At 36.3% G+C, this 144,179-nt stretch overlaps 10 protein-coding genes and 1 non-coding gene across 16 annotated transcripts in view; 5 read left to right on the top strand and 6 right to left on the bottom strand.

Annotated features, from left to right (window-relative positions):
- The window catches only part of LOC140164215 (proline-rich transmembrane protein 1-like), a 5,447-nt gene extending 3,606 nt beyond the window's left edge, over positions 1-1,841 (top strand). Inside the window, exon 4 of the mRNA XM_072187460.1 lies at positions 1,635-1,841. Coding sequence (XP_072043561.1) covers positions 1,635-1,832 — 198 coding nt within the window. The 3' untranslated portion in view covers positions 1,833-1,841. The remainder of the gene's footprint in view (positions 1-1,634) is intronic.
- A 12,946-nt stretch (positions 1,842-14,787) lies between these two features.
- On the top strand, positions 14,788-16,560 carry LOC140164322 (proline-rich transmembrane protein 1-like). The gene is made up of 3 exons (XM_072187598.1): positions 14,788-14,927; positions 15,952-16,100; positions 16,417-16,560. The coding sequence occupies exons 1-3, from the start codon at positions 14,906-14,908 to the stop codon at positions 16,558-16,560; spliced, it is 315 nt and encodes a 104-aa protein (XP_072043699.1). The 5' UTR covers positions 14,788-14,905.
- Positions 16,561-26,160: 9,600 nt separating this feature from the next.
- Positions 26,161-34,192, top strand: LOC140164214 (uncharacterized). Its single transcript, XM_072187459.1, has 5 exons — positions 26,161-26,407; positions 29,221-29,437; positions 30,739-30,921; positions 32,803-33,035; positions 33,862-34,192. The coding sequence occupies exons 2-5, from the start codon at positions 29,242-29,244 to the stop codon at positions 34,084-34,086; spliced, it is 837 nt and encodes a 278-aa protein (XP_072043560.1). The 5' UTR covers positions 26,161-26,407; positions 29,221-29,241; the 3' UTR covers positions 34,087-34,192.
- On the bottom strand, positions 32,591-32,662 carry Trnad-guc (transfer RNA aspartic acid (anticodon GUC)). The gene has a single exon. It is a non-coding gene; the product is annotated as a tRNA-Asp (tRNA).
- Positions 34,193-38,136: 3,944 nt separating the features above from the next.
- Positions 38,137-41,723, top strand: LOC140164319 (ankyrin repeat and protein kinase domain-containing protein 1-like). The gene is made up of 5 exons (XM_072187595.1): positions 38,137-38,590; positions 39,188-39,506; positions 39,642-39,793; positions 40,054-40,106; positions 41,554-41,723. The coding sequence occupies exons 1-5, from the start codon at positions 38,439-38,441 to the stop codon at positions 41,721-41,723; spliced, it is 846 nt and encodes a 281-aa protein (XP_072043696.1). The 5' UTR covers positions 38,137-38,438.
- Positions 41,724-42,106: 383 nt separating this feature from the next.
- On the top strand, positions 42,107-45,771 carry LOC140163891 (uncharacterized). Its single transcript, XM_072187204.1, has 5 exons — positions 42,107-42,197; positions 43,331-43,510; positions 43,704-43,877; positions 44,182-44,434; positions 44,786-45,771. Exons 1-5 carry the CDS (start codon positions 42,183-42,185, stop codon positions 45,655-45,657), a joined length of 1,494 nt encoding a protein of 497 aa, XP_072043305.1. The 5' UTR covers positions 42,107-42,182; the 3' UTR covers positions 45,658-45,771.
- Positions 45,772-48,944: 3,173 nt separating this feature from the next.
- Positions 48,945-75,894, bottom strand: LOC140164213 (mixed lineage kinase domain-like protein). Of its 6 annotated transcripts, none has more exons than XR_011860506.1 (8): positions 58,145-58,219; positions 57,206-57,314; positions 56,325-56,563; positions 55,034-55,167; positions 53,713-53,762; positions 53,088-53,197; positions 51,350-51,409; positions 48,945-50,141 (listed from the first exon to the last, which is right to left on the bottom strand). XR_011860506.1 is itself a non-coding variant. In XM_072187457.1 (8 exons), the coding sequence occupies exons 3-7, from the start codon at positions 56,541-56,543 to the stop codon at positions 51,342-51,344; spliced, it is 585 nt and encodes a 194-aa protein (XP_072043558.1). In that variant the 5' UTR covers positions 56,544-56,563; positions 57,206-57,314; positions 58,145-58,219; the 3' UTR covers positions 48,945-50,141; positions 51,339-51,341. The 6 variants fall into 6 exon arrangements, 3 of the variants coding, with proteins under 3 accessions (XP_072043558.1, XP_072043556.1, XP_072043559.1); XM_072187457.1 differs by having other exon boundaries at positions 51,339-51,409; positions 53,084-53,197; XM_072187455.1 differs by having other exon boundaries at positions 53,084-53,197.
- A 5,625-nt stretch (positions 75,895-81,519) lies between these two features.
- Positions 81,520-82,314, bottom strand: LOC140164313 (craniofacial development protein 2-like). Its single transcript, XM_072187586.1, has one exon. The coding sequence runs from the start codon at positions 82,312-82,314 to the stop codon at positions 81,520-81,522; it is 795 nt and encodes a 264-aa protein (XP_072043687.1).
- Positions 82,315-83,978: 1,664 nt separating this feature from the next.
- LOC140164212 (uncharacterized) lies at positions 83,979-89,553 on the bottom strand. Its single transcript, XM_072187454.1, has 3 exons — positions 89,068-89,553; positions 86,555-86,793; positions 83,979-85,754 (listed from the first exon to the last, which is right to left on the bottom strand). Exons 1-3 carry the CDS (start codon positions 89,363-89,365, stop codon positions 85,545-85,547), a joined length of 747 nt encoding a protein of 248 aa, XP_072043555.1. The 5' UTR covers positions 89,366-89,553; the 3' UTR covers positions 83,979-85,544.
- On the bottom strand, positions 89,538-97,592 carry LOC140164307 (uncharacterized). The gene is made up of 11 exons (XM_072187580.1): positions 97,482-97,592; positions 95,981-96,124; positions 95,514-95,630; positions 95,155-95,271; positions 94,681-94,789; positions 92,678-92,767; positions 92,232-92,300; positions 91,915-91,986; positions 91,470-91,541; positions 90,607-90,678; positions 89,538-90,156 (listed from the first exon to the last, which is right to left on the bottom strand). Exons 1-11 carry the CDS (start codon positions 97,543-97,545, stop codon positions 89,538-89,540), a joined length of 1,545 nt encoding a protein of 514 aa, XP_072043681.1. The 5' UTR covers positions 97,546-97,592.
- A 231-nt stretch (positions 97,593-97,823) lies between these two features.
- LOC140164305 (uncharacterized) lies at positions 97,824-133,862 on the bottom strand. The gene is made up of 23 exons (XM_072187577.1): positions 133,582-133,862; positions 126,177-126,503; positions 125,099-125,374; positions 123,575-123,898; positions 121,856-122,146; positions 120,969-121,316; positions 120,459-120,761; positions 118,569-118,835; positions 117,943-117,975; positions 107,474-107,634; positions 106,571-106,723; positions 105,517-105,652; positions 104,669-104,823; positions 104,327-104,473; positions 103,298-103,442; positions 102,173-102,586; positions 101,574-101,786; positions 100,754-100,838; positions 100,258-100,403; positions 99,935-99,973; positions 99,395-99,520; positions 99,084-99,233; positions 97,824-97,942 (listed from the first exon to the last, which is right to left on the bottom strand). Exons 1-23 carry the CDS (start codon positions 133,640-133,642, stop codon positions 97,824-97,826), a joined length of 4,419 nt encoding a protein of 1,472 aa, XP_072043678.1. The 5' UTR covers positions 133,643-133,862.
- Between the last annotated feature and the right edge of the window lie 10,317 nt (positions 133,863-144,179).

Genomic DNA, 144,179 nt, shown 5'->3' with positions numbered 1-144,179 from the left:
CCTAATTAAATGTTTTGCAAGAAACAGATTATTGAAAAACAAAAATGAAAAGGATTTCACTGAACAAAATATGAAGCCCATTGATAGTTAACCACTTGTTCGCATTGTGTTGAATGATCTTTCTTTCAAACTTGGAATGAAGTGAATTGACGCATGCGTTATGTAATCGCTCATTTCTTCGCAATCGGTCAACCGATTCCAGTAAAATTAGCGTATAAGATGCAGAATAAGATGGGCTACACGTTAATTTTTAGATTTTTGAATTTTAATGTGTATTTTGCGACTTACGTCCAACTTCATTTGCCCGGTCATTTTTTCTGGGACACCCTGTATATATTAAAAAAAACACGAAAAGACAAAAAATTCGAGTAAAATGACATGCAGGAGATGATCAAAAGGCCATGAAGGCCAGAAGTGATCATTCCCTAAAACATAATATAAACAAACAAGATTTAAATAATGTTTATGTCACCACAATGAATATAACACCATTGAAATGACATAAGCATTAATGTATAAATATAGAATTAGCATACAAAATTTGTAGATAAAGTAAGACATTAATCGCTCTAAAGAAGCATGTACATGAAATTACAACCAAGTTTGATTCAATAAATATTTCTTAAATTGATGTCTGAAAGTTTTAACATCCATAGCATTTTTTAATTCGAGAGGAAGGTCATTCCAAAAGGAAGTCCCTGATGTCCTGACACCTTTACTCGCAAAGTTTGTTTTTCTTTTCTGAATATCATAATCATCGTTTTTCCTAGTTTTGTGGCTATGAATTTCATGTCTTTTACAAAAGTATTCCTTAATATGTTTGGCAAGTCATCATTAATATGTTTGTACATAAGTACACCAAGTTCCAATTTATAAGATTCATATACATTCAATTTAGATCAATGAATTATGGTCTGCTATATGGTGCCTAAAACTAGTTTTACATATATTCCTAACAGCACGTTTTTGAAGTTTAAAAATTCGACCCAAATGTGTTTTACATGCGTTCCCCACGCTATAATGCCATAGTTTACATATGGTAGAACAAGTGTACAATAAAGGGTATACAATTCATGTCTTGGTACAAAATGTTTCAGTTTATTAATAATTCCAATATTTCTGGATATTGTCATTGAAACTCCCCCTATTTGGTCCTTCCATGTTAAGTTTTCATCAATTTGAACTCCAGGAAATTTGGTTTTATTTACTCGTGTTAACATGGTTAAGCTTGTTCCATCCAGTTCAATATTTAGTGCTTCAAATTGTCTATTTGTTTGGTGTTGAGTTCCAAGTACCATATAGTTTGTTTTGCTCGCATTCAGCGAGAGCTTATTAGCTCGAAAACCAATTTGTAACTTCCTTTAATTCGGAATTGATCAGATTTACTTTGGAGTTAATTTTTATGTGAAAAAAGGATAGTAGTATCGTCAGCAAAAAGTACGAAATCCAAAATTGATGAAGTATAAATAATGTCATTGATGTACAAGATAAATAACAACGGCCTCAATATTGACCCTTGAGGAATGATGATGATGATGATGATGATGATGATGATGATGATGATGATGATGATGATGATTGTGATGACAATAATGATGATGATAATGATGATTCTTTTCTCATTATTTTTGTAGGTTCGCACTAGGTTAGCATCTGGCGATACAGCAGGAGCCGAGGAAGCATCTCGTTCAGCGAAATGTTGGTCTATTGCCGCTTTAGTCACTGGACTACTTGTGATATTTACTGCCGCCGCCTTACTCGTATTAAGAATTGCTGATGGAGCCGTTAATAATTTTGACACATCTGGTGCCTTTGAGGCTAATTATATTTAAGACAATACCGTAACCTGAGTGTGGAGGTTAGAATGCATTGGCCTATCGTGGCCATATCACATAATGGCGTATTTGCAAAACGGCATTGAAGTTTTTGCGAAACTTATTGTTTCTGTACTCGTAAAATATGACATCAGCGCACGTATGGGTGAGATTGGTATATATCCGTTCAGTCTTTAACAACTACGCACGATATATAAAAATGATGTACATGTATAAGACAAAATTGATTTATGATTTTCTTTTTTATTTACTTGTTATCATTGAAAACATGAAAGAAGGCTATGATCTGCAGTCGACAGATAATATTTCCGAATATTTTAAGGTTAAATTCCGGGGTATTTTGTACGTCAAGGCATGCGCATTCCAATTTTTTTCGCGCGCTCTGCTAGCATGAATGTTAAGTATTCAATTGTGTACTCTCAGGCTTCAGATCAACAAAATTTGCGCACTTTATAGTTTGGGTATAACACTATGACTCTAGTGAGTAATAACCCTAAACGGTCATTTTTAGTTAATGAGTTAATAAATAACATACATTTTTGGTTTCTATTTTAGGACATGAAGGACCATAAAAAGGGGGATGTAAAAAAGTATTTGATATTTAATTATAACATTGATTAAACAGAAGAAATCGTGTAATAAAATACACTGGTGAAATGAAAGCTACACAAGAAACTTGTTTGAAAAGATTCTGTTTGAAATATTCATGGATGAAACTTCTAATCTAAAATCTGCTGGTAGATTATTCCACATGTTCACAGCACGGTAATTAAATGTATGTTATCCTGATGAGGTTGTACTACACCCGCTGATAAATGTTGTGACTATTTTTGCATTTTTCTCAAAAAATAACTACACACTGGTAACAAAAGTTATGTATATTATAAGGGCAGGAAATCCAATTACTTCACCGAAATTTCAGTGATTCAAGACAAGTGATTCATATTATATTAGTTAAGAAATGAGGTGCATTCTAGCTCTTTTCTTATCATAAATAATGTACCGCTTGACTTGAGTCACTAAAATTCCGGTGTAGTAACTGTATATGGATTCCTTGCCCCTATATTATACATAACTTTTGTTACCAGTGTGTTATTATAGTTTGAGAAAAATACAAAAATAGTCACAAATTTATCAAAGGGTGTAGTACCACCTTAACTTTGGAATAACAAGAGATATATAGTACTACATTGATGTATTGTAGGATTAGAATGAATGAAAGACGTATAATGTAAATTGGATGTAGTAAGAATTTGAAATACAACACAGATTTTTAAGGAATTTTCAAGTCTATTCATGCTAAGTTCGTTTAACATGCCATTATTGGTGATCAGCACTCAGTAAATTCTGGCAAGCTTATTTTGCTGAATTTGCAGACCCAGCAAACACAAAAACGTTTTTAAACGTTTTAAATAAGTTCTATTTTGGGTTTTGGTTTAGGTAAAAACGTTTTAATAACATTAAAATGTCGGGTTATATAAAGGTCGTGAAAAATATTTTAAAACTCATAGCGAGACCAATTAATTTGTAGTATTGGGTGAAAAGAAACCATCCAATTTTATCATTATTATGTTTTCAGAATCTTACATTTATTTTTTTATTTTTTTTAGTCAAAATCAAGTACTGTACAGTAAAAACAAATCTGAAAAAAGAAGGTTTTTTTTTCGGATTTCATTTTTAGCCCCATTTCCAATTTTCCAGAATTCCAGAATGTTTTTGACTTGTCTACTACTAGGCCCCTACTACTAGAGTTAATTTTCATACATCCAGGGGTTCATACACCAACATTTACGACGCTTCGTAGCTCTTCGTAACTTCCTAAAAATCCATCGTAACTTTCAATCGCAGAGTGAAATGGACCCCGGATATAAAACAAACTAAAGTGCATGCTTCAACATGTTCAATTTCACGCAAAACGGTTCCTCAATAATAATTTGGACCAACCCTATCACATGATAATTATGTTCATCTCATGCATGATCATCATGTTGTATTTATTTAGTAGCTTACAATTATCTGATTTGGATCCAAAACCCCAACCTATTTGTGCTAATCACACACCCTGTCATGCCTGTCGAGTCTTCTAGTAGTCATGGTAGTTCGAAAACAAAACCCATTGACAGGTAGAAATCCTCAGGTTTTGTCAGTTTAATTTTGGTATTTTCTAACCCGAAAACGCCGAGGGTGCCGAATTCGGAAGCTGTTCACATTAAGATTTCGGGCCGGTTTCACAACTTACTTTACTATTGTCACGGAAATTTCACTCTTGTTTATATTTATAAACAAGTAAAAAATGCTTCATTGCATTTTCGTGCCTGGAATCCTTTAACAATTTTCTATCGCTAAGAGAGCCATCGCCGCCGCGCTGGCTGCCCAGGGGGCACTCAACTTTGGAAGTGACGGTATGTGCCTGTCAATATGCCCCCTCTTTTGAAGTCGACTATACCCGATGACCCCCTTTTTTTTTTTTTTAGTTGCGGCTACCCAATGACCCCTTTTTTGGTGGAGGCTATCCAATGACCCCTTTTTTCTAGAATAGCATCATCAAAATGGAACAAAAAAATGCCGAAACTGTCAAATTTTGCTCAATTTTTTCAAAATTATGCCGAATTTTTCACAATTTTGCTCCATTTTTTCAAAATGTTCTACCCGATTACCCTTTTTTTAAAATCTTATACTCGATGACCCCTTTTTTCAAAATATTGTACCCAATGACCCCCTTTTTTATTTTGTTTGTACCCAATGACCCCTTTTTTAAAATAACGCTTTGTACCCGATAGGCCCCTACTTCGCGACTCCGGTAGGCACATACCCGTCACTTCCGAAGTTGAGTGCCCCCCCCCCCCGGGGCTGGATGGCTGACAGCTAAATTTTATTATTTTAATTTTCAACAACATTTTGCACACGGCACGGTACCAAGGATGGTACGATAGTCTCATTTATGCAATTTATGGTCCCCATACGAGTGGTCCTTAAGCTGAACGTAAACTGGCGGGAAATTTAAAATTTAAAATGTTCACGCTAAATATTTGGGTATGAGCATATGAAAAACAGCCTCGGTTTGGGATAAACAGCGTCAAAGTGTGTGAAAAAATCGGGCTCTTCAGCTCTGTACAAAGTATAGGGACTAAGATTCTGAAAACATAATAATGTTAAGACTTAAGTCTTGAAAATCAAAGAGTGCTGAAGATGTGGAGTGGTTTGCACGAAAACCAGATTGAAAATTGTGCAAAATATTACTTGTGGTAAAATAATTGTATAATTGAATCACGTAACGTCATAAAAAAAAAGGACTATCCTGTCCTACCATCACATCATCACAGTCTGCTGGAGATCCTATTCGATCTAGTGAAAACAGGTGAGCGAAAGATAGTGTAGTTTATATACAAATATTGAATGTTTATGAGTACAATGGTAAGAATATTTTTATGAGGTGAAAATATGGACTGTTCCATTCAACGAGGCTTTGCCGAGTTGAATGGTACATTTTATATTTCACCAAATGAAACTATTCTTTCTATTGAATGAATAAAAACATTTAATATTTGTTTTATATCGTTATGAATTCGGCAGAGTGACGAATCGAGAATTTTGTGCAAATTGAGTTTTTGTATGCTTATGATTATGTTTCAGGTTATCTTTTATTTCCACCAAAAAATAATGGTAAATCTTACTCACCGACGTAGTTACTGAAATTTTGATTTGGACGAATCGCGCCTAAGTGCGATAAATGAATTCGGCAAAGAGACGAATCGTATACTTAGCTATACAAATCATGTTGATCTATAGCATTGTATAGCGGGAAACCCCGAATTTTCTATATTACATGTCCTATACTATTTTGATACCAACTTATAGCTGTAGGTATCTTCTATCCAGTGATACCAAAATAAGTAAAAACATTCCCCACATGATATTGTTGTGGTTTAATAATGTGAGTGCGCGCCCGTGAAATTGGACAATCCCGGAAAATCATACGCAAAATATAGGCCAATATTGTTATTTTTGCTTTAAAATCCATGAGTTAGATATGCTAGATATTACAGGGTTGACTATTTATAACTTATATAGCAAGTTAAGTCTACATAACCTTAGGACAACCAGTAATTTCTACACAAAAGCCCCAAATCAAGAATGCATGCGTATTCAACCTCTCTCTGCGCAGTGGTAGAGACATATTGGATACAGCATAAAGCCGAATAGCTTTTAAAACGCGTTTTGAGGGATATATCGATTATTTCAGAACATGCAAGTATTGCCAATAATTCGTGCGCATTCACTTCTATAATATACATTTCAAATGAGTACTCACGAATTTTTAGAAGGACCAATGGAATGGTACCAAGATTTTCAAACGCCGTTTACTCAGAACAGCAATTTTGCGTATTCGGCACTCTGCCGTGTTCATAACGATATAACTCATATAAAAGTTATCTATGCCCGTGGAACGGTGGCATAGATATTGTATTTGTTGTGTTTAGTTATCTATGCCCGTGCAACGGGGCATAGATATTGTATTTGTTCTGTTTAGTTTTCTCCTTCTCCTTCTCCTTCTCCTCCTTCTTCTCACGCTTCCTTTGCACTGCTCTAGCTCAGCCTCGGGGCCCATACTTGGTACAATGATGGCCCATGACCCCTAGGGTACCTCCGACCTCAGAGGTCAAAGGTCATGGGCTACAGGGGGCAATATGTGTAAAATTTCAAACAGCTCTACCTCAAGAACGATAGCGCCCTCAGGGTTTAAACTTAGTACAATGATGGCCCATGACCCCTAAAAGTAACATATGGTAGCCTCGACCCCAGAGGTCAAAGGTCACAGGCTACAGGGGGCAATATGTGTAAATTTTTAAAACAGCTCTAGCTCAAGAACTACAGCGCCCTCAGGGTTCATACTTGGTACAATGATGACCCATGACCCTTGATGTATTCTATATTAGCCGCATCCCCAGAGGTCAACATCTAAAGGCTTTAAAAAGCAAAATAGGTACGACCTATTAACACAGTGTAGTATTTTGTTAGCTACCTGTGTTTGCAATGATAAAGGTCTGAATCGTACGTCAAGGAAACTGATCACTTGACAAAAACTCTCTTAAAAGGGAATGTGTAGGCATTTTAATTTTTGATTTTGGACCACCTCAAAAGGTTGTCATGATGGGACAAGGGGTGTGGTTGGTTAAGGGGTGGGATATTAGTTTTAGAGAGAGTGTGGTCCAGTCTGGTGGAGTTTTAGAGGGAGTGAGGGTCTGGTGGGGTATTAGAGAGAGTGCGTGCGCGTGCCAGTCTGGTGGTGTTTTAGAGCGAGTGGGTGTCTGGTGGAGTATAAGAGAGAGTGAGGGTCTGGTGGGGTATTAGAGAGAGTGTGGTCCAGTCTGGTGGTTTTTTAGAGAGAGTGATGGTCTGATGGGGGTATAAAAGAGAGTGAAGGCTTGGTAGGATATTAGAGAGAGTGTGGGCCAGACCAGTGTTATGAGCATTACATGTATATCAAATGAAAGCTTAAAACAAGTGCTTTCACATAGTGCTCACCAAGTTTTCGTTTGTGAATAGGGGAAGGGGGTTAGGTGTGGTCACGGGCATAGATATTCGTGTTTGGTAAAACACATTACTGTGGCATCTAGTTCCTTTTCTTCCACTTAATTTTATAAATCACCAGGAAAACAAAATAAACTAGATGGCACAGCTGTGTTTGAGGAAACACGAATATATATGCCCGTAACATCCACTCTAACACCCCTAAACCCTTAATCCATCCTGACACCCCGTAATATGTTTAATGCTAAAAAGGGCTATCAGTAAACCAACCAAAATATGAAGAATACCCCTTTAAATGCATTTGCTGTGTAAACGCTTGAGGGCGCTCCTCCTTTAATAATGCAATAAACATGTTCCATGTAAAATAAATGCTAAAAAGAAAATATCTGATTACCCCTTTAAGGCCAAAATGGGGTGTCCCTTTAAGCTATGAACTCCCTTAATCCATCCTGTTATGACCAACATATACACCAACCTTACTGATGGCCTAGGGACAGAATACCCTTTACTACCAGGTTCACACAAAGTAAACACAGTACACTGCAGTTACTATTTCAAAACAATAAAACACTAGTAACATTTATTTTGGGGTTAATTACATCATCAGGTCGGGCTTTAACCATTTTAACCTGCTTCACAAGTGATAATATACACATACACAATCATATCATGTATAGCATACTAGCATAGAGTAAGAATATTAATATGTTATCATTGGCAGTGCCATCATTGTGGCATGAGATGATCTAGAGTCATTTGTTATCCATATCATGTCTTGATCTGTAGTTGGGAGTTTCCATGAAGACTAGTCTGTACTCTGTAGCCAGTTAATGCATGCTCGCAGTTCGCGTTTTTGTGTACACTACTCAAAGTCATGTCATGACAGAATCAAATAACACAGCACAGCTAGCTTAAGCTTAACAGTTCCTTGGAATGGTTTCATACCAACGTATAACTTTACCTCCACTAGGTTCTTGAATAACTGCTAAGTCTTTCTGGTGAATCCCTTGCATTTACATTGCAAATGTTAGATATAAAAATCTGCAACTATCTCAGCCCATGTGCCATCCGTGTTGCTCAGGTAGGCAGCCATTTTGATCTCCTACTATCTCCAACTTGTAGGCAATTAAGCCTGTCTCCCAATTAGCTGGCTGGGGGTGTCTGATGCCTGATGCTCAATGCCTCAATCAATCGTGTGATATACCAGTGGACATCACAATCCTGACACCCCGTAATATGCTTAATGCTAAAGGGGCTATCAGTATACCGACTAAACATTTTAAAAAAAATCAAGGAATACCCTTTTAATTGCATTTGAGGTATAAACGCTAGAGGGCGCTCTTCCTTAAATAATGCAATAAACATGTTCCATACAAAATGTTTAAAAAAAACAAAAAACCTGATTACCCCTGAGTATCCCTTTAAGCGGTTAACCCCACTTAACACCCATATCACCCTTAATCCACCCTGACACCCCGTAATGTGTTTAATGCCAAAGGGCTATCAGTATATCGACTGAAAAATCCATACACACGCTATGGAAGACATGACTTTAATCTTTCACACAGGGAGTACATAAATGAGGGACTCTCTACATCCCATGTGTGAAAAAGTAAGGTCATGTTTTCCATAGTGGTTTATTATATAATGGATTTCAAATGAAATCCCTGTTGAGTAGCCCAATGTGACGCATAATGTGATTATTATGTTCTACGCCCATACGATGGGCTGTCAAAAAAGAAGCAGAAACGGATCTTCTTTGACTCTTCGTGTGTCTGCGTCTGTGTTTCTATTGCATCTGCATCTTAGTGCTAAATAAAGTATACTGTACTTTTTATGTACTTTTAAACAATGTACTTTTTTGGAACACGAAATAAGTACATTTAAAGTATTCAAAAGTATACTTTTCATACAGCCAAATAAAGTATACTTTTCCTATGGCTAAAAAGTATACTTTTTATGTACTTTTGACCTGTTTATACTTTTACTGTACTTTTCTTTTCTTATACTTTTTTTATACTTTAAATGTACTTATTTCGCGTTCCAAAAAAGTACATTTCTTAAAAGTACATAAAAAGTACAGTACTTTTTTTGTACTTGTTTTTAACCAGGGCATGTTTGAGTGTACGTCACTCTGTGCCTTTTTGTCTTTCTTTCTGACTGTTTTGTTTGTTTATTGTTGTTTTTGTTGCTGTTTCTGCTTTTTGTCCTTGAGAATTCAGAATGGCAAAATCCATTTCAGATTTTAATCTGTCATATTGATGCTTTCATTCGTTAACTCGTAGCGTTTTTTCTAAAACCGAATGGTTTATTTATTTATTTATTTATTTATTTATTTATTTATTTATTTATTTATTTATTTTTTAATTATCTATTTATTTATTTATTTACTATTTATTTATTTATTTATTTATTTATTTATTTATTGATTGATTGATTGATTGATTGATTGATTGATTGATTATTTTACTAACAGCTGCGACCGACTGTAAGTCCCGTAGTCCATCGTAAGTCAAACCCCTCTTAACTCTAATATCTACATCCTATTAAAGGTTACAAACGTGTTTGCCGAACTGTTTCGTGAAACGGACCCCTGGACAATTTACAACCAAACAAGAGAAAAACAGGAAAATTACCTTGGAGGTTGTAGCTTCTTAACTACTACGTCATGTCTGTTTAAAGTTGCTTTGAAAATGATGCCCGTACTCCCTTGTCCTAATTTCTCTTGAAATTTCAGGTCATCCGTTTTGATGATCTTTATGGAGTCTACGCTGTATCCTGACCTGGTTGCTATGTGTGTATGATACAGTAAGACAAGAATTAGTCATACATTTTGTTCTTAGATACTTGCATTATGTATGTTTTCTATGGGAACAACCATATTAGGGTGATAACCGGGAGCAGGTCAAATCAACTTTCATTTTGACATGGGGTGTTTGACGGCTAATAGTACAACATTATAAGAAAGGATGAGCAGATACGTAGGAGTGGACTGTGAACTTTGAACTCTAGAATGCTTTTTCATTGTGAAAAAACCCTGAAATAAAGGTCAGACCCACCAATCCGTATTATAAATTCATTTTACATGGCGAAAAAATTTAGACCATTTTTATTGAAATCGTAGCCCTTTTAGTTTTTGGACCCTATGTGGCCAGCAAACTGCCCCCACCCCTCCAACTCAGACTCCGTGTGTTGAAGAGTCAGGTCATGTATTCTACACAGGGCCCTTTAAAATCAAATAGGAGACACCCACCTCGTCGTCATTTGGCGGCTTCTTGCAAGTCCTTTTGTGCCTTCTCCACGTCTAGTCTTGTTCCTTGTTGATCTGTATAGTGGATCGTATTAACATAATTTATGATTTGAAATAGTAAAAAGTTTATTTATTATCATTCGATTCTAGTCAGTTAGATCACAGATCCTCTTTCAGGATCTGTTGTCTGAACAAACCGCACGTGTTATTATTAACCAGGAAAAACAATATGGCACTTTAACTAGAATTAAGCTTGTAAAGCTATACTAATACTGCTTAATGGTTACATTGTGGCAATATTCCTGCTAGATGCACTCTTTTGATAAAATGATTAGTGAAGTATGTAATATTATCGTCATAAAATCACTATTTTCTAAATGAAGTTTATATTCATACGGCTTCTTTTCGCTTGTTTTGCTAATTACATGATCGGGACCACAATGCAACCTGCGTGTACCAACGTATAAGCTTGGTAATTGTTAATTAATACATGGATGCTTAAAAGGGGACGATATTTGAAATTGATAAATTTGAAGAAAAGCCGTATCCTAACCCGCTCCCAATTGATGCAAGTTTAACAAACTTACCACCAGAACACGCTTGATTACATTGGTCTCCTTGTATTATAGTTTGGTCTCCTTGTATTATAGTTTGGTCTCCTTGTATTATAGCTTGGTCTCCCTGTATGATAGTAAGCGTTTCTGTAACATAAATGACTGGAGATGCAATACTACATGCAATATCTGCATTAGCATCAGTGCCAGGACCAAGTTCCTGTTTCGTGTCTGTGGAAGCTGCTTCGTTGTTACTTGCCTCCAGTGACGAGTTGATCTGTAAATCTACAAGAAAAAATCGAAAGTAATAATCTTAGGAGAAACGTGGCTTAAACGTGCTGGTAATTTTATAATAATATGAGTTTAGTTCAACTTCCCACATCACAACATGAATAATAAATAGCCAGTGGAGAACATTCCACTGACCATGGAAAAACATACATCAATAGGTATTGGTTGGTTTATCAATGAAGTGTTCCTGTTAGTTAAACGTATGACCTTCACTATTCTTCTCTTTCTCTTTTCTTTTTCTTCCCTTTCATATCCTTTTCTCTTCTTTTCTTTCTGACGGATATGTGTATGTTTATGTGTCAATGAGGTATCTGCACCTCACGCCCCGCGTTTAGCAGAGTCCTCGTCAATCATCTATTTTCCCTCTCAATTTCCTTTGCTCAATAACCTTGTCCAGAATTGTATTTTATTTCACCCTTATTTCGTATTACTTTGTTGAGTTTTATGTATCACATGCATTTTGATGATTGATGAAAATAAAATATGAATGAAACGTAACATTTTTAAACCAAAGGACATTTGGCACAGAGTGTGGAAGGTCACTTATTGATTCGCCACGCCTTTACTTTGCTTTCACTGCTTTTAAGGCATCGGCAATACTGACTGAGATGAAGATGGGTTCATCAAATGAGGTTTTCTTGAGAGGTCAAACAGATGTGACGGGTGTAGCTAAACTGAAGGGCAGGTGACCGTGCGCCGTTTTGAAGGGGAGCTATATCGACCTATTTTGCATGGCCATACATTGATCGATCTAAACCAAAGATAGTCATTATATGCGACACCAAATTACTATTACAAACATTTTCACGCGTGATTTTGTGTAGACAACTTTGTAAGGAAATTGGCGATTTGTACGCTAAATCAGAAGGAGAGCCATTCTAAAATGAGTATTAACAAAAAGTTTCATGAAGAGAGAGAGAGGAGTGAGAGGAGTGAGAGGATGAGAAAGAAGGCTTACCTTTCACCCTATCCAATAATTCTTGGTAATCTTTAACTTCATCGTCCCAGTCTACATCGATCCTTTGATTCAGAACTCTCTTGATCTTCTTAAATGTTTCCTCAATACCCACCATATGTATCATTTCCGACGAGACTCCAACGTGAACGGTGTTCTGAATTGTATCCAGTCGCTCAGTAAAGCTATTGAACTGACCGGTTATCCTGTTTTTTTCCATAAACAGTTTCTCAACATCTGACCGTTTTTGTAGTTTCTCAACAAAGTTTAGGATGTCTTGTACAACTTGCCCGAGCTGCTTTTGTATTTTTAACCCTTTTCCCTTCATTTCAGCCAGAACTACAATCACTGGTAATATACACGATACTCTCTCGGATAGCCGTACACATTTGTGTTTGTAGGCTCTTCCCTCCTCGATTGCACCTTGCAAGTTGTTTGTCAACTTAAATATGTCCATGCATAGGCCCACGACATCCATGTTTTACTGATCACTCTTATACGATTGAGAGGAAATGGTAATTGGTATCAGTGTGTATCTATTGTGATACAACCGCCCAGTATACGGTGAGTAGTGACTAGGCCTATATGATATGTATAACTAGGAAACCTAAATGAATTATGGGAAGGACAACTGATCCGTATCCGGTTTATTCAGGGGCAGCGCCTGGGGGATGCGGGCAGCACCCCCATGATTTGAAGGGGAAAAAGAAAGAAAAGAGAAAGAGAAGAGGGGGAGAGAGAAAGAAGAGGGGGAAGAAAAAAACCCGACGAGATGTAAAGAAAGAGAGGAGGGGAAGAAGCAGAATAGGAGCCATTCCCTTCCCTCCCTGACAACTAGACGAAGGGGAAAGCTCCCCTATACCCCTTGCCATGGAATGCTGACCGGCGCGGTTTTAAAGTTTTTTGTTTTTGTATTTTTGGCTCATTTTAGGCCCATTTTCCCACATGAGAGTCATCCGGCCTCTACCATGCACACCGACACCGCCTGGCCAATAATTATTTGGTGTAGCAGAGACACTAAAATGAATACACGGGATCGATACACGTGAATTGCTATGCACGATTTTGATATCAGACGAAAATCTTCGGATACCGGGTTAGAAAATGATGAATATCTCCCGTAAATGAATTTTCTCAAGAAACCAGATGTGGTCTCATACACTTGAAAATACGTGTTGAACAGATATGATGGTCGCTAGAATGCGCTTTGAAAATTGGCCGTGCGCTTTGAACTCAAAATCGGACCAAAACTCGAATTTTATATTGCGTTGGTCCTGTATGGACTACATCGTGTAGTACAGCTGCACTCACTACTAGGCAGTATAAAAGTCGATGACCATTGACCTCAATGGGGTATACAAGCTTATTCACGCACAACCAAGATCAATTACCCGGCTATTGTGAGTAGCCTTAGTCATGTCCCTCGACTAATTATTCGTCTCAAAGAGCTTCAAAGGTCTGAACCAAATGGCCAATCGTGGCTGTGGATTCAACCTACCATGGCGATTTCTGCTATGAAGATATAGGGTCGATGACACTGTGCCATGTCTACTGCCTTTTCTACCAACTACGCAAAGTCGGGGATGGTCCTTACAATCATCACCCCCCCCATGTTGACGCCTGTATGTGGGTTTCTGCCCAAATTAATCTCATATTTGGCAATATTTGGCATATTAAAGCTAAAACTAGTGGAATATGGTGCAAAAGTTACTGAGTATAAATGCGATTGATCACGTGTTCTGAATAAGGACAAGAGCAGAACGAATATGAAAAGAAAGAGATAAAAACAACAACAACAACAAAAAGACGTAAAAGTTGGTAGAAATTATTTTTATTATTGTGGTAATGGCGTTGACCGGGATGGGGGCAGTGCGAGCCGCAACCCTTTCCTTTTATGGCTCGTTGTGATCGAGTTCCTATGGGAAGATCATTTAAAACAAATAAAAAATATACACAACTGTATAATATTGACCTGTATACAGTTGAACGCGTGGTTTGAAAGTGTCATTGAAAGTGTGTAGTTGAAAATGTTGCTATTTGGCTGTTGCAGTTGAAATCCATACACCCCTATGATAGGCATGGCCTTAATCTTTAAGACACGGAGTGTGAATATCAAATACGGGATCAAATAGAGTTACCTTAATTAGAGTTAGGGTTTAGGGTTGGGATATGACAGTCTTGTAATAAGACTAGTAGAGTTGCACCCTATTCGGTAATCGCTCTGAATTTGAAATCTGTGAGAGATTAAGGTCATGTTTTCGGTATGAGGTGTATGGATTTCAAGTGGAATAGCCCATTGGATAGAAAGCGTTCATATAGGAGCTCCTTTGCAAACTAATATTTATACATATCCGGATGTCTCGTCCTTACCTACTTATAAAGTTAGCCGAGCCGCGCACATAGTATACTGAAAGGGGTTCGGCATCTAAGAGACTGAAATAATATTAATCCGTTTATTTAATATAATTTCTTCTATTTCTGCCGAAATATGGACCACAAACAGGATAATGGTATGTTAGCGAAAACGTTTAGGCCTATATTATAAGCAGGTGTAATAGTTTACTTATTATGTTGTTTGAATTTATATTATTATAATGTTTTTAATCTTAATTGGCATAAGTCAATCCAGAGGCGCTTTTTAACTCGGGGCTTTTTTTTTTTTTTTTTCTTTTCTGTATTTCCCGGTTTGCTTTCTTGGGCGTGACTTTTGCTTCTCGGGTCTATAGGCCTGTTTATCGCGACTGTGGGTTTATTATAACCGGAGTGAATTTTCTAAGTGCAGGGATGGCTGACAAAATGGTTTGGCCTAAAACTGCGGTTGAAAACCATCATGAAGCCCAATGTCTCATCTTCTAATGGTTTCTATAGGTAGCTAGGGGAATACCGACATTTATACAGCGTGATATTGGTAGTCTACAGCGTTTTTATTAATGATAATCATCATGATCATGTAATATATTGATTTCAAGTAAAGGGCCCTATTTTTCTCATAAACATATTGAAATTAGAAGTTCCAACTCAGTGTATTTCCGAAGATATCATCAAAAAACTGCCTAATTAGTCTCAATTGTGGTATACCATATCAGACTAATTAGGCAGTTTTTTGATGATTTCTTCGGAAATATACCGATTTGGAACAGAAAATTTCAATATGTTTATGAGAACATTATGAGCTTTCATCTGATACCAAAAGCAGTATTTTGGTGAGGTAAAGTGGGGGATGAGATTGTCAATCAGGTTACCCACCTTTAACAGTCCTCCAATAAACAATGTAGACCATATAGTCCAATGCTTTGTACTTAAAGCGTAAATATCTGGGGTGAAAAGCCGACCATCATATTGGAATGTTGCCCTTTTGTATTGAAGATTTACAAGTTTCCCAAAAATCCTAAATCTTTAGATCATTTTCATATAATGGTTGGCTTTTGGTGTGTCTGATATGCTCTCAGGTCTCACAAGAAATACTGTGCAAAGTTGGGTTACAGATCATTTAATTCAATTATTTTCTTATGCTTAGCTTTTGCTCTCACATAGTTTATCAGATAGGACAGGGCTATCCACTTCAGCAAGGATATCTGCAGCAGGACTATCCACCTCAGCAAGTAAATCCACAGCAGGGTTACCCACCTCAGCAAGGAAATCAACAGCAGCAGGGATATCCCGGCGGTGTTCAATACAATCCTGTAAGTACAATATCAAAACAGCACTTCAATGCAAGTTGATATATTTAAAATTATTATACAGAACTTTCAAGTAAGTCAAAAACTAGGATCAAACGAGCAAATAAATTTAAATACATTTTTATTAATTTATTTTATTTTATTTATTATTCATCTTTTATGCAGGGAAGGTGTTTCTTATTACATGTAATAATTTTCGTCTTTGCAAAAAATCCTTTTTGATCTAAGCGAAAAATATTTAACAAAAAGTGTAAGTGAGACTGCGTACGAGATTGTGGAGATAAAAAATATGATGCTTCACTGTTTGTTTGATTTTCAGAATTCTCCTGTAACAATTATTGCAAAACAATCTACTCAACCTAACGATTACATGAATTTGGCGCTTTTCGTAACGATTTGTTGCTGTCTGCCGTTTGGAATTGTAGCGATTGTCCAGGCAACGTGGGTAAGAACTGCTGTTTGAGACGGGATTACGTGTTTGAAACGATGACGATAAGGGTGATGATGACTACAACGACGACGAAGGCGATGATGATAATGTTGACGATAATGATGATGATTAATGAAAATGATGATGGTGCCGACGATGATGTTGATGATGACGATGATGATGACGATAATGATGATAACGATGATGGTGGTGATGATGATGATAATGATGATAATAATAATAATAATGATGATCATCTTAGTCATATTAAGAAATGCTGCTTCAGCTGTTAATTCTGTTGACACATCTGATGTCTTTGATTTTAATTATTATTAAGAAAATACCATAACATGTGGAGGTTAGAATGCATAATCGTTGGCCGTATCACATAATGACGTATTTGCAAAGTGCGTGTTGCGAGAAAAACGGCATTGAAGTTTTTGCGAAATGTATTGTTTCTGTACTCTTAAAATATGACGTCAGCGCTCGTATGGGGTGATATTGGTATAAAGTCTGCACAAAAAGTAACTCAGCTGTTGTAAATACGCCTATAGATTCAGAACTAATTATTGTTTTCACAATATTTCAACATAGAGAGAAGGATGATTTATTCACACGCATTTTGATATCCCATTCGTCAAATGTCGTTCAATATTAACAACACAGTAGTGCTTTTACAGAAAAATACCCGAATTTAAAAGTTGCAGTTATACAGCGATCAATGGTTATAATGCCAGCACTGTAACACGTAAAGCCCGCCATTATCTTCGCGCTTACTTCAAATCAATACAAATAACTGCAACTTTTAAATTGGGGTATTTTTCTTTCAAAACACTGCTGTATTGTCAATATTGAACAAAATTGGCCAAATGGGGTATCAAAATGCGCGTAAATAAATCATCCTTCTTTTCATGTTGAAATATTGTGGAAACAATTATTAGTTCTGAATCTATAGGCGTATTTATAACAGCTGAGTTACTTTTTGTGCAGACTTTAGATCCGTTCTTTACTAACTACGTGCGATACATAGAAATGATGTATATACATGTATAAGACAAAAACAATTTTAGATTTTCTTTTTTATTCACTTGTTACCATTGAAAACATGAAAGAAGGCTATGATCTGCAGTCGACAGATAATATTTCCGAATATTTTAAGTTAAATTCCGGAGTAAATTGTACGTCAAGGCATGCGCATTACAATTTTTTTCGCGCGCTCTGCTAGCATGAATGTTAAGTATTCAATTGTGTACTCTCAAGCTTCAGATCAACAAAATGTGCGCACTTTACAGTTTGAGTATAACACTATGATTCTAGTGAGTAATAACCATAAACGGTCATTTTGAGTTAATGAGTTAATAAATACCATACATTTTTGGTTTCTATTTTAGGACATGAAGGGGAACAAAAAAAATTAGACCATAAAAGAGGGATCTAAAAAGTATTTGATATTTAATTATAAAATTGATTAAACAGAAGATATCGTGTAATAAAATACACTGGTGAAATGAAAGCTACACAAGAAACTTGTTTGAAAAGATTCTGTTTTAAATATTCATGGATGAAACTTCTAATCTAAAATCTGCTGGTAGATTATTCTATATGTTCACAGCACGGTAATTAAATGTACGTAATCCTGATGAGGTTGTACTACACCCGCTGATAAATGTTGTGACTATTTTTGCATTTTTCTCAAAAAATAACTACACACTGGTAACAAAAGTTATGTGTATATTATAAGGGCAAGAAATCCAATTACTTCACCGAAATTTCAGTGATTCAAGACAAGTGAGTCATATTATATATGTTAAGAAATGAGGTACATTCTAGCGGTACCTCTTTTCTTATCATAAATAACGTACCGCTTGACTTGAGTCACTAAAATTCCGGTGTATTAACTGGATATGGCATTTCGATTTGGATTTGGAAGATACCTTCTCTTAAATAACAGTATTGCAAACCACCAGCATACATAACTCGATGTAGAGAGTCTTTCCTATTCAGAGGAAATATTGCAATTACACACCTTATTGCCTTTTAACAATAACCATTGACAATAGCACATATCAGAGAAGATGTAAGAAAAGGAGGGAGAACAGAATTATATCCTTGAGATAATCCCGTAGGTAATCCTGTTGCACCTATTCATAGTCCTTTATTCTCAAGTGGTGGGTTAACCAACAATTAACAATGAGAGGACATTCCTGAACCTCGTTCAGTTGGGGATGATTTGAAGTGACCGCCAATTATGACCATTTGATATTTAATACCAGCAATGTGAAAAAAAGAAATAAATAATGTAGTGCCAAAATAATTTTTAAACAAGTTATAACTCCTCTTCTGCAGTGCGAATGTCAGCGGCGAATGTCAGGTTATTATTTCCCAGTCTTTAAAAACAGCACTGTGCAATACCACTAAGCCAACTAAGTATCTGTTGTGAGATGTGTGACATTAATCTTTGATATTGCTTAATGGAACAAATCGCGGAATTAAATCAGTAATAAAAGAAGTAGATTCTTATATAGCGGTCAAATTAGATAAAAGGGGAAATATTTGTCCCTGCTCTAAAGAAAATATAGGTTAGAAAATTATCAAATAAATTTAAATTACAAATTGAGATTTTATATTTCTTTCTTTCACGAGGCGGCATTATCACAGACACACACTGTATAAGCTAAAAACTCGACCCTCATCACTAGTTGCTGTCATAGCTCAATGGTAGAGCATCAGACTGATGATATCAATATCGTTGGTTCGAGTCCTCCTGCCAGCAATGGTTATATTTATCATTTTAATGCTACGCTAAAATTTGTTCAATTTTTTTCGTTTATTTATTTATTTATTTATTTATTTATTTATTTATTTATTTATTTATTTATTTATTTATTTATTTATTTATTTATTTATAATTTTATTTATTTATTTATTTGTTTTTGTTTATTTATGTAAATAATTTGATATATTTGAAAGAGGTATTTGAGCAATTCGAAATTTTGATTTTATAATCCTATGGGGTCATTTTGAACCCCCACCCCCTCCCAAATTGTCAAACGCACAACACCTATGAGTTTGCATCATTCATAATGATCAGTACGTCCATGTCATCATCATAAAAAAACCATTCTATTTATACCTGACGCCGGCATCTAGACTATAAAAAAAATAGTATCACATCTTTCCTGCTCAATCAAAATAATACTTGCAAATAGATCATAGTTTACTAATCTAATCCTGTATTATATAGACCTGTAATATCACCTGTAATATAGGTGATCATTGTTTACATGGTTTGTTATAGTTGGGATTAGTGTCCGATCTCTGTAATGTAATGTAAATGAAGCATATTGATATGCAGGAAGAATCGATCAGGGCGCTAGCTTTATTGTCCTATGAGATGTAGGGCCTAGTGCGAACTGTCCAAGCTGATTGTTCATTTAGTATCATAATCTATTAGGGAAAGATAAACACTATTCAAAATATCAATAGATAAGACGAAAGGGATTTAGAGATTTGTAATTGAGTCATGCATGATTTAACAGAAGGTTCTTTCCAACACCCAAACGTAATGGATTCCTTGCCCCTATAATATACATAACTTTTGTTACCAGTGTGTTATTATTGCTTGAGAAAAATGCAAAAATAGTCACACATTTATCAAAAGGTGTAGTACCACCTTAACTTTGGAATAACAATAGATATATAGTACTACATTGATGTCTTGTAGGATTAGAATGAATGAAAGACGTATAATGTAAATTAGATGTAGTAAGAATTTGAAATACAACATAGATTTTTAAGGAATTTTCAAGCCTATACCTGCTAAGTTCGTTTAACATGTCATTATTGGTAATCAGCACTCAGTAAATTCTGGCAAGCTTATTTTGCTGAATTTGCAGAGATACATATACATGACTTTGTACTATTATTCCAACCATTGCAATACTACAATAATCAATGTGGGGTAAGAACAAAAATTACTAAACGTAATAAGGTATAGCTTTTGGTAATAAACATCTTTACGTCTAATTTTCCCTTGAAACTTTAAAATTAACGTTTTTGCGGCCCCCAGAAGAGGAGTGAATCTAATGTAACATATAACCGAGATATATGAATTCTTGTACATGTTCAATAACATGGTTGAACAAATTCATCAGGATCGGTAGAGTAAACTCATTAACCAAAGTTCTTGATATCTGATCCAGAAATTGCACTTACTTTGTGTACGTTTCAGCAACACTGTTGCCTTTGTCAACACTTGATGATGAGTGATTCCTACTGGCAACCGACGCTAGATGTATCTCCAGCGTAGGTCTTGGTGTTGCCAGTTAATTTTCCATCTGGGGATTTTCTTGAACCCAGTTCTAGAAATGTGTGAGAGTTGATACTGCCCGTCGTCTCTGTTCATGGTGGTGCCCCTCCTCTTTCTAATTTCTATAGCCTCCTTTATCCAGCGTGTAAATCGTTCTTGTTCCGTGCCAATGATCTCAGCGTCCCCCATCCAATAACATGGTTTTTGTCCACTACATGATCTGTTATTGCCGACTTGTTAACTGTTGTAAGAGATTCTTTTCTACCTGCCCTGGTGACTACTGTTAACTGCTGGAGATACATCTAGCGTCGGTTGCCAGTAGGAATCACTCATCATCAAGTGTTGACAAAGGCAACAGTGTTGCTGAAACGTACAAAAAGTAAGTGCAATTTCTGGATCAGATATCAAGAACTTTGGTTAATGTGTTCAATAACAGTATTTGTATATAATGACGTAGCGGTACGTAGTATTTTTATAGTTTACGCATATATTACCATTATTTGTTTACAACATGTGATATTTAGTAAACATTTGGACAAAACAAAGTGAATATTTTACTCACTACAATATTTCGTCCAAGCTCATCGGAGGACTTCATCAGGCATGACTGATGATATGGTCATCCATATATTTAGTATTTTAAAGTCTAGAGTTTTGGGGAGAACCAATAATCCATTCTGTCGGTTGGCATGACGTCACTCACGATAGATCGCTGTATCACATTGGTTGTTTTTGTCGAAATCGGGCTGTTCTATATGGTCAATTCCAGCCAAAGCGGGCCAAAATTCTCTCTGGGGGCCATTTTGAAAATGTTTTCCTTTTCAATTCTAGACTTATCAAATGAGATGATCATGTCTAGTGAATCATCAGGTGGAAGTGCCATCGGATTGAAAAATAACTTTTCTTGCTAGACCAAATAAAGTGTTAAATGCGCATATGCATGTTACCCACGAATTCAAGCATTTTTCACCTGTTGTACGCCATAAAATTTCACTTTCTTTAATATCTTTCAATATTTCATGTGTGACTCATATACACTAGAAATCGGTGAAGACTTTGAACGTAAAATAGAATTTTATTACATATATCTACAAAGAAATATTATTGTTATTACAAATTTTAAGAAAGAACCAGGTGTACAGTTAAGATTGTGTCAATTCTTCGAACTCTTTCCAAAGTGGCTGTCATTTAACATTACTGTATTATTTCGAAAGATTAGAATAAATGCTTCATATAAATATTAAGTTAGATTTTGTATCTCGTCGCAGGATGAGGATCTCGGATGGATTCGTGGGTAACAGCGTCTGGAAAATAGCAATTCCTATTAATTTTTTTTTTTTTTTTAAAAAATACTTTTCCTTATGTCAATTATTCAGGCTGCAATGGCACTATAATGAATTTTAATCAAAACACAGACTACATGGAATATTTAGAATGGATCATTATGGCATTTTGGGTATAAAAATTTTGAGAATAATGAAGTTGCCAAATTCAAATAGACAGAGCAAACAGTATTATATTATTATTTTAGTAAAATCATTCCATATTTTCATGTAGCAATATTCTATTAACTCGTGTTTGACAGTTCCTATGAACTAAAACACTATCAATACATTGTTAACTATAATTTAAGTAGGGATTCGTGGGTAACCAAAATGTTCGTGGGTAACACATATTTGAAGGTATGTATTGGTAAGCGGCAAAATAGAAAATATTACAGAAGGTTGGAAACCACCATGCGGTTATTCCTCCATTGTGTTTCAATGATTCCCGTTTCTCTAACTAATTGCATTTACCCAAAAAATGGTAATTTAGGATAATCAATCAAAACTTCATGATGCAGCTTCAGTATACCTTCAAGAGGACGCTATTAAACAGGACTGTTTTGGAACCTATTTCGCATGTTTTCAAAATGTTAAGATGCATAAGAAACATATAATTTACGAGTAAATCCTTGGATTCGTGGGTAACGCCGAATTCGTGGGTAAAGCTATAAGTACTATAGTATCGTTTGGGGTTTGCGTTTCTTAGGTGTATAAACTGTAAGTACTGTCAAAATTATAGCATACCCATGGCTTGAATATGTGCTGATTTAAACTTAAAATAAACAATCTCCTTATTTTTCAAGGTTAGCATCTATTCGGGATTCGTGGGTAACAAAAGTTTAAACCGTCGTAGATTCTTTTTTAAAGCGGTGAACGTATTTTTACGATTTACAATTTTAAGCACTTGTCAAACTAAATTCAGTGTCCAAAGTCATTAAATGTTAATTTAAGTTATGGCAATTATATTTGCTGGACTCGTGGGTAACAGTTGATACGTGGGTAACGGCAAATTTGATTTTATGGAATTTTATGGGTAAAACGTATTTGCATAAAATAATCACTTGGACCTCAGAATTATAGAACAAAACTTCGTTTCATGATAAAGTCATTTATGGCATATTCACTTAACCTTTTTCAGAACGATCATTTTATTTTTGATACGCGGGTAACAAAATTATTAGCCAAATTGACATAATGGCCTCTAGTGTCCACAAACTTTGGTGGAATTCAATCGTTTTACATATGATGAGAGATCATGCAAACGTCTTTCTAACGGTAATAATTTCATTTTGTTTGAAGGACATTCAATGACATATATGGTGCTTTATCTTTGAATTCGTGGGTAACACCAATTCATTTAAGCTATCATAACTTGTCCCCTGGTATGACTTGCTAGTAAAGGCCTATATGCACAAAGAGAGCACATCGGACGTGACATGATATGCTCCATCAATAACGTGATTTCCTTTATTAATGACATTTTAAAGTGGAAAGTTAACATAGAGAGAATTTTGTCCCGCTTTCGCTGGAATTGACCATATATATTATTCCCTCGGACATGTAGGGGACATTTACCGTTGCACTCAATAGGGGCAATCACAAAAAAGGCATAAAATAAATACCTCTTGATTTAATTCCAGAAGGAAAATAAACTTGAAATAATTACCAAAGACAAGGTAAATTGGTATTATTTTTGCTGAGAAAATTAACTTGAACTAAAAGGCCCTGTATAAACCAATAGGGATTTCGCGAAGGTGTTCCTTTTGACAGACGTGAGAAGTGGGTAAGTGCAATAGATGGAACAACCCCGATCGAGAGAATGCTGGCAAGATTGCTATTAAGAACATTTTCCAAGGTCTTGGAATCTTTTGATGTACAGATAACGTGTACATAATCAGCATCTATAATTACTTTACACTTTACAAATTTTGAAATAAGGAAAATTAAGGGGCTTAAGTTCTTCGTTGTGGCACACCTTTATCAATATTAAAATTAGCTATTGCAGATTCAATGCAAACAACTCGTTAATGGTGAGAACCACATATGTAACATACTAAATTAACCCTTACGCCAATAAATCTTACAAAATCTTACAAGGAAAACCACTGTTCACGCATTCATCCCACGTGATGCAATCGCAACCACCCTAAACAATATACTATATCCCCGAAATCGTTGGCCGGGCCAGATAATAGTATCAAATGCCTTTGTCAAATCCAAAAAGATAATACCGGCGGTTACAAAAACCCTTATAAATATTGTTAAGACTTAAGTCTTGAAAATCAAAGAGAGCTGAAGATGTGGAGTGGTTTGCACGAAAACCGGATTGAAAATTGTGCAAAATATTACTTGTGGTAAGATAATTGTATATTTTAATCACATGACGTCAACAAAAAAAGCACTATCCTGTGGACAAGATACCATCACAGCATCACAGTCTGCTGGAGATGCTATTCGATCTAGTGAAAACGTTCAGGTGAGCGACAGATAGTGTTGTGCTGAAGTTAATATACAAATATTGAATGTTTATGAGTACAATGGTAAGAATATTTTTATGAGGTGAATATATGGACTGAATTGGCGAGTCGACTTGAAAACCTCGCGCGTTTGTCAGTGTTGCTATGTTATGTGCTATGTCAGTGGAATGGAGAAAATGACTATTGTACTCTCGTGGAGTCCTTATGCAGCTGGCCGCTAAAAATAGCAGAAATAATCATTAGTAATTGGCCAATTAAATGACAAGAAAGTTTGTATCAGTTATATAATATTTGAATATATATATCTGACTGATCATGTTATTGCACACAATAGTTCTTTGAAAATCAGAGCCCTTGTGCAGGCAATACGCTAGTGAGCAGCGCCTTTTGTTATAAAGCGTGGAGACCATGTGAATTAATGTGCACGTAAAATCGTTCACTTAGCGAAGAAGTCACGCAAAATGTATTATCAACTTGTCCAAGAAACACACGTGTTTTGTATCTGAAAAGTAAGCTAATTTCAGACAAGTAGAATAAAAGTACACTTACCCTGTCTTGAATTTAGATTTTAAAAATGGTATTAAAATATCGATATATGATGTATATCTTAGTACATTTTCAATTATTACATTCACGACTTACACATCTGGCAATAAGGTTACTGTCAAATTAAACATTTCCAAGATGATATTCGTAGAAACCTTTTCCAAACTATACGTGGAAAAGCTTTTAGGTGAGACTCGTAGTTTTAAAGAAATTGACGTTTTTGCAACATGTAATTTTACTGCCGGTAGTTTGATTTCTGCACTTTCAACCATAGATTGATCCAAGGCCAATTAACACAGGGATGACCATTGCACAACCTTCATAGAAAATGGCTTCGAATTTTAAAATAATCATTATGTCACTACCGCAAAATATTAGTACTAAATTAAAAACAACGGGCGAAAACAGGAAAACAAATCCAATGGAAACTAAATATGCCTGATTCCACAAGAATCAAGGTTCTAAAAATTAAGAATGAATCCCATTGTTATGACTTGGGGTTCGAACCGTACCCACGCTTCACGGATGAATTCTGTGACAAATGAAGATTGATTCTGTGGCGTAGCGCTATTTGGGCCCCGCCCCCCTAGCGCAAGGAAAAAGAGGAAAAAGGAGAGAGAGAGAGAGAGAGAGAGAGAGGAAAAAGGGAGGTGAGATTGTACTATAATTATATCAAAATGCGTTGCTTTTAGGGTTGCACTTTTTCAAACCACCGGAAAAAAAATTGGGTCAACCTTTTCGGGCTGTTGAGGAAGTGGCGGCAAAATTTTTGGATTTGGGCCCCGCCCCATACAGGCTTGCCCCCCCCTGGAAAAAATCCCAGCTACGCCATCGGATTGATTGTTCTACGTCTAGTGGAGAATGTCACTCTATCAATCTGTTTATGGGCGTGACATTTAATAGTAATAATGTGAATGAGTATGTTGTGTGAACTGAACTCTGTACACAGTATAAAGGGATTTGTTTTGCTGTCTTGCCTAAGTACGGGTTTTCTCCTTGTTGCATGATTGTAACAGGATCGCACTACCAATTCCTATAATACAGAAACTGGTGCCTAACCAAGCACCTAAGGTACCAAAGAACCTATCGCGTGTTGCATAGAAAGTCAAAACAAGAATTTACATAGAGTTACAACTTCCTTTGACCAGACCTAAAGCATAGTTTTCCACGATCTACGTTTGTTATTTAGCTAGACATTCGATCAGTGTACACAGCGACCAGCGGTAAGTTTAAGCTATTAAATATTTCTTTCTTTCTTTCTTTCTTTCTTCCTTCTTTCTTTCTTTCTTTCTTTCTTTCTTTCTTTCTTTCTTTCTTTCTTTCTTTCTTTCTTTCTTTCTTTCTTTCTTTCTTTCTTTTTCTTTCTTTCTTTCTTTCTTTCTTTCTTTCTTTCTTTCTTTCTTTCTTTCTTTCTTTTTCTTTCTTTCTTTCTTTCTTTCTTTCTTTCTTTCTTTCTTTCTTTCTTTCTTTCTTTCTTTCTTTCTTTCTTTCTTTCTTTCTTTCTTTCTTTCTTTCTTTCTTTCTTTCTTTCTTTCTTTCTTTCTTTCTTTATTTCTTTCTTTCTTTCTTTCTTTCTTTCTTTCTTTCTTTCTTCTTTCTTTCTTTCTTTCTTTCTTTCTTTCTTTCTTTCTTCCTTTCTTTCTTTCTTTCTTTCTTTCTTTCTTTCTTTCGTTCGTTCGTTCGTTCGTTCTTTCTTTTCTTCCTTTCTTTCTTTCTTTCTTTCTTTCTTTCGTTGATTTAGGTGTTTGAGGCTTTGGAGGCCCATATCTTGGTCAATTCTTGTTCGATTAACAAGCTTGTAGGTGTCGGCAAGAGTTTAAAATTGTGTATGTTTTACAGGTATCCCCAAATATTTCTTTCTTGTAGATTGCCCTCTACGGATGCTGAACACTTAACGGACTGAAATCGGCGTAACATCTTGCCTATGACAATGGTAAGATTCAGGTGTTTCAATATTTAATCACATTATGATAATTAAATGTGAGTGGACGCGGCGAATCAGCCGTAAACTCGGCAAATTGTATTCTGAGTTAAAGTGTAAAATGTATGTGAAGGTCGTATTCATAGGTGTACCAATTCGTTGCGACAAGTATCTTATCAAACGCTGTTTAAATCAATCAATAATAATGCTGCTGAAGAGGATAATAAGCTTCTACCTATTTCTATAGAATAGTTCTTGTCTTTGTTTGCTTTGGCTAAATCCTGTTCAAGTGGTAGATAACAAAGCATTGTATTTTGTCTAGGTATGCATAATCAACAATGAACAATGAGAGGATATTTCTGAACCTCGTTGACTTGGGGATGATTTGAAATGACCGCCAATTATGACTGTTGGATATTTATTACCAGAAATGTAGAAAAAGAGACACATGTAAAACCGAGAAGAAATACAATTTTGTCGAAGGAACAGAGTTCAACAAATCATAACCCCGCTTTTGGATATCGTTTGAAGTCAAATGGTATACCATTTTAAAGCTTATGGTATATATTTTCTAAACACGAAATAAAACAAAATTGACCGGGGCCGACTTTACGGCTGATTCGCCGCGTCCAGTCACAAATATATCCGCCAAGCGAGCATCGCGTATGGGGCGTATGAGAGGGATGTACTTCCTTCAAAAGTTTTGGAAAATTAATTTAGCCCTGATGCTCGATTTTTATTGCTACCTTTGCTTCAAACTAAAGTGTACAGGTGAACAAAACAGAAATCAATAAGCCTAACACCCGTCAGCGCTTGGCGTGCGAGCAGATTTTAAACTTGGAAAACGTGAGAGCGGAACCAAATGTGCCAGCATTCTGAGGCTAGTTCAGTGTGACGGCAAACCGTCAATACGGTACAATTTGGTCCGACGAAGCAATTATTTTAATAGGACAAAATGTTATGCAACATTATCACGGGTATAATATTATGATGTCGAACTATGACGAGATGGGTATCACTACACTCTCAGAACATTGGTTAAAAATTTTAACCAACTTGGTTAAAATTTTAACCAACCATGTATTTACAGGTGAACAGCCCAACAGTTGGTTATATTGTTAACCAACCTGGGTTGGTTAACAATATAACCACAGGTTGGTTAAAAACATTGACCAATTACTGGTTAACATTACGGTAACCAACCAGTTGGGCAAAGCATGTTGGGCAAAATGGGCAAAATATAACCAATAGTTGGTTAAACACTATGAATGGGAAGTTCATTTCATTGTTCATATTTTAACCAATTGGAGATATTTGAAGGTAGGAAATTATATTATAAACATTTTATCGGGTATAACACTAAGTTTAAGTGTGTGCGAGGCCAGACTGTGAGCAAGACTTACGATGCTTTATCGACGACAGCTATACCACCACAACCGGTAAGCTTAGCTTAAGCTTACCGGTTGTGGTGGTAGTTGTCGTCGATAAAGCCCGGGGATAAAGCATCATAAGTCTTGCTCACAGTCTCGGCCTCGCACACACTTAAACTAAGTGTTATACCCGATGAAATGATAATTATACTTTATAATATAATTTCCATACCTTCAAATGTCTCTAACAGATCTTGAAGACATCGATCCACAGCTTTGCAGCAAGCCACTCATATCGGCCATCTTGTTTTCTGAAATGCATTTTTGCTCAACACAATGACCAATCACAGTTCGCAAAGGAACACCATGTGACCATGGTTGGGTAAAACCCTACTTTGCCCAACTTTATTGGCGGGAAAAGGATGTTTTTTACCAAGGTTTTTCACCCAACCTGTGTATATACCATATTGACAAGGTTTGACCAACCATGTATTAAACTGTATTTTGCCCAACTTCAAGAATCTTAACCATTGTTGGGCATTTTTTAACCACTGTTTTCTGCCCATTCATTTTTTATCCAATGTTCTGAGAGTGTATATGATTCTGTAAGAATTTTCAACCCCGAATTGTCTACCCGAATTGGTGTAATTTCACCGACTTTTTTAATTTTATTATTGGGAGCTAACGCCCCCCCTGTTTTTGCACACACCACTGTTGTATACTGATAATCTTAATTTTTCAACAGACTCAGACCACCAGCTTGATAATGGAAAAACAACCGTCATCGACTTACGAGTTTGACATAAATTCCAAGCATACTATGGACACCTTAAATAAGGTTCACAAGAGTTATCCAAAACTCAAACCAGTCGTGGAAGAGAGTCACACGAATGTAGCCCAAGCGTGCCAGTCCACTCGGGTTGCATTCAAAAATGATATGTCATATGACGATTTTCTTAAAGGTAAACATTGGCGGAAAATCCGGGTTTTCTATTCAATTATGTTCCTCACCTGGCTGGTTCCCTATGGGACATGAGAAATCTTGATCATTTTGATCGTGTGCCCAATTTGGAGCGATTGCCGAATAAGGGGCAACTCTACTAGAGGAGATGGCGGTTTATACTCTCTCAAGTTTGATCATTTTTGAAGGAGATATCATGACTTGTTTGCTCATTATAGTAAAGGGATGGGTATAGGATATTTCAGAAGAGGAACATTTTTATATTAATATGAAAGAGAATAACACATAGCCCATTTCCATGTTAAAGTATCTTTGATACTAGGCTACGGTATATGAAAAGACATAATATAGCCGCATTATCCAATTGAATCACCGCATAGTGGTGACGAGTCTTTTCGCATTGCTGGTGTTTAACTGTGAAACGACTTGTTATCAGTCTCAAGGTCTAATACCACTGTCACCAAGTTTAAGTTAAATGCAAAATGAAATATTCTCATGATTTTTATGTATTTCTTGTTCAACATGTTTATTAATGTCTTTTGTAGGTTTGTAAAGTGCTATGTTCATGATTATGTTGTAATACTCTGTAAACGTAGTAACTAATTTACATCCCTAGAGCTACTGAGCCATATTTTGTAACACGGACTACGAAGGGGGGAGCCTAATTTTCAATAACAAACATCATATACCGCTAAATGTGGTACCAATGAAATAGCTATTATAGCCTATCCAGTGATACCAAAATAAGTATGAACAATCCCCACATAATGTAGCTATCACGTCATAATGTGAGGGCGCCAATGCAAATTTGGGAAATTCTGCCTATGAACAAAAATATAGGCAAAATTGGTTTTCGGCTAAAAATTCTAATTCCTCAATATCAAAGGAAATGACTTTTCAACCTAACTGACGGTAACGGTAGCTCTTGGAATAGCTTGAAAATCATTGATTTTATTGTATAAACCAATTGTGGGCCTCACCAACCCCCAACCCCCCTATGATCATCTTTGACGGCCGGTCCTACCCCGGGTAAAACGTTTATCACTAAAATAAGTCCAAATGATGGATCTACGATTAGCTTAGGTCGTTTGGGCGTAAACGCGTGCGGTTTTTTTTGACGGATAAAAAATGTTAGGGGGTGGTACAACGCCCTTCGTAGTTCGAGGTATATAACTGGGATTGTTTAACACGACAGTTGGCTGGTTCATATAATAAACAGCTGTTTTTGTAAAATTACACAAGTTATGTGTGAAATTTTCGCTAACAGTGTAATACCAATAACAAAACTATTTTCATCTTTAGGTATGTTGTTTGAAGACGAGATACTTGGATCTGCGCCCATAATCCATTTCAAAAGCGTGATGTTCCGCCCAGTCACCGGCACCGAATGTGGCACCGTGCCTGCATTAAAAGACACGATGACCACAGGACGCCTCTATCTCACCGATCACAGAATCTTGCTGCTATCAGCCGAGGAAGATCAAGGTTTGAGATAAAAACTTTTTAACGAGCACAATAACGACTTTCAATCACGAGGGTCTCAACACACTCTTAATTCCAGCTTAAGGTTGGTCTTAACCCAGGAATTATGGAAACTTTCGGGCTTCATAACTGCTAAATTATTGGTCTAAAAAATATAAAAGTATACATTTTTAGAATGGAAATGACTTGATGATTTCATCTGTGAGGTCCAATTTGGGCCAACATGCTCATTTTTGAAGAAAACAGGTTTTTTGGCCCAAATTTTTTCGCGCAACGTAACAAAAAAATTGTTTGGCAAAATAAAAATTTTTATTAATTTTTAAAAACTAGATAAAAATATCTAGGGACGTTTTTTTATTTTTTTGAATTTTGGCCAACTTTGAGAAATTTGCACCAAAAATGGTCAAAAATGCAAAATTGTCAAAAAAATCATAAAAAAGCCTGATTTTCGCCCAAATTTCAAATATTTTTGGTGAAGTTGGTCAAAATTCAAAAATATGATATTTTTATCTAGTTTTTAAAAATTAATAAAAAAATTTTTTGGCCAAACAATTTGTTTGTTACGTTGCGCAAAAAAATTTGGGCCAAAAAACCTGTTTTTTGTGATTTTCTCCAAAAATTAGCATTTTAGCCCAAATTGGACCTCACAGATGAATTCATCAAGTCATTTCCATTCTAAAAATGTATACTTTTATATTCTTTAGACTAATAATTTAGCAGTTATGAGGCCCGAAAGTTTCCATAATTCCAGGGTTCAGACCACCCTTAAAGCATACCACCGTCGAGCTGGTACGCCTTAGGGTTTCAACCTCTCTCGATCTCAGTTTAAATCACACGAACGTCGAGCTGATACGCCTTGGGGTTTTAACCCCACTCGTAATCCCAGCGACCATAAATTCTTTTTTTATAAACCGCCTCAGATACCGGACTGTTTTTTCACTTTTTTCAAAAAATAATCACAAACTAGTAACAAAAGCGGTACGTTATTTATGATAAGAAAAAGGTACCGCTAGAATGTACCTCATTTCTTAACATATAATGAACCACAAACAAGTACAAACAACACATTACATACCAGTGTACGAGATTAATTAATGATGCTTACCCGTCAGGCTAATATAATCATACAAACAGAGAAAGAGGCTTAAGCATCATACACTGGAACATGGAAACATTCAAACATTAGCGCACGAGATCAAATTAATGATGCTTAATCGTTATTCTTAATATATCAATATATAGGGGAAAGCAGAATTACGCATCGCACACTAGCACATTTAAACATGAATTAACAAATGGAAATTTAAGGGAGCACGGTGGCCTAGCGGAACGGGCACTGACTCATAATCGGAAGGTTGCGGGTTCGAGCCCCGGCGACGCCTTCGTGCTGTGCCCTTGAGTAAGACACTTTATCTCGATTACTCCTCTCCACCCAGGTGATTAAATGGGTACCGGCATTCTTAAATGCTAGGAAGGTAACAGACTCGCTATAGACGAGGTGTAGCGATCCAGCAACATTACATGGAGGAGCCTGGCCCAATCGCCAATGAAAGAGAGATGGGCACTCCGATCACTGTTTAAACAGGATCGTCTCCTTTACCTTTACTTTTACTTTACAAATGGAAACATAACATGCATAGGCAGATATACCAGAGTAAAAACTCCGGATACCTGCCTGTGCGGGGACTTGAACCCCAGGCCTCTCGCTTGACGGGCGGGCGCTCTACCACTGAGCTACACAGACTGTGCCTGATAAACAGGACTCAAGTCTGGTACTTATGGATTTTAGCATAATAATGTTAATGTTATAAGAGGGTTATTAAAGTACAATCCCATTTGGAATGCATCTTTGCAATCTGTATGATTTATTATTTCTTATTACAGGCTTGACCTTTGCAGCCTCTTCAACGACCAACACAGGCAGGCGCCCCAGAGAGTATTATCTTAATGGTGGCTGTTCTGATGTCCTGCACTACCAATGCGTGCCATTGGGAAGCATTAAAAGTGTGGAATTGAACGCAAGAATTGGTATCTCTAATTCAGCGAAAATCGTTGGACGTGTGCCTTGTTGTTGCTGTTTATGTGCATACGCCAGCTTTGCATGCGGATCATTTGGGGTAGGTATCAGCCCGCTCTTTCTCTTTGTATTAAAGCTAGGGTCACGCGGCGATCTATTGGTACATGTCTTATCACATTATTATCCCTTTACTAAGAACATCACCATCAAAGTAGACAACCAATACATTATATTATGGTTTTAGAGTAAAACCCTTCGATGGATCCCAAGATATCTTTTAGATTATACACGTATAAATAGACATCGTGTGTTTCACAGTGTCAGTTTTTGGTCCAACGTTTTTCATGATGATAATATGATATGATAAGGATGCGATAAGGTCCAAAGTAATATTAATTTAATATTTATTTTGTTAATTTCATTTGATTTCAGGGAAAGGCTAACTTTCAGACCTTTTTGGTCTTCCAGCCTTTTCCTCCATATGTACCGTGTTTTTATATATTTTTTGTAATGTCTTTGATTTTTATGGAAATAAAATATGAATGAATGAATGAATGAATTCAGAAAGCTTTAACTCACAATCACCTGTTCCCACGAAATGAGCATAAAGTCGCCAGAGCACTAGAAGATACAGTCCATTAATCACCTCAAAATTCAATAGAAAACAAAAGACATTTTGGAGGTAATATTGATTTTTGAAAACATAAGCAAGGGGCCAACTTTATGCTCATTTTGTGAGAGCTGGTCATAGTGAGTTACGGCTTTCTGGTTCTGAACCCTCGAAATGTAATTCAATGGATTAAAGTGTCAACACCTTACCATCTCCAATAATAAACAACCATCTGTCTAATTTTCCATTACACTATGTCTGACCAAGGTATTCAAAACATATATTGAGTCATTATTATTGCTCATTTCTTTTTTAGTTCGAAAAATGCCTGAAATCGTGGTTTCAAGAGAAGTTTGAGATGACCAATGTGAACCAAAGGAAGCTGACCATGGGTGCAGTCCTTCCACCATGGGACCACAAGTACATCATTGAAATCGACGTCAATACCGAAGTTCCTCTCATTTCGGTTAAAGATTTCATTGCAGATCTGCAGCGTTTTGTTCCGTGCATGTACACTGGACCCATAATTAAGAGAAATTGAAGTAGTTATATTACCTGTATTCGTGGGTATCTTAGCTATAATACCCACAGGGTAGCAGTATGGAAAGTGTCTTCTGAATTATGGGTGTTTAAAAAAAAAAATAAAAAAGAAACTACCCCCCCCCCCCCCCCTTAAATAATGATCATTATTCAAAAACGGGTGATTGTATTACAAATCTGCAAAATGCGTGGGAAGCAGAAGTTATTTCTGCACATTGTTACACCTCATTTGTAGCAATTAACTAAATATTGACGTGCATTTAAATCAATGTAACCCAAGTTTTGAACGTTGCAGTAAATTGTATTGATTTTGTATTCAGTGTAATGGAAGAAAATCTTTGTAATGATGTCTAAGTCTCTTTGTATTGTATGTAAGTGCTTCCAACGCATTTTACAGAATTTTAATGCAATAGCCTGTTTTTGAATAATGGCCATTATTTAAGGGGGGGTAGTTACTTTTTTGAGGTGTTTATATAGAATAATAGGGAAATAAATAAATATACCTGAAATCTGTAATCTTACCTGCTGGATACCCTAGGATTATTGATTGGTTTAAATGGTGTTTGACTGGCGCTATAAAAATGAGATACATGTAGAACCAAATTGAGGTACTTATTAATACGACCTTCATGCACTTTTTATACTGTAACTCAGAATACAATTTGCCGACGGCTCATTCGTGGTGTACGCTCACATATGGGGCATGGGGTATATCTTTGCAATCATTCTGCTTCCAAAGTAAAACGCAGTATCAACTGCTAATTAACAAAGCATACACTGCCTTTTGTTTTGGGAATGCAGTATTGTATTAAAGCTAACGATTCAAGATTTTTTTTACATACCAAACTATATTTGATCAACTTTTCACAAATAGAAGAAAAAGAGGGCGCAATGAGGGTTCTTTTTTTGGGATGTATAATACAGTATTCACGTTTTCCTAAATGTGGTAATGAAAAAATTGACCAATATTAGGTTTAATTGCTTTAGTAATTGACACCTGTCAATTATCCATAAATCTTCATATCCAAATATGGTTTTCAAAAACTTTCGATATCTTCAGCAACAAGGAACAGCATGATCAGTGCAGAGTTCAATGAAACCTGTAAAATCGTGTGATTTCTGTTTCACTTTCCCAACAGGATATCTGTGTCAAGAACAACAAGGAATATGATTGATCAGTGAGCAGACAGGGAAACTTGTAAAATCATGTGATTTTTGTTTCACTTTAGTTTCATTGCCCATATGCATGATACAGGGTGTCCCAGAAAAAATTACCGAGTGCATAAAATTGAACGTAAGTCGAGAAATAGACATCAGAATGAGAAAATTCAAAATGTAGCTCATAGCCTGTTTTGTTGTGCATCACATACGAACATTTTATTTGATTTGGTTGACTGGTTACGAAGAAATGTACGATTGCATAATGCGTGCATCAATGCAGTTCATTCCAAGTTTGATCAACAGGCGCTTTTTTCATACTCGCTCACCGCTTCCTAAAGTTTGTGTATCTCATTAAATTTAGTCCACATTATCTATTAAAATCCGACGGTGTTATGTCATTCATGCTTTCACTGAAGATGAATAACAGTTTGTCTGAAAAAACTTTGATTTCTGCAATTAAAAGCTCTCTAACTTTAATTCTTTAGGTTTTGCAAATATACTTTACAAAGAACATTTCAGCCAAGAATGACAATGATCAAGTGCTTACAGCTTTACGTGTGATTTTTGATACCTCACAACATTAATGTTGAAGTTTTAAAAGATTTAAACTATGTAGTACAATTTCTTGGAAATATTCCGAAAACATTAATGTGTGTGATAATTTTTTAAGCCAGCTGGAATTCTTTGTGTAACATTTATATCAATATTAACGAAAAAAGATATTTACAAATACTGAGCATCATCTTACATGCAAGCTTTCATTTTCAGTATCGTGCAGGTTTTCAAATTTGAACAAAACCTAATTAAATGTTTTGCAAGAAACAGGTTGTTTAAAAAGAATGAAAAGGATTTCACAGAACAAAATATGAAGCCCGTTGACAGTTTAACCACTAGTGCGCATTGTGTTGAATGATCTTTCTTTCAAACTTGGAATGAAGTGAATTGACACATGCATAATGTAATCGCTTATTTCTTCTCCATCAGTCAACCGATTCCAGTAAAATTGGCGTATAAGATGCAGAATAAGATGGGCTACACGATGAGTTTTAGATATTTGGATTATGATGTCTATTTTTCGACTTACGTCAAAATTCATTTGCCCGGTATGTTTTTCTGGGACACCCTGTATGTAACCAAGAGCAAATTTCCAAGTAGCTTGCTGTTATGACGATAATGAAATTTAACTCTTTCGAATCGAAAGAATATTTTAAAGATTCATTTTCAGTTATGACAGATGTTCTGTGGATAAAAGACAATTATTGGAACACCTACATGTATTTGACTTATAACCCCTGAACTAAGTAGTGAGATCCGTATACAATATGACAACTGACCTTTTTTATTGAAGAGGGGGACAATTTGAGGTACATTACAACATGGTGGGACTATTTTAAAGTGTTAGTCCTTTACATGTACAGCCCTCTTCCCTAGTAAAAGTGGCACAATTATGATTTTACCCTTTCGTTGTTAACTAAACATATCTCGAGATTAAAACAAGCAAATTGAACAGAACAAACGGTATTGAGAGCTAATTATTTGCCCTTGACGTTGATATAAGCACCATGTTACAACAGTATTTTCTAATTGCCAAAAAGGGCGCTTATTACTTGCACAATTATTTTTGAGACAGGCTGTACATGTAGGTACTTTAACTTTTTAAGGTTTTTTCCACAAGAATTATAAAAGGCTATTATAGTTTTCACACAACACAATATTAATAACCTTTTGCAGTACATAAGTTGAGAAAAAACGGGGAATAAAGACAAATATCATTGTGTGGTTTAAATATATAAAATAATTTTAAGCTAGCAGGTGTAGTGCTTTTTATAATGGCACACGCGAGCGTTATTTTTTTCCAAATATTTGGTTTTCATGGAAAGTTTTCAAGTGTACAAACTAAGAAAAAATCGACGTTTTATTAAGAAGTATCGAAGTGTAGTACAGAAAGTAATGTTTTAAAATAGCAAGGTGTTTACTCTTGAAAAAATGCAACTTGTCAGACAAATACAATAAAAACCCGTATTGAAAACTTGAATTTGAAAATGGTCTTTTATAAGAACATTCCTGTGAACAGTATTAAGTGGTATGTTTAAAGTTGTAGAATATAGTTGTCAGTTAATCTATTAACATAATGGAAGAATCAAGGTGTAAAATCAGCTTTCCGAGACACGTGGGCAAAAAAAAAAAAAGAACTAAAAGATTTTAATACATTTTGAAAGAGCGTCCTTCAAGGTTTCAGAGCCGCCCTGTTACCAGAAAGCGAGCGGGAATTTGTATTATTGGAATTATTTTCAAGTTCACAAGGTGTAAAAATGCTCATTGAGGGGTATTAAAATTTAATAAAATACATTTATGTGGTCTTTAACAAGAATTTGAGCAACCCAATAGAGGGCAGGGCCTAAAGAGGGAGGGAAATTATGGGGTAAAGAGTACAAAAGTTGAAATGGATGACGGACTGTCTCCAAGTATAGTGTTTTAGTCGTCGTATGGGAGTCACCAGGTCCGGGCACTTGATGTGTTTTTTGTTGTTGTTGTTGTTGATCCAGGGGGTGTCAAATCTAGTTTCAAAATGGTTTATATACGCAATCAAGTTAAACCATAACAACAGAGGGCACTATCACTCTTTAGTGATACCTAGACGGAGCGACACTATTTGGGTATGATATGATGCCCATATATGGTATGATACCCAGACGATGCGATACCTAGGTGGTTTTGATACACATGAAGTTTTACAACCAGGCACGTGTGGTTAGGAAACTTGATCTGTATATCTGCTTCACACATAAATGACTAGCTTATTACTAGGTATCAAAAGAAATGATTCAATAACTGATACCTTTCTTTATTGAATCGGTCTTTAAAATGACTTCTGGGTTGTAATATTTTATGACCGGGGTCGTTACTTTGGCTGTTTTGAACGCCATGGTTTTTTGCAGAATGACTGTCCCAAAATAACCAAAAACTGGTTATTTGCTCCTTCAACTTGTGGTTTGATTCAATTGTTATCAATACATTGGCACAATATGTATCCTGATTCGGTGTAGGAAGGTACTAGGTACTAATAACCTTACGTACAAGTGCCGCAAATCTGCATCTCAAATTCAAATGTTTCAACTTACGCGTAAATTCTAAAATGAAATAAAAATGGGTCAAAAATCATAGAAAGATCCCATTCTTTACAGAGTAAGCATGGCATCGTCAAGACATGAATTCAGACTTTTTGAGGCTGAAGATCTTGACATTAAAAGACATCTCGGAGGTGGAGGGTTTGGTAGTGTGTCGTTGGCGATTGACAAAAAAACGAGGTATGAAGTTGCTGTAAAGGAGCTCCACGATGTCAGGTCAGTTTGTCTCCATCTTTTTCATCGTAATCATACTCTATAATACCATCAACTCAACCTTTCTTTCGAAGGCATAAACAGCAACCATGCCGATCAAAATTATAACGAAAATATAAATGTAACATTCTTTAGAATGTTGTTTTTTATCCTGCTTTTTGCTTCGTCATGCGCTGGCGTGCTGGGCATTAACGTTGCTCTAGTACCGGCCCTATAATATTTTGACCCATTAAGCGCGCCGTCTCACCAAATCTTTAAAAAACACCACTAGTTTCCATGTTTTCATGATACCCAGTTACAATATATATATAAACTCAACCCATAAAGTATCGAAACGATTATAGATGGTCAGATAGGGCCTATCGGGAACTAAAATATATAGCAAAAACTTATTTAATGTATATAAAGCGCAGCTTTCTCCTGCCCATTTTGATACCTCTTTTGTTGCCCTACGATATCATTTGATCGAGTTATGGGCGCTTGAGTGGCTTCAAGTCGGATTTTGAAAGTTGCACTTTTTTGAGAAAAGCGGAGGATGAGGCTGTGGATCACGAAATACCCCCTTTAATTTATTTTACTTTATCTCTCTATTATACACAGTGTTGAGGCAGAGGTTATCATGAAAGAAGCAAGAAAGATGTGGAAAGTCATCACTTGTCCAAACCTTGTCCATATAATGGGCATCACTGAGAATCCAACAGACACATCTATAGGAATTGTGATGGAATTCCTCGAGTATGGTGACTTGTTTAATTTCAACCGGAAGTTCATGATGCATGATGATTGCATGGCAAGGAAGACCAAGATGATCTATGAAATAGCTCTCGGGATGAATTTTCTACACAACCAGAATCCTCCCTTGATTCATCGTGACCTGAAACTTGAGAACGTGTTTGTAGGACAAGGGTTAATTGTTAAGGTGAGCATAATTTTTTATGGGTGGAGTTCCTATAACTGATAAGACATTTGCCGATACTGAGTAAACAACATTTACTATTCTGGGTAGCATAATTTAACAAGAGCTGAACTTTTTTTGTTTCTCATATGTATTTAGATCGGAGATCTTGGATTGGCTTTGAGTGCCGAAACATTGCGAAGCATGCAAAAGAAGTCCAAAGTTGGTGTTTCTGGTACCTTTACTCATTTCCCCCCAGAAGCATGGTCGAGTAGTAAAGCAATACCCGACAAATTTTGGGACATCTTTACGTGAGTAATAAAATGTTTTATGCATTTACTTTAACAAGGATTTAATTTAACAAGAATATATTAAGGTTTATTCGTCGTGAATTTCAGAAGGACAGCCGTTTCGCTTTCGTAAATACTTCCAAAGAGGAAACAGTAAAAGTAATACCGTTTGGGAATCGAGCCTCAGGTTTGCGAGAACTTGCCCACGAATAGTTATTATTATTACTACTATCTAGTACTATATCCTTTTATCGTTTTCCTCATTTCCTTCTATTTAACAGGTTTGCAATCACAGTATTCGAGCTTGTGAGCGGCGAAAACCCTTGGCCAGAGCGTGAGTAAAAATAAAAGGCACGAAGCCCTTATCTGTTGGGATTTAAACCATTTTTGTAGGGTGCAGGGGCAGTGGTAGATTTAAAAAAGTCAACAATTACTGACAGTGCCCTGATTTTGTTTTTAAGACAAGAAATATTTATGAACGTCATATTTTCGCTGCCAAGTTTATCAAAACATTAAAAACAAGTCAATCACTTTTTCAGAAAATAATATCTCATCGCCAAACACAAAACGGAAGTTGCAGTTATTGACATTGTGCTTGTTAGTTGCGCTACAGGGTGTCCCAAATAAAAACAGAACCCTCATTGCACCCTCTTTTAGTGAAACGGTTACATTTCTTAAAAGGAGCATATCTTCAAAAGTTGTAAACCGATAGAAATATGTTTTCGGTTTATTAAAGCTAATGAATAAAGATTTCTTTACATACCAAAATATATTTGATTAACTTTCCAAAAATAGGAGAAAATGAGTGCTCAATGTGAGTTCTGTTTTTTATGGGACACCCTGTACATGATAGAGGATGTGTGTTAATCGGGGTGTTAGTGGACTAATTTCATAAGCCATTGTGTGAATTATTCCCCTAAAGACATGTACTCCAAATTGTAGAAAAATACACCACTAATATTCTTAGATTAAAAAATTATTATCATGTTTTGCCAAATAAAACAAATAAAACATAGCTAAATCTCAATCCTTAAGGGTAGACGAGGTATTGTTGGTCGAAGTAACCTAAAAATCAATTTTTATTATCTAGATCAATATATTATTGAAAATTAACACCTTCATGTTTTGCAAAAGTTCATTCTACAAATCGTATACTTTGCAAACTTGCTTAATTTATTGTTGTTAGCGAGTTATGTACGTTTTACAAAAGTGTTGTTGTTTCAGCCCTCTTTACAACGTAACTCAAGAACCGCAGCACCTATAAAAGTATATCTGTGATATTTTAATTCTTCTACACGCTCGCTATGAACTGAGCAATGCAGTTTTTACCAAAGCTCACTACCATTCGTAAGATGCTGTGAACTACTAAATCACAACAGTTTAAAATAATTAATAACCTTAAATTAGTTCTAATTTGAAATAAGTCTATTTTGATAGTTTTGCAAGTTGAGTGGAAATATGCCAAAACATGCAATTTTTTAGGAATTTTGATAATTGGTCATAAACGGTATTAGAACATAGTTTTTCCAAACAGTATAATGCATAACCAGAAATATGTCTTAGTACAAGTCATTGCGCTTGATTGTCATAGCATACAAAAAACACCCTAAAACGTACCCCTTATTTACCAAAATTGGCCAAATATTAAAATTGATTTTCCCTTGATCTCTTCCTTTAAACAAGCAACAAAGAAACAAGACAATATCATGTGGATAAATAATATATCACAATAAGCAATATCGGAAACGTTAACAGCGTAACATCATGCTTTTTTCATCCAGATGGTGATAGTGCATTAGTGAGTGTTTGGGTGAAGGGAGGTGAACGTCCAGACGAGGACGTGATTCCGACTAGTGTCCCAAGTGCAATTGTAGAATTGATCAAGAAATGCTGGGCTCAAGAGCCTTCCGACAGGCTACACTTTCATGGTAGGTTAATAACAATACTATAACATCTGAACTAATTAACCAAGTTTCTTCATTTAAGTTTATTTAGTTTGTTATTTGTATTTATCTTACCTAATAATAAGGCGAGTTTCCGATTTGACAGATGCTAAAAATGCGTTTATGTGGTATCCTAATTTCACGAACAATTTTACCAACGAGAGATAGATGGAATTGACCTACCAACAGCTGACCAATGAGTCGCGTACAGATATCAGCCGATTTACCAAAGAATGTTCCGTGCCTCTTGATGCTAATATGCAACATTATACAGCTACAGTATTGAAGTGACAATCAAATAATTAGTATGCGAAGAAAACCTGTTGATCTATAATGATAATAAATATGAGCATGTGTATGTAAAATATGATCGACGTGTTTTTTTAATTTATTGATCAGCTATACTGAAGACCATCACCACTATTAACCTGTCTAAAGGCGAGCTAATCAAATCAGATGCAGCAATCATGGTTCTGGTTGGGGTAAGCAGAACATCTTTTGAAATACTAGATCAGGTTGGAACCCTGGCGTTGGTTTTGTATGCTTTCGTGGAAACATTGAGTATTGAAGCTACCCTGAACGTACTGCTAATTATCTTGTTTTAACCTGTGCGAACTCGTGGAGCTGACTCTGGCTGCGAAGGTCATCTGTGGAATGTTAAGGATATGTGCAAAGGTCCTGAGTTGTTGTTAAATTGTTTATGGGATGATATGGGACCGTAGTGCTAGTGGTCACGAGACAACGTGGAAAGTGTGCTGAGGCTTGTGGATCAATATCTAGGCGTTGTACCTGTGCGTAATGCACTATAAATCACTACGCTTTTTTTTCCTTTTATTTCTTTTATACAAAAAAAAAAAATAACGATCGGTATTCATCATTTTCTGTTATTGGAAAGACAGTCTTGCTTAAATTTATCCGATTAAATACACCTTACATGATCTGATATGTAAACAAAAACCTGATATGCAAAGAAATACATGTATTATTTCTGTGGGAATGTTGCTAGCGATAAAATACATTATAAGGATAATCATTTACGCCGCATTTACGTATATTAAATCTTGAATGAAAGACATGAAAGATCCAATTGGGCTCTAAGAGTATTCAACCCTTCATTATGCCGCAGAGGATTATTTGAAGACCTGAGCGCATGAAGACCGTAAGTCCACTTGGCCCCGCAACATGTATACATTAAAGTTCCATATAGTTTCTTAGGGTTTTATAATGTTTAATACATGTTCCAGGGTGAAAACATCATGAAAGGTTGTGAAAGATTTGTTTTGGCCCCTGAACATGTATAAATCAGTACCAAACTATAGGAAACTATACGCAACTTTAGTGTATACATGTTGAGGGACCAAGTGGACTTACGGTCTTAGTGCGCTCAGGTCTTCATTTTTAAAAGCTACACTGAGTTGTGTAAAGAGTAACTTATATCTCGTGCTGAGTCATCCTGATGTGGTAAAAGTATTTTTCTCATACCCACTTTTTAGCAGCTGCGGCTGGTGTGTAGTGCGTGTGCAGCCTTATACAGGTTACCTGTAACAGGTATATACTCAAATGGAAAAGAAGAATAGTTGCCACCTACCATATTGTTTTCTTATTTTAACCACAGGAAGCCGGAGATGACAGTAAAGGCACATCATCCGAGAGTGGTCCTAGTAGTGCCTGGGGAAGTCTTGAGGTTATGAGTATATCTGGACAGAGCAATGCAGGACCTGTGAGAACACCTGACAAAACAAGATCACCAAAACAGGCTCCCCCGGTTCCTACCAGATCAAACAAAAGTGCTCAGGTATATACCGAAATTGTAAAGCAGAACAGACTGCCGCCTTGCACATAGGAAACCATCTAATCCACTCAAACCAAAGACAAAAATATTGAAAATTTAGTTACTTCCATTACGAACTTTTTTCAATATCTCAATTTCATTATTGCCGCCTTTAGCCTGATTGGATCACTTTATTGTTTTCTTATTTTAACTACAGAAAGCCGGAGATGACAGTAAAGGCACATCATCCGACAGTGGTACAAGTAGTACCGGGGGAAGTCTTGAGGTTATATCTAGACAGAGCAAGGCAGGAGCTATGGGAACATCTGGCAAAGCAAGATCACCAAAGCTGGCTCCCCCAGTGCCTACCAGATCAAACAAGAGTGTTCAGGTATATACCGAAATTGAAAACCAGAAGATTTGCCGCCTAGCATATATAGGACACGAACCGATCCACTCACCAAAAGTCATAAATATTGAAAATTTAGTTACTTCCATTACGAACTCGCGCAGCAGCTAAGTTTACTGATGATTATGTTCTTTTGTCACTGCCATACTTGGCATGCTTAGTGACATTTATATGTCAATTTTCTTCTGTTTTGTAATGCTTTGGCTCCGTACTTTTGCCTATATCCCAATTTCATTATTGCCCACTTTGATCTTATTGGATGACAATATTGTTTATTTGACGACAGGAAACCCGAGATGACAGTAAAGGCACATCATCCGACAATGGTGTGGATACTAGCCAGAGAAGTCTTGAGGCTATGAGTTTATCCAGTGTTCAAATAAGGCATAAAAGTTTAAAATATCCTAGCGGCCAGCATTCTACAGGAGCAGCTGTAATGCCTAGCCCCGCCTTGGCTACGCCACTGAGCATATCTGAACAGAGCAAAGCAGGAACGTCAAAGCTGAGCAAATATTTTAGATCAAAGAAAAGTGGTATCGGTAAGTGAAAATGGCTCTAAATGATAATTATCTGTGTGGATGGCCCAAGCATAATCAAAGGTCGATTTCAAGAACTCGTCCTGTTTCTTACAGAACTTGCAAAGCAGTAACAACACGTATAGGGTCTTGTAAGCAGCAATGCTCCGTATATTTGCATTTGGAACCATGGGGCCCTTGACCTTCAACTTTTCCAATACAACAATATGCCCTGCAACAATGCAGGTATAATAAATACATTTATTAATAATAAAATGATTAATATTCAAGTAATTTTTATCTTGTAACCCATATAACATTCAATAAAGACTAATCACATGACTGTATTTTGTTTCTATGTATTTTACTGTGTAGATTCCCAATATTCATATTCGGCATCACAGGAATGGAAGCTGCTCAAATCAGAGTCATTTGGAAAAGAAGGGGATAAAGCAGGCCAATTCAGACTGGCATGTGGTATTGCTGTGTGTAAGAATGGCAACATCGCTGTAGCTGACAGTAGAAAGGGATCTCCACGGGTTTATTTGTTTGAGGGTAGTGGTAAACCTACCTATAAGTTTACATTCCAATCCCATCCAACCAATCCTGAGGGTAAACTCCTATACCCAAACAATGTCGCTGCCACACCAGATGGAGATATTGTGATCTCCGACAAATCAGCGCTCTTAAAAATCTTTTCTGGAAGTGGAGATTATCTGAAAAGTATCTCTGCGGCACCAGAATTGTTTGACAATAACATCACTGAGCATGAAATATCAAGTGTAGCAGTGGCTCCATCTGGTGAGGTGTGCGTCGGGGATGCTAAGAGACGAGTAATAACACTACATAATAGGGACAGGCATCAGCAGCCTCAGAGGCTGTCGATTCCTATCCAACCATACTATCTCGCCTGTGAAAGCGATGATCTGATAATCTGGGCATCTGATTGCTTTTCAAGAAAGGTGATCAGATTGAGTCGTACTGGTGATGTATTATGTCGTATTGTTACGTTTATGGTCGGTGGTACAACAGGTTCACCTCATGGTGTGGCGCATATTGAGGACAATGTATATATAGCTGTGATGGTAGACGAGACTGGTAATGGCCAAATACATCAATACACCATTGGCGGGCAATTCCAACGTTGCATCGTCACACGTATGTATGCACCACGTGGTCTTGCAATAGCCAATGGAAAGCTCTATGTGGCTAATACGAAATCGGTATCGGTTTATGGGCCAAAATAAATGGCCTGATTGCATCATATAACATGCGTTTAAAATTGAAATATTTGGCCCAAAACAGCATGTATTCATTATCATCTTGATTGGGATAATGTCTTATGCACACTCATCACCATTGCATACCTATTATTGTAAATTTCTCCTGATATCACGAAAAAGGTTAAATAATTTAAGTCTCGAACTCATTTACTATGTATCATTATCTATATTTTATCTATATTATTATAAGGTTAAATGATTTAAGTCTCAGACTTATTTTTATGTCATGTTATTAAGTGCAAGTACGAGAGGGTATCAAAAAGTTTTAGAAATCGCCCAGAAGTGAAAGGCTTATATCAATGAAATTGTGTCAGTGCAATCACTGGTCCTTATGTACACAATGGTGCAAAAATGGTCTCATAAGTATGTTTACTTTTTTACAGGCGACGCTAGATGCTAATAACCTGCTGCCCCAGTTACTGCGCATGAACTTTCAAGATTGAGAAAATTGAGGCAAGCAGCGTTATTAAGACCCTGCATTTTGAAGGGTTGCAGTGCCTAGAAAATCGATGATGAATTGAAAGTTATCTTCGGTGGTGATTGTGATATTGTCACTGTTGCTTTTTGGAAAATGAATTTTTATTTCATCACAGATTTTTTGGGCACTGTAACCCTTAAAATGGAACTTAATCATGCTACATGCCTTGAATTTTCTCCATTTTGCTGGTTATGCGGTTACATAGGCAGGTACTGACATTTAGCGCCTGTAAAAAAATTAAACATTCTTGTGAGATCAGTTTTGCATCATAGTGTACATAAGGACCAGTGATTGCACTGATAAAATTTCATTGATATAGGTCGTTCACTTCTGGGCGATTTCTAAAACTTTTTGATACCCCCTCGTATATATGGCTGCGCCAGTGGTGGACAAAACACCTTTAGTGGTGATCATGGGTACCTACTCTTTCTATTCCAGCTCCATTGACACATCATTTAGTTTTCCTGGATCTTTGGTGTATTGTAATATTTACTAGCATTATATATTTTGCAAAATATAACTGGACTGTAGTGCTAGTTTGTTATGCCCCTCGAGGATCTTTGAGTGAACATTGATCTAAATCTAGCCAAGACAATAGGCATGAGGTGTCACTGTAGTTGCAACAGATAAACATTAAATAATAATTCACTTTCGTCGAAGCTGATTAATTTAGCTAAATTTATTTCGATATAAATACACAGCATGTCTATTGATGGGAAACATATAAACAAGATGCCAACTGTCAAAATGAGCAGGTGTGCTCTATATGCACATATTCTGTCTCTGATTCAATTTCAAAAATTATACCCTTTTATGGTCTCAAATTAATTTGTTTATTGTTTTTTGTTTGTTTTTGTTTTTGCACTCGCTAATCATGCTAGTTGATTGTGCAAATGTGTGGGAATTAACATGCAATAGAATGCTAATCTTTAAGAATAATATTGCATGTTTGCAAATTGATAAATCCAAGATATACATCCAAGATGGTTGAAATCATCCAAAGGTAAAGTGCTCGACCAAAATGGGAGCTAAATAATTAATTAATTGCACTTGATACAGTTACATATTAGTACTTTACAGATCTGTTTCGTAAGGCCACTTACCTGGGATTACCCATAGCGCATAGCGGCGCACCTACTTCCTCTCTCTTTTGGAACCCCATAAATGTATCATGTATGATATTTTGTCTGTAGAAATCTATCTAAATATGGTTCTTTTCATAGCTAAATGTTCATTCAATGCTAGTTTACCTTTATTTGTCAGTTGTGATCGATCTTTTCGCATTTAGTGGGATTTTTATACATTTGAAATTCCCGCTGGTTCGCGGGTGCAGCATTCTGCTCCCAGTTTACCAACTTGTGTGGTAATTCCTCCATATTACAACTTCGTACATCGGGTGTTGCCGGTCCCTTTTTTGTTGCAGTTTGTATTGAATAATATTATTAGGTAAGTATAACCCGCCCTTAGTAATAAAGAAAACAAAAAGTTTTGTCATTTTTATGCAACTTTGAATTAATTGGATCAATCATGTTGTAAGATCTACAAAACATATATGTATGCCGAATGTGAATGTTAATAAATTGCCAAAAATTGAATTTTAGGTTTTAAATTGTTCCATTATTCTATTGTGCATGCATGCATTTGTGAAAACCCTCCCATGGGCTAATATATGGCGGACTGATAGGCCTAAAATGCGGGCCAGAACTGGCCCATTATAAGTTTGATTGTGGGTCAGATTATTTAATTTCCCCCAAAACACCTAAAATTTTGAGGTTTCGGGAGAAAAAAATCTGTACAAGGACTGTTAAATATCGAAAAAAATATCAATCTTTAATCATTTGTCCGATGTGCTCTCATGTCCCACAAAACATACTTTGCGTTTCTATCCGTTCCCTTAAGGAATCTTATTATCATTTATTTTACAAAAAGTGCATTATTAAAGAAACCCTTGCTTAATTATGACCACAGAGTCTGTTGTGATTTTCCATGTATTGCCATGTTTTACCCAAATTTGACAATCCCTCACTCCCTACCTGAACTAGGAAGCCACTCACATGAAAGATTATAGGAGTGGTGTGGGTGGGGGTACAGTGAATGTATTCAATGAAGTTAATGATTTCTATTGATGCCCGTATTGAAATACAGGGTGTCCCATAAAAAATTACCGAGTAAATAAAATTGAACTTAAGTCGAGAAGTAAACATTAAAATCAAAACATTTAAAATGTCGCGCGTAGCCTATTTTATTGTGCATCACATACAAAAATTGTATTTGATTCGGTTGACTGGTTGCGAAGAAATTAAAGATTACATAATGCGCACATCAATGCAGTTCATTCCAACTTTGATCACAGGCGCTTTTTTCATACATTATCCACATTATCTATTTTATAATCCGATGGTGTTTTGTTATTCATGCTTTCACTGAAGATGAATAACAATTTATCCGAGAAAACTTTGATTTCTGCAATTTGAAGCTTTCCAACTTTAATTATTTAGGTTGTGAAAATATGTTATATTTTAACTTTCCAACTTTTAACTTTTAACTTTGAACCAAGAATGACAACGATCAACTAATTACAGTTTACGTGTGATTTTTGATACCATGCAACATTAATGTTGAAGTTTTAAAAGATTTAAACTTTGCATTACAATTTCAAAAACATCAATATGTGTGAGAACTTTTTAAGCCAGCTAGATTCTTTTCTGCAATAATTCCTTATGCAACATTTATATCAACATTAACGAAAAAAGATATTTACAAGTATCGAGCATCATCTTACATGCAAGTTTTCATTTTCAATATTGTGCAGGTTTTCAAATTTGAACAAAGACTAATTAAATGTTTTGCAAGAAACAGATTGTATAAAATGAACGAAAAGGATTTCACAGAACAAAACGTGAAGCCCATTGACAGTTAACCACTATAGTGCGCAATGTATTGAATGATCTTTCTTTCAAACTTGGAATGAAGTAAATTGACGCATGCGTTATGTAATCGCTCATTTCTTCGCAATCGATTCCAATCAAATTTACGTATCGGATGCAGAATAAAATGAGCTACACGCTGATGTTTAGATTTTTGGATTCTGATGTCTATTTCTCGACTTGCGTCCAAATTCAATCACCATGTATTTTTTTCTGGGACACCCTGTATACAAAAATATCTCCTTTCTTCAACCATAAAGACATTTAGACATTTTTAAAAGCATTTTACAAAATAAAAAGGTCATTGAACTTTGGGTTAGGGTTCGAAACTACTCATCTATGATCCGTCTTTAATAATAAAAGTTACGGAAGGTGCTCGAAAATGTTGCACAATTTAACGTTGTTTCTTCTATACATAAATTAGCAGTACTTGTCCAATAATTTCCAACAATCTTACAAATCATGTTAAATTTCGGTATTTTGCAGAGATGCAGTACTTATAGCGCTTATCATTATAAGCTGTGGAGCAATTTTAACCATGTGTCAACAGCGCCCTTAATTGGTGGCAAAAAGTCCTTGAACTTTTACACAGAGGTCAACTTCAAAATTCATAACATGGTATGGAGCAACATTAAAAAATGCTCCGATTTGGTTGAAAATAGTCCCAAATTGTTGACCTTTCCATGATAAATCAGAAAAAAAATCGACAATACCTATTGAGTTCTATATTGAATCAATTTGACATTGACAAATTCTCGTGTTACCAGGATAAGGACGCACCTAAGATAGTTAAAACTATCCTTTTTCTGATTTTTTTGCAACAAGACAAATAATTTGAGACCAGTTTCGTCACAATCAAAGCAAATTCCATTTCTCAGTATGTGTCAATAACTTTCATTACCACTTTAAAAGTACAGTTTCATCAGTGATTAATCACCAATTTGTTTCTAAATCACCGTAGCAGTCCCCAATACAACACTAGTACTGCACGTTCTGGAAAACTTCTACAGAACTTTGGTCATTAGGATGTGCTCACTTCTTAACTGAAAAAGGAAAAGAAATGTAAAAAAGCAATTGTCACTATATAGAAAAGTTTACAAAGTCTAACAAACACTTACTGTCCGAGCCTGTTTATTTTAATACAAAAAATAAAATAGGATAGGATACGGGAACTCCAGTTCCTTAGCTGCCAACGTCAATTCTAAGATATTTAGATATGAACACATAATTTATCCGTAAGTTAACGTTTTCCCCCGAAAAACAGCACAACTAATTATTTAAAAATACCCTCCAAACATGATGCAGTCATGTCTACAGTAGAATTCATCTCGACCTTTGCAGGACTTAACCCCATTAAAAGCTATTAAACCAAGATAACACTCATTGAAACAGCTCAACTGATTAAATCGGATCTTCTCTGGTTGTGCACAAGTAGCCTACAAGTGTCTGTTTTCATGTGCGATATCGCAATAAAGCTGGTATTCATAGCTTCAGTTGGGTAACCGATTATAAAGGAAACGAAAGGAAACAATGGTATGTGTGGCTTTGTTCACGAAATCAGACAATGGCGTGCTTTTTGTAAACCAGCATTCTTGAAAATGAGCAACATAATGATTGTTGAATTAACACGGTTAGGAAATAATTTCTTCATATTTTTGGTGTTATCTGTCGTTTACATGTCCTTCCTAAAACACAAAAGTACGACCCTCTCCAAACACCTAAATTAGCTAAAAATGTAGGACATGTTACAAAACTATATTGTCTAGAATTTTAGAAGAGTACTTTTAATATTGGCCGGTTATTTTTTACACAGCGACGTTAACTAGGCAATGTACTATTACCTATAACATTAACTAAAACACCAAAGTACGAATATTTCCAAACATCTAAATTAGCTAAAAATTTAGGACATGTTAAAAACTATATTTTCTAGAACTTTAGAAGAGTACTTTTAATATTGGCCGGTTATTTTTCACACAGCGACGTTAACTAGTCATATCCCCATAGTTTTAACGTTGGGCTATTTGTAGGTGTCACGCGTCAATGGGAAAGAGCACTGTGTATTGTGTATAGGAAAACGGACAGTAACTGCAGTATGAAACCCACCCAACACCCCAACAAATCCGTTAATCCCCACCCATCACAACTCACACAACGCCGCACACCCCACACACATCTTCACATACTCCACCCCGCTCCCACACACCCCACCACCAAATCCCCATACACTTTATACACACCTATTACTCACATATCATCTCTACATCTTCATCAAGGTCGTTTTCAATGTGTTGTAGTTCTTCTACTAAATCTATATAAAATAAACAAAACAGCTGTATGAGAAGTTGATCAAAGTTAGCCACATCATTAAATATTCACCGGACATGCCGGAGTGTCTCAGATCTTGTCCATTTACATGATGCAAATATTTGTTGATGTAGGATCTTTCGTCTGATTATTTTTAAATGAAATCTTTATTTAGATGTTTTTTAAAACATGTTAAAACATTTGTGTTAAACAAAATACACACATGAGCGCCTGAAATGTATCATTTATACACAATAATTTTATAAACGATATCGATCAACTGCATGTAGCCCTCTACGCCTGAAATGTATTATTTAAAAACCATTATGGTATATCAACAGTAAGCTATATCGATCAGCTGCATGTACCTCTGAAATGTATTATTAGTATTACACTGTTATAGTGTTCCATTTTATATCAACGACAAGCGATCAGATACATGAACGTCTGAAATGTATCCTTTAAACACCTTTATGGTGTTCCATCTTATATCAAATACTCTTCAGTGGATCTTAGTAACAAATTTCTAACTAAAAGATATAAATAACGTCAGATCTTCTAAAATAAACACCATCAACCACCAACAGTAGCTGTAAGAACGGCTGGCTGGCGTAAAAGCTTGATCACCGATTGATGGTTGGCCGATAGCTAGTTACTGATTGGTCAGTAACCGATTTGCTGCTTACAATTTTGCTATCATTGATTGGTTCCGTATAGAGCTGATTACTGAATTTATGGCTGCGTGAAGTGGACAAACGCGTTGAGTCGAATCCAGACAAAGTTAATCTTCTAGCTGCATTCAGAGTCACCGAGTTTATTAATACTTTTGATGGACATTTAATTATGTAGAATCAATTTTATATAACAAGTATTGTTTTTCAGGTGACTAACATTGGAATTAAAAGTGCTCAAACCCATTACAGGTGAGCGTAAGAAACCAATTCAAAGTATAGACCTCTAGAAAAGGCAACCGTTACTACTAGTTTCACAGCATACCCTCACTTACGATCATTGGGTATACCGATCATCAGACTGATAATTTGTCATGGTTTCAACTTAACATTAATGCATATACATGTATATACATTCTGTGGTGTCAAAACCATGACAAACCTAGCCATTCCAGCACAGTCTCTACTCCAAAAGTAGTCGAAAGTGCTCAACCACTATAAATAGTGGGGGCGTAATATAACAAGTATTGTTTTTCAGGTGACTAACTTTGGAATTAAAAGTGCTCAAACCCATTACAGGTGAGCGTAAGAAACAAATTCAAAGTGTAGACCTCTGGAAAAGGCAACCGTTACTACTAGTTTCACAGCATACCCTCACTTACGATCATTGGGTATACCGATCATCAGTTTTATAGACATTTTTGGTTCTTATATTCAGACCGAAAGTTGTAAAATCGGCCGTAGATGTAGATCATAAGTTCGGTGTTCATTTAAAGCATAACAATCAGGATAATGATATCATAAAAAAGTTGCAAGTGCTCATATTAATATGACGATCAGCAAGTGTGAAAAACATTCATTATTTTAGTAATCAGATCATTCCTATTCAGCTGTATAATGAATCAACAACAAGTAATCAGTGGCAGCAAGCAGTTGACGTAATCAGTTACTAACCAATCTGCAATCTGTGATATGATCAGTAACACTGAACCATAGAAACGTCATACCTACGGCCATGGGACGCAGATCCCTTTCTTTGTCTCGGCACCTGTTGACCAAGGCCATGTACTTTTCTGGAAGATTTGACAAATCAGGGACTTGTTCTGTTAGCTCGTCGTCGTCTATAAGTAATAAAAAAGTATTTTCCAATAGTTGAATGTTCCAATTGTGTTATTTAAAATTCCTTCCTCAGCGATGATTATAAAACATCTTACATGAATGGTCAGTGACTGCACCTCCATACAACCCCACCCTACCCTACTTCTTGTATCCTGCATGCATAGTGCTGCTCCCTTATTTAATCCCGATATCTGAATATTGTTGTCTATTTTTGAAGAGTGCAATATTTTATATCACTCTGTGTGTAATATTTATGGCAAACTTAACAATTTGTGCATTTATATGCGCTATAGCAAGCGCCATACAGTATTATTGTTATTATTAGTTTTGATGTTTTATCTCTGTAAATGTATCATGTAATTTGGCCTACGGGTATTTTGGTAAATATTGATAAATATGAAATAAATATGGAATTACCGATTAGGTCAATTAACAGCACACAAAACCCGTTTAATGTTGTATTCAATAATTTTGCATTAATGCACCTAAATTAATGCTTTAAAGCTATGGCACTTGCCTTTATTCGGTTCTTTGCAAGTGGCGATCTCCAACATAACAACACCAAACCTGAGAAAAAATATTTTTAAAAGACATGGGTTGATTAAGTACAAGTATTCAGGATCATGACATTAAATTATTTGCACCAAACTTTATTAAACATATTTCCCATTATTCAAATAATGTCTTCTTGCAGGTGGTAATTAACTTGCACTTTCAGGTACATACATTCTTCTAAGACATAAAAAAACCAAGTTGCAATACTATTAACCATAATCATGACCATAATAGCAATAGAAAAGTTGGAATAGGCCTATACAGATCGTTTTGATTTTACCTTCACATGTAGTTTGAGTACCAGATGCTCGATTCAATTTTTATAATCCGTGTCTTTCAAAAGGACAAATGTTAATTTTAAATATCACGATTGATTTTGCACATGATCTATCATTGACTCACATTTGGGTCTGGATAAGAAAACCGAAAAAACAACAATAACAACCAGGGTTCGCAGGTTTTTGCCACAGGTGGAAAAAACCGCGGTTTTAACCGCGGTTTTAACCACTTGGCAAAAACAGTTTTTGCCAGTTTTGCCGGCAAAATGGCAAAAACTAAAAAGTGATTTAAAGTTCAGTTTTTCATCTCAAAACAAATAATTAAGTTACAAAAATAAGATCCCGAGTGTAACAAGGCCAGATTTTGTAATTATAAGCAATATATTAAGAAATTAAAGGCATGCGTTTTCATTGCTCAAGTGCAGTTAACCGAAATGTGGCATGTATCAAATTCAAAACTTTTTCATTTTAAGGACTTAATGAGACAAAGAAATATGTTGAATGATTCGTTAAAAGTTGTGTGTTACTGTTTATGAGCTTTCTGTGTCACTTTTCAATATTTGGGTGACTATATGTGAGTTTTTGCCAGTTTTTGCCATTTTTGCCGGTTTAAACCAGGCAAAAACTGGCAAAAACAGTTTTTGCCAGGTTTTTGCCACTTTGCCGGCAAAAACAGGTTTTTGCCGGCAAAAACCGAACCCTGATAACAACAAAATACATGACCAGCAACATACGTAAAAATAAGAACATTAATATTAACAACAGCAAAAAGCAACAACTGCCACATAGTAACAATAAAAGCGGCATCAATGGCATCACGTGTAACTGCAAACAAACATGACATGACCTTTGATCCCTATTCATGTGTAACTCGTTTTAAACACTCCTTTATTTCATTAAGTAACCCTAATGAAATGGGTCACGGGCTGTCTAAGTATGAAAGGGCTGTCGATAACTAAGTTCCATTTTCATCTGCAAACAGTTCGGGAAACAGTTACAACTTACGAGAATATTTCGCTACGTGAATCATACGGGTGGCGTTTGCTCATCACAAGTTCTGGTGCAGAGTAACCTATTGACCGTGTTTCATGATTTTTGCCGGAAGAGCTTCTTGTGTGCGCGAAACCCACATCAGTAATCTGTTAAGTAGAAATATAAGACAAATTGTGTTACTTAATTAGTAATTTAGCATTTAACCATTAGTGGCGTATGACCGCGTTCTGACTGTAGTGCGTGAGGCCTATTTAATAGGTTAGTAATTTACGCCCTCTATAGTTCAAGAACGTTTTGAGAAAATGGCGACTTCCATGAAGTAACGAGCGTGTCGTACATGTTATTTTATGGGAGTTCTCAACCACTCGTGAATCGTGAACACAATGTTAATGCTTTTCAATAGCACACATGATGCAGTCATGTCTACAGTAGAATTCATCTCGACCTTTGCAGGACTTAACCCCCATTAAAAGCTATTAAACCAAGATAACACTCATTGAAACAGCTCAACTGATTAAATCGGATCTTCTCTGGTTGTGCACATGTGTCTGTTTTACATGTGCGATATCGCAATAAAGCTGGTATTATAGCTTCAGTTGGGTAACCGATTATAAAGGAAACGAAAGTAAACAATGGTATGTGGACCTTTGTTCACGAAATGAGACAATGGCCTGCTTTTTGTTAACCAGCATTCTTGAAAATGAGCAACATAATGATTGTTGACTTAACACGGTTTGGAAATAATTTCTTCATATTTTTGGTGTTATCTGTCGTTTACATATCCTTGCTAAAACACAAAAGTGCGACCCTCTCCAAAAACCTAAATTAGCTAAAAATTCAGGACATGTTACAAAACTATATTTTCTAGAATTTCATAGAATAGTTTAAATGTAGCGTGTACCGTTTTTTTTTTGGCATCCTTCAGAACGGAGCGGGCCGTTACCAATATAGCTCAATATTTTCGGTCAAATCTCCATTCAATTAACACGGGGAGTTGGCTAGCTATGAGCTAGCTATACTTTGCCTCACTCATATTCTACGAAAGTGCGACCCCTTCTGAACATCTAACCTAGCTGTAATTTTAGGTCATGTTAGAGAAATATATTTGCTAGAAGTTTGGAGAATAGTTTAAATATTGGCCGGTTATTTTTCACACAGTGATGTTAACTAGGCAAATGCAATATACTTCTAACATAGACTATTAATTTTTGTAAAGGTCGCGCGTCAATGGTGAGAGCACTGTGTAGTGTGTATAGGAAAACGGACAGTAACTGCAGTATGACAACACCGACCGTGTACTTACTTTCACTTCATAAGATCGATCGACTAGAAACTTCTTGCTGTCGACACAACAGTGCAGCATTGGGGGTACCATGCTGTGAATTCGAAAGAGACCTAAAGCCCCTCCCAAAGCCATGTGAACGCGACGAGACCAGTCGATGTTGTCCCTGCCTTCCTGCTTGTGAAGTGTCTCAAGTGTTTCTTTTAGTGTACCACGTTTCATATACTCCATGATAATCATTAAGGTTGAATTTGGTCCATCTGTGAAAGCAGATCAAAAAATTGCGTCACTTACAACGAATAGATACCAATAATTTAATCGAGCTTAAGACCTTTCATTTATCGTGTTTTTGTATTTATTATTATTGGCTTAACAGTTTTGTATGACATCAACTCAAAATCTATAGAAATGGCTCGAAGAAAATCCGAGATTTCAACGCCCTTTCTATAAATTTTCAATGCAGGAGCAGCATGCAGTTCGATGACGGAGTTACATGGCGGCAGAAACAGGTAAGTTTATCAGGATTTTCAGAAGATGAATATCTTGGCTAAACTCTGATATCAAGTTTTAACCTGAGCACAAGAAGACCGTAAGTCCACTTGGCCCCTAAGCATGTATACACTAAAGTTGCGTATAGTTTCGTATAGTTTGGTGATGTTTTATACATGTTCAGGGGCCAAAACAAATCTTTCACAAGCTTTCATGATGTTTTTACCCAGGAACATGTATTAATCACTATAAAACCCTGAGGAAACTATACGTAACTTTAGTGTATACATGTTGAGGGGCCAAGTGGACTTACGGTCTTCTTGCACTCAGGTCTTGATTTGCTTTCTTTAGACAGACTATCATGCCGATTTGTGGACTTTACCACCAAGATAATATAAGTTGATCGAACTCACCTTTCTCCTCGCACAAGCCCCACAGCCGGATGACATTGTTCGAGTCAAACTTCTTCAGGAGTTCAGCTTCCTTCCTCAATACCTTTTAAGCTCGTGAATATTTGTACCTCTACATTGTATACAGAAAGAAAAAAGTTCAGCAGAGTACTATGTCATGTAATGACATCTGCGTGAAATATTGAAAATAAGCTCCAATTGTTTTGGGGTTCAATGGGCTTTCCCATTAGAAATCCATACACCCGCTATTGAAGACATGATCTTAATCTTTCGCACAGTCTGTACCCACTATGTGAATGAGTAATGCTACATCTGCCATAGGGTTTGTACATGGACTGTAGAAAATAATGCAATGGCCCATGTAGAATATATAGCCCAAAGGATGAATTAAGTGTTATCACCAGAGTTTCAAATGACACTTTATTTTTCAAATCCCATTGAATTTCGTGCAAAAGATGTTGTTTTAAAATTGTGTGTGTCATTATTACTCGGTCGATTTCAGAACAAAACTTATGTGTGCATGAAAGATAATTCACACCTTCTGTTGATAACATAAAATGTGAAATCGACTGGTATTTTGACAGTGTTTTTATTGTTGTTGACATAACTGTCCAAATTCAAATTTAACCATGCACTTCTGTGCAGTAGCAGAGCAGTGGTGTCATGTTTCCTCACACTGCTATGCATGCATGGTTAACCGAGTGGGGTGTTGGGTAGTACTTAAATCATCTGGGAATTGTATCCGTTTGTCTGCAATGCGCATGCGTGTCGCTCGGCGGCAAGCGGCATGACAGTATACTATTAAACTAGCTTTACATCTATATCATATGGAAGGGTTACAATGTGTTTGACGAACTGTTTTGTGAAATCGACCCCAAGTAACTATAAGTATGCCCATTACCTACATAACCAAACAATATCAGTGAAAAACTGGAAACGTACTTGTGATGTTGCAACCTCTTAACTGCTACGTCATGTTTGTTGAAAGTTGCCTTGAAAATTATGCCCATACTTCCTTGCCCCAATTTCTCTTGAAATTTCAGGTCATCCTTTTGATGATCTTTATCGAGTCTACGCTGTATCCTGACCTGGATGCTATTTGTGTATGAAACAGTAAAACAAGAATTAGTCATACAGTTTTTTAAACAGCTGCCTATGAAGTTGGTTCTGCAACCATTTCTACATTCGAGGACAACAGTAGTATCAAACTAATTCTGATTTCCTACACAATATAGTTAAAGGCTTTTACAATATATAAACACTGAATGATTGTTGAAAATATATTTTTAAATACCACCACATTCGTTAGAACCCTCTTTTTATTGACCACCCTGTACACATCAATTGACAATCTGCTCCAGAGATAGGTTCCTGTTTACTTTCCGATTGGGTTATTACGTTTAAATTCCCACTACTGTTTAGAACCTTTCATAGGGGGTATGAATTTCAAATGGAATGTACACATTAGAGTTCGAAGTTCATACTATATCCTCTGAGAAAGATTCAACCTGAATCTTCCACAGCGGGAGTGTGGAATTTAAGAGGCATTATCTGTTATTTTGGAGAATTTTTTTAAAATGTTTGCCACGGTCAAAAAATGGATTTCCTTTAAACTTTCATATTTGATGCACCTTGACCTGAAACAAACACACATGAAATAAATTTGGGGAAAATATCCCCGTTGCCATGGTAACAGCCAAATTTTCATTTTAGACCTATTTTCACAATTTTTTGCATTTTTCAGCAGTCAATTTGTCAAGTTTTGAAGGCAGTGTTACTAATATACACAATATATATATACTGTTTTCTTTATAAGGTATGAATAGGTCAAACCTTAGATGCCGCATTGAAAGTATAAAAATAATCACCAGATGTCAGGGTGGGTTATACCATTTATTTGAAATAGGGTGTTTTTCAATTTTTTCAAAGTATGAAAATATACCAACTTTGTATAGCTCATAAACCATATGGTAGTGCTCCGATTTCAACATCGACCACAGCATGTTGAGATGATACATTGATCTTATGAAAAAGTTACATTTGAGCTTGGGGAAAACACATCTGTATATACAGTGTTGCCAGACATTTTCCTATTTTTCGAAATTCAACACAAATCTCACCTTAAGTTAAATGATGTGAAAATGAAACATCATTCTTTCAAGGAACATTTATTAGAAAGAGAGTTTTTATTCATATCAAATTTGATCAGTTATAATGGTCAGTGTTGTTCTAAACCACATGGGTGTTGCCATAATTGGGGTTTTATTGTGATTTGTGGATATTTTCAACTTTTTATAAGTCATAAAAATACGGTGTACCATCTCCGCCAATTTCCTTTTTAATTTCCCCTTTTTTTGAATTTCCTTTTTTTTGAATTTCCCTTTTTTTTGAATTTCCCCTTTTTTTTTGAATTTCCCTTTTTTGTTTGAATTTCCCTTTTTTTTGAATTTCCTTTTTTTTTTGAATTTCCCTTTTTTTGTTTGAATTTCCCTTTTTTTTTTTGAATTTCCTTTTTTTTGTTTGAATTTCCCTTTTTTTTTTTGAATTTCTCCTTTTTTTTTTGAATTTCACCTTTTTTTTTAATTTCCCCAAGTAAAATAAAGTTTGGCAGAGGCGGGGTTCGAACTCACGGCGCAGGGCTTTGGATACTCTGTGGGCCTAGCGCCTTAGACCAGTCGGCCACTTGTCATATTGTTATGTTTCGAAAATTATTTGAACATATGGTCGCAACTTCAACATATGCCTACCACGTGACAAGCAAAGGCAGAAAATGCGGGAGAAAATGTACCATATTTTGGAATTTTATTTGTTAAAAACATTAATGTGTATTAATAGCGCTCAATTGTTGAGAAATCCGACATGATAAATGGGCAATTATTATACATGCATTATCGATTTGAACTCGCTAGGCCGTATGGCTGCACCGGCTGCACGTGCTATAATAGGCCCTACTCCTATATACCGGGTCCGGGATACCGGGTATATACATGTGGTTCACATTATAGAACCTGCCATTTTTCGTGCATACACGGTCTGGATTTTCGCAATTTATAGGATAATTACACGTAGGTCCCCAAAGTTTCTTCCAGTTATTGAAGTGCTTATATAATGACATGATGTTGCATTCAATAATATAAGCCTACGTATACTTTACTTTACCTTTACTGTCACTATTATAATTATATAAACTTTTTCATAACCATTTTATACTAGTATTTTGATGTAATAAATATCAGTATAATTTCGAGTTCAACTGAATGCTTTCATCATGATTAATAACATGTTTTATTTATCAAAAATCGACTATGGCATAGTCTAGGACCTACGTAAAATTTTCATAAAATTTTTACCATCAATAGAGTGTTAATTTTGACTAAATTCAGAAAATATTTTGGCGTATATAATTATAAAATTGAAATAAAATTCTCTGCCTTGATTTATTTGTTTGTTTATGTATTTATTTAACAATTACCGGTAATTGATTATTTGCTTATTTATGTGTTTATTTATCAATCAATGAATTCTTTTATTTATTAATTTATTGATCAATTAATGATTTTTTTATTTATATTTATTTCTTTATTTAATCGTTTTCATTTAATAAATTAATTGATAACAACCGTATTCATTCAATAAGCGCCCATGCCCCAATATATAAAGCGCCCACCCAGGGAAGCTTAGGGATTAAGTTTAAAATGTAGCTCCTGGATGACCTTTGACCTCGGATGACCTCGATTTTAAGTTTTACGTGTTCCCCTCATATCAAGGATTCCACCCACCAAGTTTGAGCCCGATCGGACAAAGTTTGAAATTTGACCCCTCCATAATGACCTTTGACCTCGCTTGACCTCAATTTTATTTCGGGAATATATTCCCCTCGTATCAAGGATTCCACCCACCAAATTTGAGCCCGATCGGACAAAGTTTGAAATTTGACCCCTCCGTAATGACCTTTGACCTTGGTTGACCTCGATTTTATTTCGCGCATTATATTTCCCTTGTATCAAGGATGCCACCCACCAAATTTGGGCCCGATCGGACAAAGTTTAATTTTTTGATGAATATGCATTTTTTTTTGCGAAATAATTTCCCCTTTTTTAATTTCCCCTTTTTTTTTTTTAATTTCCCCGATATTTTTTTGATGTGCGTATAATGTTGCAGCTAGTGGATTCAGTTTAGTATACCGCGGGGAGCATTAGCTTTAGTCAAGGCTTCGTCCGTACTTTATCTTTGAACACAGCTATCCAATTGAACATGGATAGCGCTCGCATAGCTTTCTATTTTTTATATCTTGGCCCCGGGATCTTGGCCTATAGTGAAGACAAAAATTAAATCCAAACCTAGTAAAACAATCCGAATCCAATAGATATAGAGTGATCACGAGGCTTATATTAAAGAAGGCCTAATTTGAATTAGATTACATTACAATAATAATTATTAATAATATATTAAATATTTAGACCCTTCCACTGTATAAGTAGCTAATATATAATTATTCGGCATATAGCTAAAGCCACGATTTCTCCGTGTTCATGGTGTTACAAAATTTAAAATCCGTGTTATTCCGTGATTTTCCGTGTCCACTATAAAGCACTAGGCCTATGGGCAGCCTTGCATCGTAGGCCTAAAATTAATGCTATTGTTTAATGGTTGATTACTGCTAAATAATCACTTTTCTTTGTTTTATTTTGCAAATCAACACAAAAGTTAGACATTTTATACAGTTTTTCACTATTTGGTGGCATTTTCAAATTTCCCTGAGCAAACCCCGACATAAGATGAGTTTTTAACATCTTTTTAAACATAGTTACATTTTTAGCAGTTCTAAAATATATAGGCAGTTCATTCCATAGACGTGGAGCTGTAATTTCAAATGACTCACGTGCTGTTATTTTGTTTCTTGAAGAAGTTGCATGTTTCCAGATCGAAGAGTACGAGTGGGAACATAATTTGAAAGAAGTTCAGATAAATCATGAGCAATATCATTATTACATTTATATACAATCAACATAAGTTATAACAACAATTCATTGGACGACAGGAAGCCAATGCAGTTCCTTACCAGTGTGTTATTAGTTTGTGAGAAAAATGCAAAAATAGTCACATAATAGTCATAAAATAGCTCTATTAAATAGTACGAAAACGTTCTAATATGCCGTCCCTTTACATGGCAATTTTAATGGCAATTTTAAAACATTTGTCATGTGCAAAGCAGGGGGCGAAGATTTTTTGGCAGGCCCAGAAGGAAGCAAGCAATTTTTTGGCACGCCTTGGGAAAATTACACCCCCCTCACGGACCGGGATAAAACCACTGCGAGTTATATACTAGTATTCTTATGGTTTTCCCGTGACTTGACATAAGTCTACGGCCCTAGCACACAGGCTATACAGGGACGTGCCACTATTTAGTGGCGCTTCCTGGCTATATCAGTGGTGTAATACACCACTGATATAGCCCAGGAAGCTTCACACGTAAAGACTACAGTGCGTAAAGACCAGCATACGCAGTAGGAAGCGAGCAAATTCTCGGACAACTACCAGTATGTGCCTCGGCCAAGATTCTGCTTTGTGAGAAAAAAGGGGAATTAAAAAAAAGGGAAATTAAAAAAGGGAAATTAAAAAAAGGGAAATTAAAAAAAAGTGGAAATTAAAAAAAAAGGGAAATTAAAAAAAAAGTGGAAATTAAAAAAAAAGTGGAAATTAAAAAAAGGGGGAAATTAAAAAAAAAAGGAAATAAAAAAAAGGGGAAATTAAAAAAAGAGGAAATTAAAAAAAAAGGAAATTAAAAAAAAAAAGGGGGAATTAAAAAAAAAGGGAAATTAAAAAAAAAGGGGAATTAAAAAGGGAAATTGGCGGAGATGGTACACCGTATAAAAATACCAAAATGCATTTCTATAATAAAGAAAGAAACATCGACCTCGTCTTGTTGAGATGATACATTGGCCTTATGAAAAAGTTATTTTGATCGGGGGGGGGGGTAAAACATCAGTTTATACAGTGTTGCCAGATATTTTCCCATTTTTTCAAAATTCAACACAAGTCTCGCCGTAAGTTAAAAGATATGAAAATGAAACTTCACCTTCATATGGAACATATCTTTTTAGAAAGAAAGTTAATTTCATATTCAATTTGATCATCTGGGATGGTCAGTGTTATTCTAAGCCATATGGGTGTTGCCATAGCTGGCGTTTAATATGACAATATTTAGATATTTTCAGCTTTTTTACAAGTCTTAAAAATAGTACACACCTTTAAAATTATTGTGGAATGAACGCAATATTAAGGTTAAAAATGAACCTAAGAACACTTAGTATGTGAATTTAAATTTTAAATTTGAGTTCGGAAAATATTTCCTTCTATACAGTATTGCCAGATATTATCACATAATTCAAAATTCAACGTATGTTGAGCTTTTTTCAGCTTTTTTTTCAGTCTTAAAAAAATGCCAAAATACAATGGCATGCATTCCTAAAATAAAGATGTGAAAATGAAACATCGACCTCATCATGTTGAGATGATACATCGGTCTTATGAAAAATTTACATTTGAGCTTGGGGAAAAACATCTGTTTATACAGTGTTGCCAGATATTTTCCTATTTGTTCAAAATTCAGCACTAGTCTATTAGAAAGAAATTTACTTTCATATTAAATTTGATCAGTTGTATAAATGGTCAGTGTTGTTCCGAACCACATGGGTGTTGCCATAATTAGGGTTAAATAGCGAGATGTGGTTATTTTGAACTTAAAGTTTTAAAAATACCAAAATACCATGGTATGCATTCCTTTCACCATGTTGAAATGATACATATTTGGTCTTATGAAAAATGTACACTTAAGCTTGGGGAAAACATATGTTTATACAGTGTTGCCAGATATTTTCCTATTTTTTCGAAATTTAACACAAGTCTCACCTTAAGTTAAATGATGCGAAAATGAAACTTCACCTTCACAAGGAAAGTTTATTAAAATGAAATTTACTTTCATATTAAATTTGATCAGTTGTATAAATGGTCAGTGTTGTTCCAAACCACATGGGTGTTGCCATAATTAGGGTTTAATAGTGAGATGTCGATATTTTTATAAGTAATACGGGTTCAAATAGCGACGTTTTCACATATTTTTGTGGACCTGATAGCACATCAGACATATTGAAATGTGCGATATAATACAAATTTTATGGCAAATGATTAAAAATTGATATTTTTGAAATTTAACAGATCTCAAAAGTAAATTGTATAAATCTAGTGATATGTACTTAAAGTGTATGTAGCTGGAATGAAAAGCCGTCCATATGAAAATTTGACCTTTCGTATTGAAGATATAGATTTTCTCACCATAACACCCAAGGTCTTTTGGGGAAAAATCTATATCTTCACTATGAAAGGTCAAATTTTTCAATTAACATTAATTAATTGATTAGTGGTCGGCTTTTCATCCCAGCTACATACACTTTAAGTACACATCATTAGATTTATTAAATTAACTGTAATATGTCAAAAAATAAAAAAATCAATATGCATAATTTACCCTAAAAGTTTTATTGTATCCCGAATTAAAAAAAAATCAAAATTATTTTATATCAGAAGGACATTCCTCGTATTCAAAATGCAATTTGATATGTCTGATGTGCTCTCAGGTCCGACAAAAATACTGTGCAAAGGTGGGTGACCAACCCCTTAAAATACAACACAGAAAACATCAAACATGTATACTTTAAAATATACATAAAAGCCATAATGTTTTTACCAATATACACATACTAGCTAGGCTAAAATAAATTAAAATAACATAAGATTGTTACATTGCAAAAAGATGCATATAAGAGTAAGATAATGTTTAAATTACGCCTACCCCATATTATTAAAGCACACATCCCAACTATACTTGCAAAAAAGATGGGGAAGAAATGGGCAAAAAACTATATAGATCCAGCAAATGTCTCGAAAGATATGAGAATAGTCAAAGACAATAACGCACAGAACCTTTTGACAGCCAGACAAATTAATGTCCAGTTACCTTTCCCGAGAGGAGCTCGCAGGAGAGTCGAAAGTATGAAGAAGAAATGACCATTGAAATGTTGCATGATATTGTTGCTAATTTTCTGTCATTCAAGCATCCCCTGCTCATTGATGACATGAATTTGTATGAGCTTGTAAAAGGAAGCAACTAAAATTAAGCTTTCAAGACTGAAGGAGATTTATATGAACACTTTTGCAGATACTTGTAGGGTTAAAGCAAAATAAAAAATCACCAAATGTTGATAAAAGTTGTCTGAGGAAATATCCGTTTCAAGTAGAAAAAGAGGACTACTGGGCACAGTATACCTATGACATGACCCCGGATGGGGTTCTCCCTGGTTAAAGGTATACGGGGATGTGCCACGGTTTTGGAGGTACCTTAGCAATTTTGGTATGTCGATTGGTGGGTTTGCAGTGGAGACAATACACCAAATTGGGTGCATTAAGGCAAAAGTGCCCATAAAAGCGCCAAATTAGGACAAATTTGTGTGCTTTTTGGGTGTTTTTGTGAAAAATTGGAATACTATAGCTGTAACTTTAATAAGGTGTCATTTTAAAATTGAAAATGTATACACATTTCACTATTAACTCCATTTATAGTGGCATCATCCATGTGGTTTATTCATGGCAGCGATTTAAACAATATAAATCCTAAAGTGAGACATACGTTGAATTTTGAATATATGTGATAATAACTGGCAATACTGTATAGAAGGAAATATTTTCCGAACTCAAATTTAAAGTTTAAATTCACATACTAAGTGTTCTTAGGGTAATTTTAACCTTAATATTGCGTTCATTCCACAATAATTTTAAGGATGTGTACTATTTTTAAGACTTGTAAAAAGCTGGAAATATCTAAATTGTCATATTAAACGCCAGCTATGGCAACACCCATATGGCTTAGAAATAACACTGACCATCCCAGATGATCAAATTGAATATGAAATTAACTTTATTTCTAAAAAGATATGTTCCGTATGAAGGTGAAGTTTCATTTTCATATCTTTTAACTTAGGGCGAGACTTGTGTTGAATTTTGAAAAAATAGGAAAATATCTGGCAACACTGTATAAACTGATGTTTTACCCCCCATCAAAATAAGTTTTTCATAAGGCCAATGTATCATCTCAAAATGACGAGGTCGGTGTTTCTTTCTTTATTATAGAAATGCAATTTGGTATTTTTATGACTTGTAAAAAGTTGAAAATATCCACACCTCACAATTAAACCCCAATTATGGCAACACCCATGTGGTTTATCTGGCAACACTGTATAAACTGATGTCTTACCCCGCTCCCAGATCAAAATAACTTTTTCATAAGGCCAATATATAATCTCAACATGACGAGGTCGATGTTTCTTTCTTTATTATAGAAATGCATTTTGGTATTTTTATGACTTGTAAAAAGTTGAAAATATCCACAAATCACAATTAAACCCTAATTATGGCATCACCCATGTGGTTTAGAACAACACTGACCATTATAACTGATCAAATTTGATATGAATAAACACTCTCTTTCTAATAAATGTTCCTTGAAAGGATGATGTTTCATTTTCACATCATTTAACTTAAGGTGAGATTTGTGTTGAATTTCGAAAAATAGGAAAATGTCTGGCAACACTGTATATACAGATGTGTTTTCCCCAAGCTCAAATGTAACTTTTTCATAAGACCAATGTATCATCTCAACATGCTGTGGTCGATGTTGAAATCGGAACACTACCACATGGTTTATGAGCTATACAAAGTTGGTATATTTTCATACTTTGAAAAAATTGAAAAACACCCTATTTCAAATAAATGGTATAACCCACCCTGACATCTGGTGATTATTTTATACTTTCATTGCGGCATCTAAGGTTTGACCTATTCATACCTTATAAAGAAAAAATCATATTTATATTGTGTATATTAGTAACACTGGCTTCAAAACTTGACAATTTGACTGCTGAAAAATGCAAAAATTGTGAAAATAGGCCTAAAATTGAAATTTGCCTGTTACCATGGCAACGGGGAGATTTGAAATTTATACCATGTGTGTTAGTTTGAGGTCAAGGTCCATCGAATATGAAAGTATAAAGAAAATCTATTTTTGACCGTGGCAATTATATTCTCAAAAATAACAGATAGTTCCTCTTAAATAGGAATACCACACTAAAATTCTCATTGAACACACAGACTGTCGCTCTTATATTATACGTTATACTTACACATTTTTTTTTAAATTTCCATAGGTCTTTTGATTTTTTTTAAGTTCGAAGGCTCAGAACCAAAAATCCTTAACTCACTTTTTTTTTTTTTTGAGATTTTGGTACCAAAATAATCACCAGCCCCCTACAGATTCTTCCATTCTTTAAACTTTATAACCCAATCAAACTTCATATTGCAGATATAGCACAATTCTATTAAGCCACATCTCAATATAGCCAATTGAAGTTGGCCAGAACGCCTCAACTCTTAGTTGAGGCTTTCTAACCCGAACTCAATTTGGTCAAACACTGGCCTGCACAATTAAACAGTTTAACATACATGCCACTTGAGGTTAACAATTATGTCCTTTATAGAACCCATATATTTGCTCTTGCGTATCATATCTGCTTGTATTATTGTCTCAATATTTTGAGCTCAACTTGAACACCGCTAGGCCACGCTAAGGAGAGGGGCCTGGGTCAGTCGATTATAAAATAAATTTGCTACCCTAAATGGCGCAATATCACTTTTTATTTTTTTACCACTATTATGACTCAGACTAAGAGCTTACCAGCAAACTTGAAACGTTTTACAGAAAATGTTTAGATGTCGAGTTATATAATGGGTATAAAACGTTAAAATAACATTCAAAAAAACTTTTTGAAAACGTGACGCAAAATATTCTAAAATTCAGGAAATACTAATGTTATTCTAAGGCTTATTTGGAAATAAAAAATAGCTTTCCATGGAATATTGTAACACTATAATAGTATATATATAAACTTGAAACAATTCCTAATCATGAACTTATTAATTGTATTTATACAGCCACACATGTGTTGGGCTATTCCTATGGAAGACATGACCTAAAATCTCCCACACAGGGGTAAAGATTTCAAGTGGTGTCACTCATTCCGGTAACCCCATTTGAAATTCAGACTCCGTTTGTGGTAGAGTAAGGTCATGTATTCCACATAGGTGTGGATTTCATTTAGAATATCATTATAACAAAATTATATAACACCCACCTCGTCGGCACTTGGCGGCTTCTTGCAAGTCCTTTTGTGCCTTCTCCACGTCTACTCCTTCTCCTTGTTGATCTGTAAAAGGGATCATATTAACATAATTTATGATACATTTTTTAAAATTATTATCATTCGATTCACCCAATTCAGTCAGACCTCAGATCTTCTTTTCGGATCTGTTGCCTAAACATACTGTATTTTGAACCAGGGTCACCCCCTTAATATTAGTAATGTTGATAACGTACACGCACCACACCTAATTAGATTTAATAAACACACACCTCGTCGACACTTGGCGGCTTCTTGCACGTCCTTTTGTGCCTTCTCCTCGTCTAGTTCTCCTCCTTGTTGACCTGTAAAACGGTTCAAATTAACATACTTTATTATTTGAAATAATAAAAAGTTTATTTATCATTCGATTTAATCAGATCAGCCTGACCACAAATCCTCTTTCCGGATCTGTTGTCTAAACATACAATATGTGTGTTCTTATGAACTAGGGAAAGCAAGCTGGTACTTTTAACTAGAACACTGATGGTTAAATGTTGGCGTTATTTCTGCTAGGTGCACAATAGGATGAATCCCCTCAAGCAATTTTAACAAACGTACCAGATCTCGTTTGATTAAATTGATCTCCTTGTATCATAGTTTGCCCTCCTTGTATGATATTAAGAGTTCCTGTAACATTGATAGCTAGTGCTGCAATACCACATGCAATATCTGTTTTAGCGTCAGTGTCTGTCGAAACTGCTTCGTTGTTACTTGCTTCCACCGACGCCTTGATCTGCAAATCTTCAAGAAACAAACGAAATTAAATATTCGAGAGAAAAGTGGCTTAAACGTGATGATAACTTTAGAATAATATGATATGAATTGAATTTATCACAACACACCATGAATGAGAGAGGAACATCCCACTGACCATCCAAGATTCGAACCCAGTCCTATACTGTGTCCGCGCCTCTCTGATTCAATATGTTTGTTTGGGTTTTTTCACAAATGTAACCATTTTCTCTAACCATGTAAGACTTAAGTTATTGTAAAAATGTCAAAAGTAAAAGTGCTTAATATTTTGACTAAGATTTTTGAAATCTTCAGACACTTTCTTATACGATGCATTTATCACTTGGCACAAAAAAATATTTTATATTTTTAAAAATAACATTGATTCACAGATATGGTCGCACGTAGCCGCGCCCAAACGAAAATTGCTCAAATGTCCTGCAACTATTTTCCTTTCCAAGATTATATCTTTAAAACTGTGTTATAAAATGAACGCCAAATTATAGCAAAAATGGCTATGTGACATCCTATCCTAACACTTAATGTCTATTTAAAACACATTTAAAAATAGCATTAAAATATTCTGTTGGGACATCCTGTATACTGACTGGAAGGCCATATTTTACATAAACAACGTAACCCAACTTCATAGGTAAATTTAAAGGAAGCTTAAATATTGTCGAACTTTACAGTAATCAATAATAAAACAACTAGTCCACAGGACAGGCTGCTTCCTGTTTGTATATTATTTTATGTGTAACTTTTGTTTTGATGTATCGGTGCTCGGGCGCTCTTTTAGTGTCTAGTTATCAGTTGAAAAAAATTCCAAGGTGGGCATTTCGGCGATTTCAATAATTGTCTGGGCGTCCGTCGGACGTGCTGGTTAAGAAAACCACTTTTTGTTTATAGGACGTCATCGAACTTTTGGTTTTTCCTTAAGTTTAGCAGAATCATTGCAACGCTCTGATTATTTGCAGCCCAGTGTCATTATTACCAAAAGCATACATGCAGGTGTAAATCATTTTCTTTTAATTTCATTTCTGGTGTTATATAATATTAACGATACAAATGTGTGGGCAAATGTTCTGTTAGTGGTTTTATGTAACTGTAAATTTATTTATCAGGGCAAAATATACCCAATTATCATGTCTTCATTATCTTAACCCTAACACGCCTGAGTACTACAAAATACTACTTGATAAATGCGCTGTTCATGCGTGCATCTCACGTGGTGTGATGACACAATCGCCCCTAAGTGATATATAGGCACGGTTTCGCTGGCCAGCGAAGCCCAAGACCCGTGGCAAAGTATCGACGATCCCGTGCTTGGCATACGAGGGGTATTGGGTTCGAATCCCACCCAGAGCAAACAACTTATTTCTTTCTTTTCTCTCTTTATTCCTTCCTTTTTTTCCCTTCCCGTCGCCAAAAAGCCCCTGGCGGGTTAGGGATAAGCTTCCATTTTGCCATACAAACATGCATTATAAGTATCTTAGAAATAAGTAACAGAATTGTTTGTAAAATATAGAAGGAAGTTCTTGTTATTATTAACAATTTGCGATGAACAAATTAAACAGTTAACAACATGCAACCGAGAGTGTATGTGTGTCTGCGTGGCACGGTTTCATTCTCGTCTGCGGTAGTTACTTTATAATATGTGAAATCAGCTATATTTCTTTTTAGTTGTATATTTAAAGTAATTCTCAGTATACTAACACATCGCGTAAATTTCAAGCTATATTACGCCCTGCTCCCGGTTTCATGTTCCTGAACTACGTGGGTTAACAACTGTCTAATAATAATAGATGTGACACGGCAACCAATATGGTTATGTGTGGAAAAACTCATTGTTGACTGTTTCACCAAATGCGCTTAGAAAATTGAATATTCGTAGGCGTAGTGACCGGGCGCCATTTAGAAGGGGCGCCAAATTTACTTATTTTGTATGGCCATACAATGATTGATTTAAAATTTAGAAAAAAAAATATTATACCGTTTATGGCAAAATGTTCACCTTGATTATTACCAAATTACTATTATGAACGAACATTTTCAAAGCTTTAAAAGGCAATTGGTGATTTGTGCGCTCTTATTTGCAAAATAATGTACGCCCTGTCACGGAATTGTAGTCCTAAAATGAGTATAAACGAATAAGATTACATGGAGTAACGGTCCAGGAGGAGAGAAAGGGAACTAGAAGGCTATATATTTGTACACAAATACGGCTATACCCGCATGTTATCGGTTTACACAAACTTACAGTCCTTATTTGCTGAGGACTTAGGTTGCTGTTGTCAGTCTCTCTAATTCACAGTGAAGCTATGCAATTTGATAGATTGAAATTCACAATGTGCAATTTGATTAGGGAAAGCTATTCCAGAGGGAGTATGTAAATTAAATGGAACAGCCATTTCAGAGGGAGTATGTAAATTAAATAGAACAGCCAATGGGTATGTAATTTAACTGGAACAGCCTTAACGTTTCTGTCATCTATATTATTATAATTACGCAATTGTCTGTGAATGGGATGGGGTGGGTGTTATTAACAATATAATTCGCAGGTGCAATCTGTGTACAAACTCCGAGCCCTGAAGTTGCTTTATTTGATGATAAACGGACAGCCCTTTTTAACATTTGGGGCCCTGGCCCATAATATTTGACTTATGAGGCTCATGTACACATGTTGAAGTATAATTCTCAAGTGCTATCAGTAGACTTAAGCTGGGCACTGTAGCTGCTTTATTTACTGAGTAACGGCTGGCCCTATGTTTTAGCGTTTGGGGCCCTGGGCCCATATTATGTGACATATGGGGCTCATATGTACATATAACAATATAATTCTCAGGTGCAGTCTGTGTACAAACTTTGAGCTTTGGTGAAAAATGGCCGGCCCTTTGATTTAACATTTGGGGCCTGGGGCCCATAATATTTGACTTATGGGGCTCTGTGCATATGTTGAAATATACTTCTCAAGTGCTATCAGCAGACTCAAGCTGGACATTGTAGCTGCTTTATTTACTGAGTAACGACCGGCCCTATGTTTTAGCGTTTGGGGCCCTGGGGCCCATATTATGTGACACATAGGGTTCATATATACATAAAACAATATAATGCTGAAGACCTATTAGTGTACCAAATCTAAACCCTGTCGCTACTTTATTTGCTGAGAAACGACCGGCCCTTTGTTTTAACATTTGGGCCTCTGGGGCCCCTAGCCTTAAACATCTGGGGCCAAAATGGGCAGAAGACACATTACAACTTAGGGCCCATACATGTGCCACATATGAGCCCTAGTGCCCTTGTAGTTTTATAGCTAGCCTTGTTAACCTGTTGCCCCTTTTTTGGGGCCCATAATATATGACATATGGGACTCATGTATACTTGTATATATAGAGTACCCCTGGCTCTATCAGTGTACCAACTCAGGGCCCGAGGCTGCTTCATTTAATGAGAAACCGCATGCTTTGTATTTTTACATTTGGGCCCCTGGGGCCCGTGACCTTTGACCTCTGGGGCCCAGATGTGCAAAAGATAAATCTACGGGGTAGGGCCCATAAGTGTACTACATATGGGCCCTGGGGCCCTTGTAGTTTTAGCGCTAGCTTTGTCAATCTGTTACCCCTTGTTTTAACATTTGGGGCCCTGGGGCCCATAATATATGACATATGGGGTTCATGTATACTTGTATATATACTGCACCCCTGGGGCTATCAGTGTACCAACTCAGGCCCCTGAGGCTGCTTCATTTGATGAGAAACGGCATGCTTTGTATTTTTACATTTGGGCCCCTGGGGCCTGTGACCTTGACCTCTGGGGCCAAGATGGGCAAAGGATAAATCTACAGGGTAGGGCCCATAAGTGTACCACATATGGGCCCTGTGGCCCTTGTAGTTTTAGCGCTAGCCTTGACAGAATGTTGTGTTTGATGGAGGAAAAGGAGAAGGAGAAGGAGAACTAGAAGGCTATATATTTGTACACAAATACGGCTATACCCGCATGTTATCGGTTTACACAAACTTACAGTCCTTATTTGCTGAGGACTTAGGATGCTGTTGTCAGTCTCTCTAATTCACAGTGAAGCTATGCAATTTGATAGATTGAAATTCACAATGTGCAATTTGATTAGGGGAAAGCTATTCCAGAGAGAGTATGTAAATTAAATGGAACAGCCATTTCAGAGAGAGTATGTAAATTAAATGGAACAGCCATTTCAGAGAGAGTATGTAAATTAAATGGAATAGCTTTTTTGGGATCATTTCAGAGGGAGTGTGTAAATTAAATGGAACAGCCAAAGGTATGTAATTTGAATGGAACAGCCTTAACGCTTCACACATGGTATTTCCAATTATCATCATCTATAATTATTATAGGCCTAATACGCTATTGAAATTCACAATATGCAATTTGATTAGGGGAAAGCTATTCTATTCTAGAGGGAGTATGCAAATTAAATGGAACAGCCATTTCAGAGGGAGTATGTAAATTAAATAGAACAGCCAATGGGTATGTAATTTAACTGGAACAGCCTTAAAGTTTCTGTCATCTATATTATTATAATTACGCAATTGTCTGTGAATGGGATGGGGTGGGTGTTATTAACGATATAATTCGCAGGTGCAATCTGTGTACAAACTCCGAGCCCTGAAGTTGCTTTATTTTATGATAAACGGACAGCCCTGTTTAACATTTGGGGCCCTGGCCCATAATATTTGATTTATGAGGCTCATGTACACATGTTGAAGTATAATTCTCAAGTGCTATCAGTAGACTTAAGCTGGCCCTATATTTTAGCGTTTGGGGCCCTGGGCCCATATTATGTGACATATGGGGCTCATATGTACATATAACAATATAATTCTCAGGTGTAGTCTAATTACAAACTTTGAGCTTTGATGAAAAATGGCCGGCCCTTTGCTTTAACATTTGGGGCCTGGGGCCCATAATATTTGACTTATGGGGCTCATGTGCATATGTTGAAATATAATTCTCAAGTGCTATCAGCAGACTCAAGCTGGACATTGTAGCTGCTTTATTTACTGAGTAACGACCGGCCCTATGTTTTAGCGTTTGGGGCCCTGGGGCCCATATTATGTGACACATGGGGTTCATATATACATAACACAATATAATGCTGAAGACCTATTAGTGTACCAAATCTAAACCCTGTAGCTACTTTATTTGCTGAGAAACGACCGGCCCTTTGTTTTAACATTTGGGCCTCTGGGGCCCCTAGCCTTAAACATCTGGGGCCAAAATGGGCAGAAGACACATTACAACTTAGGGCCCATACATGTGCCACATATGAGCCCTAGTGCCCTTGTAGTTTTATAGCTAGCCTTGTTAATCTGTTGCCCCTTATTTTAACATTTGGGGCCCTGGGGCCCATAATATATGACATATGGGACTCATGTATACTTGTATATATAGAGTACCCCTGGCTCTATCAGCGTACCAACTCAGGGCCCGAGGCTGCTTCATTTAATGAGAAACAACATGCTTTGTATTTTTACATTTGGGCCCCTGGGGCCCGTGACCTTTGACCTCTGGGGCCAAGATGTGCAAAGGATAAATCTACTGGGTAGGGCCCATAAGTATACCACATATGGGCCCTGGGGCCCTTGTAGTTTTAGCGCTAGCTCTGTCAATCTATTACCCTCTTTCCCATTTGGGGCCCTGGGGCCCATAATATATGACATATGGGGCTCATGTATACTTGTATATATAGAGTACCCCTGGGGCTATCAGTGTACCAACTCAGGGCCCTTAGGCTGCTTAATTTGATGAGAAACGGCATGCTTTGTATTTTTTACATTTGGGCCCCTGGGGCCCGTGACCTTTGACCTCTGGGGCCAAGATGGGCAAAGGATAAATCTACAGGGTAGGGCCCATAAGTGTACCACATATGGGCCCTGTGGCCCTTGTAGTTTTAGCGCTAGCCTTGACAGAATGTTGTGTTTGATGGAGGAAGAGAAGGAGAAGAAGGAGAAGAAACCATAGAATGGCAATATACCCGTTCATGCTTCGCATGCGGGTATAATAAGAGGGTGAGAGATAAGGCTTACCTTTTACCCGGTCCAATAATTCTTGGCTATCTTTGACTTCATCGTCCCAGTCTACATCGATTCTTTGATTCAGAACTCTCCTGCTCTTCTCAAATGTTTCCTCAATACCAGCCAACGGATTTTGTTTTGGATCATCTATAAGTCTACCCATCATATGTATCATTTCCGACGAGACTCCAAAGTGAACGGTGTTCTGAATCGTATCCAGTCGTTCAGTAAAGCTATTGAATTGACCGGTAATCCTGTTTTTTTCTCTAAACAATTTCACAAAACTACGCCGTTTCTGCAGTTTCTCAATAAAGTTTAAGATGTCTTGCACAACTTGTCTGAGCTGCTTTATCCCCTCACTGAAGACTGGACATTTTTGGTTTTGTATTTTAAACCTTTTTTCCTTCATTTCACCAAGAATTATTATCGCGGGCAATATGCAATATACTCTCTCCGATAGCCGTGCACATTTGTGTTTGTAGGCTCTTACTTCTTCGATTCCATCTCGCAAGTTGTTTGTCAACTTAAATATGTCCATGCATAAGCCTACAACATCCATGTTGTACTGATCACTATTATACGACTGAGGGAAAATGGTAATTGGTACCTGTACGTCTATTGTGATACAACCACACAGTGCCTTGCAGTGACTAGTTCTACGTGACATTTAGAAACACTTGGCCTATAGTAAGCCAAGTGTTTCTAAAATGCTTTAAAACCCAACTTGATTTTAATGCTATATTTATTGCATATGCTAAGGAAGCCTGATTACCTTTTTGAAATAGCCGAGTGGGTGGGTTTTCAATGAAATATTTCTTGACTAAAAACTGAAGCATCCTATGTGTAAAAGAATATATGAATATTAATTGCACATCATATATGATGATTCGTGATACCCAATTGTGGTACAGTTGATGTCGTTTAGGAGGCAGAGAATCTTATTTCAATTTTATATACGCCAAAATATTTTTTGAATTTAGTGAAAATGAAGACTAAAAAGATGGTGAAAACCTATGTAAAATAACCAATAAATATTATTGTTTCGTTTATTATCAAATCTTCCATTTTCTTAAATTAACTTTGTGGTTCTATGCGGAAATCTTATATAAAAGGGGAAAAACCCAACAAGACTAATGGCAGGCTCCCTATACATGTCTTCAACCAATACCATGCACGTGCAGTCAAAATCGACATATGTATTGTGCACAGTAAATGTATTGTCGTATATTTCTATTTGTAGAAACACGCAAATTAACAACAATTTAGCGCTATAATAAATACAGTAAGCAGATAAAATTCCAAAATATAGTATGTTTTCTGTCTTTGGTTGCATGATATTGTTAATTCTATACCAGATAAGCTGGAGTTGCCTATATACGTCGTATGTTTAAAATTCAAGATGGCTACAAATAAGTCAGGTGCCCGAACGTTTTAGCGAACTGGAAGTATACTGTAGCCAAGATAGCGGCTAGTTGCGCCGTGGGTTCGAGGCCCACCTCTGCCGAACTAAATTTCCCTTTTTTAATTTCATATTCGGGGAAATGGGTCTGGGCGAATTTATGTATGGTGTAGGGAGGAGTGTATGACATGTATAACCATGAAATCTAAATGAATTATGGGAAGTACAACTGATCCGTATCCGGTTTATTTGCTGGTGCCTTATCTCTTCTCATCTATAATTAAAGACAGAGATAAAAAGATTTTATAGCGTATGATGTCACTGCCAATTACGATCCTTGATTGGTTTACACAGGTTAATAGCGCGTAAAAGGAAGACCGGTCTATCTGGTGCTGATCGGAGAAAAGGAATAGCAGCAACTGGCGAAAAATTACGTACTTTTATAAGGCAAAAAGCAGCTTTTGGGGGGCATTGTTGACATGGTGCCTTCGCGAAAGAAAGTTTCCTACTATAAAGACCTAACTTTTGAGATGGTTTGCATGTTTGAAGGTGCAACATTAACAATAAGGCGCCCGGTTATACCGCCGCGTTCAGCAAGTCATCATCACGACATTACTGACAGACCGTGCTCAAATTTGATTGACAGATGACGTCAGACGCAATAAAATCTGTTTATCTCTGTCGTTAATAATATTTGATATGTGTAAGTTGACTTGGATTACAACGATGATGGGGTAAATGGGCTCTTGTATTTTTGACATTTTATCGTTATCGTGTCGTAATATCAAAGTATGATTGAAGAATAGATTAAAAACAAGAATTTACATTGCTTTGACGGTACTTTATGCAGTAATACATTATGATGTACTCTGAGTAATTTAATTTGATCATTTTACATTGTGCGTGAGATGGGGATCCCAATTTTGTGCCTATTTTTGCATTTGTCTCAAAAATTATAGCGCATTGGTGACAAGTAAGATATGTATATTATAATGGCAAGGACTACAACTACTGCACTGGACATTTTATTTCAGCATAGACAACAGTTGTGGAGTTACAGTCAAAAATGAGGGAAAACCAATATTTGATCAATAAATCAATAACTACTTCCCTTGGGTTGCTGAATTTTCAGTGCAGTAGTTGTAGTATTTGCCCCAATAATAAACATATCTTACCTGTCACCAATGCGCTATAATTTTTGAGAAAAATGCAAATATAGGCACAAAATTGGCCAGGGGTGTAGTACCCCCTTAAGTATCATGCAATAGTTTTTAGGTAATGTCATTTCTGGGAAAATCACCTTTGATCATCAGAATAATAAATTCAGTCATGTCAGTCATATCTATCATTATCTTGGCAATCCCCATAAGGCTCAATTTGACCAATGTATTTCATCATGTTATGCAAAATTCCTGTTGTATAAATTAATACGGAAAGTGAATGAATGACCTATCTATCGAAAGAGGGTGGGTTTATAAACATCTCAAAATTAATTATTCAAAAACGGGCAATTGTATTAAAATCTTTCAAATGCGTTGGAAGCAGAATTGACTGCAATTGACTAATATTGATGTCACAGCGTACATGTCAATCACTGTAACCCAAGATTTGAAAGTTGCAGTAAATTCTATTGATTTGTATTCAGTATAATAGAAGGAAATCTTTGTAATGACATCTGAGTATTGTTGTAAGTGGACCTTTCAAATCTGGACCTCACTAGTGACCAGTGTTTTATTGTTTTCTGGGCTATCGTATCAAATGAGGTGTCAAAATGTACCGAAATAATTCCAACGCATTTTACAGAATTGGAATACAATAGCCCGTTTTTTTCAATAATGACCATTATTTAAAGGGGGTGATTACTTTGTTACATGTTAGTATATAAACAAACGAAAAGGTGTTTTCGTGGCAGATCTTTGATAAATTATCATTATAATTTAATATGAAGTGAACAGCAATGTGTTTACAGAGTTGAACACATGGAAGCATGGAATCGGCCAACTTGGAGGTATAGAACAGGTGCTATTACAGTTTGCCATTTCGAAGGAGATATTGAGGAGTCCTCCTGAAAAGAGAGATTTATTTTCGTTTCCTTCGGTATGCTAATATCTGATACAGTATAAGCTACTAAAGCATGTGTAAAGGAATGGAAAGCTGTAAATAGTGAAAGTAACGGCATTTTGGTTGTCGTCATTGCCAAAGGTTTTATATTGCTGTGGAATTACAAAGTTGGAACTGGACATTATCTTTGAGAATCGCCCAGCAAGAAGAAAAAGATTGAAGGATAATTGATTGCCATTGGTGGTGCCTGAACCAGCTATTTATCTCAGCGTATACATGAAAATATACCGATGACAAATTGACCCGTCTCGGACGTGTGGACGGGCAATTTTTTACACACTGGCTCAAGCCCATCTGGCCCTGTAGTAAATACGGCCCGATGACCTCCACTAAGCCAACGTAAGATAAACATGATACATTTGGTAAATGTTGCACCGCTATTACGGCGGTACGTCACTACTAGTAATAGCAGTTTATGCAACGCGCCTAATTTTAAGCACTAAAAAGTCTCATTTTGAAAGTGAAGTCATGATATATGGATGTAGTGGTCCTTCACCTCACCTCACCTCACCTAGGCTGTTTCATCCTCTGTAGTATGAAGCCCTCTTCAAGAATCTTCCATTTCTATCTGTCTTGCGCATCCCTTGCCCAAGTGGTGCCTCTATATGCTGTTAAGTCGTCTCGCCATCTTCGTCTTTGCCTTCCTCTTCTACGCTTTCCTGTTCTTGGTTGCCACTCGGTGACTCTTTTTGTCCATCTGTTGTCGTTTTTTCTTGCCACATGTGCCGCCCATCTCCATTTTGCTTCCCCAATCCTTTCCATGATGTCTTTGACTCCCGTTTTACTTCTTATGTCACTGTTTCTGATTTTGTCACGTAAAGTTATATTTAACATACGTCTCTCCATGGCTCGCTGTGACGTGGTGAGTTTTTGTTCCAGATCTTTAGTCATGTTAGTAGTCGACCAGGTTTCAGCGCCGTAAGTCATGGTTGGTAACACGCATTGATCGTACATACGCCTCCTCAATGTCATTGGTAGCTTTTTGTCACAATGGATGTCTTTATACCTGCCAAAACAACACCAGCCAGCCTTGATTCTCAATAAAACTTCCTCTCTTGTGTTGTCCTCCATTTTGACTGTCTTGCCCAGATACTTGTAACTATCTACTTTCTCAATCGGTTCGTTGTCAATTTCAATGGACTCTCTAGTGTCAAAGTTGGACATGTATTTCGTTTTCCCTTTGTGCATTTTTAGTCCAATTTTCCTGCTCTCAGTGTTCAAACTATTTAGCTGAACTTCTAATTCTTTGACTGATGGTGATGTAAGGGCTACATCATCTGCAAACCTCAGGTCAGTTAACCATTCTCCATCGATGTTGATGCCTCTTTCTTCTAAATCTAGTTGTTTGAAAATTTGCTCCATGGCAGTTGTGAATATTTTTGGAGAGATTGTGTCCCCTTGCCGTACTCCCCTCTGTATGTAGATAGGCTTGGAGACATCCTTATCTATGTGGATTGTAGCTGTGGCGTTTGTGTAGATGTCTTCTAGAATCTTAACATACCCTTCGTTAACTCAATCCTTCTTAAGGCTGCAAATAGATCACTATGTTCCACCGAATCAAAAGCTTTCTCATAATCTATATAGCCTATACAAAGCTTCAGCTGATACTCATTTGCTTTCTCAATCAGTTGGTTCAAAGCATGCAGATGATCAGTTGTTGAAAAGCCCTCTCTGAAACCTGCCTGCTCTTTAGGTTGATTCTCATCCAATATTATCTTGATTCTATTCTGAATGATTCGTGTGAAGATTTTATATGCATGTGAAAGCAGACTAATAGGTCGGTAGTTTTTGATATCCTCTTTATCTCCTTTGTTATGTAGAAGAATAATATTGGCTTCCTTCCAGGCTGCTGGTATCTTCTTTTCTGTCAATATTTGGTTGTAAAGTCTTGTCAATTGAGTGATGATTTCCGCACCTCCTATCTTATACACGTCACTGGATATATCATCAGTGCCAGGTGCTTTGTTGTCCTTCATTTGTTTTACTGCTGTCTCTACTTCTCTAACAGTTACATTTGTTATGTCTGTTTGATCTGGAGACAGGAAGTTTGGTTTACTTTGGTTAGAATGAGAGCTATAAAGGTCTTGGTAAAACTCTGCACAGATGTTGAGCATTTCTGCTCTACTAGATGTAGGAATACCATTTTTGTCTTTCATCTGGCTGATTCTAGTTTTCTTACTGTTCATTTTGGAGATCTGTTTTGGTCCTTTACCACTTTCTAGGATGGACTCAATTTGTTCTCTTCGTTTTCTTCTACTTCTCTGACGTCTCTTCTTTCTAACTTCCTTCACAGTTTCCTTGTACTCTACTTTCTGAGTAGTAGTTTTGTCTATGATTTCTCTGAGTATCTTTCTTTTAATATCTAGCTCCTCAATCTCAATATCTTCTTTGGTTTTTTGTTTCTTTTTTCTTTCTTGTGGTGCTATCTCTTCAGCAGCCTCTGTCACTATGCTGGATATAAGTGTAGATCTCGAGTCTATATCCATATCTTCCATATCCAGTGCTGTGAATCGATTCTTGAGTGTTAGTTGAAATTCTTCCCTCCTTTCTTTCAGCCGCATTATATTTAGTTTGCTCTTTTTAGAATTCTTGATGAATTTGAGTCTTGCCAGTTTCTTGTTCAGTAGTATCTTAGCTCTAATCATCCTGTGATCGCTGCCAATGTCCACATTCGTGATCACTTCACAATTCTGTAGTATGCCTCTCTGGCTACTTAGTACAAAATCAGTCTGATTCCTGATCTTTCCTCCTGGGCTTTCCCATGTCCAGTATCTGTTTTCTTTCTTTTTGAAGAAAGTGTTGGCAATAACCAGGTTTCTCTCCTCTTCTGTTTCGTTCGCCAATTCCACACCTTCCCATGATTGATTCCTCTCCGGATTGACGTCTACCTATCTTGGCGTTGAAATATCCCGTTACTATGGTGTAGGTTGCTCTACTTTCTTCCATCGCCTTACTCACATCCTCATACATTTCTTCTACTGCTTCATCCTCATATTCGCTGGTAGGTGCATACACTTGCACTACACATAAGTGATTGTTTGCTGTCAGTTGTACATTAAGTGAAACAACTCTATTTGAGTAGTATTTTATTTCTCTGATATAGTCTTTGAATTTTGGATGGATCATGAATCCAATTCCTTTCGCATTCCTGTTGTCCTCAGTTTTCCCATGATTATAAAGCCATGCTCCTCCTTTCAATTCTTCAATGCCCTCTCCAGCACGCTTTGTCTCTGACAGTCCTATAATGTCCCACTTGAGATCTCTCAGTTCATCTATAAGTGATTCCAGAGATTCTTCGGTCCTTAAAGTTCTGGTATTATATGTACATATATTAATACTTCTTTGTCCACTCATATGGCTCTCATCAATCTTGCAGCGTCCTTTCGGCTTTGGCTGCAAAACGTCATACGAAGTGTTGGCTTCCGAGTCATGACTGGGCAATCTGCAACCATCTTTTCTCTGATGGTTGCGCCCGTATTGGCCTCGGGCATTACTGTCTCTTTTTACTTTCACTTCCATACTGATTCTTAAAGGGTTTTAGCCATATACTGACGCGCTGGCTGGGCGAGTTGTCAGTAGAGGTTGAAGTCCGGGTTACCTCACCCTTAGTCTTACGATGGATGCAGACAAAGCAGTGTCCTGCAGTCATCTAGGCTACTCAATAACCTATCCGGCTACAGTCCACTGCCCCCAGAGCCCCGTCTGTTAACTCAGAAAAAAGTTCTGAGCCGTAACAGGTGATACGCGATTGACATGCAATCTTCGAGAACGTGGGGTTGGGTAACTACCACGTCGTAGTGGTCCTTATAATCTACCAAAATATGTGTTTTGGCACGTTTTTTGTCATGAAGATCATTCTCTATTTATCTGTTGCTTTCTTTGTTTTAACCAAACCAAGCTGTCGTAATTCAAGCAAGACAGCTATTGTGACCCTTGGGAAGCTGACGCTAAGCTATAGACGAATCCAAATCCACGCATTCCTACACCTAACTAGCAGCCTTTAGTTGGGTATAGCCGTCGGCTACAATGCACCCAAAATGTGAAATGATTCGGCCTTGGCGGAAATTTTAAACTGCATTCCATCACCCGTTTTACATCTTCCGCGAAACACAAGTAGACAAAAGAATGATTAAAGTTTACAACACAATAGGCCCTACAGTTCCCTTCGGCAAAACAAACAGCTTCTACATGGTCTATTCGCTGTTGAAGTGACATAATAATCGGATTAACTACACCATATCAAACGCTACAAATGGATGTACTTGCGAATAAAAGGACTATGTATGAATAGATGCGACGGGATTACCTGCGGAATTATCTCTATTGTATTATTCTATTAACCCTCCTCGTCCTTGCATCTTCTCTAGGTGTTAGGTGGCTTTTATTTGCACAATAGGGCGCTCAAAACACCAGGTTAGTGCTAGCGGCTACCCAAAGATGGCCGACCAAATCCTGACCATGACTTGGCTCGTTGGATTCGTCTATACACTGAGAGGTCATCGAGATATATGGGTTCAACCTCGTGTGTCCTGGAGACAAACTCTATGTTAATATTCAAACGTGACCTTATTACTATACATTTTATAACGTGCCTTGTTCTGTCGTGGTTATTTGTTTGAAGGCAAGACCCAATGGAGTTTCGATAACTAATATTGATACAAACCACTATAAATTAATCAGGCAGTAGTAGTAGCATTTTGAAGCTGAGACTTTCATTTAATTGATCATAAATATAATAAGATATAATTAATTTAAGGGAGTACTACACCCCTGGCTTTTTGTGCCTGTTTTTGCATTTTTCTCACAAATTAAAGCGCATTGGTGACAAGCAAGATATGTATATTGTAGGGGCAAGGACTACAACTACTGCACTGAACATTCAGTAACTCAAGGCAAGTAGTTATTGATTTATTGATCAAATAAATACAAATTGTTTTCCCCTCATTTTTGACTGTAACTCCACAACTGTTATCTATGCTGAAATAAAAAAAATTCCAGTGCAGTAGTTGTAGTCCTTGCCCCTATTATACATATCTTACCTGTGCGCAATAATTGTTGAGAAAAATGCAAAAATAGGCACACAATTGGGCAGAGGTGTAGTACCCCCTTAATTGGTGAAATTATCAGAATTTGTTTGCAAATAATTATAATATTCAACATCTTAATCATTATAGTTATACCTGCAAAGTTCCACATTCACGGTATTCATAGGTATTGATTTTGGGAATGATTTAACGGATTAACGTGAAGTTTGACAGCGTTAATCAAATTGCCACATAGAGTGTAGCAATGACCGTCCGAAACGTAGAATAGTTAGAAAACATAATTCTGTTAGAGTATCTAATTCTCAATATACAATTGTTATATTTTAGAGTTGCAAATCAGAGGTTGCGACTTCCACACGCCCTGTTTGTACGCCCGTCTATCTATTCGAAATCACATTAACGGAACCAGGTCGCTTATTTAGCCGGTATTGGAGACTTTGTACGTACAAAATGAACGTATGGGCAACATAAATATTGCACAAAATTTGTCCATTTTACAATACATTACAGACTAGTCAATGATAAAGAACATACACATGTAGGCTCATTCTTAATATAATATGGTACGAAAGACCAGAGATAGTGGTCGTATACAATGTACAACTAGTATAAACTTAAAATAACTTTCGCACGTACTAGAAATCCGAGAGGGATATTTGTACTGCTATATTTGGCCTGTTATTAATGTCCAGAAAATGTACATAGATTTGACACATCGAATTTATTTATGTTGAATTCTAAGCATGGGTCATTAGAGAAATCTGGGCCTTTACAGTGCAACTGATGAAGGATTCCAGAAACGTGTATTTGTTAACAGCCTGCATATAACTGGCAAAACACGTCTTGCTAAGTTGTATGCTTTCTAACAACGGTTTTTACCTTGCCCTAAATTGGATAGAATCAAGTTAATTACTCGTTATGAGTATTGAGTAATCTAGAGGCAAGCGATTGCAGTAGGGCTTTAGCGTTTTACCGATCTTTGTAGCCCTGCGGGACCTGTTATATTGGAACTCACTTGGAGTGTTTAGTCGTCGTATGGGAGTCGCGGGCCTCGGGCCTGACGACCCTGCGGTCTTGCTGTTTTTAAGTGTTAATTTATATTATTTAGTCTGCTTTGTTAAAGCAAAGTGAAATTTTCAATTGAAGAATATTTTGGAACATTGGAAGGAATTTGATAGATTTGAAAGATTTCGAATTCAAATACTTTTTAAAGCCTGAAATAAGGTGGAACATTTGATGGTTTATTTGAATAAAGACAATTGTGTATACATGTTTGAAGTAATACTGCTACGTTTCGAGAGATCTAAGTGGTATTTAGGTTTCTTCAACATGACCCAATAAAGCTATACTAAAGATAAAAGCGGTATATTTGGAAAACACGTTTACTTTCCTTAGAAATGTTGAAGGAAGTAGTGTTTTGATACCAAATTTTGGCATTCCTAATTTCATGGTATTTGACCTGGGACTGATGGGATTTTCAAATCCTTGAAATTCCTTATTAAAAAGAGGTTTATTTAATCATTGACAGTTGAACTATGATAATCCATATTCAGTTGACGACAGCTGATGTTAGAATGCAGCTTGGTTTTCGTATGCCCCTCTGACCTATGTGACCTGCCATCTCGTCAGTTATCTTTAACTTTAATCCTCCTATAAATAAACTCAAATATATATTACAACAACAGAGTCGCCCTTGTTTGATGTCTACAGCTGCGTACTATCTACTAAACTCTCCAAACATTCAATGTCTGTTTTGATCGCGTCATGTCTACACAGTTCAAACTCGGTGTTCCCTTGTGGACCGTTGGATGACGCGGATGTCGGCTCATCATGCAAGGCCGTTTCTTCATTCTCCAAGAAATGTGATTCTTTTTTAATGTCTAACATTAGGAAAGCCCGTGGGTTATTTCCACTCTGAAAATAAAATTAAATATTGTGTATGTTTGAGAGCAGTGGTTAAAGTTAATGTATCATGATAGAATTCCTTCATAGCATTCTTTTTATTCTTTTGATAAATGCTATTTTGCGTTTACGGAATGTGATTTTCACACTCAATGCCAAAATAATGGGTTTTTTTTTTTTAAATTTCAATTACAGGGTTTGATTTTAACAAATAATGTTCAGGACTCATATATATTTTGAAATGATGTTAAAACATAAGGTTATGGGGTTTCTTTTTGAAAACAAAAATACCCCAAACTACAAACTATGCAACTTCTGGTAATTTAGGCTCATTTCCCCTTATGCGTCTTACGTCCAGTGCGACGCAGCCGGATTAAAAGAACCATGCGGGTTGTATATTTAACCTCGAATTCACACGATTTATTGGATGCTGAATCATGTATTTATTGAGTTAGAAAAATTTTGCTTACGTCATCTTAATTTAATAATTCGTCTCAAAACCCTGCTTTTGCGCGTTATTCAGGTTTTTTTCGCTGTTTAATTTTGTTTGTTTTTTCCCAAATTCACTACACAAAATTCTCACGTCTGACAGACCCAGATGTTAAAATAGCCTAAATAGTACATCTCAATAAAATTTTTCATCTTGACCACAGTGAAACCTTATTGAGAGATGAAAAGGTGGTCTAATCTTGTAAAAAATCTTGTCCCACAGATAAGAAAGATTAAAGTAAGAAAAAAACCACCCTAAAACCGCATTGCGCATTCGGTTTTTAACTTAAGAAGGGCTTAGAGACCAATTAAGATAGCCTTACCTGGTCAATAAGTATATGTTCAGCATCGACATTTCCATGCGATAAACCCGACGTGTGCAAATAGTCTAAAGCTCTCTTGACGTCAGTTTGTATTTGTTTCATGTGCGCAGAAATAACTTGAGATCTACCTTCTTTGAGAAATGCCGACAATAAAAATGGTTGAATAAGAGTCTTGTCAATGGGTGGCATTAGACGAACTTTCGAGATTTGACTGGTTGCTACATTCATCAACGAATTTTCTGTAAACAAGAATTATTAAATGTAGAAAAAGTGTGAGTTCTTTCGTTAAAATAACCAAATGTATCTACTTCATACTATCAAACAAATTAATAAAATCAAACGATTCATAGAGGAGATGGCCAAAATCAAGGCTAATGAAGGTAACCATTCTTTTTAAATAAGAATTTTAATCAACAAAACGAAAACACACTGCTCAGCAATTAATCATACTAGTGTGCCCCGCCGCTAGCTGAGTAAACGGGAGCGATCATAAAAAAACGGAAGAATTACTGAACAGGTGACATAATACTAGGGCCATTGAACAAGTAAAATATTCTCAATGCAAAGTAAATGATAAACCATAATGCAGCACATTATTGTTAATGTGTATTGCAACATTCGAAAGTTCCAACAATGATAATTGCATCCAGTCGACAAGTTGGCGTAAAAGCTGGCAAGTCGTTAAATCGTTTAGACTAAACTCGAATCCGCTGTCTGCCAAGCAGTATTTTGAAACCTTGACCACCAAATAAAAGACACACATCCTAAAAATGGCCCCACAGAATCATATTGTGGGCAAAATAATTAACTCAGAAATGTAAAGTTTGTGCGCGTACGACATTATAGCAGACTTGTAACGAGTCATGACTCGAGACTCGACTTTTCAAAAATGAAATGACTCGACTCGGATTTTCAAATTTTCCCCATAGAGATTGTACAGTGACTCGAGTCATTTGACTCGACTCGACTCGAGATATTGCAAGAAATGACTCGACTCGACCATGAAATGACGTGACTCGTTACAACTCTGCATTATAGTAACGAAGTTATGGACACAACTGGTCTGGGGTCGTTATTTAGGTCACGAGGTTCAAATATAGCTTAGCAGACAAAATATTCGCATTCAGCATACAGTTTTTACGCAATCTTGCCAATCGACGCTTAAATAAGCACAAGTTTCAGAAATGTAAAGTTTGTGCGCGTACGACATTATAGTAACGAAGTTATGGGACAGATGGTCTGGGGTCGTTATTTAGGTCACGAGGTTCAAATATAGCTTAGCAGACAAAATATTCGCATTCAGCATACAGTTGGTACGCAATATTATGAATGGCCAAGTGGTCCAAAAAACGTGTAAGAAAAACGTGTAAGGTTACACGTGTAAGATTGCATCTTATACGCGTAAGAATGCATCTTATACGTGTAAGGTTGCATCTTACACGTGTAAGAATGAAGCGTGATTCTTAAGTTGACGAATCACAGAGTAAGAAATCACAAACAGCCAATCATCTTACGCGTTGCAAACTTCGACCAATAATATGTAAAGACATTTTTAGATTTGTAAAACCCACGACTTCTTATACGTGTAAGATTTTGAATTTAGTGATGGACGATACGCGATATTATTGGCGGCGTACCGATGATAAGTATAGAGCTCGTCACCAACATCGTAAACAAGATAAGACATTTTCTAAATTTGTATGAGTGCTACAATGTCCTGCATTGTATGCTGAAACTCTGTCAGGATTTGTTCCGATTGTTGGACCGTCATGGTCACAGCCCGGTTTATCTCACTTTCCGGTTACTTTTTTCAGTTATCTGGAGTCAATTTGTACTCAATATCAAATAATTTCAAGAGGTCAAAGCAGACGTTTGCGAAATCTACCGTGGTACATATCGATATCGTGGCTGAGATTATTCGGCGCTCGTCGTATGTATTAGTCAAACTGGAATACCGTCCATCCCTAATAGGCAATTCTTACGCGTGTAAGAAATGCTATATCGAGATTTCATTGGTCAAAGAAGAATACGCGTAAGATGATTGGTTATTTGGGGGTTTAATTTAAGCAACCCGCTAGATTCTAAGACGTATAAGATGCGATATTACACGTATAAGATGCAATCTTACGCGTGTAAGATGCCATCTTACACGTGTAAGGTTACACGTATAATCTTACACGTTTTTTGGTCCACTTGGCCATTCATACAATCTTGCCAATCGACGCTTAAATAAGCACAAATTTCTGAAATACAATTGAAGACCGAATTAAAAAGACTAGTTTGCGTCTGACGTCAGGGCAAAGGGGCGACGTGATTGGTTGCTGACCTGCGCAGTACAGCATTTTTGGTCCGGTTGACAGGACGTCATACGCAAACTAGTCTTTACAATTCGGTCTTCAATTAGAACAAGTCTATTATGAATCTTTAAGAAATGTTTAATTTTACTGCCAATATTTTAAGTTAAGTCCCCAAAACCCCAAGGGCTTTTTTTCAGATAATTTTTACACACGTACCGTTCTTCGTATGGTTTGCTGACGAATCACGGGTGGCCAGTACCAATGAGTTCGATTTGTCTGACTGTTTATATTTGTTATTAGCACTCCCTTTACGTTTTAGCTTAATTTCTCCGGTTAAGATGGTGTACAGATAGGGATTTAGGGATGAGTTGATGGGGAGGATAAACACCGCTGTCCACACGTAAACTATTGGAGAAATGATGATGATATTACAAGTGGACAAAATACCCAGAACAATAACTGGCATCCAACATACAAAATCGGTTCCAACTAGAAACAGCATTTTCATCGCCATCTTGATTTGCTCTGTTTGTCTTTTCGTAAGGGCGCTTGAACCTTTCCCCACCTTTCTTGCAGATAACTTCACCGCAATGTAAATACCAATATAACAAAGTAAAATAGCGATAAAGCAGATTAAATTAAAGCCAAGAAACCAACATATTGAATAAAACCACCCTGGTGGACGATCATTTGTAAGTGGCAGAGCAACTAGACCGACCATAGAAATGATTACCGAAGTAACTCTTAACAAACAATGGCATAAAACTAATGAGGCTGACAAAACACCAAATCGAGACGGCTGTAAAAAATGCCGAGTGGCGTCGAAGCTTTTTGTCACTGAAAGGAAACGCTATACCTAAGAATCTATCCAGACTTAACATTGTTAGGAAACAAACTGACGCCTCCGATGATATGACAGACAAAGACCCAGCTAACTGACAGAGGATACTACTCATCCACTCCTCCGCGTATACAATGTAAACATTTCTATAATACATATCTACAGATGCAATAATCAACATATAAACGCCCATCAAACCATCTGCTATTGCCAGATTCAATACCAAAATATCTTGGACAGAATTTCGTCGGTCTTTTGAATCACGGCGGACAGGCAGGATTCTCCACAAGATAACAAACGAATTTCCAAGAAAGGAGCTTAAACCCAATATCCACATGAAGACGCGTAGGATTTGGTTACGCATGAGGTCCTGACAGGACGAAAACTGATCCGGTTCAGGGAGGCATTGGGAAACAGTTTCCATGTCATTTACAAGACAACAGAACACATACTTGTCCGAGTGTCTGCAAGCAAAATAGAAATGTTGTGAATTACAAAAACGTATCATTTATTCAAGCTCCAGGACGGTCTTATGAGGTGTACTGAAATCGGTATTAGCATTTTACTTTGAAAAATCAATAATAGGGCTTTAGTGCTGGTCTTCATGCCTTTCCAATGAATAAAGGCCTAATCTTACCCAGGAAAATAGTATCACTAGAGTTGAAAAAATATAAAAAATACTGTAAATCTTTCTACGGCCAATGTATCGATAAGACACTGATTGACACTGTTTGTTACAGCAGTTCAAATGTTTAAAACTTATGCAATTAAGATGAAATAAATTGCTAATTCTGTTTGTTTTTCGATTAATATTGCATATTCCTCTACACAAATAGTAACACAGATGGGATATTTTAAAACAAGATTGGCAAATTTTCAGCTATTTATACTTATATTTGGTAAATATCACTTACAATGTTTGTAACTGATCAAGATCTCGTAATACACTTCCTTGTGCACCGATGATTTCGGTCTCTCGAATGTCCCTATTAAAGACATAATAAATATAGATTCATATACGTTTCTGAAGATTATCATTCATCCACGTAGTGAACAATATCAATATTGAACTATGATCTAGTCAACTGGACTTACTATTTTTGAGTGGGAAACTTTCACGTTCAGGATTGGACGTGAAAATTTCCCACTCAAAAATAGTAAGTCCAGTTGACTAGATTATAGTTCAATATTAATATAGATTCATATAAGTATTTAAGGTGTCGTAAATAGACCATTTGTGTACAAATGCAGCTTTTATCATTACAATTTACGGTATAACTAAATATAGAGGATTGGTTAGATTTGCCTTTAGTGTTTCTTTGTATTATCGTAAAATAAAAATTGAAATCTTGATTGTCACAAACATCTATGAATATCTCAATAAGATATACTACAGAGTGTAATGGACACGGTACTTATCTTCTTACGTGTCACTACTCCCTTTCTTAAAATGTTCCTGAATGGTTAATTACATGATATAATCTTCCGAGTAACCAATCAAAATAGTGCTCTTAATCTCTACTAGCCTCGCCAGTACTCATTTGCTCATATACTGTAGCTCTCTTTGAAGCCAAATCAATTGTTATGATAGTTTGAATGAATTGAGTGGACAATTGCAGATACACCAATTTGTTTTTGACCAAACTGTTTTTGGCTTTTTAAAAGTAATTATGTTTGATACTTTAGACAGCAAACACTTACTATCAATATGTAATGTATTTATTACACCAACGATTAAAGAAATAGTAGTCAGAATAATACTAATAATACAACTTACAAGAACGTGAGAGAAATTAAAGGCGAAAAAATTGCAGCGTCTATTTGATGAATTGGATTCTCAGACAGATCTCTGGAAAGATGCAAAATATAAAGAATAAACAAATTTTCATACACGAAAAAAAGAACATTATGAAGGTTGGAAATCCACATTAGGAAACGAATTTGGAGAAAACCTTCTGTTAATAAAATACTATGCTGAGCCACCAGCCTGGGTGGCTCACGCTCCAGTAATTTCAGATGATTGAGCTCAGTAATACATCAAAGAATGTCTCCCAATTCATGAAAACAAATAGATAATCAGCTTCATCCGATTAAAAGCTTAGAGGGAAGGTCTTACTGCTCAGCGAGTGTTTGTAATTATCAGAAGGTTTTCTCCAAATTCATTATGTAATGATTAATCCATTATATTATTTTACATTAATTGAATAAACGAAACTACTTACAAACTTGTCAAGAATCGTAAGTTGTCGAAAGTACCATTCTGAAGGCTTTGAATTGAATTATTTGAAAGACATCTGAAATAATAGTCAATTGCAAAGGAAATATCACCAATTAACATTTGCGTACAATTTGACGATTTCGTTTGGTTTCAAAACTAAACATTGCAACATTTAAGTGTTATCTGCTGGTCAGAAGTGACTTCACCTTACATACTGAACCTTACGTACTGCACCATTAACTTTTTAATGATACTGTACATATTTTCAATTTATAAGCATTTAAAAGACACGCAATATTACATTTATACAGTACAACTTACAATATTTGCAGGTTCACATTTTTGCGAAACAATCCACTGATATCATTCAATGCGTTTCCAGATAAATTTCTGGAAGAAAGCAGACCGGGATGTTAGAAATAAGTAATTGGAAACTAGTAGGGTATTCCTTGAAGAAAGTCCCGTAGTTTAGTGTACAATACATGGTCTATTATGTTGGGATGAACCCCCCCCCCCCCCACGAGGGTGTCGACTGCAGACAAAAAGTTCCATTAAACTAATTGATAATTTCGGAATTGTACATTTTTATGACCATATTTGAAATCGGCATGAACAATGAATTAAAGTGAGTACAAACAAGCCTATTATAATAAGGTCTGTGCTTTTTGAGATAGTTCTTGAGATTTTGAACTAGTCTAAAATCTTGGACTTTCTATGTTAAAGCCTAAGCAAAGCCGAGTCTTTATACTTGAATAAAATGTACTTACAAGAAGAAGACTAATGTAAACATATCCAAATCGATGAATGCGGTATATTGGTCTGTAGTTGACATCATTAGTCTAGAATTGGTCAGAGACCTAATGTGAACGAATATAGAAATTAACATAAATGAATGGGATATATTGGTCTGTAGTTGACATCGTTAGTCTAGAATTGGTCAGGGAGTTAATGTGGAAGCATATAGAAATTAACATAAATGAATGAGGCATATTGGTCTGTATAGTTGACATCGTTAGTCTAGAATTGGTCAGAGAGTTAATACCGTATGGAAGCATATAGAAACAAACATAAATGAATGAGGCATATTGGTCTGTATAGTTGACATCATTAGTCTAGAATTGGTCAGGGAGCTAACGTGGAAGCATATAGAAATAAACATAAATAAATGGGTATATTGGTCTGTATTTCACATCGTTAGTCTAGAATTGGTCAAAGAGCTAATGTGAACGAATATAGAAATAAACATAAATAAATGGAGTATATTGGTCTGTATTTGACATCGTTAGTCTAGAATTGGTCAGAGAGCTAATGTGAACGAATATAGAAATAAACATAAATAAATGGGGTATATTGGTCTGTATTTGACATCGTTAGTCTAGAATTGGTCAGAGAGCTAATGTGAACGAATATAGAAATAAACATAAATAAATGGTGTATATTGGTCTGTATTTGACATCGTTAGTCTAGAATTGGTCAGAGAGCTAATGTGAACGAATATAGAAATAAACATAAATAAATGGGGTATATTGGTCTGTATTTGACATCGTTAGTCTAGAATCAGAGAGCTAATGTGAACGAATATAGAAATAAACATAAATAAATGGGGTATATTGGTCTGTATTTGACATCGTTAGTCTAGAATTGGTCAGAGAGCTAATGTGAACGAATATAGAAATAAACATAAATAAATGGGGTATATTGGTCTGTATTTGACATCATTAGTCTAGAATTGGTCAGAGAGCTAATGTGAACGAATATAGAAATAAACATAAATAAATGGGGTATATTGGTCTGTATTTGACATCATTAGTCTAGAATTGGTCAGAGAGCTAATGTGAACGAATAAAGAAATAAACATAAATAAATGGGGTATATTGGTCTGTATTTGACATCATTAGTCTAGAATTGGTCAGAGAGCTAAGATGGCTAAATGGCATCAGATGGCTAAAAGAGGCTATCTGGATACGCCGAAAAGGAAACGACACTCTAAACAAGGACGAGAGGGCCTATTCACTCAACAACATATTTGACCAACTCATCACGCCCTCAACGGCTACTATTGACTATAAAAGGAAGCAGTCAAGATGTGATGAGTTGCAGTCTGAAGAAACCACTAGTGTAGTGGTGAAACGTCACTGAAAATGTGAGTAGATCATCATCATTTTGCACTGGAATTGTTCAAAACGAACCATGTTTACAGATAAATGAATGAGGTATATTGGTTTGTAGATGATATCGTTAGTCAAGAATAGGTCAGGGAGCTATTGCTGAAGCATATAGAAACAAACATAAATATCCATAATCAAGAGCAAACTTATTTTTAGAACTTTGGAAGAAGAGATGGTCCTAAGATAATCAGGTTTAAAGAGATTTTTCGTAGACATAGCAAAGCATCCTTAGTTATCATAATAAAGCAATTTTAATTAAGCAATTTTATAGCGGCGTATGTTTTATCGTGAGTAGTCAATTTCAATCAACACTAAGCAATGCAAAATATGAGTAATTATTCACGAGAACATTTCTCACCCTTCCACGGGGCTCGAACTCGGGGAATCTGATACCCTCTCAACTGCAGTAACATGAGTTAGCAACTGCAGTAGATTCTTGTGGAGCAAGTTTCTAACGTTTTGGATTATCACATTTAACAATGTATTCGCATGATCAGGCGTTTACCTAATAAAGTGCAATTCGAATTTGATCACAATCAGTTTTGAAAAAACAAAACACGGTAATATAATCATAGCATCCTTTTTGGGGGATCAATACTTACAGTTCTCTTATAGATAATGGAAAAAGAGCGGTAGTTTCCGGTGTCCAAATGACAGAATCGCAAATGTAAGACAATCCAGTGCAAGAACATCCATCTGGGCAATTTAAATCTTGGTAATTTAGAGAAAAAATAAAATGAACGTGCTCGATTAAAAATGATACATAGATTATTGTAATTCTGGTTTGAAGGATAATCTACGGAACAAAACTAAAAGTTAGCAATTATTTTTCATGAATAATATTTTAAGTAATCAATACCTTGAGCATGCTTAGTAGATATTTGCCTTTCTTAAAACCCGCTTTGTCTATTACCAATGTAGTCTTTTTGTCTTTGGTAACGTCATCTACACTGTGACGAAATTTTATAGAAAAATCAGACAGTAATAATTCCAGAATTGTGAAAGACAATACGCATACGTACGTATTCTTGCGGAAACACATTATTTTATAAATAGCGTATATTAACACCACATACCACAGAATTGCTCGTCATCTCCATATGGACACTGCTCCTCGCCATCACAAACTTGATTCTGGTTTAAACAAAACTGGTAACCACGACAGCGATATCGCCCAGGACAAGTGTACATTTCTGTCAATTAAAACAACATAATTATATTGAATTGAATGGTGTTATATTGCGACTGACACATCGGTATTCTTTGTTCCACAATGCCAAAACGTTCCGTCTCAGCTGTAAAATTAGCTTGAACGTATCTTTAATTGAAGTACAAGGCATATTCATAATGTGTTGTTATTCTTTTGTTATCTCGCTCACTTCTGGCGAGTGAAATTGACAGTTTGTTCGAGGAAAAACAACAAACAAATCATTACCGCATCCTTGTTCATCTTCACCATTGGGGCATTCCATTTGACCATTGCATCGATGCTGAAGCTGAATGCAGTAGGATTCTGGACATTTCACTGTCTCGTTGTTACATTCAACATTTGCTGTATAAAGAAAAACAGATTTCTTACAGATTTAATAACTCTGTTATGTACCGCTGTAAATGTGTGCATAAACGGGATAGGAAGCGGTGGGTGTAGGTGTAGGTAAGCAGATAGGGGTGTTTGTGCGTGTGGATTGGTGCTCACGTATTGAGGGCCGCCCGTCACAACTGGGTTAGGCGGGATGGACCCAGTTTAAGGTTTTACAGAAAAAGGCCTCAAGTACTTAAGGACTGGATTTGTGGCTTCTCCAGTCCTGTTATCTTCCCGTTGTCAGTGGCCTTGGGCCCTGTTACCTCCCCATTATTGGGATATTACGAAGATGAATATTAACTTAGGAATTAATGTATTACCACAATTTTGTAGATGGGTTGCATCACGACATCCTTGTAGCACACCATACCGGTCGAGTTCATAGAAACAGCGAAATCTCTCCTCCGCACAAGCAAAATTTTTACATTCAATTAGCTCATTATGATCAGTGCACTTTCCATAGGCTGTAAAAACATACAAAACACATGTAACAAATTACTTTTTTCAAATGCTTGCTTGATTGAGCAGGATCGCCCAAAATCCATTTATACAGGATAACAGAATATTATGGTTTTCGTTTTTGAACGATAGAAATACAAATACTGAAAAGATATAAAGACCCATTGTAATTCAATACCAGAAACTGATTTCAAACTGAAATAAAATCTAATGCTTGGATTTTCAAAATAATCAGGTGAGCTACATATCGCCTGACTGTGTGCTGCTCGCTTTTGCTATGGGATGTTGGCTCCTGGGACGTATGTTGTGCTGCCGGCTCGTGGGCAGTGTTTTGGGGCCCATGGGGGTGCTCCGGTGGGTGGAGTGGGCGGTGGTGGGGGTTGGGGCTTCATCCAATTCAGGTTATGAATAACATATTATTTCCTCTCTTTATCTTGTTTCACCTTAATTGGTGCATTTTTATATCTTTAATTTCTTTTGAACTATTTAAATGTTTGTGTGCAATTTTTCGGACTGGGTAAACCCCAGACTTTTGCACTTCTAGCTCTGCCCTCTGGGGCATGGCCATGGGCCTAATCCCGGTTGCCTGTGGGTTGGTAGTGGCGGCATGTGGACCTCGGAGTCGACTGTGTGCTCGTTTTTGCCTTGGGATGTTGGCTCCTGGGAAGCATGCTGGGGCTGCTGGCTCGCGGGTGGTGGTATGGGACCCATGCATGGGGTGCTCCGGTGGATGGAGTGGGCGGTGGTGGTGGTCAGGGCTTCATCCAGGTCTTTACACTGGTTTGGGTAGCTGGGGTGCTGTTGGAGTGTTTTTCGGGCTGACCCCGGTGTTTGCCTGCTGGTAGCATGTCTTGGGCGCAGGGATGTTCTTTTCCATTCAGTTATGTCCTGCGCTTCCGTTTCTTGTTCTTGGATATGCTGGGTCAGATTTGACGTTGCTCCAGCTTTGGTCCCAGATACCTTAATCCATTGTGTTTTGTCATAAAAAAAATCTTTTTCTCTACTGGTATGTATATTTCCTTGATGCTTTTGATGTAATGTGCAATCATATGACCTATGCCTTAAATGATGTTTTTATTGTATTGCTCTTGATGTAATTTGTTTTAATATGTGCAATCGTATGATATAATGTTTTTATTGTGTATTATATGTATGGCCTTGTGCCACCTGGGAACAAAAGGAGAACAGTGCCAGTGCATTGATTGGTCACCCCAGGTTAAATACGAAATAAATAAATAAATCTATCGGCACATCGCTCTCCTGAGAAGCACTAGAAGCATGTCAGGAGAGTGACGATAGAGAGAGTTTAAGAGTGTGATGTTAGCTGTTGCTCGCTCAAAGCTTGTATTATATGGTCCTTACAACAGGAATTGGGTTCATCCTCCCAGTTCTTCCCCGTACAATCCCTTTGTCCATCACAGTACATATTTGAAGGAAGCCAAGTACCATCATAACATTGAAAGCCAATTGATGACTCACCTAGCCAAAATAAACAAAAATATTGGTATTTACCACACGAAGAAATTGTAGAAATACGCATTAAATTTGACGGTTCGTTGGAATTCCACTGATTAAAATGTTTATGTGTTTAAGCAAAAGTTACGTATATAAATGCAGATGTGACACTCAGATTACTGACTAGATAGTTGGGTATATTTAGATTAGTCTCGTGGAAACAAAATTACAAGATATATTTCATAATACTTACTGCAATCTCTCATCAGACAAATCCAGGCAATCTACTTTGATATCACACTTTTTATTGCTGGCGATACACTGGCCATTTTGGCATGAAAATTCATCATCATTGCATTGTGGATACACTGTATGTGATACAAATTATCACCATCATTCATTATTTATCATCAGCCGTATCATCATCATTAGCAGCAGCAGCATCATTATCTTCATCATCAATTGACATCATCATCATCGTAATTATTATCGTTTTTTCGGTTGTTGTTTCCGAATTGAATGTCTACAGCAGTAAAAGGATCACTAGTAGCCTTTATCAGGCGAACTATAGCATTTAACTTAACTACGAAGGGCCGCCTTGGGTTTTCAATCCGTCGCAAAAATGCGCGTCTTTAGCCCCAAAAGACATAGGCTAATCGTAAATCCATCCTTTGCTCTCATCTAGTGATAAAATGTTTCCCCAGCACCTTACCCGGGGTGGGACCGTACATCAAAGATGAAAATAGAGGAAGGGCTGATGAGGCCCGCCATTGGATTCTACAGTAAAATCCATGATTTTCATTTCCATCTTTTAAAATAATTTCAAGAGAAAACTGACGTATTACTTATTTGTTAGTTTGAAATATATAGTAAGAAGAAACTTCGATGTAAATCGCATGTTAGTGTAATTTGTACGTACAATACACCAGCCACAAAAAGAAACCCGTTAGTTATAGTCATCCTTGCTGTTCAACAACCTGATAATGTTGGATTATTTTGAAATATACAGTTTGTTGGACTTTACTTTTTCATTTGACAACCTGTTCGTGAATATCGAGTAAGAATTGGCCAACATATGCGCCTCCATACCTTCAACCCCCAAAATCAAAAGTTGCAATACGATTCAATATGTGCCTGTTACATTGTGTGCTTAATTGACCCGTGGTGCTTGTGTGCAATATAACGATGCGTTCCTATTGAAAATCGTTGAAATTGCAGCTTTTGATTTTGGGGCTTGGCGATTTGGAGACGTATATCTTGGTCAATTGTTGTTTGATATTCACGAACAGGGTGTCAAATGAGAAAAAAAAGTCCAAAATTTATATTTCAGAATAATCCAAAACAACTGACGATATTTTTGCGCCTGGTGTATATTCATCTACGTGGAATTATTACCAAAAGGAACAAATTCAAATAAGCTATATTATAATATCATTATTAGTTCATGAGGGGCAGAATATAAAACAGCAAAACTTTATCTATGATAAGTATGTAAGAAAAACTCTTTACCGCACATGTCTTCGTCTGATCCGTCTTTGCAGTCTCTCCGAAAATCACATAGATATGATACCGCTAGACATTCACCACTATTCCTGCATCTGAAGCGACCCCTACGACATCCAGATGTCAAGTCAGGAGCGGAGAATGAAGAAGTTGATTCTAAGAATTAGGATTAAGATCATTAAAAGACGTGGTTATTATTCATTTCATAATTGACAATATACACATAGACGACCATGGTCATGGGAAGAAACCGATGTCAGCTGGTTTTACAGGGGGATTATTTTTGTATATAGTTTTTGTTCAGATACTTAGCTTACCTGGTAGGCAATTATTCTCATCGCTTGAATCAAAACAGTTTACTTCATCATCACACTCGAATATAGAATGTATACATTCTCCCGATAAGCACGTAAACATATTACGTGGACATACAATGGACGGATCTAGAATAAATATATGAGAAACACAAAACTTAACCTCACTTCTTTCCATCGGTTCTGATTATGCGATATTCATCTGAGTGACTAATTAAACTATATAGTTTATAATCCTCAGCCCCACCGCAATTTCTTAGAGGCTTTGCAATAATATGAGCCTGCCAAGCCCCCCCCCCCCGCACATGCCAAATGTTTGGGATCCCAAATTGCAAACCTGAAATGGTTTATATATGTTTTACAAGGGCAGCGAAGAGGAACATTTGCATACTAAGCGTGCTCGTCATGTTTTCATAAGCCTTTTTAGAGCATCTTATTTAAAATGTGCGCATATGTGCGAATCTGAATATTCTGACTGGTTTTGTTTTCGTTTCATTTTTATTAATGTATACCCTGTACTATTTTAATCTTACCGCTGCGTACCTGTATCGACATCCTCTATCGTCTTTGTCGCATATAACCCTGCAAGAAAACAGGTTGAGTCAATCCATTAACAAGCAAATTTGCAATATTTACAGGATTCGGATATTCATAGATTTTGATAATTGTGCTAACATTGCTAGATCTCTCATCATCTCCTGGTTGTTGGTATGCCTACTTTGTTCAGTATCAAATGATAGTAATATCTACACTATATCACAAAAACGCTCAATATTACAAGAGCCTGACATGTTCAATTTATCTATATTACTCAACTTAGCAGCCCATTTTTGCACATTGCTTTATTTCTTTAAACTCAAACTTACTAGATGGTACCATGCATACAAACTTGCTTGCCACTCTAGAAGCACATGGTATATCATGCCAGTTATTTGTGGAATGAAGCTTGGTTAAATCAATCATTGTACATGCTTCAAGACTTCCACCATCAGGTTGACGATCATTCCAATATCTATGATAAATTAATCAGAAACTAGGGTGATTGTGACAAGCTCTGGCACAAACGAGGAAGCCCTTTTTGGGCAAAGCTTAAGCAAATAGTAGGGAAGCAACTGTAAAATTAGTCGATATTGAAATTATATTTGTAGCATACCTTATTTCCAAGAAAGAAATTATAATTCTGAGAAAAAGACTGAATTTTAATTTGAAGGAATGAATGAATAAGGAATGATTTAGAAATGCGTTATTCAGCCTTTTTATTCTTTTTATATCCTAATCATGATCAAACATGATCCATAAAAGCGACGTAGTCTTTAATACCAACTAGTAACCAAATCGCACCATTGTCGTCCATTGCCTTACCTTCTGTCTACGGCCCAATCTGTGTAAGTTGCAGCACGTCCATCCATCCACGTAAGCCCTGCATTTCCTTCAGTTTTTGATAAACCTAATGATGGAAATTGTGATAATTATATTAAAAATAATTTTATCAAAAAAGTGTATAAGCACACAAGTAATCACGTACTCCCACACACACACCCCATACATGTTCCCCACCCAGCTTACCCACCTACACCTCATACATGATAATACAATGAAGCTTACAGTAATTAAAGAAACACGAAAGACAAAATATAAAAGAGGGAGAGCGTGACTTTAGAAATTAGAACTAGGTTTATGAATCATGAAAGTACTCGGTCTTTTAGAAGGAGAGTGTGACTTCCGCTCTCCCCATGGTTCATTTAAAATTGGGTTTATGAATCATGAGAGTACTCCGTCCTTCGGAGGAGACACTAAGCCGTCGGTCCCGTGTACAGGTAGCCATTCCAGTATATCTCGAGGCCAGTTTCGAAACGAGTAGCGTGTTCCCAACCCTTCGCGGTGTTCAAATTAGCTTCAATAGAAGCTTTCTTGGGTTATTCAGGGATGTAAAAACCCGAACAAATCAAAGAATTTAAAAAGTCAATACCTGATCAAAATTCACTAGTAACAAAGATACAAAGACCCCACAAACGTACCCCAATCGTGCACCTGCTTTACGGTCGTAGACTACATGTACGGTGAGTGAAATAAATGTAAACGTATACATTGTACATGTAAACATCCTCAGCGATTCATACAGACACTAATATTTCACTCGTAACATTACAGACACTCGTATTCCAATCATTAAATGTATTACCTATGTATATGAATGTCGAATTTTTCCATGCATCATTTTCAATTAGAAGAGATTGGACAAAATCCATGTCTGTTTTGTCTCTGATACTAACAAGATGGGCGCCGTATGTTTCACAATCTCTTTCTGCCGTTGTCCAACGAATCGGAGATAATACATCTTCATATCGGTAGCAATTCCCGGCGTGGTACGTCCATCCAATACTGCAATAGGTTTCTTAGAAAAGAGACGGCATTCAATTTAGCTTTTAGTAACAAATGCTTACATTTCATGATACTTGATATTTTAAATTGAATCGAAGGCATTATTCAAGCAAATGGCTGTACATAAAATATATGCTTACAGATGCGTCAGACACTGCTTCACCAATCACGGATGATGTAAAGTATCGTTCGTTTCATTTGAAGAAACGGGGCAAGATCGGAATACTTTGTGATGTAAAGGACACAAGTCTGTTTACATTCCCGCCAAATGCCAATGCTCCTTTTACACCTGGGTGGGGAGAGGCAATTGAAGTGATGGCCTTCAAGAGGATAGCACCGTATGACCATGAATCGAACCTTTGCCCCCGAATTGAATTTATAAATTTGAAGTTTAATTACCACTTAGTGATTTGTTGGTTAAGTCAAAGCTCCTCGCTTCATATTCTGCAAGAAATCCACTTCCAAGATTTCGGTCATTCCCCACGTAGAGATTCAAATACAGATAATTGTAGTTGCTGTTTATCGGTCCATTTGGTGACATATCGTTGCAGTACCTAGCTTCTTCAACATGTCTTTCTTCGTCCTCGAAAATTGTCAATCCAGACTTGTCGCAATTGACGTCATCAGACGGGATATCAAATGAAATAAATCTCAGAGTAATAAACTTTCCTTGCTCGACGATGATAGTCCAAAAGCAGTTGCTATTTCGGTAATATGGGTTCGGGTAATTCATGCTGGATATACGGGCTTTCGGTAATGTACAAACACGTTCCGATTCACACGTTGGGTTGCTTACACCACACGAGGGGTATTCTGTTAATAACATATAAAATACATATTATTAGATACACCTCAGAATGTTTCTGCGTAAATATACAGTCTGCTTTACTGGTTTATATGACCCCAAACTTCTCTTCTCTCGACATTCGAAAGGTTAATCTTGAACATTGACTAAATATCGTGTTTAAAACACTCGTTCTTATAATTAGTTTCAAAATGTTCAATGTTCATTTTCGATGGCCGAGCAGCATGAATTAGTAATTTCGCGGTTACAGGGTTAAGTTAGATTGTTCGGGTTCTGAAATTAGATGTTCAACTCCGATTTATCATTTCAGGATTGTTGCCTCACAACAAGCCATAGGCACTAGTAGCTTTCTTCAGAGATCCTAAAATAGGATCTTTGCTTTCTTACACAATGCATGCCTCCCAGTAGGCCACAAAGTACATGATTAATTAATGATAACTGATCATCTGATTAACTAGTCAAGCATTTTAAGCTTAACCCCATTCAAGATAAGCATGGCAACCAGTCAAAATAGTTCTTAGAGGCCGATACTGCCTATGGAGTTGAAACAGAAATACCCTGGGATGTTATATGATTCTACACGTCATTATGTAATACGTTTCATAATGTACTAAGATGTTTCACATGAGCTACGGCACCGGTTATAAGGGGGGCTTTGTTTAGATTTAGGAGCTTAAATAATGCGTTAGTATCAATTATTTTTTTAATAAAAAGCTTACCGCCCGCTAGGCATCCTAAGAGCTCCCATCTAAGACAGGCATTACCATACCACGTCATTGGGTAAACTCGCACCAAATCAGCATCAAAGGCAGGATTGAAGGAATTCCACACAGGACTACTCCTATCCATATTTGCTGTGAAAACCTTGAATATATATGTATTATATCAAAAACTTATTCGGCATATGTGTGTGTGTGTGTGTGTGGATGGGGATGCGAGTACACGGGACGTGGTAGTGGTGGTGGTCATGGACAAAAAAGATAACACACCGCGTTCAATCAAAGTCCCCGTGCATTGTATGCTATGAGGGGCGACTGTTCGATCATGCCATGCCAGCGTTGTGTGCCTTCGCGTATACGCGATAGAGCTTGCGTACATTCTCGATTACGCGATAAACTATAAAAAATACACAGTAAGTACGCAGGAGTTTCGCCTGTCACATTTCATGGAGCAGTCGGCCCGCAGTATCGGGTGATGCTGAGACTTTGACTGAATGTACGCGGTCTGTTTTCTCTTTCGTCCATGGTGGTGGTGCACTCTCAAGCAAAAAGGGTTCTAAAACCTGTCCTCTATATGGACCCCTCAACTCTCAACGGTTCTGTAACGAACCAAAAAAGGTCCTAAACGAACCCTTTGAAGAACCTAAAGGTTCATAAAGTTTAACAAAACTCTTTGAAGAACCTTAAGGTTCTTAGGTCCGTATGCACAAAAGAGTTAGACCGAATCTAAAGTTAGACCTGGTGTAAATGGAAATTAGGCTCAGGAGAAAGGACATTATTTTTTAGCTTTGCATTTAAATATTTAGAATTTGATAGCTACTCAAGGAAGGTCTAACTTTAGACCGGGTCTAACTCTTTTGTGCATACGGAACTTAGAGTTTAACAAACCTTTTTTCGTGAGGGTTCAATATTAGGACCAAAATGGTTCTTCAAAGCATTTTAGAAGTTTTTCTAAGAGTTTAGGTGTGTGTAATGTAATTTGTGCATGTCACACATCATTGTTTCCTTAACAAAAGTGTTACGTAATACCTTAATATCTCCACCAGAGTCTTTGTATGCTGTTAGTTCATTCTGTTTCTGTGAAAACGTCATAGTAAATGACGTCACCCAGGAGTCAACATTGGCGCATCCTTGTGTTACAACCTTCTTGATAGTATACGAACGCAGCAGTGTTACCTATATTGGTAAATTGAGAATTAATATTGTCAGCTTTTTACCGTTCACAGGCATTTACCTTTTATCTATTCTATTCTATTTGCGTTAAAATCAGCGATACTGTGCGAATTTATTCGAATATTATATCCTGTTAAGTGGCGACCTTGTATACGAAAGATTGACGATTGAACACAAACACATAAATAAACAAAGTACCTGAAGCCATGGTTGATTATCATCTGGTAATGGTATCCATCCTGTCCCAGAAACTTGCCAGGTCTGAATTCCTGACACATTCTTTGAGTGCAAAGTATTCAAGTCCGATGACGATTGGAAGTCCTTACTCGTTATGCCAACAGGGTACTCACAATCTAACAACGAACAACGATACGGTTATGGTAATAATTGCATGATCTGGGAACGTATTCTAGAACCTATGTAACTGACTAATTCTTTGACCCATAAGTTTCCAACAGCAGCATCAATCGAGATACATCATTAGTCAAGAATCATTTTCTCGCCCCTTGGCGAATAAGTGTTCAGTTATGAGTCATCACTATGCACGTCTTTATAGTTCGAGATCTAGACCCTATCTAAACACTATCCATAAACCATCTTTTCAGCCCAAAATTGGGGCACCAGGAGCGCTACTGTTCTACTACAGCAGTTGTCTCAAAAATACCTTAATTAACACTCGGATGCGAATCAGTTTAGAAAATTAATGAAACCTAAGTAGAAGAATCCAGGTTTACAGCTTTAAAATAAACTCTATTTCGCTTCAGTCTAGGGTTAGATCAAAAGTTAGGTTTCATCATACAAAAGGATAAAATCACTTCATGATTTATCATGAATAAGTCAGACGGTATAGAATTGTCCGCATTAACTGTTTCTTGTGTTTTTTTCTTTTTTCTTTTTGCTATTTACGGAAGTTTAAAATTGCGCATAGGTTTGACGCAGTTTTTCTCAAATTATGCGTCATCCCCGAGTACTAAAGTAAAGACAACGGAACTAACATGAGTGTACCACTACTATGAATTCGTTCTGAGCAACATACTCATACCAACCATTATCGACACATCCATAGACTTCAATTCGTAGTGCAATGTAATATTCCCATTTTAAAGGATGAATTCTTAGGCATGTGGCTTGAAATGGACGCGGGAATATTACAGGTACTATACAATGCTGCTCTCCATCTGACTACAGAATAAAACAGAATACATATTACGTTTTGTTTCATAATGTCCATCGAAAATTAAAAATTCAATTAAATTACATTAAAATACACTTACTATGTTATTTCACCCCTACCGGTTCTTGTAACCAAAAGCTGCATTTGTGTTTTTGTCTTCGTTTCTCTTTGCCCGTGTCCTTATCTTTGCCATATGCTTAAATCCGGCGCTTATAGTCCATGAATTACTCTTACATATTAGACCTTTTGTGTTAATGCGTATTTCCATTAGGCCTAGAAGAATTTTTTTGCCAACATCTCAAGTTTGAGACGCTGGTAATTGCATACATCCAAGATGAAACCTGGATGCCGAACGGAAATTTAACTGTTGCATCACTTGCCCTAGAAAAGATTTTGTGTGTAGAAAATCTCTTCCTGATGGTTTGTTTTTGTCGGTTTTATAAATATCACATCATTTATTGAGCGCTATATCAAAATATTACCACAGCGTTGTACAATAGCAAATAACATGGTTAGATACACTATAATATAAAATTATACAGCATAAATAAATATCACTTACATGTACATGTACTTTTAAGGTCAAGGTCGTCAGATGTTAAAGGTCATGTAATCAAGATCTTGAAGTACTACCTTTTAAACCCCTTGGTATTGAACGATCTGCATTACCTCTTTTAAGGGATTTCGGGGTGCGTATAATTTATTTCAAAGTGCTAAAGTTCAGGAATCCAATAATGGCTGCTATGTAAGCTTTTAAAAAGTAATTTGTCATTCGCTACTCTCCAAGAGGCCAAATTTGAATTGACCTTTAGCACCATGACCTTAAATCGTAGATTTAGGCAAATTACCACAGTTACCCAATCTTGCAAATTTGGCAACCATGCTGAAATTATTTTAGGATCTCGTAGTATTAACAAAAACCTTACTATGTAATTTGTGTCATGATCTTTCCACGTCGCTCCATCTGTCGTATGTGACACACCAAATTGTGTCAGCCATGCTTCACTCATATCATCCTTAGTCTTGCTGGTTCCTTGAATTGCAACTGCGCTTACGATAACATGATTGCCAAAGCAAACCTGAAATCAAGATAAATGATGTCAACTTTGATGGGGTTTTAAACATGTCTTTTTTATAGGCTGGCATTTAAACAGGTTGTGTCAAATTTCGCTCAAATATCAGAAGAAAATATTACATTATTTTGACGTTGGGGTGTGATGTGGACATTTATAAGTGGGTGGGGTGAACGGCAACATATGTATCGTAGTGTAAGCTGAGGGATGTGTGTGGTGGTGGGTCGATTTCGGTAGGGGCGAACACCCAGCAAATACAATATGTTTTACAGAAAACGTTTACATTTCGGGTTATATAAAGGGTATAAAACGTTTTAATAACATTCAAAAACATTGTTGAATACTTGCTTTTAAAACCTTTTAACAATGTGGTGAAAAATATTTTAGGCTAATTTTAGGTTAGATTTCAAATTGATATAAAAAGTTTCTCTTTTGATGGCACACATAAAACTTTCCTTTTTCGTTGGTTTTCGTTACGCAAAAACAGTAAATAACCTTAAAAACATGTATGTGTTTGCTAGATATGTACATATTACTATACGTCCGAGGACACAACACACCAAAACAAATCTTGTAAACAATGGTCATCGGACGTAATACAATGGTCTTCAGAAGTACATATAATAGGAGGCGATTACTTGGCGTGTTGTTGGGGTGTGTTGGGAGTGCGGGTTGTGTGTGGGTGTATAAGAAAGTTTGGCAAAGTGAGATTGCGTTAAGAAAGAAAATGAGAAAAACCATAAGAAGACGTTTAACCTGTAACCATTGTAGATTGTTGTTTTCAAGTGGGCGCCAAAAAGAGACATTCCTTAGTCTACCGAAGACAGCACCGTGTCTCTCGTCATAAACACTTGATGCCGACATCCCATCATCTGGAACGCCTACACTTTCTAAACCAACGGGAAGAAAACACACGTCTAAAATAGAGGGAGATGGAGAGAAAAACAACAATAAGAAAGTCAACATTTTATAAGAAAGAAATTATTCCATTGTATATTGGGTAAATTGAATGTGGATGTATTCTATAACACGGGGTAGTTCAATATTGAGTTGTTGTATACTTTAGATTATTCGCTCCTTCTCAACTTACACATCAGTTTACTAACAGTTTGCTAACAGCCATTATAACAGTGCGTAAAAATGGTGCTTCAATACAAATTTAGCATGCTATGAATGGCTTACTGCTGGAATTTACGTGACAAAAAATGTGCTGAAAAGGCAAAAGCTTAACAAACAAATAAATAGAACAATCATCGAAGTAACTATGATATAACAAATGATGCTGGGATTAAGATAGAAGGAATGTCAGACGACTCGACCTCCGGACTACTCGACTTCTGACAACTGAACCTCCGTGACAGCTCGACCACGGACAAGTCGACCTTCCTGAGAACTCGAGCTTTATATTCACCGTGCACTTGATGCATTCATCGCCGATGGATGACTTGCTGATCGTGCATTTCATTTTACATCATGTTGAAAGGTTTGCTTGCTCCATGTTTTCTATAATATTTAGGATGTCATGATTAGATCTACTATGGTTTTATTTCCTATGGTTTTATTGTCAATTATTTTAGTGATACTAGTATTATATCCAAACTGCACAGTCTTATTTTCCTCTTTCTTGCACTTATTTATGTATTTTTTATGCATTATGTATTTATTATGTCATGTTTTACTATTATTATGCTTGTTTATTTATTATTGCAATTTTATTTATTTATTTCGTTTATTTGATTAGCAATTAATTAATTTTTATTATTATTTACTTAGTGGTTTATCTAACATTTAGTATATTTCAACATTGCGTGAGGAATTATTGATGGTATATTGACGATAGGTTTACATAATAATAAAAATTATTATAAAAGATAATAGCTTGAAATAGCTCTGCGTAGGAAAGGGATGGGATATCTTGGCAATATTTTGGTATTGTCAACTTGATAAGGTGATTAGCACAATGTCACATTTACAATAGGAACAATAGCCGAATGGCTGGGATATTGAATTCTTTTGTATTAATCATTGACTAGTATGCTATTATTTATCAATGGAATCTAGTATAATCAGATTCTAATCATCGATACCAAGTTGAAGGAAGGTTATAACAGAAGAAGAATAGTTTGGATTTCAGATTATTTCCAGCTTCAGAGCACTTAAGTAAATTAATATTACTTTTAAAAACTCACAAGCATGATAGCGCATAACAGGCATATCATAAAAAAATTCAAAAACAGAGGGAAACAAGACAATAATTAATTTATATTTCTGAAATTTAGGCCTTGATATTTATGATTATAATAGCTGTAAATGTAGAAATCTTCAGTTACAGTGATTACAGTATGTATTTATTATTATGTTAAATTTTTTCTGCTGCACTTAAAGCTATGTAAAAATAATTAACTAATTTCTCCAAGACAAATGCGCACAGAGAAACAAACGCGAGCGCTCGAGCAGCGGCTTGGAGATATTATACTATTTTTGCTCCGGGATTTTTGGGGTATATTCGGCACCCTCGTTTTGCACCGCGGGTATTTCAGTGCTGCCGAAAGCGCCGGTGAGACAGGGGTTGAATCAACGGCACCGGGAGTGAGCACGCAAAGGTGACTGACAGAACGGACCCGGACGTACGATCGATTGCTTGAGTCCCCGGGCCCCTCGGCTGCGTGTTTGCATAAACTGGTATGATCTCATCAGTCATCACTATAACCGCATGGGGAATTACGAGTCTCTTACGGGCCGTTTGCCCGTGTATAATACACGGTGTATTGTGTCGTGTCTTTGTGCTTCCGACGTATCCAGATATGTTTGTTTAATTTAGGGCCTATTATTGCAATTTTATTTATATATTTCATTTATTTAATTAGCAATTAATTAATTTTTTATATCTATTATTATGTTAAATTCCCTCTGTACTTTAAGTTATGTAAAAATGATTAACTAATTTCTCCAAGACAAATGCGCACAGCGAAACAAACGCGAGCAGCAGCTTGGAGATATTATACTATTTTTGCTCAGAGATACATTCGGCACCCACTAGTTGCACCGTAGGTATTTCAGTGCTGCCGAAAGCGCCGGGTGAGACAGGGGTTGAATCAATGGCACCACGACCGAGCACGCTGCACGCAAAGAACGGACCCGGACGTATAATCGATTGCTTGAGTCCCCGGGCCCCTCGGCTGCGTGTCTGCATAAACTGGTATGTTCTCATCACTATAACTGCATGGGGAATTACGAGTCTATTACGGGTCGTTTGCCCGTGTCTTGTGCTTGCGACGTATCCCGACCATGTAGCCTACTTGACTCAACGGAAGAAACAGTTGAACTTGACATTTTGTTTCCAAAACTGTAAAGTAGGAAATGGGGATACGCATCCCCCACAAGAACAAATAAACACAATGGGGATGGATTGCTGGCTACAAGAGGAAACTGAATATATTTAATAAGAAAGAATGAACAGTTTACCAACCCAAAGTGTTACAATTAAACATGACAACAAGACATGTTGACACTTTGGGTTCATTCTTTCCAAAACTGGTTAAATCAACTTTGAACAGCTGCTTTCTGTTACTTTTTCTTGTATAATTTTAACTTTGCAACTTTTATAACATTATTTTCACCAATGAAATGGATAGGTATATGTATTTGTCAGTGTTATTTTTAATATATTTTTTTAAATTTAATCCGCCTACTGAATTCGCCAATTTATTTAGCACGTTGCATTTTACTATGCCATACCATCTGCTTTGGATGATTGTAAAAAGAAATAGACGGCTTTCCTTCCCGGCTCTCCTACTCAAATCATTGTTATAAATATTTCATGTTGTTCGAACTTGTCAACAGGAATTAATTAACCACGTTTTTACACTAGCCATTCGATATACTATAATCAGTTTTGGAAACAAACACTGCAATTATAGTTAGGCTATATATACAAAATTCTATTATTTCCATGATGAGAGTAATGAAAGGTGATTGAAAATGTCCCGTCACCCGCCCTTATCACTGGCCAAAACTTTTTATTATTTTCATGAAAAAGTCAATAGATTATCATGGAAATAAAAAAATGAAATGAATAAAAACCATTATCAATCTGTTGCAAAATATCTCTGTGTAAAGGTGGTAAACATTGATTTTTATCCCTTGTCTGACATGGTTTAAATGACTTCGATTGGGACTTCATTTAGAACCTCATTTTCCAACTCCCCAGGGGGAACGGTTAAGTATTCAAGAAATAAATAAAGGGAAATGAGTCTTTTGGTGAAAATTTGATCGACAATGTTTAAAAGGACGATTCAACAGCTTTCAACATCATCGGACGTATATATGTATAACTATAAATGCCAACAACGTAGATAAACTTTGTAGTATGATTGATAGTAAGTTTAATGATAGATATATCCTAATCCTATCGGATAAATCTTAAAAGGGTCAGGCTAAAACAAGTGTTCCCTATAATAGATCAGTAAAATTGTTGTATTAAACTGAAATAAATTTATAAAGAATCTGTATTGTCATATCTATTTTTATAACAAAATGACCACTTCCTAGGCCTAACCTATAACTTGAGTGTTTATCTGTAAATGACAGCTGTACTAAAAATCTTGAATCTTGATGATTTTTATATAATCGTCCGGATGAGCAAATCACTGAATGGACCATTAAGACAAGCCATCACCAAATGCTAATTAAGGTCAAAATGTCGTAACGGGGCTTACCATTTGTATTTTATAACTTTTTCTACACTTTTTTTTTAAAAGGTTGAACTATTAGTCGGCTTTTTTTTTGCCCTCGTCAATCTTTTTCAACACCAAAATCACGCTTTTTCAATTCTTTCAAATATTAAAAGTCGATTAATGTAATTGACCTCGTTGAGTATTTTCTAGTTTTCCTAGTTTTCAACATTTCAAATATTAAAGGTCGGATTGTTCACCATTTTAGGCCTCGTCGACTTTTTTTTTCACAAAATAAAAATTCGTTTTTTTAACTATATTAAAAGTCGATTGAAAAAATCTCAATTGGGCCTCGTCGAGCTAGTCTTTTTTAGAACCAAAATTCGGGAGTTTTTCAACTTTATACACTTTTTCAATCATTGGAAGTCTATTTCAAATCCGAAATTCGGCTTTTTCAACTTTTGTGAAATGTTCAAATTTATCAAATATTAAAAGTAGGCCTCAACTTTTTGCAAATTTATGTTCTATATCAAGTTTATCAATTGGTTTCAATACTTTGAAAATCTATTTCGAGTTGATATACCAGGTGGGGAGCCCACGTTGCAAAACCAAGTTGAGGGTGAACTAAATCACCATCCAGATTGGACTGCATTTTTGATGCCGAGATAACACCGAGGAAATTAAATCGAGTATTGATGCTCTTAAAATGCCAAGGCTCCCGGTATTGATGGTTTTCCACCCGAATTTTTCAAAAACAGTCCAATTAATGAGTTGAGTGATATTTTGGTGAAGTTTTGCAACCTGATCTTGACCACTGGATCATTTCCACTCCAATGGGCATCCAGTCTTATTATTCCTATTTTTAAAAAGGGGAATAAAACTGATCCAGCAAATTACCGTGGTATTTCTTTACTTCCTATAATGAGTAAAGTTTTTCTAAAGTTTTGCTCGAAAGGTTAAACTTTTGGGCTGAGGCTGAAAATGTTTTCCATCAAGAACAGGCCGGCTTCCGTAAAGGTTTCAGAACCACAGATAATGTTTTTATATTGGATACAGTTATCAATAAATATCTTTCATGGAAGCGTGGAAGGGTCTATATAGGCTTTGTAGATTTTCGTAAAGCTTTTGATTTAATAAATCATGATGCTCTATTATTTAAGCTGAAACGATATGGTATTACTGGTAATGTTCTTAATGTTTTGAGTTCAATGTATATGCAATTAAATGCTTGTGTCAGAACATCTACAAGTATAACAAATGTTTTTTCTTGTAAGGCTGGAGTTCAGCAAGGTTCTTTGCTGTCACCATTTTTATTCAAACTTTTTATAAACGATTTGAGTACACGACTGAACTCTGACGACACTGAAAAAGTGCAGATAAATAAATGTTTTATCAGTCATCTACTATTTGCTGATGACTTAGCTCTTATAAGTGGCACTATCTTTGGTCTACAAAAACAACTTGATGTTCTAGCAGAATATTGTCATGAATGGGGCCTTTCAGTAAATATAGATAAAACTAAAATCATGGTATTTAAACGAGGTGGTGTTCTTAAACGTGCTGAGAAATGGTTTTATAAGGGAACAAGAATAGAAGTGGTCAATACCTTCAAGTACCTAGGTAATGTGTTTTCAAGTAATGGGAACTGGCTTAATGCACAGAAATCCACTGCATCGCAAGCTAACAAAGCTTTCTTTGGTCTCATAAAGATTTTGAAAAGCTATAGTCCTCTCCTGTGGATGTTCTATTCAAGATTTTTGACACAAAAATAAGACCTATACTCCTTTTCGGTAGTGAACTTTGGGAACATCTGAGTCCCAGATAATTGAAAGAGTACATATTAAGTTTTGTCGTTATGTTCTTGGTGTATCTAAATCATGTAAATCTATCCCACACTGTGCCATTCGTGGTGAACTTGGTAGAAATGCACTGTTGGTAAATTCACTTATTAACTGTATTAAGTATTGGTTTTACATTTTATCACTGGATAATAACAGGTTTTTAAGACAAAGCTATGAGTTTCAATACAAAAAGGCAGAGAATGGTAAAGAATGCTGGGCTATGAAGATCAAAAATATTCTGTACTCTTACGGTTTTGGTGAAATATGGATTGCTCAAGGTGTTGACAATGTAAATTATTTTATTGATGTTTTCAAACAGAGATGTAAAGATATTGATATACAAAATTGGCGAAATGCATTAAGTACATATTCATCACTTACTTTTTATACTCAAATCAAAGAAAATCTAGTGGTGGAAGACTATTTATCGTGGCTGGAGAAACCATTTCATAAAATACTTCTGACCAAAGCCAGATTGGGTGCTCTTGAGTTAGAATATGTTCGTGGAATATGGTTTAAGGTTCCTCGAAATTTACGTATTTGTAAAATCTGCCACACTGGTGAAATTGAAGATTTGTATCATTTTGTATTAAAATGTCCTGCTTATGCTAATGAAAGAAATCGCTTATTGCCAGAGTGTATTCCAAATTTCAATTATTTTATTACTCTATTTCAGTCTAGAAATCAACAAACTATAATTTCATTATCAAAATTTATTTTTAATGCTCATAAAATCAGGCAAACTCTTTTGCCCCCTGGTGATGGTAAATATATTGTACTGTACTTTATTGTATTGTAAGGCCGAAGGCCTATATATACTGAGAAATAAAATCTCTCCATATGGAGAGAACTGAACTATATCAAGTTTATAGGGCCGCTGCACCGCAAAATGCTATTTCAGTAGATAGTGAAAAAACAAAAAACTAACAAAACAACAAACACGAAATATCAAAATACTAAAAGTTTTTCCTAATACATTCTGCCAAATGTGTGCATTAATTTTCAGTAGATAGTGAAATAACATAAAACATCAATCATCCCCGTTCATATCTTAATTGAAGCGATGTCAAATAAAACACAAATCTCGTACTCCGTCCCCTCTATACTATATTAATAGTCCTAAGACAATTTGTCCATCCATTCCAATATAAAGAAGTATTAATTAATTGTGTTTTAATAAATGCTCCGCATGGTGATGAGCTGTATTTAATTGGTACATGGGAACCCAGAAGTATTACTAGAGCTTACTAGCAAGCCAAGAGCATTCACATAATTTCATGAGTTTTCTGTAGAAATACGCGGTCTGATCTGATTTTTCTAGTGATATTTACTCTCCACGAAAACTACTAGTTTCCTTTTATCTGACTCTTTATTAAATGATAGATTCCATTGATCATGTTCATTGATAACAAATCCTGACAGTCATTGATTTTATATAATACCATTCTGCTATTGTAGATAAGTGACAATGCGCTAATCACCTTATCAAGTGGTAGGTCAATACAAAAATATTGCCATATCTCTCTATCCAGAGTTCTTTATGATGTTGATAATCATGTCTTGTTATATGGAATATTAATTCATATTACGATATTATTTCACACAAAACACATTTAAAAATGTAGGCCTCCTAATTATGTTAGCTACTCAACAAAGCAATAATGATAAATAACAACAACAACAACAACAACTTCGTGCATCATGCATTTATCACTATTGGTGATGAATGCACCAAGTGCACGGCGATTCTAGAGGTCGACTTGAGAACGCCGCTGTCGCAAATAATTATGGGATTGAGATGGAAGTACGCCCGTCGCAAAGGATTCTGATATTGAGATAGAAGTGCGCCGCCGTCGCAAAGGATAGATATAGAAGTACGCCGCCACCGTGAAGAAATATGTCCAAGGATAACCGATGCTCTTTTGTGTTGTTTGTTTGTTTCTTTGTTTACCCATCACCCAGATAGCAAGACAACGTTGGCCCAACGCTGGCAATGGTCGGCATGGTCGCGGTCGGTAAGCCGACGCCAAACCAACGTTGGACCAACATTGACATGCCAACCTTTAGTCATGGTTGGTATGGGAACGTTAGGCCAACGTTGGGTCAACGTTGTTATGCCAACCTTATATTATGGTCGGTATGTCAACGTCAAGCCAACGTAGCCAGCCAACCTTAAAATGACGGTCGGCATGGCATCGTTGGGCCAACGTTATTTGGCCAACTTTAAATGATGGTCGGTATGCCAACGTCGAGCCAACGTAGCCAGCCAACCTTAAAATGACTGTCGGTATGCCAACGTTGGGCCAACGTTGTTGTGCCAACCTTAAATGATGGTCGATATGTCAACGTCGAGCCAACATAGCAAGCCAACCTTAAAATGACGGTCGGTACGCCGAGGATGGGCCAACGTTGTTGTGCCAACCTTAAAATGATAGTCGGTATGCCAACGTTGCACCAACGTAGCCAGCCAGTCGTAAAATGACGGTTGTTACGTTGAGGTTGGGCCAATGTCGTCGCACAAACGGTTGGAATCCCAACATTGGATCAACGATGGTATAAACTGTTGTTCAAGTCATGGAAATGGTCATATGCATGTTTATAATTATTTTCTTTTTACTAGTAAGGTGTATTAAAGAGTGACATTAAATAAAGACTATAAAAGCCCCACTTATAATAATATTAAATAACATCAAATAATTAACTTCAAACACTTATTCAACTATGTAATCCCAGTTAGCTCAATTGGTAGAGCACCAGGCTTATAAACAGAAGGTCCCTGGTTCGAATCCCGGTAGGTACTAAGGTAAGTCACTTGTGTAAATTTAAGGTAGTTAATTTGTCTTCGTTGTAAAATAGAGAGCCAGAGGATGTTTAAAGACATTCCCACAACCCAATGGGGTTTCTGACCTTGTATGTCTGGCTTTTGTACACATATAGTACAGTTGATCATACCTTGCATTGGAATTGTGTGCAAATATCTGGTGTTTTCATCCTATTGTTTAACATTCAAAACATCGAGACTTAGGAATAAAATTAATGCAGTGGGACAATATGAATGTTTCCTGTAAGAAAATCAAATATCATTCCTAAGTCTCAACTATTAGCTCGTTGGCTGCAGTTTTAAAATTACCATTTTGTGTGTGTGGCAATGGGGACTTTGCCTTTAAAATTAGGTTATATTGATCAAATTTCCCAATCATAGTGCATTGTAGGAATGCCTTTAAGCCTCCTCTGATAGAGAGCCAGGTAATTTAATACTTAAAGTAAGCACAGTATACATAAGTAACTATTTTTTTTTCGTTTTTGGTTGGATCAACGTTGGCTAATGGTTGGATCAACGTTGGTCAAATAACGTTGGCCCAACATCAAAGATTTGATGTTGGTCCAACGTCGCAAATTACATTTGTATTGCGGTTGGGTCAAAGTTGGATCGACGTTGGCCCAACGTTGTGGTGGTTGGCTGCCCGGCCAAAATCACGTTGGGCCAACGTCGAAAACCAACGTTGGTCCAACGTAGTAAGGTCAGTTCGCCCACGTTGGACCAACGTTGGGCCAACGTAGTGTTGCTATCTGGGCAGGTTGTTACGTGAGGGACACATGATAATCCATGGGAAATCAATGGACCGTTCCAAGCTCAAAAAGCACAAGCCTGGATAGCCAGTGTAGGCTAATAAAATACATGCTGGCCTAGATAGCTGTGATATACAAAGCAAGAAATGAAAGAAAATAGCAAGGAAAAGAAGAAAGGAGAGAAGGCCACTCCAAAACACAATTGTACAATTTACTCTTATGGCCCTTAGCTCTTACTTCGTGAGAAAAGAAACTGGTATTCCAATAACAAGCCCCGATGCAAAGGCTGTAACCTTGCTGATACCGCACAGCGTCATCATCCCTATATCTTCGTGTCAAAAATTGCCGTGATAGTACGGCGAATCCTCTTGTTTTTCAAAAGCTAGACATGGCGATCTTGTTTGAGATAGGCCGAGCGACTCAGGCTAAGCATACCATTTACACGATATGAGATACCACACAGTTTCTATTCTACACGTTTTTACGATTTGCGCATGATCAGTATCCCATATGATGTTGCTATTGCAAGAAAATTCGATTTGTTGTCAGGTAAAACCCAGGTTTTGTTTTCAATACACTAACTGGTAATTCAATACACTAATAGGCGATTGTTGTTGTCGTTATACGCATATAGTTTACTGCATTTTATACATTAACATTTTGAAATCGTTCGTTGAAATTGTGATATATTCAACTGTTTGAGAATTTAAATCATATAAAGATCAATCCACGTGCTGTATAGAATATTAAATCACAACTCTATAATACAATGCACACTATGCAACTTTCTTTATCTGCGTCAATAATAGAATATTGATTTTTATCGAATTGAATACATCTCTACATTTTGAGTTTGCACTTCAGCACTGAGCGATCTAGCGATCGATTCCTAGCCAATCAGATAGGACTCCTTTTCTTGCGTTCGGTGAAATACCAATCGCCCGTCGCTCACCAACGGAGTATTAAGTTACAGGGAAAAAAATCTTTATAATACATGGTGTTGACACTGTGTACCGTACAACTGCGTTTTACTTATGTACACAAATACTAACCTTTCAGCCGAGAATTGTGCCATGTTATATATCTTGGTGTGAACATAGGTCAATCAGAGGTCAATCAGATCATCATACTTAAAACTTACCTGGCATCTCAAGTATCTGAACTGCAGAGCAATCTGATGAGGAATAAACAAAGTTATACAGAAATAATTAAATTACTTTTCTTATATCAACATCCGTCACACCTGAACCGCGCTTTTTCTCCAAAACTATAATTTCTTTTTCAATATTTCCAATTTCAATAAGCAATCCCTGATAAAGAATAAGTCTTTAATCTATCAACTGTAAATTACGTCCAATTCAGACAATTCAGAATTATTATTAGTTCACAGAGAAATTAAACAACTTTGCGAGCTGTTTTGAAGACAATTAGCTGAAATATCATCATTATATTATTTGCACATAAATTATTTTTTGAAAAGTAGAGAAAATGAAGTGAGTTTTGTTCGATATTAAGGTGCTGCACAATCTTTTTAACTAAGTAAATGTTACAATTATGTGACATCGCGTTAAAATTATTATTTGACATTATGAGTATGAGTATGAGCTTTTATTCTGAATTGACCAAAAAGCTTACACTCAAAATGTGTACATACAATAAAGTATAGCAACTAACTGAAGTTATTGGGATGTTTTCTACGTTTTTACGCTTGATAAATATGTTCTAATAATAATAATAATTTCAATAATAAAGAGTATGTTTAGTTACCTGGATTGCACGACAAACTTGGTTCTCCAATATCACAAAAATCCCATTTTTCGTCATTGTGATTGGTGTAGCACCATGGACCCAATTCATGGTCAGGATTCCTGCAGTAATTATGATCACCTAGTCCGGTGTTTGGTTTACGCCATGGCGAATAGATATGAGTATGGGGTTCTTGTGACGTCCACTTCTGACATACGTAACCTAGTGCTGTAGTAGACACGTGTCCTCTATAATCGACTCCATTTTCGTCTTCGTAACATTCTGCATCTACATTTGCAATAACGAATCAATGGCAATACCATCAACTACCGAGCATCAACTGCTAATGTATTGTTTTGACAGATAATGTCTCGTACTAGCTGGTGTGTTATAGTGTTGTAGCTAGCACAGGGGGGAGAGAGGGGATAGGGGATAGACGGGCAAGGCAACTTTCAAGGAGCCCAAAAATGGACAAAAATGGGCTAAAAAGTACCAAAAAAACGCCTTAAAATTTTAAATATCAGACTGGCGAGCAACTCAGGTGGGGCGCAAAAAACATCACTAGGCAGCTTCCCGATTTGCTCCCACCAATCACCCCCGCCCCCCTTGGTTACGCCATGTGACACATTATGGCATGATCAGGTTGGTCTCTAGCCGTTTCCAAGAAATACATCAGAGCCAACAACATCGGCTGATGACGAGGAAGTTCCTCGAAAGCGCTCCCGGTAAGCGAAAATAAACAAGTAGTGTTGAAGTTTAATTTCATTTACTTTCATTATCAAACAGGATTCTACTTGGAAAACCCCGGGAAATTCCCAGACATCAGAATTTAAGCAGTACATTAATTACTCTCATGATAGATTATAATGTTTGTATAATATGTTTTGCTCATCCTAGCATAACAACTTAAATAAAGATAGGTTTCACATGTATACGGTGTTTGTTTTCAAAGGTTATACAGGAAAAATGGTTAATTACCATAAAACTTCTATTGATGCCAATATTTGTTATGACTTATTATGTAAAGAGGAATAATTTTACATCGTTTTGATTAAAATTGGAGCAAAGTTGACCACTGTGGAGGTCAAAACTAGACATTTGACTTGTTGCTTATGACCTGAGGTGTAGCAACCCATTCTGAGCACTTTTGTAATTTCGCGGCAAAATGGCTCGCCAGATTATTTGTTTCTGTTAGGTTTTTGCAATGGGATACCTTCAAGACCATAAAAATGTACACACTCTTCTGCCAGTGACATTATCCGCCTCTCTATAATGTTGAGCATGTTTGCAGATAACGGTTTCAAATCTTAGCACATGCTTTCCGGTGATTATGTATAAAATGAAAGACAGAGATAAAAATATTTTATCGCGTCTGACGTCTCTGTCAATTACGGACCTTGATTGGTTAATTCAACTTAATAGCGTGTAAAAGGAAGGCCGGTTTATCTGGTGCCGATCGGAGAAAAGGAATAGCAGAAAATGGCGAAAAGGCAAAAAGCAACTTTTCTAGGCATTGTTGACATGGTGCATTCGCGAAAGAGATGGTTTATATGTTTAATGGTGCAAAATTAACAATAAGGCGTTCGGTTATACTGCCGCGTTCAGCAAGTCATCATCATGACACTTGTAAACAAACCGTGCTCGAGTTTGATGGACAGATGACGTCAGACGCGATAAGATCTTTTTATCTCTATCTTTCATTATAGTCTTATTAACATTTCGTAAAAGCTGACTTTCTAGAGAGATTGAAATTTCGAAACGTACGTATCGCACACCCGTAGATGTATTCAAAATTCCGTTACATGAGAATGATTACGAATAGATGTACGGGAGCCTTACGGCTCTTCTGATTGCCACAGAAAAACAAAGTATGCACTATTTGAAAATTGATATGACCTTGCGAAAACTTACTTGATATTGCACAAACAACGCCTGCGTCATGAGAGTGATCACATGATGCAGTGTTACCATTCCAAAGACAATTATGAATATCCGTTGAATTTTCACAATTAACGTCCGTCATATGAATGGCACCAGTTCCTTGCCCAAACCTGCCACAACAAGAGGCTTCAATAGCAGGACCAAGATTCAATTGTCTGCAGATGACATTGGCATCATCAAGATCCCAGTTTTTGTCACAGACACTGCCCCAAGTACCATCCAAGAAGACCTCTACACGTCCTTCGTACTTATCAGATCCATTAACAAGTCGGACTATGAAGATAACGAGAGTGAAATAATAATAATTATAAGGACAACTAAGAGTAATGACAACAACATTAATAAGTTATAATCATTTTAACATTAATGCTAAACACGAAACAAGAACATTATGGTAGTTATGTCGATTCTGATCATATGGAGGAAAAGATCAAAGATGACGATCATTCACTTAATATTGAATCAGAAGTAATAACCCACCTCTCTGGCAAACAACACCAGCAACATCTTTAGGACTGCAAACATTGTAATCCTCGAAATCTTCATAATTCCCCCAACCAAGATGTAGACATTTGCCTATTTGTGATTCATCTCCTTTGCATGACACACCTGAAAGCCAGATCGGTTTCGTCTCAACACTAAAACTGGATTCGTAAGTAATCGTCTTGATGTCGGGAAAACCCAGACTTTGACAAACAACTCGTCCAGGATACGTATTCCAGTAGTGATCACATACGGTTCCCCACTTATTTTGGAAGAATACTTCGATGTTGCCTTCATGAAGATCACTTCCACCTACCAAACGGGTTTGAATGCTTGACCAAGGATCTAATAAGAATATACAGGAAAACACATAGAGCGTGACAGTAAGCAGCGATATTCTAATTCTTATTCATTGGTATATGTACAACATTCTTTCCTTCTCTTCCTTCTTAATTTTCCTTCTCCTTTCCTTCTTCTTCATCATCATCATCATCATCATCATCATCATCACCATCATCATCATCATCATCATCATCATCATCATCACCATCATCACCACCATCATCATCATCATCATCATCATCATCATCATCATCATCACCATCATCATCATCATCATCATCATCATCATCATCATCATCATCACCATCATTATCATCATCATCATCATCATCATCATCATCGTTGTCGTCTTCGTCTTCGCCTTTGACTTCATTTTCGTCTTCTTCTTCTTCTTCCTCTTCTTAATTTTTTTCCTCTTTATTCTCTTCTCTATTTTCTTGTTGTTTTTCTTGTTTTTCTTCTTTCTCTTCTATATCTTCTTCTTCTTCGTCGTGGTATTCCTCTCATTATTCTTCTTCAAATGACTATAATATTGTCCTTACCGTGACACGTGACGTTGGCTACATTTAAGCATTCTTGATTTCTCAATGCATCGATTACACACTCCTGCAATTGCTCTTCATCCCCGAGGCATCGGATTGCAACAAATGACTGACCAGGTTCCAAACGATAATCGTCATTGATAAAGTCTATTTCGTGTGTATTCCACAAGTATTGACACATCAAATGAGCTTCATGCATACTAAATTGATCTCCGCAAACAACCTGCCACGTGTTGTTCCGATAAACTTGAACCATTCCCGCCAAATCATTCATCCCGCCGACTAATCTTGCTAAGTAAGATTTTGAATAAAAATAAGTTTCCAAGTGACGATTATTTGCACACAGAATTGGATGTCTAATCACAACCGCACAGTGTCATCGACCCTATATCTTCATGGCAGGAATCGCCATGGTAGGTTAAATCCACAGCCACGATTAGCCATTTGGTTCAAACCTTTAAAGCTCTTTTAAACTAATAATTAGTCGAGGGACATAACTAAGGCTACTCACAATAGCCGGGTAATCGATCTTGGTTGTGCGTGATTAAGCTTGTATACCCCATTGAGGTCAATGGTCATCGACTTTTATACTGCCTACAGTGAGTGCAGCTGTACTACACGCTGCACGCTGTAGTCCATAACAGGACCAACGCAATATAAAATGGTCAAATTTTGAGTTCAAAGCGCACGGCCAATTTTCAAAGCGCATTCTAGCGACTATCATATCTGTTCAACACGTATTTCCAAGTTTATGAGACCAAATCTGGTTTCTTGAAAAAAAAATCATGACGGGAGATATTCATCATTTTCTAACCCGGTATCAGAAGATTTTCGTCTGATATCAAAATCGTGCATAGCAATTCACGTGTATCGATCCCGTGTATTCATTTTAGTGTCCCTTCTGCACCAAATAATTATTAGCCAGGCGGTGTCGGTGTGAACCGTCACTGTATAATCTTTAGCTGCCAGCACCAAATGTTATCATTATTAAATGTCATAATTATAATGAAATATAACTTATGAATCTCTTTATTTAGACCAAATTAAGCATATATCCATGCATCTTACCAGATATACCTATTTAAGCACACATTTGTGACCAGCTCCCACGAAATGAGCGTAAAGTAGTAAGTTGGGAGTTTCGAGACGTTCCAACGGTTGAGTTGGTGTGCTTTGCTTGACCTGTATTGGCAGTGGTATGTCCTTAGTGTTAATGGAGAAAGAGTTGAATACAGAGTATCGCCCTTATACAGGTGTCTTTAAAGAAAGAATAGCAACTCAACAAATGGTGGGTCTTAGACCACCAACCTGCCGCTTTACGCTAATTCGTGGGAACAGGTCGCATTTGCATCTTACAATTGTCCACATTAAAATAATGTCAGCATCTTGCGTCTGATCACATTCGCTTGGCGCAGCTACATGGACCTTGCCTTATAGTCCTCTACATCTTAGCCATATGACTAAATACGACTAGGGCAGACTCCTTGTTATCACCTCCCCATCAATTGACCTTGCCGTATTCAATATTTTCTCTTACCAGTTTTAAAACTGACTCTAGCATCTTGAGAATGCTCACATTCGCTTTACCTCCCCATCTATTGAACCCGAAATCTTAATGTTTCTCTTACCAGTTTTACAAATGACTGCAGCATCTTGAGAATGGTCACATTCGCTTTGTCTCCCCATCTATTGAACCCGAAATCTTAATGTTTCTCTTACCAGTTTTACAGATGACCCCAGCATCTTGAGAATGATCGCATTCGCTTTGCCTCCCCCATCTATTGAACTCGCAATCTTCAAGGTTGTTTTCTTTACCATCACACAAAACATCTCCTACCCAGATTTCCCCTGATCCAGAACCAAAATAACTCCTAACAGCTTCTCCGAATCCTGAGAAACCCAACTGACGACAAACCACTGTTGCATCCGATATGTCCCAGTATTTCTCACATATTGTTCCCCATTGATGTTGGTGGCGCACTTCTACACGGCCTTCAAATGGACCATTTCCACCTTGGAGACGTATCTGAAGATAGTCAGGTTCTGTCAATTGAAAAGGTAATGACCACGTGGCACGTTAAAATGTCATTCCGTCCTACATGGTAATAGGCGTATTGCATAACATTACATATAACCAAGGGGTTATTCCATGTTATTACAATATGCATATTGGGCTATTACATTTAAAATCCACACCACAGGGGGAGTATCAACTTCTAATGGAAGGAACACATTAGCAGCTCCACTCACCCGCCCTCAGTGAAAGATTCAGGTTGAATTTTTTAGAGGGTATATAAAATTCAAATGGAGCTCCCTAATATGTTCATTCTATTTTAAATTCATACTTCCTCTGTGGAAGATATTCCCAAACTCTTCCACATGGGTAGTGTGACTTTTAAATGGAATACCCCATTGTATTGACGGATGAATTCGAATCAAATTGTCTTCCGGAGGTCAACCCTATGATCCACGTTTACAGGCTAGAAAAAGCAAGTATTTTGCATTACTTTATTGATTTCTGTGGGCTTGGACAGGCATTTTCCATATCACATAGAATAATTGTACAAGATGAAACCAAAATCATGGATGTAAGTCTAGAAACATATGATTGGCTTCACTGTGATTGTCTGCGTATGCCTTACCTTTGCCGGCTAAGGTGATGGGTTAACATTTAAACGATACAATCAGTGCAATGGATGATCCACTGTTAGCTTGAGTCATTCGGGTGTAAACACAACCGATTTAGTATGCTATATGAAAAACCTTCATAGGACTAGGGTTGAGGCTTTGTAAATCGCAGCCGTAATATTAGCTATACACACCGGGGCGATGACACTGTGCTATACATACACATGATAAATGCTCCCAAAATTCGAGTTCACTCAAATTCATGATAAAGGTTATATCACTTATTATTCTTTATTAATGGATGTTTTCTAAGTTGTACTCATTAGTCACAACGTCTTATTTGGCCCTTTAGCGCTATCGGTACCCCGATGGCACATTCTATCGCACCCTAGACATTTACAATATGCTTTCGTTTTTTATTTATTAAAAGAAAAATTATAATACTATGCAAATGTTAATTATTATACTCGATACGGTGTGTTACATCACCAGGGTATGAGAGAAAGAGTCATCGGTAGCTAACCGGGCACCGTTAGCTCTTTAGGACTAAATTCGATGTGGTGCCTAATACCAAAAGGGTCGCATAATGGGAACTCCATAGAGAAGTGATCCTACCTTCACAGCTTAAAGTTAGTATATCAGTGCAGTTATCACTTATAGTAGACGGGCATTCCAACGTGTTAGTCTCATGTCCATGACAATCAAGTAAGACACCTGACGTCACTGTTGTCACAACAGCATAGGTCGACATTACTTCTCCAAATCCTAGTTGATGGCAAAGTACTGCTGCATTTGCCTCGTCCTGTCGCGTATGGCAGATATTTAACCAACTGTCTTCTATAAAAACTTCGGCTATACCTTGGAATTGTGAACTACTGCCTGTTAGTTTAGCTGTAGTATAATGATGGATACATTCGTTAATATTATAGTATTTTGTGGCTCACTGACAAGTTGAATGAAGTGTGTTTTCATTTACGGTTTCAGAGCTTTGTGAATTTCTGACATAAAAACACGAGATGAACAGGGTACGTGCTCATCTAGACAAAAGAATCGTTAAATTTTACAGTCTTAAATTCGAGAGAAATTGCACGGCTTAATTGACTTGTATGAACTCCCACTTAGACGGGAGTTACTCGTAAAACTCGACAAAAGAGGACATTGCAGGGAACATGTCAGATTTGTCGGTCAGCATATATAGATATTGAATAAAATTGAATCCCATCGGATAATTTAAAGCTTCACCCTTTCTTTAAAATATTGTTTACCCGCGAAAATATATCTTTAAGCATTCGTGTCTTAAGTGGAGCCTCCCTTAAAGTACAAAGGTTATACAAACATATTTTTGGAGAGTACAGATCAGGGTCTCTTAATACTGAAAACATGAAACAGCCCAGTATGTATGTTTAAATGCAGAATGGTTTGATATTAACACAAAGGACACGATTCAATGATTTTCAATAATTTACTACATAGTAGTGCGTGTTTACCATACAACGCCAACATTCTGATAAATATAACAGTATTTAATAGCCCCGCAGGGCAAGAAAGCAAAAACATTAGTTTCCTACATGAATGGGGTGGCTTACCTGGTTGACAAACAACGCCAACATTCTGATAACCATAACAGTATTTAATAGCCCCGCAGGGCAAGAAAGCACAAACATTCGTTACCTACAAGAATAGGGTGGCTTACCTGGTTGACAAACAACGCCAACATTCTGATAACTATAACAGTTATCCTCCCACCATCCTTGATGCCAACATTCATCAATACTTGTCTCGTTTCCAATGCAACGAACATTATCTAGCCATGTATACTTATCACCTTTTCCAAATTGTCTGGTATGTGATGACAAAACCCCTTCAAACCCCAACTGACGACAGATAACATATGCTTCTTTAAAGCCCCAGTAGTCATCGCAAATCGTGCCCCAGTCGCCAAAACTAGGGTAGAATATCTCTACGCGACCTTCATGAGAAGCGGAACCACCGCGAAGACGGACGTCTACAAAAGCTTTGCCTGAGGGTGAGTAAAATAAAGTGCAATTCTCAACTTTCAAATTGCATTTTGTTTCTACATTGATACACAATTTGCCAAATGAACCAATAGACGCCGTCAGCGTGACGTCATATGCCGCCATCTTGTGGGTACACGCTGTGATGGTCGTTCGATCTCCATGCGTGAGCAGCAAAATCACTGCGTTGAGGCGCGATAACAGCTGCGTGGCACGCTGCGCCTTGCGCGTAGTGTCCGACGCATGAACACACAGATCATTTGTACCCACAAGATGGCGAAAGGCTGACGGCCTCTATTGTAAAGAAATACGAGTATACAGGATTGTTTATTAAACATTGAAAAGGTAAAGTTAAAGATGTGCACTATTTTAAGCAACAGTTGCTAAGTTCAGGAAATAAACAGCGCCATGTAATTTTAAAGAAACGTTTTCTTTACATTGAGTCGATAATGTACATTTGTCATGCCAATCATACATGTTTTCTTGAATAATTACTGGAAGCCGGGCATCAAATGATAGTGGCATCGGTTAGTATGAACATTCTAAAAGAAAATTCTATTTCGTGATGGCCCTAGCACAGCAAGCTAGATTACACACATTAGAGACCTTGCGAAATGAAGTTACTTTAACTTTAACTTTAACGTCTAGAGGATTGGTTTTGAATACATAATCCTCTATACTCCTCTAGACGTTAAAGTTAAAGTTAACGTAACTTCATTTCGCAAGGTCTCTATTATCTTACAAGAGGAGAAGAAACTAGAGCGGATCGATTCTCGGGTGGTCCGTCTTAGAGCCCTTGGTACTTGGTAGGGTTTAGAGGGTAGAGATCCCGAAAGCTACTGGGTTTTAAGCACTCCTTACGCTTTTCATTACATTCTCTCACATTGTTTCCCTTTCCTTTATTTATTTTAGAACCAGGTTGAATGTTTTATCTATATATGTACATAAATTAGCGACTTTGTGTGAAAAAACTAAGTATCGCAGTGACACTAGTATCATCATAATTTTGTAACCAATCTCATCACTGGTATCGAAGAATATTAAACTGCCAAATATACCTTATAGCTGTATTTCAACCCTTCAGATGGCAGGTATTTTACACAATAAAAGAGAACCTGGTTTATTCAATGAAGAGTCTGGTGTCTTAACCAAGAAACCCTGATTTCGGGATCAACAAATAACTTGTTTGTCGATCAATGAACCAGTTGTTTCATCGATAAACCTGGTTTTGTCTAATATTAATATAGTTCTATAACTTCCATTTAACCATATGAATATTCGAGAAACATTTCTCAATTTCTAAAAATAATCGTTTTAAATACAATCAGATTAGGGTCCGAATTAAATTTGGATTCTTATCTAAAATGCCAAATACAATGTCTTGTTCTGAAAATGATTCACCGAAAATAAAGATGATCTTTCAACACGATAAGAAATATTACATTTCCGAGAAGGAACACAAATTTCATTGGACAATACCTATACTCGACCAAAGTCCATCAACTGCTAGATATATATGTACAATTTTAAATTGAAACTATCTTAAATTAAGAGACGGAGTACGTAGTTTTGATATAGGTTTAACCTTTCTCAATTAGCAACATTAAAATATTGTGCCAATTTAATTTCTAACATGGACTCATTGAATAGTTTGTTAACACAAATATTACGTATCATTTTACACACTTTGTTTGCAAGTTGTTTTAATGAATAAAAAGAAGTCATTGCTGGATATTATATCAACATCATATTAAATTCAGTTTCTCTAACATCATATTCAAGAATACAGTCTTTATGTCTTTTTTGTCTTTATATTTTTTTTTAATATCTGTCAATTTAACATATTTTTTTTACTGCATGTTATCTAATTTCTAATAGGCTTATGGTTAAATTTGTATTTGCTTTCCAATTGTTTCGAATTTTGATGTATAATCTAAATTAATATTATTAATATACACATAGACTAGTTATATGTGATGCGATCAAGCAAAATCAGTCGGAACTCGGAAATATTGATTTTGAGATATAGCCAAACAAAAGAAATATTTCCTTTAATTTGTTTCCTGTTGTTTTGTTTTGGAAACTCTTTAATTGCTCACATCTTTGGAACTGGTTGCTCAATTTCAATGGGGTTTTCTGCAAAATGCAGCTTTGTAAATGCTTTTTACTATCCTATAGATGAGGTGACCTCAATGTTTATCAACAAAGGCAAGGGCGAACTGATATATCGATATGTTTGAGTGAACCCCACGCAACCACTACACTGTTCAATAGCCTTATTGTGATGTGGCTGGAGTTTTAAAAACACGAGCATTAAAATATGATGCGCGCGCATACTGCCAGGCAAAAAACAATGGATATTGTGATGGTGCGTGCGCATACTGCCAGGCATTGACGTAAAAAAAATGAAAATAAAATATTTCCGAGTTCCGACTGATTTTGCTTGGTCGCATTACATATATGTAGAGCATAATCTATTGAAACGACAACTGTAATTTCCATTTCCCTGTCAATATATGCTTAGTAAAGACCTAAATATGAAAAATACTATCACTATTTTATCTTCCTTGGTAGTCAAATATCCCGTACCTGTGTATTGTTTCCGGTAGATATTAATAAGTTAACCCGACAGTGACCATGCTGACCCACATCTGAATATTGCACTATTCACGAGATGTGCCACTCACTATCTTTTAACGAAATCAATTTTACCAAAATTGTCATTAAAAGGAACGTCAAGTTTCGCTTGCCTTACGCAAACCTTACGTTTTAAGTTTGTTTACAAACGTATTGCTGTCTATATTTCCTTTGAATATTGGTCAAAATGGACTCATTGACCTAGACATTGACCTAGTCAATCTGTTGTCACTGAATAGAATAATTCAACACGACCTATATCAATATATTCTTGAACAAAACTATCAACAATAAAGAAGTGTTCTGAACCGTAAAAATTGGACGTACAGGGTGTCCCTGAAAGAAATGTATCGTCGGAAACTGAATTGTTTGGGTATTTTAACGCCAAAACCAAACATAACTAAATAACCGATGCGGTTGTGGAATATATCAGCTATCACATAATTTTGACCGCTCAGTTTACTTTTGGAAATAAAAGAATTTTACGAAACTACCTTATTATTTTCAATCTGTTCCAAGGAATTACATATTGATCACTGACAATTGAATACATGAATACAAAAGCCACCTAAGTCCATGCGAAGTTATTTTGAGAGAAAAACCCGTGTATCATTTTAATTCCTTCAGTTAGATTTACCTGGTCAATATGGTAAGTTTTACGTGCAAATGAGTGGATTAACCTGTATTAGGTATGACGATTAGCATTTCAGGGACTTCGTGGGGTTCATTTTAAATTTTAGACTTTGGTTTTTTGAATCATATACAAAGACAACAATGTTAGAATGAGATTACCACTAGTAAGATAATACAAAATAAAGCGCACAGGTATGTATAATGTTGATAAGCATTCTGCCATGTAATATAAACCACACACTTTCCTTTATTAAACCCATTTTTTTTCAAAAGTCACTCTCTAGCAATGAATGTGTTACAAGTGGACTTTTATACATACTGGATTTCAATCAATGTTTTACAAGACTCAAATCATGGAATTGGGTGATTCTTTCATACATGCTATTTTTCACATGCTCAATAGACACAGAAGATGAATTTGAGTTGTTCTTTCATACATATGACAGGCCTATGTAAAGGAACACTTTCCCATGCTTAACTCAATTTGGTTTAAGTATGGACTTAGGTGGCTTTTGTATTCATTCAATTGATACCTCATTCGCTGTTGATGCGCAGTGATTAGCACCCCGAACACAGATCATCGATTGATATTTGAATCCGTGGAAAGGGTTGAAAATGGGGGATTTTTGTAAAATTCTTATTTTTCAGAACGACTTGGTATATTGTCAAAGCTCATGTGATCGCCGATTTATTCCACAACCACACCAATTATTTAGTTATGTTTAGTTGCAGCGTTAAAATACCCTGACTATACAGTTCTTTCAGGGATAACTTGTAATGAATTTTCAGTGTTGCTAGATTTCCAGGCTACTATTGATATTATCTGTTTTGAATTGATTCAGTGAGCAGTAAAATATTGACTCTGAATTTGAATCAATCTGAATAGGATTTCAAAAACAAACTGGCATTGAATATGTTGAAATACTAAGCCCTGCTATCTCTATAGTTTTCTATGCTATGGAGTACGGTGCTCTCAATAACTAGTCATCATTAGACTTGTTTCAAGTCCTTTGGCGTCCATAGTTAATGAATGTAAAATTCATGGAAGCTTTGCCATATTTGCCAAAAATTTCTGTTTCAAAAGTTATTCCTTTGAAATAATTATTTAGCATCATAACTTTGTAAAAATTGATTTGACATTTGAATTGTTGAGGCCAGATAGTGGACTTTCTTATCTTACTTTACTCCAGGCATACTGTGCACTGCAGGGTAGTGTTTGAGCAAAATGCCACCACGCCCACCCCACAAGGCACACTTCCTCCCTAGCTTATGTTGCCAGCTTGCGTCCTACACAAAAAATCTGACCTGACTAAAAATTTTAGAGAGTCTAGTATATGATAGGCCTACTTCTACCACTGATTATATACATGGGTCCTATGAGGAGCATGAATAGAGAAAAAGTAAGGTGGAAGCCTTGATCAAGGCTAAGTTATCATTGATGTTGTCAAATTTGGGTAATTGCTGCACTCATACATGTACTATAGATAATCACATATTTATACAGGGCACTAACATTTTAAATCGGTAACTATAATTTCCAGAGCGATTTCTGTACCACGCCCTTTCTTGCAACTTCATTTCACCAGATTAACCATGATGAAAATAAACATGAACACTTTTAATGCGTAAGTATCCGTCAATATGAAAACAAAGGGGAACATGGTGAAGAGACTGATAATACAATTACAAGAAACTATAATAATAATAATAATAATAATAATAATAATAATAACACTAATAATAACAATAATAATAATAATAATAATAATAATAATAATAATAATAATAATAATAATAATAATAATAATAATAATAATAATAATAAAATAATAATAAATTTAGGAACACAAATGACAAAACAAATGCGTTCCATCTGATACTTGTACCTGGATTTCTACCTGCCGCTGCCCAAATTGTTGGTTTTACCCCTGGCATTCCACTCATTTTCCCTAATTATTTAGGTCTTTCCTAGGTGGGATGGTTCTAAAGGTGATGTACACCTGTTTATCCCAGCCTATTCGCTGGTCTTTTGGAGGGATGGATAGCCGAATCAGCTAAGTGTTATAATTTATATAATCCATACGTTAATTGTAAGTGGCACATGCATCCTGTTCATTTTCATTTGTACAATCTGAAATTGGGCATACCAAGCATACTTAGGGTACTTAACGCATTTTAAAATGGCGTTAATGCATTTAAAAAGTGGTTTTAACGTCAGCCTACTTTTAGGGAAGGAAATGTTTTAACAGATTGATAAAGTAGGTTATGGTTTAATTGGTTTTCCAACGGACGTTGCACATATTACATCAAGGATCAAAAGATGATGTACAAGAAAATACATAATATATATAAGACATTTTTGCGCGGGCGGGTGCTGTTTCGCAGGTTTGCGATTTTTCTGCGCTCGTACACGTGGTTTTTCTACGCTTGTATATAGTGGATGCCGTTTCGAGGGTTTGCAATCTTTCTGTGCTTGACCTACCAGCTCCTACCATATGCCTACCGCACAAATGTTAACCTTTTGAGACCATAAGAATAATTTGATATATTTTTTATTTTTCATATTTAACAGTCCTCGAAGTAAAATTTACAAATCTAATGATATTTACTTAAAGTGTATGGAGCTTTCATGGCTTTCTTTAAAAGTGGACAATTATTTAAATAAGTAACAAAAACTGGGTCTCTAAGTTAATTGGTCAAACAGTAGCATATTATGTTAACAATGTTGTACGTGCATAAAAAGTAGCCATAACCATTATAATTGTAAACAATAATTATAGTAAACGGTGGGAATCGCATTTGAAAGTTGCTATTTTCTATGCTAGCATGTCATTTTCTTGTTTCTCTATTACAAAAACAAATCCAAACCATGAAAAAGAATTATGTGCTCGATCTGTTGAGACAACCTTACGCTCGTATTTGTATAAAAGACCCAGGTATAATTGAGTCTGAAGATCTACATCGACGGGTTGACGGGGAGTCGGGCGGGCGGGGCGGAGTGGACCACGAGGTAGCGATTGTTGTACCACGAGACAAATAAAACTGACACGAAGCAAATCAACTGAAAGTGTTTTGCACATGCTGTGACTTGTATGAAGTTTAATTTCAATTTATACATGCTAATTTTTTACATGTTTTATTCTTATAACCAATAATGAAAATATAAAGGTAACGTAAAAAAGGGAACTTGGGAGCAACATCTGGACACATATACTCAAGATTGTTAGTGCTTTAAGACTTTTATCATGGGTGTACAGGCAGCATTTCTTGGTCAGGATGGAAAAACAATATAAATTTCAGGGCAAATACGAAACTATTCCTGGTTGCATCATATTGACCCGGTATTATCAGTGGGATACAAACATATACTCTTTTCAACAGAAACTGTATAATCCTTTTAAAGTAAAAAGGACAATATTTGCGATAAAAATTTATCTTACGTTATTTTTACCCATGATAGGGGTAAAAGGGGGTGTCATTAGTACATTTTTTTAATTTCTTGTTCATTTGGTATTTTCTTGTTCAAAACTTTTTGACCCCCCCCCCCCCGCCACCCGTTAGTAACCAACAGTTTGCCCCCCCCCTTTGTGGATCTTTTTTTTTGTGTCACGTTTTGCCCAACACCCCACCAAAGTATTTATGAACATTCCCTAAATTTAGACAATTTTTACAGTTACATCCCCGGGTTACATCTTTATCATTATGAGATAGCTTAAGCGGCGACCAAGCGGAAACACGTATAGAAAGATCTCTACATCTTTTTAATCTATGTTTATACAATAAAAACTGATAAAGAAAGTGAAAAACACGTACCTGTATAAGCTGACAAATTCAAGTATAAAAGAAGGTGAAACAGCAATAGTTGGCTTTCCATACCAATGTGTTATGACCCATGTACACTGGATACTTTCGCAAGTGTATCGCGAAGTTCAAATAATATTATTTATTTCCCTTTTCCCTTGTTTATACGTTCTCTAAATATGTTGCCTCCAGTGACCATTAAGCTTGTATAAATAGCTTGTCAATCTCGCGATTACATTAGATCCTGGTAGTCACGGTGAATTGGTATAACGATAAATAACAACTGCGTACAAGTGACACGTACTGTATAGAAAGGAAGTAAGGAAGGAACACGATTGGTACATGTACAGTACGGTTTGGGTTATTCAGTCAACATGGTCAATAGGTTTGAATATGCTGCATTAGCACTAAGCTCACCATGCTCACTGACACAAAATAAGCTATCCCAGCAAACACCGAAAAAAATCTAAACACGTTATTAACGTGTTATAAACACGCTTTGGTTTTATTTAAAATGTTTCAGGTGTTTCAGTAATATTTAGACCGAAATTATATTTAGGCCTTAAAATGTTCTATTATAAATTATACACAAAAAAACAAAACAAAAACAAAAACACTGCAGCAACAATTATAAATATGATGTCAAAATATTATTGTAAAAATTCAACATACAACACTTAAATAATTTGGGGGGGCTATGTTAGAATGAATTGCATCAGATTAGAAGCATTTTTGACTTCATGCACACTACTTAACATTTGACGGGAAATTTGATCGCTTACCGGGAGCGCTTTCACAGTACCAACTGTGTCCTCAGCCGGATGCTATGGCTTTGATGATTTATGGCTTGCTGACAACCTTTGATGACGTCACACTAGAAGAAGATGACGTCAAATGTGTTGTCCTCGTCCCCCTGCTGAGTCTTGGGTATGAGTAGGTTGTCCCAAACTGGATCTAAGTCCAGTCCAGTGTCATCATCATCATCATCATCATCATCATCATCATCATCATCATCATCATCATCATCATCATCATCATCAGGCAGGCGACTACACGCATTCTCCGACTGTTGCTATCTTAGGCAAGCGAAATATTTTGTTTGGCTGCAGCAGCATCCCTTCAGTATCTCCCAGGAGGTGGTGGACATATTGTAAGTACAGTGTGCGCGGCGGTCCCGGTTTCCTCTGCCCATTTTGTGGTGGGATATAAAGGGCATGTTCTTTCACAGGCTCGTCGTCTTTAAGACGCAGTATATGGCCGAGAAATTTGAGTTAATGAGCTTTAAGCTATTTTTCAAGGTCAAATTATAACCGGATAAACAGCGGATAACTCTTCTGAGAATCCAAGTTTCTGGAAACCTTCTGGGTAGCTCATGAAATATTTGAGTTTTGGGGAGACTTCCAGATGTTTACCTGGAAACTTTTGGATAACTAAAGCTAGGCATCCGCGAGGTATCTGGAAAAGGTACCCGAAAGGTTCCTGATGATCACCGAATGGTCATCGGGTTAACTCGGAACTTTTTCTTTTTGCTATGGATACATAACTCATTGGACAAAGGCGTATGCTGTTTTCCTTCTATTTAAGCGCAGATATTATGTGTGATTTTGGTCTAGAAATCCACTACGTCGCACCAAATTTGCGTCCATGTCATGGTATTCGTTGGATGATTCACGCATATTTATATCCATCAATAACCTCCGCGTGTAACGTTGCGAGAGATTAAGCGGTAACTGCCGCCAGTCTGCATAACATGTAGTTAAAATAATTTCCTTTAATATAATTTTTTTTATGTTGTGAAATATTTATACAGGGTGTCCCCCCCAAAAAAAAAGGGCCCTCATTGCGCCCACTTTTTCTTCTATTTCTGAAAAGTTGATTAAACATATTTTGGTATGTAAAGAAACCTTTAATCGTTAGTTTTAATAAACCAAAACAATTATTTCAATCGGCTCACAACTTTTGAAGATATGCCCTTTTGAATAGAAGTACCCGTTTTTCACTCTGTCCACGGATAGCAAACAGAGTAGTTGGGATGGCTCATGCTGTGGAGTGGCCTGCACGATCACCAAACCTCACACCACTTGATTTTTTTCCTTTGTGGCAACATCCAAGATCTTCGCAAACGTATTACTGAATATATTCGCCAAGTATCCGGCGCATAAGGATGGTACGCAACGCAATTGATGCAATGAGGACCAGGGCTGAAACCTGTATTCGCCAAGGAGGCTACCATCTGAGGTCAAATTAGTAAAAACTCTCATATGGGCATGAAACTTGGTGGGTACATTCACCATCAGCGAGGTAATCGCGCCCAGCCGAGTACCGCCATATATGGGTAACCGCCTAGTTTATGTATATTCTCTTATATGTGAAGTAAGGAGTTAGTTACGCAGTCAGTTATAATAAATAGTAATAAATCTTAGTATTTTGTGCTGAGCCTATATATCTTGGCATTTATATCTTCAGGGTTCTTCAAATAAATTGTTTATATTCCTCAATACCCTGCAAACAACTAAGGCGCAGTTATTAACCTTTAAATGTTACACCCCTAATGTAGCTAGCCCAATAGGCAGTACAGGTAGAAAATGTGATGCGATCAAGCAAAATCAGTCGGAACTCGGAAATATTGATTTTGAGATATAGCCAAACAAAGGGAATATTTCCTTTTGTTTCCTATTGTTTTGGAAGCGCTTTAATTGCTCATATCTTTGGAACTGGTTGTTCAATTTCAATGGGGTTTCTGCAAAATCCAGCTTTGTAAATCTTTTTTACTATCCTATAAGAAACTGAAAATTTATTATTGCCGAGTTCCGACTGATTTTGCTTGATCGCATCACAAATATGGACAAGGGGTCTCAGCAAAGAAGATATCTTACACTTCCCATAATGCAATGCTTCCATTTTAATTTTCTGTACTGATTTGCTATCTAGTGCAACATGGGTCATAACGAATTCAAATATACCTCAATAAACAGAGCCCACCCAGATCTTGCAAAATATGTTTATTTCTTAACTATCGACCCATGTTTAGCCAGTCTATCTTCAATATAAAAAAAGGAAACCTATACAAAAGTAATAGGAGTGTATTTTGATGCAATGAGGTAATACATACATCACGTTGCAAAGGATTCTGGTATAAAGGGTAAGACATCTTCTCTATGGTCTCAGGGTAGCAACACAGGTTTTAAAGTCTCGAAGTAAGATTGGTTTCTTTCCCGAGGCGCTTTAATAGGCTAGGTGCTAGGTCCAGCTGCTGAGCAGTGATGACATATTCAATTTACACCACAAGAAGCATTTTCGGTTGTGAAATAACGTGTTGGAAAATTCCCTAAAAACCTAATCACATGCAGTTGTGTAGCTCCGACGGCATAAATATTTATATATAATTCTAAAATACCAATAATTTAAGAATTTGTTTAATAATAAGTTTATTTTCTTCCCAGTGAAAGATACCATAAAAACTGTATTGGTTTCATTTTTGTAAGTTTAGTTTTACTGTTTATGACTAAGTATTTCTTTATTTTCGGACACAGTGAATTTAATACATGTTGGAAACAAACAGACCTGACCAATTTTCAGAAAACCACTTTACCAGAAAATGTTGTTTCTATATATTATGCTCTTGATCAATAGTAGCTGATATAACTTGAAACTCACCCGGGATCCATCAATTATTTATTCTGGTGAAAGATAGATTTCACACCATAATAGATGACCGATGGATCTCCAGGTTTCACGGGGAAATACTCGCTGAAGAGAAAAAGCTGGATAACAAAATATAACTTCACAATATTCTTTAATTCCGCATCATCAAATCAACAAAGATTATGGATTGAGTACGCTTGCGGTGTGTCTCCTTCTAGAGCTGGCTATCGTAGGCGAGCGTGATTGATGAGAGGAAAAACCGCGGAGCGATATTATTTAAATAATTGATAAATAGAAAGAAAATAGCGATATAACATAGAAATGATCCTATTCTCTTTCTCTTTCCTTTCTTTTTCCTTATCTTCTCCTTTTTGTCTAATCTCTTCTTGTCGGATATATGTATGTTTGTTTGTCTACGAGTTCCGATCAGCACCACACGGCCCGCGTTTAATAGAGTCCTCTTCAATCATTTTTCACTCTCTTTCTTCATTGCTCAGAATCTAGAAAGATAATCCCTTTCATATTTTTATACAGACTTGGCATTTGGTATGGAATTTTTTTTTCGCAAAATTCCACGGTCAGGAAGGAGCATGCATAAACCGCACGATCTAAATAATAATTGGGGCGATAATAGACAATATGCTTTTCACGATGGTGCTCATATGATTGCAGTGAATTTACCTAACATGGCGGATTTAGGGGGCTGAATTTGAGCTTCGTGGGGAACACAATTTCTGACTTAATGCAACATTGTTCTGTTATTATTCAATCCATTGGGGTTTGAGGTGATATTTCCTAAACTTCGTCAGCAACTGGCATTCGTCACAGCTGAAATACACTTTCAATATATCAATCTTTAGAAATGGTAGGAGCTTAAAAATATGGCTCTTAAACGTGATACGTACTCAGAAAGTTTGAAGGTACCCAGGGGCAAATGTTATAAACCTGCGGTACAATAACAACTGCGCGGATTCCCGGTTTTAATTTAATTAACTCACGCAATTTCTTTGTGGACAGTATTAGTTTATAACATTTGACCCCCGGGGCCATTCAAACTTTCTGAGTGCGTACCACCTTTAAGAGACATTTTTAAAGCTCCTCTCGCTTTCAAAACTGGTAGATTACAAGTGCATTTCGGTTCTGATGAACACTTATAGGTATTAAGATTCGTAGAGAATTTGTAGAGAATGACTTATAATACATACCCAGCAAACACAAAAATGTTTTAAAACGTTTTTCCAACACGTTTTAATAACATTTAAATACCTGGTTTTAAAGGATATGAAAACGTTTTTAAAACGTTACTGTAAAATGGTTTGGGCAAACATTTTTGCAAAATATTTTGTCAACACATAAATAACATTCAGTTTAGAATGTTTTGCAACGAGTTTTCAAAAAATGTTTTTGGAATGTTATTTAAATGTTTCCATACCCTTAACCCGACATTTAAACGTTTTCTGTAAAACGTTTTGTGTTTGCTGCATAAGCATGCATTATCTTTACTATTCTCGCATTATATTGATTTAATTTACTTCTTGAATCTACTGATGATTATTGTTATTTTAATTATACCAATGATTATACCAATGACTGTATTTAATATAATTGTCTTATATTTCTTATTATTAATTGAGCTGTATGTGTCTCATGTAATATGTAGAAATAAATTATGAATGAATGAATGAATGAATGAATGAATGAATGAATGAATGGATGGATGAATGAATGAATGAATGAATGAATGAATGAATGAATGAATGAATGAATACAAAATGTATATGTAAAAATAAGGTGTACCTGAAAGACAATCAGTGGTTTCAATTATTGAATTTAAGGATTGGTTTTGGTTTTGGTCACTTGGTTTCCTATTATCCTACCAAGGCTCTTGACTGACGTTATCACCGAGACCTTTGTCTGTACCCTTTGTTAAAAACTACAAACTTGTAGAAAGCCGTTTCGGTTTTCATTTCAGTCTCTTATGTAATCGCGAATAACCACAAAATATCTTAGTTTGAGGTCACCGGACAAAGGTAGACAAAAGAAGTCTTTAAATTTCGCAGTGCAATATTCACGAGCAGAGAAATCGAACAGATTAATCTCCATTTGAAAGCTTGGTTTCTATACTCAAATCCTTGAATTATTTCTCTGTGAAAGAATATAGGCCATCGAAATATTTGAGAGGGGGAGACTGAAGAAAAGGAAGACGTTGGGGGAGAGAAATAGGGAAGGGGTAATATTATAGGGGAGGAGAGAAGTGCGGCCTGTGGAAAGGTAGGGCTGTGCACTCCGCTAATTTGTAATCAAGTCATCTTCATCATCATCGCCAAACATACACACACACAACATATCATAACCTAACCTAACCTACCCTAACCTAACCTAACCTAACCTAACATAACATAACATAACATAACATAACATAACGTTACATTACATTACATTATATTACATTACATTACGTAACGTAACGTAACGTAACATAACATAACATAACATAACATAACATAACATAACGTTACATTACATTACATTACATTACATTACATTACATTACATTACATTACGTAACATAACATAACATAACATAACATAACGTTACATTACATTACATTACATTACATTACATTACATTACATTACATTACGTAACGTAACGTAACATAACATAACATAACGTAACGTAACGTAACATAACATAACATAACATAACATAACATAACATAACATAACGTTACATTACATTACATTACATTACATTACGTAATGTAACGTAACGTAACATAACATAACATAACATAACATAACGTTACATTACATTACATTACATTACATTACATTAAATTACATTACGTATGGTAACGTAACATAACATAACATAACATAACATAACATAACATAACATAACATAACATAACATAACATAACATAACATAACATAACATATAACAGACAAACCAAAACTTATATGACGCTTTACCAGATTTCCTACCATCCATCCATATGTCTTCCCGCAAAGTGGACTCAAAATAAGGAACGGGTATTTTCATTTTGATGGCACTCAGTCTGACCATATGAGTGTCCAACCAAAGAATAATTTTGTGTCGCGTTCAAGATGCCTTTATACAAATAAGGACAAATACTACGTAAAAAACATTATTTGTTCGGCAAGAATTTTAATAACACCACCACAAAATAAATTATTACGTTTAATATATGTTTGTCAAACTCATTTTTTTTTCATTTCCTTACATGGTATTCATGAAATAATTACTAGTACATTGACTATTTGATCTTTTAGATATTTAAAATAATGTAATTATGTTACGTAACACATCATCAAATTAGCCCTTAAACCATTATATATTGTATTTTATTTTATTCGAATCTTTCTTTTAAGCTTAAGCATTGCCGTGTTGGCGAAAAATTCATTCAGTGACTACAAAGGAGTACAGTCGGTAAATACATGTATAGCATGACGCCCTCAAATTTCATTGGAAGACGAAATGACTAACTTAACCCCAAGATGAAATGACATGATACCACCACCAGATTCTCTTCTTTTGCAAACATCAATACTTCTTTGATAAGCTCTATGCGGAATAAAAATGAAGAGTGATTAACAAAACATAACAAACAATGCATTTGTTCCTTGTTTTCCATTTTTCCTGCTGGTATATTTTGTTTTTGCTCTGTATGCGCCACGAGCGTTTATTGCGGATCTGCGCGCTTTACAAGTGTACATATTATTATTATTATTATTATTATTATACATCGTCGGCCGTATCACATACTGACGTATTTGCAAAATACGCATTTCGAGAAAATCGAAAATTGATTCAGTGAAAATTTAGCGATTTTCATTTGCTGCATAATCTTGATTAAAATATTATTGTCGATTAAAACCAGGTTAACAGTAATGCAAATATACCATATTTTCAATATAATTCACTTATCACAATCAGAGCATAACTTATTCTGCAAAAAAATCAATATTAAATAAAATACGTCACTATGTGAACAGGACAGATGTCAATTATCAATTTCGCCGTTCAAATGAGAAATACCGTCGCGCAAATACGTCAGTATGTGAAACAGTTGCGCATATACGTCAGTATGTGAAAAGGACAAAACAGCCGTGCATTGTTAGAGTCGCGCAAATACGTAGCGCAAATACGTCAGTATGTGAAACGGTAAATTCTTCAAATTGCAGATGCGATATACTGGGCTTGCGCATCAGTATAGGCGATCGGCAAATACGTCGTTATGTGATGCAGACATTTGTTTTTGTAAATACGACATAATTAAACTAATTAACATCTTACTAATTAAGCCACTTTGAGGCATGATTTTTGGTGAATATAATTATAGAGTAGACAAACTAATATACCATTTTTTTTTTTCAAAAATGTTAAAAATGGCGAATACGTCAGTATGGGATACGGCCGACGACATATGCAATGCTTACAATCCATAATGAATTTGAGGAGCTGCAATTTTCGTATGAAACCTACAAATGACCATTAATTTGTGCAATTTGAGGTATATGGTAAACCATGCCCAACCGTGTTTTGTGAAATATCACCACGGTTCAAACTTAGTTGAGTGTCCACCCAAGCATGGTTGACCATGGTATACCATACCACTCAATCCTATGACCAACCATGGTGTCACACATAAATAATTGATCATGGTTGACCATGTTCAACAATTCCTTCCAAATCCCTCCATGAACATGGTCGACTGTGGTGCCATTCCACAAAGCATGGTTTAACTATGATCAACCATGATCAATTATACCCAATTGATAGCCATGGTTAACCATGGTTGCGTATGGTAGACAAATAGTCTAGTTAACCAAGGTCAACCATGATTGATCGGTGGGCCATTTCACTAGGCGTGGCTTAACTGTAGTCAACCATGGTCAATCGTCAACATAGCCAACCATGATTACACATGGTACATACACTGGCAATAGTAAAACATGGTCAAGTCAGCAAATGGACATGGCTTACCATTGTGGCTAACCATAGTTATCCATGTAGTGTTGACCAAGGTGTGATCAACCTGGACTAGCAACCATGACCATGGTCAATTACCTGGTTATAAGTAATGCCCTTCGGGTTTATCTACCGACTTCAACATTTGGACGCAGAAACACCCAGTTTTGATGCTTAAGTGACAGCATTTTCTTTTCGTAAAGCAAAGCAAATCGAGGGGTTAGAGCCAGAACTATTTGTTTTCTCAATTACATGTTACTCATTTCGGCAACAAATGTACGGTTAATTATGCCCTCCATAATAAATGCACGTTGGGGTATATGCATGGTCACTTGAACAGTTCGTTAGACGCAAGTGACTATGTATATACCTCAAAGTCACTTACATTTTCTTGTGGAGGGCAGAATTATCGTCCATTTGTTACCGAAATGAGTAACGTATAATTGAAAAAACAAATGGACATAGCTAGTTCTGGCTCTAAGCTCGCGAAATAAACTTCTTACATCAGGATGCAGCCTTTATCGATTAATTGCAATGATTATTTTGTATTTATACGTTTTAGGTCTTGTCCTTGTCCCCAAACCAACTGAAATACATGGACAAAATATCAAAAAAAATCTCAACTGCTAAAATCAATATTCATGACAGAGGATATGTACTGATGCACTTTCGCAGAACAAAGTGATTCCACTATGAACTAAATTTAGATAATACATACTGGATAAGTGCTGGATATATATTTCATGTACAAGATTGATTTTGACTCACTTAAATAAAATTGTCTCAACGGTGCAAGAAGCTAACTAAACCATTTTTGACCAACATTATTCAAACATAATACAAAAAGGTCAAAGGTTTTTTTACTGGGACATCCTGTATGATTTTTTTTAAACTTTGCTATTGTTGAAGACCCATCTTGTCCTGAATTATCTATTTGCAAGACACAATAAGCACAATCTTGGACAACTAGCTAGTTACCATACGGAATAAAGCAAATTATTATATCGCATTAATTTTACTCAATATTTTTGCCATTATCTTAATTTTACTTTTGCCGCCTTTGGCCTCCATGGGCCAACTATAGAATTTATATCGGCATTTATGATATTCTAAATTCAAAGCTCTAGTTTATCTTAAATTATCAAAAGCTACATGTATGTTGACATATAGTTGCTATCATTTCAGAATTCACCAAATATCTCTGCTATTTTGTTATGTTTTTGTTTGATTTGTTTTACTTTTAATACAAATGTTCAATGCTACTTTCAATAAAAGAATTACCCAATGTAATACAGGATAAATTTAAACTCCATTAGAGATTTTTCTGCATTTTGAGATACCACATATACCTGTAATTAAAAAATTTTTAGAGCCATGGTTACCTGATAATAAAGGGATATAATCAGAGTCAGATAGATTTATATTAAATTTGTAGCGATTAGATTTTTAACACTTAATAATATGCTTTGTTGAATTTGCCATGCTTTTCATGTTAAATTATAAATTAGTAACCTAAGGAGTGCAATAATCCCAAGCACCATCCACAGCATTGTTGTAACAATAATAGTATGAACCAGACCCAGACCATCCACAACTTGTAGTGCAGCATCTTTCGGAGGTAAGACCGTATTTGTCTAAGTAGCACCACTCATAATAGTTAACGTAATAGCCGCATCCCTCCATTCCTCTTCCGGTTCCTTCATAACAGCGTTTACCGCTCACTGTAACCCAGTCATCTGCGTGGTCAACATATCGCTTTTCAACACCATTAGACTCTAGGTTGCGGAGGTCTTTTTCTTGTGGAGAAACTTCTGGGTTACCCTCCTGCTCCGCCTTGTTAGGTTCGCTTCCTCCTTCTCCAGGTCCTTGACTGAAACACGTCGGGGTATACACAAACATGAAAAGCAAAGCCCAAACGAATACGTGATGCAGTCCGGTCATAATTACTGATGACTATTTGGGTGGATCT

The sequence above is a fragment of the Amphiura filiformis genome, chromosome 11, assembly GCF_039555335.1.
Source record: "Amphiura filiformis chromosome 11, Afil_fr2py, whole genome shotgun sequence".
Lineage (NCBI taxonomy): Eukaryota > Metazoa > Echinodermata > Ophiuroidea > Amphilepidida > Amphiuridae > Amphiura > Amphiura filiformis.
The sequence above is the reverse complement of the archived record's forward strand: the minus strand, read 5'-3'. Positions and strand labels throughout refer to the sequence as shown.

Excerpts from the sequence above, each read along its gene's own strand:
- LOC140164322 (XM_072187598.1), top strand. The coding sequence starts at position 14,906 with ATGGACCACAAACAGGATAATG. Across the intron at positions 14,928-15,951 it reads GGACCACAAACAGGATAATG|TTTATCAGATAGGACAGGGC; the intron begins GTATGTTAGCGA and ends GCTCTCACATAG. Across the intron at positions 16,101-16,416 it reads GCGGTGTTCAATACAATCCT|AATTCTCCTGTAACAATTAT; the intron begins GTAAGTACAATA and ends TTTGATTTTCAG.
- LOC140164214 (XM_072187459.1), top strand. The coding sequence starts at position 29,242 with ATGGAAAAACAACCGTCATCGACTTACGAGTTTGACATAAATTCCAAG. Across the intron at positions 30,922-32,802 it reads ATCAGCCGAGGAAGATCAAG|GCTTGACCTTTGCAGCCTCT; the intron begins GTTTGAGATAAA and ends TTCTTATTACAG. Across the intron at positions 33,036-33,861 it reads TTGCATGCGGATCATTTGGG|TTCGAAAAATGCCTGAAATC; the intron begins GTAGGTATCAGC and ends TTTCTTTTTTAG.
- LOC140164319 (XM_072187595.1), top strand. The coding sequence starts at position 38,439 with ATGGCATCGTCAAGACATGAATTCAGACTTTTTGAGGCTGAAGATCTT. Across the intron at positions 39,507-39,641 it reads GACAAGGGTTAATTGTTAAG|ATCGGAGATCTTGGATTGGC; the intron begins GTGAGCATAATT and ends ATATGTATTTAG. Across the intron at positions 39,794-40,053 it reads AAATTTTGGGACATCTTTAC|GTTTGCAATCACAGTATTCG; the intron begins GTGAGTAATAAA and ends TCTATTTAACAG.
- LOC140163891 (XM_072187204.1), top strand. Across the intron at positions 43,511-43,703 it reads GATCAAACAAAAGTGCTCAG|AAAGCCGGAGATGACAGTAA; the intron begins GTATATACCGAA and ends TTTTAACTACAG. Across the intron at positions 44,435-44,785 it reads ATCAAAGAAAAGTGGTATCG|ATTCCCAATATTCATATTCG; the intron begins GTAAGTGAAAAT and ends TTTACTGTGTAG.
- LOC140164213 (XM_072187455.1), bottom strand. The coding sequence starts at position 56,543 with ATGATTATCATGGAGTATATGAAACGTGGTACACTAAAAGAAACACTT. Across the intron at positions 55,168-56,324 it reads ATCGATCTTATGAAGTGAAA|ATTACTGATGTGGGTTTCGC; the intron begins GTAAGTACACGG and ends TCTACTTAACAG. Across the intron at positions 53,198-53,712 it reads TTGCAAAGAACCGAATAAAG|ACGACGACGAGCTAACAGAA; the intron begins GCAAGTGCCATA and ends TATTACTTATAG.
- LOC140164313 (XM_072187586.1), bottom strand. The coding sequence starts at position 82,314 with ATGGAAGTGAAAGTAAAAAGAGACAGTAATGCCCGAGGCCAATACGGG.
- LOC140164212 (XM_072187454.1), bottom strand. The coding sequence starts at position 89,365 with ATGGCGATGAAAATGCTGTTTCTAGTTGGAACCGATTTTGTATGTTGG. Across the intron at positions 86,794-89,067 it reads AGCAAACCATACGAAGAACG|AAAATTCGTTGATGAATGTA; the intron begins GTACGTGTGTAA and ends TCTTGTTTACAG. Across the intron at positions 85,755-86,554 it reads AACATATACTTATTGACCAG|AGTGGAAATAACCCACGGGC; the intron begins GTAAGGCTATCT and ends TTTTATTTTCAG.
- LOC140164307 (XM_072187580.1), bottom strand. The coding sequence starts at position 97,545 with ATGTACTGTGATGGACAAAGGGATTGTACGGGGAAGAACTGGGAGGAT. Across the intron at positions 96,125-97,481 it reads GGATGAACCCAATTCCTGTT|CCTATGGAAAGTGCACTGAT; the intron begins GTAAGGACCATA and ends ATGTTTTTACAG. Across the intron at positions 91,542-91,914 it reads TTACGATTCTTGACAAGTTT|AGATCTGTCTGAGAATCCAA; the intron begins GTAAGTAGTTTC and ends GCATCTTTCCAG.
- LOC140164305 (XM_072187577.1), bottom strand. The coding sequence starts at position 133,642 with ATGGAAAGCCAACTATTGCTGTTTCACCTTCTTTTATACTTGAATTTG. Across the intron at positions 100,404-100,753 it reads GATTGGGCCGTAGACAGAAG|ATATTGGAATGATCGTCAAC; the intron begins GTAAGGCAATGG and ends AATTTATCATAG. Across the intron at positions 99,521-99,934 it reads GATAGAGGATGTCGATACAG|ATCCGTCCATTGTATGTCCA; the intron begins GTACGCAGCGGT and ends TATTTATTCTAG.